Source organism: Eurosta solidaginis, chromosome 2 (assembly GCF_040869045.1).
Source record: "Eurosta solidaginis isolate ZX-2024a chromosome 2, ASM4086904v1, whole genome shotgun sequence".
NCBI lineage: Eukaryota > Metazoa > Arthropoda > Insecta > Diptera > Tephritidae > Eurosta > Eurosta solidaginis.
In genome coordinates this window covers 207,127,402-207,271,580 of record NC_090320.1, presented here as the reverse complement: position 1 = coordinate 207,271,580, position 144,179 = coordinate 207,127,402, and the positions used below count along the sequence as shown (strand labels likewise).

The following is a 144,179-nucleotide window of genomic DNA, read 5'->3' as shown; positions in this document are numbered from 1 at the left end:
GATGGTCGGGCTGGTGCCTCAATAGTGCTTGTTACCGGAATGTAACGGATCTGCATCCGGCAAAGGAACATCAACATGGATAACACTCCCCAAGGCCTTCGGGGAGTGTCCTTATCGCTACAAACAACAAGCTACCACTGTTTCCAAATTACCCAACCCCCCACAACAAGCGTACAAGGCAAATGCATTCTTCCCAGCCCTGTTATCTACGTTAAGCTTCCTTGATATTTTGCTGTTAAACAAAATCACATGGAACCTACTCCTTTTGGACAGTGCTAGCAGCTGATCTAAATTGAGAAATCTTGTACTTCTACTTGAAAGGAACCAGCTCCATTTTATTGACAGAAAGGTTATACACAATGCATTATCTTGTTGATAGTAATGATTTTTGTTTATGCAAATCTATGCGTATCTGTACAAGATTGTGCAAACATTCTACCCTGTTGCCCTATCTAACCAAATCCTTTGTTGCATTTTTTATACTCAGTTGAGCAGAGCTCACAGAGTATAGTAACTTTGATTGGAAAGCGGTTGGTTGTACAGGTATAAAGGAATCGAGATAGATATAGACTTCCATATATCAAAATCATCAGTCTCGAAAAAAAATTTGATTGAGCCATGTCCGTCTGTCCGTCTGTCCGTCCGTCCGTCCGTTAACACGATAACTTGAGTAAATTTTTGAGATATCTTGATGAAATTTGGTATGTAGGTTCCTGGGCACACATCTCAGATCGCTAGTTAAAATTGACGATATCGGACTATAACCACGCCCACTTTTTTGATATCGAAAATTTCGAAAAATCGAAAAAGTGCGATAATTCATTACCAAAGACGGATAAAGCGATGAAACTTGGTACGTGAGTTGAACGTATGACGCAGAATAGAAAATTTTTAAAATTTTGGACAATGGGCGTGGCACCGCCCACTTTTAAAAGAAGGTAATTTGGCAGTCGTTGAAGATATCATGATGAAATTTGGCAGGAACGTTACTCTTATTACTATATGCCTGCTTAATAAAAATTAGCAAAATCGGAGAATAACCACCCCACTTAAAAAAAAAAAGTTTAAAGTCAAATTAAAAAAAAAGTTTTTATCTTTACAGTACATAAGTAAATTATGTCAACATTCAACTCCAGCAATGATATGGAGCAACAAAATACATAAATAAAAGAAAATTTCAAAATGGGCGTGGTTCCGCCCTTTTTCATTTAATTTTCCTAGGATACTTTTAATGCCATAAGTCGAACAAAAATTTACCAATCCTTATGAAATTTGGTACGGGCTAAGATTCTAGGACGATAACGCTTTTCTGTGAAAAAGGGCGAAATCGGTTGAAGCCACGCCCATTTTTTATACACAGTCGACCGTCTGACCTTCCGCTCGGCTGCTAACACGATAACTTGAGCAAAAATTTATATATCTTTACTAAACTCAGTTCACGTAATTATCTGAACTCACTTTGTATTGGTATAAAAAATGGCCGAAATCCGACTATGACCACGCACACTTTTTCGATATCGAAAATTACGAAAAATGAAACAAAAAATGCCATAATTCTATACCAAATACGAAAAAAGGAATAAAACATGGTAATTGGATTGGTTATTGACGCAAAATATAACTTAAGAAAAAAACTTTGTAAAATGGGTGTGGCACCTTCCATATTAAGTAAAATAAAATGAAAAAGTTCTGCAGGGCGAGATCAAAAGCCCTTGGAATCTTGGCAGGAATACTGTTCGTAGTAATATATATATAAATAAATTAGCGGTAGCCCACAGACAATGGTCTGGGTCACCCTGGTCCACATTTTGGTCGATTTCTCGAAAACGCCTTCACATATACAACTACCACCACTCCCTTTTAAAACTCTCATTAATACCTTTAATTTGATACCCATATCGTACAAACACATTATAGAGTCACCCCTGGTCCACCTTTATGGTGATATCTCGAAAAGGCGTCCACCTATAGAACTAAGGCCCACTTCCTTTTAAAATACTCATTAACACCTTTCATTTGATACCCATATCGTACAAACAAATTCTAGAGTCAGCCCTGGTGCACCTTTGTGGCGATATCCCTAAATAGCGTCCACCTATGGAACCACGGCCCTCTTAAAATACTCTTTAATACCATCCATTTGACACACATGTCATACAAACACATTCCAGGGTTACACTAGGTTAATTTTCCTACATGGTGATTTTCCCTTACTTTGTCTCCATAGCTCTCAACTGAGTATGTAATGTTCGATTACACCCGAACTTAGCCTTCCTTACTTGTTGTTATTGTTTTTATTGCCCTCTAAGTTAAAGAGTTAGTGTCAGTATACCATTTAAACATCAAACAAAGACTAACCATTCATATTGATATTCTTTCATTACTTAGACAAAATGGCATTTGCATACACATTCGTGTTAATACATACATATAAAGGTATGTATGTATGTGTGTGTTAGCAATATGTAGCAGCAGAGAATATAATTCGATGCCATCACTCAAGTGTGTTGTATACGAATATTTTGTAAAAGCGTAAGCCATTCAAGATTAATAGGTCACCCAGACCACATGCCGGCAAATGAAACGAGCAACATGCAACATGCAACATGCGCCACATTGCGGTTAACGTCAATTTGTAACGTAGGGATGACGCTGCATGAATTTATAGTGTTATCGTAAAACTTTGCAAACAGTTCACACACACACACAAATCTAAGCACAAGTATGGTTATGTACTCGTATATGTAAATATGAGTTGAATATTTAAGTAAACTCAATAGAGCGATCTAAAGTGAATGAGCACCAAAGTGTGTTTCAAAATTGATTGGTCTGTTTGTGTAAAGGATACAAAAAGTTGAAAGGTTAAGAGTCGGAAACGTGGGGAGGTATGTCTAACTAAGTTAATATCTAGCTATCCTCTGCAGCTACCGACAAATTATGAGCTTAAAGGGGTCAATACATAGATAAGGCGAAAAATTTCACATGAGATAAATTTGCTTTACGATTTTTCGGGTCTTTTTCAGATTTTCTTAATTTTATTTTTTTTTCAGTTTTGGTTTTTTTATGCATCATAGGTATTGATACGCTTAGCCGGTGCTCTTACTTGTCTGTCATGGCGTATGAGTGATATATGATGTTGTAAAGTTAATTGAGCACATCCGCTAGCAAAGTGTCCGGTTATTTTGTTGTATGGTTGCGCGTGTGTGCTTACGCGCAAGTGAAATATTAATGCTCTTAACAAAGAGCTAAACATAAATACTTATCGTTGGTGCATATGCAATACCACCTATCTACCAACTGCAAAACCTCCCAACTGACGAAAGTGGCAAAAATGAGATTTGGTAACCCTTCATTCCAGGGATCGAGTTTCATCTATAAAAATAAAAAATTTCGTATTCCAACAGAAAATTCCATAAAAAAAACGGTAAATGCAAAACCGCATGTAAAGTGTGTAGTCAAATTTTATTTGCAAAACCAACCATCATTTAGTTCTGCTCAGCAAGTTGATCAACCAAGTGCCAATACTACGGACAGGGAGTAGGCTAATTTCTTTGTGTTCTTTGCTTTTCAATTTTCTTCCAATTTTAACTTTTTGTGAATATAATATGTGTACATACATACCAGAAATGGCTTCAAATGAAGGATCTGATATAATTATGGAAAATTTTTCGAAAGGTAACGGAAAAAGAAATAATGTGCTTTATATGCATATATAATATCAAAGTGTTTGCATGTATGTACATTAAAATATAAATTTATATGCTTGGGCGACTCCACCAAGTTCCCCTGGAACTTCCTATTCAGAGTTGGAATTGTCGCCGTACACGTATGGGATACGCATCTCAATAGAGAATGATGAGGAATTTTTCAATTTTCCCAGTATGTTCAATTCTCCTGTTAAAAAAGGTATAACCAAAACCAAAACTATTTCCAGAGAGGCCAGAATATACACAAGAGGAACCTACGCAGTTCAGAAGGTCGTGGGTAAGGAATTCACCGCGTTGTAAGGAAATTCCTCGAACTCCATAAGAAACACACTATGCGGCGAATTCCTTACCCGCGAGGTGCTAAGTAGCGCTGGATCCTCTTATATTCTAGCCTCTTTGCTATTTGGTTACATGTAAAGAAATGTTGTATGTGTTTCTTTCCGCTACGGCAAGAGCGAAGAGCGACACAGATAACAATGCGGCGGAATCAAAAAAACACAGCAACGATTCTATCAAAGGTGACTGTGATATTCATACTTCCCCCAGCAATGAACACCTTCCAGAAATAAAAATTTTGGAAGAAAACAAAAATAAAAGACGAAAACGGAACACAGACAATTGGAAAAGAGAGATCAACAAAAAGAAAAGAATGTTTGGAGAAGAGTACATAGGGTTTCGCAAACCATGAAACAAAATAGTCCAAGATGTGCCACGAATGAAGAGAGTGCTTAATAAGTCAACTTGTGCTAAAGCTTGCAAAAAGAGTAAAACATTTGATTGCAAAAGGTTTAGTGAGCAGCAAAGAGAACACATTTTTGCAAACTTTTGGAAAACCATTAATTGGCAACAGAAACAAAAATATGTTTGCTCGTTGGTTCACGTTCAAAATACAAAAGCAACTAAGCGCAGCAAATTAAAGAAATCAAATTCTTTCGCGTATTTTCTCAAAGATGGTACCGAAAGGCGAAGGGTTTGCAAAAATATGTTTTTATCGACCTTAGGACTAAAGGCATGGATTGTACGTTCGTGGCTCACTAATACACAGGTTTCGTGCAGCTCTAAAAAGAAACGCAATTCCACGAAAAATTCCAAAAAAAAACTTGTAAAAAATTTATTGGTATCTTTGCCAAAGCTACCGTCACATTACTGCAGGCCAACATCAAGCAAACTCTATTTAGAGCCAGTCATTTAAACAAAATCACAGTTGTACTCTCTTTATAAGAATAACGCTCCCGAACTTTCTCCACCCGTAGTCTCAAGATGTTATTTTGATAATATCTTCTCCGAAGAAAATATATCTCTTTTTAAACCTAAAAAAAATGAGTGCGATATTTGCATTGCTTTTAAGACCGGAAATATATCCGAAGTGGAATATAAATGTCACATCGACCTCAAAAATTCAGCACGATTAGAAAAAAAATAATGATACCATTCTTGCCAATTCTGGAGAAATTCATTTAATTACCGTTGACCTACAGGCTGTTAAACTATGCCCAAAATTAAACACCAGCGCTACTTATTATAAAACTAAGCTTTCTGTGCATAAGTTCACAGCTTACAACTTAGTTACCAAAGAAGTTGTTTGCTATTGGTTTAATGAAACCACAGCCGACTTAAAGTCTTTAACGTTTGCCAACTTTTTTGTGTACTATATATCATCAATACTACGTAAAGACGTAAAACCTGTGGTGATTTATTCCGATGGTTGCACATATCAGAATCGAAATTCTGTTGTCGCCAATGCACTCCTAAGACTTGCCATTGCATACAATCTTGACATAACTCAAAAATTTTTAGTAAAGGGGCATACACAGATGGAGGTAGATTCGGTTCACTCTGTAATTGAGCGGAAATTAAAGAATCGGCAAATGTATTTACCTAGCCAATATATTTCGGCAACACAGGAATCCAGACGCAATCCCTTTCCATATATCGCATGAGAGTTGGACTAAACATTTTTTAAAAACTATGATAATAAAGAATATCAATTATATGAATCCATACGCCCAGGTCGCAAAAAAGGGGATAAAGTCGTTTTCGATTTACGTGTCTTGAAATACTCTTCCGATGCATCAATCAATTATAAGTTGGCTTTCAAAAGCACTTTTCTAGAGCTTCCACACCGACCTAAACGTAAATGGAATAAAAACACTCCTCACGCTCTTTATTTGTCTCGTATACCAATATAAAAATTTAGTACCAGCACTTACAAGAATTGAAACATGTAATTCCTTCAGATTGTCACTACTTTTATGACAATTTACCTTACAACCAATAGATACTAAGATTTATGTCTGTAAAGCTAATTATAAAATGATAAAAAGAAAGCATTTTTTTTTATGCGATATGCGGGTTGGAAATATTTACGTGTAAAAATAAGAGGAAAATTTATTTGCAAAACCGTCTATAAAAAATAAAACTTACAGAAACACACAATTATGATAAACTTCAATTCAATACTGGTTTACTGAGGTAAGTTGCGCCTAAGTTGCACCTAAAAAAGATTTCAGTCCCAACTTTATAATTAAGATGAAAAGGAAACTCGTTTTTTTCATCTCCTGTAAAATTTGGTTGCCGTCAGATAGATGGTTTTGCAGTTGGTAGATAGGTGGTATTGCATATGCATCAACGTTATGTAAATATGCGTATATAAAAAGCTTAAAAAAATCGATAAGAATATTTTTTCTGGGGGTTTCAAGGGTTTGATAAGCACAATACAAAGCTTTATAGCTCCTGAGCTTCCGCAGCCCAACTGTCAACCTCACCTACGCAAAGGGTATCCTGTTACAAATATGAATTAACCATATACATACATTATTAACCGACGATGCTCTGGCGACCCTAAAATCCTCAAGGAACTAGATATGGGGGCGGGATGACCTAGAAGGTTTAAAGAGGAGTGTTCAGTTCACGGAATATTCTTTATACGCGCCTCTTCCTTGCACTACATACATTGTGTTGCTTTGTTTGGAATTGACTACTTTGACTTTCAGTATTTGTAGGAAAACAATAACAAAGCAAAACACATTTTGGTTTTATATATAATGTGTTTCCTATTCCAAAAAATAAAGCAATGCAAGCGACATTCTACGAACAAAAAACTCGTGCATTTTCCAAGAGCGAAATGATAGCCCGCACACATATAAGTTTTATCTTTGGCTTTAGCATATATATCTCTTTAGTGCATACATATATACTTTCTCTACGTTTACTTTACACACACAAAGACTTCGTTCGTCCGCTGTAGCTTTGTTTTGACAACGGAAAGGCTTATGAGACCGTAGAGCTAACAAAGAACAGCAAATTGGTGTATTTTGACATACAAAATTTAAGCTCATGGAGAACCAAAAAGAAATAATGAAAAGGATAATAATAACACCTGGACGACTATGACATATACTGGAAAAACAACATATAAATTGGCAAACTTCTTTCAAAAATACAACATGAACACAGCGTTTAGAATATCGAGCAATCTAAAAACTAAGAACTAAACTAACTCAGAGGATCCTTTCAGCATACGGCGTATACAAGCTTACTTGCGGATGCCAACACAGTTTTATAGGACAAACAGGACGGTAAATAGGAACGAAGTCTAGAGAACATATTAGAGATGACTAGAAAAAAAACATGGAATCTAAACATTATACCAGAGTCTAACTTCGCGAATCACATGGTCGAAAATTAATGTTCCCCAGCAGACATCAATAAAAGAGGTAGGGTCCTTTACATAAAAGCAAGGGGCCGGCCAACGTCTGAACATACTCGAAAAGATGGAACTCTACAAACAGAAAACATTCGACGGAAAAATAATAAACGAACTTTAGAACTTATTTACAAGAAACAAGGTAATCACACAGGTACAACAGAAAAACACAAATCAATAAAGTCACCCAAGCAACAAACCCATAAATAAGGTTAAACGACTAGAATTACTGACTTTTACCTGCACCAGTCAGCTATACAAATCGATTAGTAAAAACCACCCTCAGTTCTGAATGAACACGCAGCATATACACATATACAAACATCCATTTTTATAATACCTGCTCATGTACCTACGAACTATAAATACAAAACAAACCACAAGAAGAGATCAGAATAGAAATCGACACTGATGATGGCACAACGCCGAAACCGGTTTGATTCGAAATCAAATTTGACGGAAAATCGTTCTAATGTACATCATCTTAAGCTTGCATTATTTGAGGTTTTCAATAAACTTTAAAAACAAGTAGGGGTGTCTAATTTCGGGTATAAGTACATAATCTATTCAGCCTGAGCTTCAATTGTACAGTTCATTTCATATAAATTACTTCTCTACAAAACACGTGGCACCGCCTATTTAAAAAAACAAACATGCCTCCAAATGTCCTCTTACAATAAATCTTGGTAAGTGAAATATCATTGATACAATACTATTTTTCGCTAAAATGTAGCTTGTTATTATAGTATACGACCTTTTTAAACTTATTTTATATAAAAGTAGGCGTGGTCTTAAACCGATCCCGTCCCCAATTTTATTACGAAATGTTAATTTTTCTTCGAGTTCCCGCAACACAGAATATTGCTTAGCCACAAAAGAGGCAGTGCCACACCCATTTTAAAAAATTTCAATTTTTTCTAATTTTTTGTTATAATTCCATTTATAAAGCAAAATATCATCAATATTTAGCTCTTAGTCACAAAGGTATAGCTTATAATATTAGCCTACGATCCTTTGAAAAGTATTTTATATAAAAGTGGGCGTGGTCCTTAACCGATTTCGTTAATTTTTTTTCGAAGCATTATCTAGGGAAAATCCAAGCTATCTGCTGAATTTTATTATGATAGGTTTTTGAATTCTAATCAATAGTATTTGCAAAATTGATTTTGACACAAGTGGGCGGGGCCGCGCCTTTTTTAAAAAATAATTTCCAATTTCTATTAAGAGTCTTAATATCATTTTACACATCAAATTTCAACATTCTAGGTGTATTATTTACTAGATAATCAGTTTTTTTGTGTTTTGAAAAATGTAATATATATAATATGTAATATATATAATATATGGCTATCATCCGATTTCACTCGTTTTCCACACAATTTATTCTGTGTCCAGATAAGCCCGTATACCGAATTTGGTGAAGAGATCTCAATATTTAATCAAGGTAGCGGACAGACGGACGGACCAACGGACATGGCCTATACAATTTTTTTTCGATGATATTGATATATGGAAGTCTGTATCTATCTTGATTCTTTTATAAGCAAATTTAATATACTCTGTGTGCAAGGCGCGCTGAATATAGGCAGAGGGGTCTAATTTGTGAAAATGAAAAAAAAAACACTATGTTATATGCGCTACTATTTTCTTCTAAGAAAAGTTCATAAAATTCGGTTGAATATAGTTATTATTATTATTTTTTTTCCATACATTGAAATGATCATTAGTGATGGTCGAAAAAAAATTCTTTTATTATTTGTTTTTCGTAAAAACGCAGATCTAATATTTTTTTTATCATCTGAAGGAGGAAGCTTGTTTTTTGATCATATCAATGATATATATGTGAATACGGAATGAGAACATCGGAAGCATGGTACCCTTGGGTGCACCCAATTTGTGTCAAATTTCAGCCTCTCTCAATTGAAAATAACCAAAGGCATATTCTTTATTTCTGCTATAAAAAAAATTATTTCTGCTATACCCCAGACTTTTTCAGAAAAAAAATTCATCATTTTCTATATTAATTTCTTATGCTTTTATTATACTTTATTTTAGTTTAGTTAAGTTAAGGCGACACCTAATGAAGTGATGAATGCGCATACACACACTTTTTGTTACAGCCGAAAAGCATACTATAATAAACGTTTGTCGCTTAGTTAATTAAATGTACAAACTGGCTTTAATTAATGGGCTTGGTCGTAAGTCCGCAGGCATATGCTCCCCCAATATTTCGTTTGTCTACTTTGACCTACGCATGCGTAGGCGGTTTTTTGTTTTACCTGCACGTACGCACATCTATACTTTGCTCTCTATGATATACGCCTTTTTTATTCAAAAGATCTTGCGTTTCTTATTGCTTTGCGAACGCGTATTCTCCCATCTACTGAATTTCTGTGTCACTTTATTTGCTTCAATTCATATTCTTGACTACAACCGACCATAATTAGTGGTCACAGCTCCTTTCCTTTGCATCCTTCATATCTTCTACTGCATTTAATAGACTCAGTTAAAGCTTAAAAGCAAATCCCACCGAACGCATTTACGCGTCTTGTATGTGTTTATACCCTGGTATACTACACAGCATTTTTATCGCAATAAAGGTGGCTGGTAACAGAATGAAGAAATGGAGTTAAATATCTAACACTCGTTTTATCAGACAGCATCTGAAGCTCCTCCAAATCATGGCAATCGGCAACTAAACCATTTTTCTGAGATGATTCAACATTCCTCATTATAACAGTGGTTTTTACAGCGCGCTTGCTGTAATCCTATAAGTTGCGCTTCACCGGTACGGAGTGGATGAGAAGTGTACTCCCACTACCTGGCTATTTGGTCAGGTAGAAATTTTCTTTGAGTGAGAAGATGTGAGATCCGGAAAACTTCTTCCATAGGTGTGTGGTCCAAAAAACTACTTCCAATCTAAAAAGCAGAATAAATCTGGGATGAGAACTCTTTTCTCTGATGTCAACCACGGAAAACTATTTAGGAATTATGATTTGACGGCATGTCCCTTAATTGTCTAGACTCTTTTAAGAAAATTTGTGGTTTGTGACCAGGGTTATGTAGTTACGAAAGCAACGAAACTAACTTTTTTTTTTTTGCTGGGAATGAGCCTATTTACCAAGTACTGTGATTCAAGATGCTCATCTTTATGCAATCCACGAAATAGAAAAATCAAGTAATGCAAGCGCTCAAAGAATACATCAGTTGGGTATATACCCAACATTCTCACAAGCTTACAATTCCTTACATGTGTGTATATTTATTTTTTTTTTGTGTTAGCGTTCATGGCTTGTTTTTATACGCTTGGTTTGTCAAATGAAAACTTTACCACCGGGAATTAAATCAAATAACCTGACAAAGGAAGAAAGGAGCGAAGAGCAGGTACATAAAACAAAACTAAAGTCGTCAGTTAAGAACAAAGATGAAACTCAGCAGTTTGGGAAGTCTACAATCTCACAAAGCCTTAGCTCTAAAAATATTTTACCAGTATTAAGCAACACATTTAAGAATTTTAGTCAAATCCTTTCTTATTCGAATTGCATCTTAAGAAATAAAATAAAATAATAACAAGTAAGGAAGGCTAAGTTCGGGTGTAACCGAACATTACATACTCAGCTGAGAGCTTTGGAGACAAAATAAGGGAAAATCACCATTTAGTAAAATGAACCTAGGGTAACCCTGGAATTTGTTTGTATGACATGTGTATCAAATGGAAGGTATTAAAGAGTATTTTAAGAGGAAGTGGGCCATAGATCTATAGATGGACGCCATTTAGGGATATCGCCATAAAGGTGGACCAGGCCTGACTCGAGAATTTGTTTGTACTATATGGGTATCAAATGAAATGTGTTAATGATATTTTAAAAGGGAGTGGGTCTTAGTTCTATAGGTGGACGCCTTTTCGAGATATCGCCATTAAGGTGGACCAGGGGTAAATCTAGAATGTGTTTGTACGATATGGGTATCAAATGAAAGGTGTTAATGAGTATGTTAAATGGGAGTGGGCCTTAGTTCTATAGGTGGACGTCTTTTCGAGATATCGCAATAAAAGTGGACCAGTAGTGGAATTCACTAACTTATAGCGATGCGATTTGTCGAGATTTTAATTAACGATTTTGTCGCTTGCCTTATCGATTGTACTATTCACTAACTTAGTTTTAACGACTCGAAATAAATGACATTTAAATTTCGTTTTAATAGTAGAAAGGTGGCAGAACAGCTTAACTAAACCTAGAAAATGCGAAAAGCACAAAAGGAATGCCAAAAATAAATAAATTCCGTATACTAACTACATTTAAAAGTCTTTATTCTGAAGTTTTTACCTAATTTAACAAAAGGTAAGTAAATGCGGTATTAATTTTTTTTTTCTCTGTTGATATCGCAGTAATTTTTATACCCCGTAATTGATCATCGAGTTGAGAGATAATATCATGAGCCAAGTCCGGGGTTAGTCGGTACAGCTTTCGAAACTCCGTTGCATTCATGTGGAATGGGTTATCTATTTCTCAAAGGAGGTGTCTGTCCACCTGCGATGGACTTAGTAATTCTTCATCTTGTGATAAAACGTACGCCAAGTACTCAAATGCCATTTGATTTATAAATAAAGCAGCTTTTCGTGAAAGTATTTAATTAAAGTTCCGATTTTCTTTTTTAACCAAAATTACCAGAAAAATTAATTTCGTGATTTTTAACGCAGCCAATTTACTTGCCGTTTATTTAACAACACAGCTGATCGTCGGTAAACAAATATCGATACAAAATATCTACTGAATAACGAAATCGTTATAGTTATCGATTCGCACATAAACCGATGACAAATGTGTTTTTAATGTGTTTAGTGAATTCCACTACAGGGGTGACTGTATAAAATGTTTGTACGACATGGGTATCAAATTACAGGTATTAATGAGGGTTTTCGAGATATAGACCAAAATGTGAATCAGGGTAACCCAGAACATCATCTGTTGGATACCGCTAATTTATTTATATATGTAATACCACAAACAGTATTCCTTCCATGATTTCAAGGGCTTTTGATTTCGCCCTGCAGAACTCTTTCATTTGCTTCTCCTTAATATGGTAGGTGTCACACCCATTTTACAAAGTTTTTTCTAAAGTTATATTTTTTATCAAGAAGCCACTCCAATCACTATGTTTCATCCCCTTTTTTCGTGTTTGGTATAGAGTTATGGCATTTTTTTAAATTTTCGAAAACTTCGATATCGAAAAAGTGTCGGATTTCGCCCATTTTCAATACCAAGATAAACTGAGTTCATATAAGTACGTGAACAAAGTTTAGTAAAGATATATCGGTTTTTGCTAAAGTTATCGTGTTAACGGCCGAGCGGAAGAACAGAAGGTCGACTGTGTATAAAAACTGGGCGTGGCTTCAAGCCGATTTCGTCTATTTTCACATAAAACTGTTATTATCATAGAAGCTGTGCCCTTACCAAATTTCACAAGGATTGCTAAATTATTGTTCGACTTATGGCGTTAAAAGTATTCTAGAAAAATTAAATGAACAAGTAAAGGTGTCAGAGTTCAGGTGTAACCTAGCATTATATACTCGGTGTGGGCTTCAATTACACATTTCATTTGAGATAAATTACTTTTCTGCATAACAAGTGGCACCGCCCATTTAAAAAAAAATGTCTCCCCATTTCCTCTCACAATAAAACTTGATAAGTGAAATAACATTGATTCAAAGCTATTTTTTGCTAAGTCATAACTTATTATTCTGGTCTACGTCCCTTTTAAACTTATTTTATATATAAGTTGCCGTGGACTTTAACCAATCCCGTCCATTTCTGCTATAAGGAAAATATGTGCACCCAATTTTGTTACGATATGTGAATTTTTCTTCGAAGTATGGCTCCCGAAACATTGAAAATTGCGTAGACAAAAAAGGGGCGGTGCCACACCCCTTTTTTCAAATTTAAGTGTTTTCCAATTTAATGTTATAATTCAATTTAGAAAGTAAAATTCTATTGATACAAAGCTCTTTTTCGCTAAGATATGGCTTATTATTTTAGTCCACGACCCTTTTAAAAATATTTTATATATAGAAGTGGGCGTGGTCCTTTACCGATTTCGTTAATTTTTCTTCAAAACATTCCTTATAGTAAAGGCAACCTCTCTGCCGAATTTTGTTACGATGGATTTAACGATTTTTGATTTATAATTGATAATATTTGTAAAATTTATTTTATCATAAGTGGGCGGTGCCACGCCCATTTAAAAATTTTTTTTTCAAATTTTTATCAAGAGTCTTAATATCAGTTCACTTATCAAATTTCAGCATTCTAGGTGTATTATTTACTAAATAATTAGGTTTTTTGTGTTTTCCAAAATGTTATATATATAAGAAGTGGGTGTGTTTATCATCCGATTTCCCTCTTTTTCAATACTAATCTATTCTGGGTCCAGATTAGCTCGTGTTCTAAATTTGGTGAAGATATATCAATATTTACTCAATTTATCGTGTTAACGAACAGACGGACGGACGGACATGGCTCAATCAAATTTTTTTTTCGATACTGATGATTTTGATATATGGAAGTCGGGATTCAAGGAGTTGTGCAGCGCAATATATAACTTCTCCAACCCAATTGTCAACCTCACCTTCGAGCGGTGAATCCCGTTTCACTAACAGACGAGGTTCTGGCGACCCCAAGCTCCTCATGGAACTTGGGGGTTGGGAGGGAGGGATGGCCTGAAGGTTTAATGTGGCCATATAAATCGTTCCCGAGATGGTCGGGCCAGCACCTTAATGGTGCTGTGTTACCGGAGCGTATCGGATCTGTATCCGACAAAGGACCATCACATCAATAACACTCCCCAAAGCCTTCGGGGAGTAACCTAATCGCTACAACAACAACAACAACATATATGGAAGTCTATATCTTTCTCGATTCCTTTATACCTGTACAACCAACCGTTATCCAATCAAATGTAATCTGTGTGCAAAGCACGCTGAGTTAAAAAAGGGCGAAACCACGCCCATTTTGGAATTTTCTTTTATATTTGTACTAGCAGACCCGTCAGACGTTGTTCTGCCCTAAATTTAGTGTATCTGCATACAATTTAGTAGGCCTTTCCTTCTAACTCTGCCCCACCTTCCCCTTTCCTCTTTCCTCTTCTCTCAAGTTTTTCCCATTCTTCATCACTTATTGCCAGGCAAATTGAATAGGACGTATGTAAATAGTTATGTGGGTATTATTAATTCATGTCTTTATTTCGGCATCGCATGCATATTTATCAGTTTTTCGAATATCACAATGAAAATTACTTTAAAGCTCTCAGCAACATCTTCCATTTGATACCCATATTGTACAAACATATCCCAGGATTACCCAGGTCCACGTTTTGATCTTAATACCCTAACGAGAACGAGATAAAAATCATCCTATATCTGTCTCCTGATTTTAAGCTACCCCTCCACCAATTTTCAGCCAAATATGTTCATCCGTTCCTTCCTCTTTTATCACTCTTTTTCTATTAAAAAAGCGCATCAAAATGCGTTGCGTATTTTTAAAGGTTTAAGCATTCAAAGGGACATAGGGACAGAAAAAGCGACTTTGTTTTATAATATGTACATCCATATATACCTATAAACCTACGCCCGAATTTAAATAACGCAGCGAATACTATATATGTACGTATGTGTCTCATCATGCCTCACTGAAAAGCAATTAGCGCACACAGTGGACAGCGAACAACCACACACACGCATTTTTTGGTAAAAATGTTACTTTTTTTTTAAACAATTTGGCTGAGTCAAGAAAGGAATGAAGTATTTTTTTTTTTTTTTTTTTTGATGCAGATCGAAGGTAACTATTTCAAAGTTTTACTTAAAAGTAGAATTTTTTAAATCCATCCATCCGTTTATCAGTTATAGCTGTGTAAACTAAAATTTTATAATTTTTTACTACATTTTAGCAATTTGCCACGCCCCTATAATATATACCTCCAAATTATATCTACTGTGCCATCTCACTTAGCTAAGTTTTCAAATGCAAAAAACCGTTTCAAAATCGGGGCATTCTGTGTGAAATTATGTGCGTACATGGCATTTAGCGACTTTATTTTATAAGATTAATAGACAGATAATAGATTTTGTTGAACCATATCATTACTGGAGTTGAATGTTGTCATAATTTACTTATATGCTGTAAAGATATTACATTGTTTGTTAAAATTTTACTTCAATTTTTTTTTAAAAGGTGGGCGTGTTTGTCATCCGATTTTGCTCATTTTTATTTGGGACACATATAATAATAGGTGTAACGTTCCTGCCAAATTTCATCATGATATCTTCAACGACTGCCAAATTACAGCTTGCAAAACTTTTAAATTACGTTCTTTTAAAAGTTGGCGCTGCCACGCCCATTGTCCAAAATTTTCTATTTTCCGTCATAAGGTCAATCCACCTATAAGTTTCATCGCTTTATCCGTCCTTGGTAATGAATTATCGCAGTTTTTCTGTTTTTCGAAATTTTCGATATCGAAAAAGTGGGCGTGATTATAGTCCGATTTCGTTCATTTTAAACAGCGATCTGAAATGAGTTCCCAGGAACGTACATACTAGATTTCATCAAGATACCTCAAAATTTACTCAAGTTATCATGTTTGCGGACGGCCGGATGGACGCACATGGCTAAGTGAATTTCTTTTTTCGCCGAGATCATTTTGATATATAGAAGTATATATCTATCTCGATTAGTTTATGCCGTTTCAGGGTACCGTTATGCGAACAAAATTAATATACTCTGTGAGCTCTGCTTAACTGAGTATAAAAATAAAATTGATTTCAATCGTACGAAAAACGATATTCACATATATATAAAAATCTTAAAATTAGTAAAAAAAAAACAAAAAATAAATTGAAAGCATAGGGATTTGAGTTGGATTTAAAAGTTTTCCGTGTATGAATTCGTCATTCCGGTAACGCCAGAGAAATCTGCCAAAACTTTCTCCACTGAAGCAGCAAATTAAATAGAAAGACCTTTATGAAAAGTTTTTTGGCAGATGAATCAATCATCGTATTTTTATTATGCTGACTTGTAAAGTAATTGAAATTGAAAATATTAAAATAAATTTTAAACTCTTTGGTTTTGTCTTTAAACTTTTTTATATGCTAGCGTCATTTTCTTGCTATTTTGTCTGTTTAATTCAGCCATTATTTGGTTCCTGCTTCAAGGCGCTGTAAACTGAATGTAAGTATGTAACTAGACATTTAAAGGCAAAACCACCATCAAGTTTAGTGCAAACACTGACTTTTCTGACCAGCGTTTATAAATTTATAATCACAAAATAAACCGTAGAAGTTTAATAAATACTTTTCCATTTTACTTAATTGCTGGCCAAAAGTTTTTTTTGCTACTAATCTTACAACGAGTCTTTGATTTTTGCACGCATTTTCACACTCCCAATCAGGTTTCATTTGGAATAACCACAGTCCTTTGACAAATATTTTTTTCTCCTATTTTTATTTAATTTTTTTTGATTACTTTTTTTTACAAAAACACAGGAGTGCTTTAAATCCAGGAATATATGTTGATGTCATATGTTTCAGTTTCTAATATGTCAAAGGCTACCAGCATCAACTTACAACTTTCATATTAAATTACGCAAAAGCGTGTTAAAAACAGTAATGGCAAGTGCAAAAGTACCACAAAAATGTACAAGCAAACAAGTATGCATATGTTCAAATACAGGGTGGCGGATTAAAGGTGCTACTAACACCCATATTCTGGCTAGTAGAGCTCTTAAAAATATGCGAATAATTCGATTAGTCGAGTATTCGAGTGTACGATATTAGATTTTTGTACATATCCTAATCGAATTAGCGAATTTCGAATAGTTTATTTATTTAGATTATTCGAATAACCGGACTTCAACGATTATCGAACTACGATTTTGTATAAAGTATTTCACCTAAGGTCTAGTAATTTCGCGAACCGTTTTGTCTCATGCTTGGTTACCAGCTATATATGTACATGTATAATTGTAGTTTATGCTTTTCTACTAGCCATATCCGCGTGTATGTGTGAGTAACTATCTCGGCTGATGACTCCATGTGTGTGTGTGAGATATCTCTTCCTTGCCTTGTACATAAGTGCGCTGCTTGCTATGTTTTGTTGTTGCGATTATTTAATAACAGCATAGTGATGTCAACATTCGCTACAGTATTATTTAAAAAAAGTAAGGAAGGCTAAGTTCGGGTGTAACCGAACATTACATACTCAGTTGAGAGATGTGGAGACAAAGTAAGGGAAAATCACCATGTTGTAAAAAGAACCTAGGGTAACCCTGGAATGTGTTTGTATGACACGTGTATCAAATGGAAGGTATTAAAGAGTATTTTAAGAGGAAGTGGGCCATAGTTCTATAGATGGACGCCATTTAGGGATATAGCCATAAAGGTGGATCAGGGTTGACTCTAGAATGCGTTTGTACGATATGGGTATCAAATGAAAGGTGTTAATGAGTATTTTAAAAGGCAGTGGCGATTAGTTGTATATGGGAAGGCGTTTTAGAGATATCGACCAAAATGTGGACCAGGGTGATCCAGAACATCATCTGTCGGGTACCGCTAATTTATTTATATATGTAATACCACGAACAGTATTCCTTCCAAGATTCCAAGGGCTTTTGATTTCGCCCTGCAAAACTTTTTCATTTTCTTCTACTTAATATGGTAGGTGTCACACCCATTTTACCAAGTTTTTTTCTAAAGTTATATTTTGCGTCAATAGACCAATACAATTACCATGTTTCATCCCTTTTTTCGTATTTGGTATATAATTATGGCATTTTTTTCATTTTCCGTAATTTTCGATATCGAAAAAGCGGGCGTGGTGATTGTCCGATATCGTTCATTTTAAATAGCGATCTGAGATGAGTGCCCAGGAACATACAAACCAAATTTCATCAAGATACCTCAAAATTTACTCAAGTTATCGTGTTAACGGACAGACGGACGGACGGACGGACGAACGGACGGGAATGGCTCAATCGAATTTTTTTCGATACTGATGATTTTGATCTCGATTCCTTTATACCTGTACAACCAACCGTTATCCAATCAAAGTTAATATACTCTGTGAGCTCTGCTCAACTGAGTATAAAAAGTTACGTATACGCAGTGTATGTACCAAATATTTCTTCTTTGTTGAATCTTTGTTAGTTTGATCGATTATTAGGTCGTGAAATCTGAGAGTGGTATATCTCAAATTAAAGTATCCATACTTTCCGATTACGGTAAGGGAAACATAAGTAAGCATACAAACCTTTCGGAAAAAATAATTATTTTGGTAAGAAAGTCAAAAACTTATCAAAAATCGAAATTTTTTACAATTTTTGGGAACCAATTTGTAGTCATCGCAAATATCTCCAGATTTAAATATAAAGGAGACTTCTGAGCTTTTCCAAAGTGTCATATCTGATCTTTCTACGTTGAAAATTACGCTCAAGATGTTATGAATAACAATTGGCTGACATGAGAGCTTTGGAACCAATTTCTCGAAATAGTTCTATGAATCTAAAAAGAATGTACATATCTCATATTTTTTTATATCTGAGTTCCATAAATATGTAAGCAAAGTATTTAGATGTGATTTTGGATCACTCTTTTCAAAGCACATTGGATTCAATTTACATCATTCTAATAAAAAAAATGCAGACGGTTTTTACGAATACATACTTGAGTGACAAGATAGAAAATATATAGCAGGGAGTGGTAGTTTTAACAGCCAATAATATACAACGAATACATTTTGTTTCAGAGACATGACACCACTACTTTCGTGAGTACTTTCCGAGTCTTTTTCGAAAACTTCGAGGGTAATAAGGAATATTTTAGAGATTTTTCGGTATTACATACTAAGGGCGTTTAAATGCCAGACATGCTCGGCATTATTCGTAATTTTTACTTCGATATTATTTCTAGCAGTTTTGAAACTATTTCAAAAAACTTCAGTTCCGCCAATTCCTGAATCTTTCTACAAATAATTCTGAACTACCATTAAATAATAATGAAAAAAGGTACTTCAGTGCATCAGTTATGTACGCAGTATAACACCAACAGTGTCTTGTTAGAGACAAAACAATTGCAACTCCATTTATCTTGTGATCTAAGACGCCTTATATGCTGCAAGTTGGAAGAAATAAGTAGAGTAGGTAATATTTTAAAGACCTTTGACAAATTAGCTGCTGTATTATGTGGAGGATACGGCAGCCTGGTAGTTCCGTGAAATATTCATCAAGGTCATCACGAAATTACGACAAACTAATCTCGAATTGACCCCGGAAGAGTCCCTAAATAGTCTTCAAAACTTACCTGAAATAATATGGAAAATAACCCTGGAAGTACCTGAAATGGCTTCCAAAATCATTATACAATGATCACAACCGAGACCATTACGAAATTACTCCAAAATGATTTCTATGTGAAATGATTCCGGAAGAACCACGAAATAATCCCAAAATGGTCCTGAAATATCCCCAAAATGACCTCAAAATAACCATCACAACCATCCCGAAACTTCTCCAAAGTCATCCTCAAATAACACCGGGAGAATCCTGAAATAGTCCCTAATATCATCAGAAAAATACTACAAATTGACCATAATATGATCCCGAACCGCGAAATAGTTCTTAAATGATCGTGACAGTCCCCACAACCATCCCAATGTGACCAAAATAGCTACGGAAAACAATACCCTTCTTATTCTGCTGATCTGCTATAAAAAGCTTATCATTCGTAGTTATTAGTTTGCTATTGCTAGCTCATATACTGCCGAAGAAGCATAACTATAGCTTTATATGTAATGGCTCGACTCTATATTCATAGCCGAAGCAGTAGCAGAGTATATTTTTCATTGGTATTAGCGAAAACAAACAATGGTTTAAATTGAAAAGTATTGACTTTTTATTTTCAAAGTCATGTATATTTCAACATTCGAATAATCGTTCAGCAGCGAATCGAATATCACGAGCTCCACCAGCAAGCGGTTAGGTTAGGTTGAACTGGCCAGTCTGTGCGGACCTCACATAGAATGAATAAGCTCGCAGTGTTACCAGAAGTTTGTTTAACAACCAAGTTAAAAGACCCTATCAAAAAACAGGGTCTATGTTATAAAATACATCCGTGCTCTTGGAAAATTCTAGAATCTTTCTAGGACATACGCCACTTGCTGCTTCTAGGTCTGACAGCTGCATCACTCTTTGTAGCTGGGGTATTAGCCTAGCAAGCACAGGTCACGAGCACAAGACGTGTTCGATGGTTTCCTTCTTCAACCCGCACTTCCCACATCTGCTGTCACTGACCAAGCCTAATTTAAAGGCATGTAACGCCAAAAGGCTGTGTCCAGTCAGAATACCCATCATGAGTCTACATTCCTACTTAGCCTATGTGGTTTGCGCTCAAGCCGCGACGAGATATTAGGCCTCGTTTATTTGTTAATGCTATGTTCTTTGCCACCGGGTATGCAGAATGGCAAACCGTCGGGGTTGTTTTCAGAGCTAACGAAATGCTAGGTATTAATAGCCTGCATACCCCCTCTAATTTTTTGAGGTGGTTTCTTTTTTGGTTTGCTGTCTACCAAACAAGAACTCCATAGTATTGGAAGGCTTTATAATCGCTGTAAAACCCCAATGAGAGAGAGAGGGCAATAAACCTCACATATACCCCAGCACTCTTTCACATGCATAAAGTGCCGTCGCACAGTGGTCGGTTTTATAGGCCAAAAATAAAAAAAATCAAAGTGAAAATTTTCTAACCAAATGTGTCGTTAGTATCTCTTATTTGAACAGCCTTTTAAAAGGTATATTTGCTTTTGTTGTATTCGAACTGTACTCTTTAAGAATAGCTTCAAAATTGAGGTTATGGTATTAGTTGGTTTTTGCAGTGTGAGCAAGTTAAAATTAAGTGCCAGTTTAAGCTATTTAAAAATACATAAAGTATCAATGTATTGAAATAATTAGAAATGAATATTGAAGCCAAAGGTATTTACTTCATAATTGATATTAGAGAAAAATTGTAAGTTTACAAACGGCGATGGTTACTAGGACATGTTTCTGAATTTCACTTCTTCATCAGCTAGCTTTTCGGGAGCTGAGCGTTGAACTCGAATCTCAAACATTCACGTCAGTATTTACTTCATTGTGCAATAATTTTAGTGTATTGAGCTTGTTGCGTTATTTTTTTTTTTTTTTTTTTTTTTTTTTTGTTATTTAAAATTTCACCAGTGCCTTTATAAGTGTTTACTTGCACAAATATTTCAAATTTATTTAAACTGTTAGTTAGGTTTTTCACCGACCCACACGTTGGAACTTATATCTTATTATTACTCAAAGTTCTAAGATTCTAAAGTGTTAACATCAACTGCCACTTTGTGCCACTAACTATGTTTTTCGACAGTTTTCTGATAGCGTCAGCCTGATATATTATTTTCGTATGTTATATGTGCTCACATGTAACATACGACATTATTTTATCCAGTCGACGATATGCAATTGTCAACTTTTGTGTGTGTTTGTTGTTTTGTTATTGTTACGTATGTAAGGTCTTTTAATAAATTTAATTATTTTATTTAATCCTATTAAACATTGTATTTGCGATAGACACATCATACCAGTTTCCCCCCACCTCTACTTACTTTTTGTATGCATGCGGTGAAAGTGGATGGTTGTGGGTCGATAGGAACGTATCACCCGCACCAGTTTTATGAGAAAATAATTCTCGCATATTTGTAAAGCCGTGACCAAAGTTTCACGTTGATAGTATTTTTGGCCACCAACTCCATATAAGATTGACCAGTGTGCGTCGAGGCCGTCTTCTCTCTCCTCCACATTGAGCTCCACGACAACTTACTGTCTAGAATGATTCATAGATATTTCGTAGTGACTGACAGTTTTACAGGTCTATTCGCATTGAAACATTAAAAGTTTAATGACAAGTTGGAAATTTGTATAACATATGTCAGTAACTGGGTCAGCATATGGGTGTAAGTTAAGAGTTTATTTAATGAGCTATAGTAACTTATCTAAGCGAGTTTCTGAAAGTAGACGTTAAAGTGCAGCATCTCATACAATGCTTAGGACTGGTTTTTTCTAAAGAGTCCTGTTTTATTTGTTTCGAGCAGTTTTTCTTTGTTCCCAACCCTTTCACATCCTGTTAAATGGCGAGCTTTATAAAGACACCAATATAATCTAGAATCATATAATAAGATCCGACCAAGAAGGTTTTCTTATAAGAATTTGCATGCGGAAGGGGAGGAAGAGGGCAGTCCGCACTTCATTACAAGGAACAGGTTGTAACAGTAAGTCCAGCGAGAAGCGACTAGCGCGACTTGTTGAACTAAGTGAGTAAGCGCACCCCGTTATTGAAACCACATTTCCAAGCATAACAGGACAATAATACACACTTCCACAGGAAGTTGACCATCAGTCTGACTCAACAACTCAACAAAATTATAGCACTTTCACAATACAACATAATTTTCCAACCACCCTGTATGCATACGTGAGTATTTTTTTATTGCAGCACGTTCAAGCGAAAAGCAGAGTATATCAAAAAAAAGATGCTCTCGATAAAAAGAAACTGCAAATGTAATACTAAAATCAAAAGGCTCCAGTAAAGGACATACAGCACCATAAAAAATACCAACAACCTCAAAAGGCAGTAACAAAACTAAAAGAGAGGAATGTGACACGGTGTATGAAAACAACCGAACTCGCCAAAATCTTGTTAGTTCATATCGAATAAACAAACGCACATATATGAAGGTATAAGATTATACATACCACATTACACAAACACATTCATACCTAAAGACTTGTATATGAACTGAATGAATGTTGGAAAAAATGGCTCAAACTTCAATGGTCAGAGTTCTGCATAAGTTTCTTTCTGCCATCAACTATGTATTTGTACTTTTTTTGAGCGCGTAAAAAGCTTCTTTTATTTGACTTTAATGCATACGGATATGCTACTGCAAACTACGTAGTATATGTGTGTGTATATCAACGTAATTGCAAATAAGTATACAGCAGGCGATAATTGCATGGACAAAATACTAAAGCTTTTGGTTTTGCACTCTTCGCTCATTGGCATATACATATGTACATACATACACGAAAACAGGGTACTTTATATATGAAGACATAGAATAGTTTTGTATTATACACGGCCAAGTAATTGTCTGATCTGGCAAAGGTACTGTGTGCGAAACCCACTGAGATCATCCATCAAAATACTGCTCTCAGAATTGCCACGGGCTGTCTTCTTATGTCCCCAGAACACCATCTACATAATGAGGCGAGAATACTCCCCATCAGGGAAAGAAACGAGATGCTGACCAAACAGTTCCTGTTGAATACCCAGAAACCTGGGCATCCTAACAGACATCTGATTGACGAGCCAGCACCGCCTAGGGGCTTAAGGAGTCATCTCCGTAAGCATTTTGAGGAAATACGGCATCTGAGAGCACAGCCGTATGAAGCGAAAAAACACAAGCAGTTCCTTGTTGAACTCCACAAACAGGCGTCGGACCTTTATGCCGGGAATTGCCCGGTGAACCCAGTACTCAAAGTAAAGTATCCAAAACTTGCGGAAGAGGAACGCATACTCCCCAGGGAAACGCGTGTCACTCTGGCTCAACTTCGTTCTGGATACTGTAACAGGTTAAACTCTTACCTATCCAGAATCAACCCCGACATACAAAATGCGAAAAGTTTCGCACCAGATATTGAAAGCGTACTACCTCCGAACTTGTGCTAATTGGATACAAAATGTAGTAGCAGCGATAAATACTGCGCTCCATAAGCATATGTATTTAAAGTATATAATCAAAAGCTGTGACTTTTTCAAAACCCCATACCACTGAACCAGTTAAGAAAACGTTCAAAATGCTTGCAAAAAATATGAGGTGTGGGACATATTTAAAACTATTACCGTCTTTAAAAGCAATAGCTCTGCGCTCTCAGAACTAGTGCAATTGGCTGCAGGGAAGTATTAGAATCATGGTCCATCTTCAAGAGTGATTAACGCCTCCAACCCTCTGTGTTGCAAGATATGATTCATTGTCGTTACAGAAAAATGTAGGCCTACTAATTCCTTTACTGATATTTTTAATGCCTGTATGCAAGAAGGCGTGTTCCCTCGTCAGTGGAAACGACAAAAACTTGTCATATTGCTGAAACATGGTCAACAGCCGGAGCAACCATCCTCATATCGGCCACTTTGTATGCTGGATTCCCTAGGAAAGATTTTAGAGCATATAATTAGCGAGCTACAGCTGACTCTGGAAAGCCCAGGTGGTTTATCGAATAATCAATATGGATTTCGCAGATCAAGGACCACCGTAGATGGAATAAAAACAGTCGTCAATATAGCTAGAGAAACTATCTCTGGAGGCCAAAATGAAAGGAAGTTCTGTGCACTGATTACGTTAAACATCAATAATGCTTTTAACACTGCGAACTGGATGCAGATAATGGCAGCGCTGCGAAGCTTCTGCACACCATCTTACTTACGCAGAATAATAGGTAGCTATCTTAAAGACAGAGTACTTCTTGACATGGATCAAGGAGCAAAGGAGTACAAAATTACTGGAGGCATCCCACAGGGATCTGTTCTTGGTCCAAGGGTTTGGAATGTAATGTATGACGAGGTGCTAACAATTGATCTACCAGAAAACATGCAAATTGTGGGATATGCTAGTGATATTGCAGTAATAGTAGTGGCCAAGAGACCGGACCTGCTTCAAGCATTATGTAATGACGCCGTAGGAAATGTGAAGGATTGGCTGACTATTGCGGGATTGGAGTTGGCTAGCCAAAAGACGGAAGTTGTATTAGTAAGCTCCAAACTGTCGGCGAATGAGTTAGTCTTAACTGTTGGGGCTCATCAAATCACTTCAAAGGATTCTCTAAAATACTTAGGAGTGCATTTTGACTCTAAGTTAACTTTCAAAGAGCATTTCAGAGCAGTGGGATAGAAAGTTGCCAAAGCTAATGGAGCACTTATGCGAATAATGCCTAACATTTGTGGTACGAGCGAAGCTGCACGTCAGCTATTGTCCACAGTAACCAGCTCAATAATGCTATACACATGGATCTAAACGGAGCCACCAAGAATATATATTAGGAGCGTATCGACGTGCTACCTTAAGTATAGCAAGTGCTTATCAGACGGTGTCCGACGACACTATTCTGGTTCTAACCCGGAAAATCCCAGTGGACTTACTGGCAAGCGAAATGGCCTATCTGTATAACACTAATATCGAGCAACCATCTGAAGAAGCCAGGAATAGAGCAAGGACACAAACAATAGCTAAGTGGCAAGAACGGTGGGAGGCCTCGAGTAAAGGGCGTTGGACCTTCACGCTAATTTGGAACGTAACTCAATGGAATGAGCGCAAGCACGGCGAACTGAACTACCATCTCACACAGATACTTAGTGGACATGGCGGTTTCAAAAAGTATTTATGGAAGCGTAGGATAGAGGAACATCCTCTTTGCCCAATGTGTACCACGGAGTTAGAAAACGCAGAACACATCATGTTCCACTGCCCCCGTTTCTACGAGGAAAGATACGCCGTGCATAGAGTCTTTTGAGAGCTATGGTGACAACATAAGAGAAAATAACCATGTAGGAAAATGAACCGAGGGAAACCCTGGAATGTGTTTGTATGACATGTGTATCAAATGAAAGGCATTAAAGAGTATTTTATGAGGGAGTGGGCCATAGTTCTATAGGTGGACGCCATTTAGGGATATAGCCATAAAGGTGGACCAGAGGTGACCCTAGAATTTGTTTGTACAATATGGGCATCAAACGAAAGGTGTTAATGAGTATTTTAAAAGGGAGTGGACCTTAGTTCTATAGGTGGACGCCTTTTCGAAATATCGCCTTAAGGTGGACCAGCGGTGACTTTAGAATGTGTTTGTACGATATGGGTATCAAAAGAAAGGTGTTAATGAGAGTTTTAAAAGGGAGTGGTGGTAGTTGTATATGTGAAGGCGTTTTCCAGATATCGACCAAAATGTGGACCAGGGTGACCCAGAACATCATCTGTTGGATACCGGTGATTTATTTATATATGTAATACCTGCCAAGATTTTAAGGGTTTTTTATTTCGCCCTGCAGAACTTTTTCATTTTCTTCTACTTAATATGGTAGGTGTACAACCATTTTATAAAGTTTTTTCTAAAGTTATATTTCGCGTCAATAAAACAATCCAATTACCATGTTTCATCCCTTTTTTCGTATTTGGTATAGAATTATGGCATTTTTTTCATTTTTCGTATTTTTCGATATCGAAAAAGTGGGCGTGGTCATAGTCGGATTTCGTTCATTTTTTATACCAAGATAAAGTGACTTCATGTAAGTACGTAAACTAAGTTTAGTTAAGATGCATAGTTTTTTGCACAAGTTATCGTGTTAAGGGCCATGCGGAAGGACAGACGGACGACTGTGTATAAAAACTGGGCGTGCCTTCAACCGATTTCGCCCATTTTTACAGAAAACAGTTAACGTCATAAAATCTATGCCCCTACCAAATTTCAAAAGGATTGGTTAATTTTTGTTCGACTTATGGCATTAAAAGTATCCTAGACAAATTAAATGAGAAAGGGTGGAGCCACGCCCATTTTGAAATTTTCTTTTATTTTTGTATTTTGTTGCACCATATTATTACTGGAGTTGAATGTTGACATAATTTAATTATATACTGTAAACATATTAAATTTTTTGTTAAAATTTTACTTCAAAAAAATTTTTTTTTAAAAGTGGGCGTGGTCTTTCTCCGATTTTGCTAATTTTTATTAAGCGTACATATAGTAATAGGGCTAATGTTCCTGCCAAATTTCATCATGATACCTTCAACGACTACCAAATTACAGCTTGCAAAATTTTAAATTACCTTCTTTTAAAAGTGGGCGGTGCCACGCCCATTGTCCAAAATTTGACTAGTTTTCTATTCTGCGTCATAAGTTCAACTCATCCACCAAGTTTCATCGCTTTATCTGTCTTTTGTAATGAATTATCGCACTTTTTCGTTTTTTCGAAATTTTCGATATCGAAAAAGTGGGCGTGGTTATAGTCCGATATCGTTCATTTTAAATAGCGATCTGAGATGAGCGCTCAGGAACTTACATACCAAATTTCATCAAGATACCTCAAAATTTACTCAAGTTATCGTGTTAACGGACGGACGGACGGACGGACATGGCTCAATCAAATTTTTTTTCGATCCTGATTATTTTGATATACGGAAGTCTATATCTCGATTCCTTTATATATGTACAACCAACCGTTATCCAATCAAACTTAATATACTCTGTGAGCTCTGCTCAACTGAGTATAAAAACATGGGGTGGCAGCAGTGTTCAGCCAGTGTACCTGTCATAAGCCTACAGTCCTCTCTTTTTAACGAGAAGAGTAATTTTTTTGTCTAAAGTTGCAAAACCAGCGCATGATCTTCTACACTTTGCAACCCCGCGATGGGCTCCACGCCTTTTCTGCTTGGTCGATCATTTGCAGCTCTCGCTTTCTTTTCATCTCGCACATTCTTATTGGAACTCCCACGTTACAAGCTTCGATTGATGCGCTTAGTATTCCTGTCGTAAAAAGCGACTAAAACATCCAAATATTTCAAGAGGTTGTGAGGAGCAACCTTTTCAAGAGGATGCCAGTGCAACCTCACTTTAAACAACGAATCCTGTCAAGGCGCTGGCGACCACAAGTGCCTCATGGAACTAGGGGGAGGGGCGGGATGGGTTCAATGTGGTCGTATTAAATCTTTCCCGAGATATATATTAATGGTGCCAGTTACCGGAACGTACCAGATCTATATCCGGAAAAAGACCATCAACATCGATAACTCTACCCAAAATCTTCGGGAAGTGTCTCTCTGCCTACAAAAAAAAAAAAATAACAACAGCAAAGCGCTTTTTTAGCTAGCTCATCCGCGTTTTCATTCCCATATGCCCTGGGACCCAATATAGATGTATTTTTCTCCCTATTCCGAATCTTTTCAGGGATTGCTTACACTCTGACAAACTTTTAGATGTTGTGCCATGCGAGGTTATTATCTTAATTGCTGATTGGGTATTAACATAAAACTTTACGCGGCAATTCATAAGCAATTTTCGTCGTGTTTCTATTTCTTTGGTTATGCTTACTTCTTCCTTCTGAAAAACACTACCATTTTACCTGGTAGATTGTGAGATCTGTTTATTTCTGGATCAGCACAGTATTCCACCGACCCTACTTTTTCAATTACTTTCAAATCATCATTGTACACGTGTATCGCCTCTCTTACCATATGGGCACCCTTGCGCCGACCATACACTTCTATTGTGACTCTATGTGGCCCTTCGAAGCCCAGATACGGAATCAGGTAGTATGTTCATCATGTAATTGATGACGCTATTCTACTATGCCCATATGGTCTGCGCTCAAGCTGACCAGAGGTACTGTAAGTCGTTACAGTTGTTAAAGGTATGTTCTTTGTCATCAGATCCAACGGACTGATGAACTTTGACAGAAGGACAAGGAATTGTATTGTATGTTGTTGGACCAGTTTAGGACTACTTGTCTTCAAGATGACTTCTGGACTATTTAAGGTATCATTTCGAGACAGCTTCTGGATCGTTTCGATTCCATTTTCTAACCATTTTACGACTGTTATAGGAACACTTCGGTAACAATTTTGGAAAACTGCAACAGTCTTGAAATAATTTTGGAATAGTCCAAAATGATCAAGAACGCGAAGTGATCTTGTAACAGTCTTTAAGTGGATTTGAAATAGCCTTGATATGATCCAGAAGGCATCCGAAAATTAACAAAGTTAAAATACCACATCACATTTATGAAGGGTATAAAAAAATTGGTGCAACTTTGGCTGTAATTGTGGATGCTCTTAAACACGTTCTAATTACTTGGTTACCTAAAAGATAAACACGCTTATGTTGACGCAAGCTAATTAGAAATCTTGGCATACGGAATATCACTGGTATGGAAACTGTTGCCAAGTATCTGTAGATGTCATACTATTTAATTGGAACTTAACTATTCAAGTACCCAATACTAATTAACTATCCACGGTTTTAGGTAAACAAATGTCAGCAAGAAACAGAAAGAAATATCAATAGAATTTTGTATATTTTTATGCTATCTTATTTTAGAACTTCGTAATCATAAGTATGTGTGTAAGTACTACAAATATATGTTTACTTTATTTCTACATAAGCTGCTATAGACTAAAATTAAAAGAAACATAACATAGGGGTGCATAAATGAGGTCCACGTGTAGGCAAGTGCTGTTATCACTTGAAAGCACAATGGAGGGCAATGCAGAAGGGCAGTGTGGCTAACGACTTCTAAAACTACTTTGTGGTGGTAAAGAGATATTGCCGTTACGTCAGTGAATATCCAATCCCTCCCAACTGATTGATGTTGGTTGACTTTGCTTAAAATATTATTAAGCGCAGTAATATGTTCCAGCATAAAATACACACCAACCTGATTTGCTGTCTCTTCATTGGAGAACACAAAGCCAAATCAATGTCAACTTGGTTGATTGTAGCTATAACACCAGTATTGTTTGTGTGCGCCTGCGACGAAGTTCACATATCGACTCGGACCACTACCTTTTGGCAGCCAAAATATGCGCACTACCCTTTGCATCGAAGAAAGAGTATATAATCATGAAGCACGCAGCTCATGTAATCATCCACGGGGTTCTCAAACCTACTTACTTGCGCAATATTCGGATCTACAGCGAACTCGAAAAAAAACTAAGACGATGGGGATTGTCGCGCTACTTCCTGGATCACGCTGAGCTTGATATGAGATGCTGAGATATAGGAATAATTCGGAAGATTTAAATGGCGGGGGACAGAGACCTGCATGAGTGATAATGAAGATTTGGTAACCGACATATACAAAAAGTTGGAATATTTCTCTTCACTGCTGGATAGCGAAAAGATGACGAGTTCGATATCACAACCGCAGACGTTGAAATATATGTTCCATCACCTAAACCCAACCTTACTTCGAGTAAGATTTGCAATAATAATAAGACGCTTGGTAAAACCGAACTATACGTCTACTTGTTCAAACATGGGGGGAAGGTATGGTAAAAAGCATGAATACACTCTTTGCGAAATATATTTTGAAGAGTGCAAGCGCCCAGAACAGATTTCATGTATACTCTACCCAATCCACAGAAAATATGATTCCTCAAAACCATGCTAAGCGCCGCGGAATCAGCTGGCTTAATAAAGCGTGTGAAGTTCTGAGGCCCTAAGTCTACGAACTGATATCAATCAACGATCGAACATTTCTTCAAACTGCGCCAAGTCCTCGAGTTAACTCATGATAAGAGGTTCGACACTCGCCATATTTTTGTCGAATTCAAAACAGGTTTTGACAGCGATAAAAAAGAGTTGCTTGTAGTTCCATGTAGAACTTGTAGAACTTTGTACAATGACGTTGAGCAACACCACCAGCCTTATAACGATTAGGAAAGAATTATTTGATACCGCCATTTGCAACCAAGCAAGGCTTCAGACAGGGTGGTCCCCTAAAGTGCTATTTCTGTAATCTGATGCTGGAGAAGATAATTCTAGCAGCAGATCCAGGAGACATGCTGATGGTGTTGAATTATATAACTTCCATCAAAGCTGTCTTTATGTTTTTCCCAGAGCTATAAACGATTTCGTGAAACGATGGGTTTGCTCTTGAAGTATTCGATAGAGAAGTTTTTCGAATGTGTTATCGTTCTATGCATGACGTATTTTATTGAAGATGGTGCTATGATGACCTATTTGGGCTTGACGCAATCATGGGCATCGGACAACCAATAAACGTCCGAAGGCTTCGTATATCATGTAATGATAGTAAAAGAAGTATACTCGACTCAGAAAGTATTACTATCGGTACCGGTATTTGGAATCATAGGAAGGCGGAGGATCTCACTGAGCTAAGAGGAACTGTTGGGGGAAGACTTGATCTCCGGTTAAGCGCTTATTAGCTATGAGTGACGAAAGCTTCGGAAGATCGTCAACGTACCCCTAAGAAGCTTTAATTAGTACCCATATTTAAGAAGGAAATGGGTGCATTATGGCAATCGTAAATGGAAACTATTCGACCAGGGCATATACAAATCGTAGAGCAATGTACATATGTATGAATGTTTATTCAACTTCAGTAAAAACTACCATTTTCGAACTCTACGTTTCATCTTTTGACTAATTTTACCAAGAAAAAAGTGAAAGAGTTACTAACTTAAATCATCATGTTTTATTTCTAATGAACATTTTAATATTAATTGCAATTAGAACGTTTGTATGTATATGTGATTTAGAAATCACACGATAGAAAGTCACCTTGCTTGATTCCTCGTTTGATGATGTTGCTTAGCGTTGTTTACCAAAGCTTTATAAGTTTTGTAATCAGTTAAGGACATATCAGCATACGAGCGACTTTTTTTGACTGCTATGAAGCCGAAAGATTATGAGTTTGTTGTAGGGCTTTTGCAGATTGCTGACCTCCGAACGATAGTCTATTTGCCGTGTCTGAAGCCACACTGTTAAGTTCCTGCCAGTTCGTGAAATTTGGAATTCGGTCTTTCGCGAAATACGCTAAATCAAACTATGTACGGTAGATTTTGCATACTTATCCAGAGGTGATTGGCATGGTTTCGAATATCACCCTTCTTAGGAATCCGACAGATCACACTGTTATTCCAATCTGAAGACAAGCGATCGACTGAGCATATTTTGCATAGGAGTTGACGCCTGCTCTTTCGCCACTCTTCGCCTACATGTCTGAACAGCTCCGACGTTTCATGACATGTTGTTGTTGTTTAGCTAGGGTATAACGCTACTCACTACATTGAGGAATCTAGTATTGAATCTTCCTCGCTTACTAGCAATGAAGAAGGCTGTTCCCTCCGTATCTGACTTTTCGTTATCATTGCTGCTTGCTTTTGCATTTTTACGAAAAAGGATCTTAAGCCAATGACTGCGAGATTTACTCCGCTGCTCGGTTCCATCGTACGGCCGAGAGAGCACTTCACTTCACAATTTGCTATTAAGTTCAAGGCAACCAGCACACCATAAAACCACCCTTTTTCATACTAAAGGTGGCTCACACTATTTAGCTGTATAGGCGCATTCTTCGACGGAAGCAAGTACGGTGGGGTAACATAAGGTCTATTTGCGTTGTGACTTTTAATAACGGTCAATATGACCTTTCTAAGTTTGGCAGTATGGCTACTTAGTACATTTCCGTTTGACCTTATGGCCATTTCGGGAAAAAGAACCGTACCCATATACGGAAATTTAAAATCAGCACAAAAGTAAAAATTTTAATTTGTCCTTATTTTAAAGGTAAAGACCGGTTAATCCGGTTTTAGATTGTAACAAAATCCGAATTAGGAAAATTAGCACCAAATATGAAAATTTGGAATATAAAACCAAGCGATTTCAAATTTAACGTTGTGACCGTTTCGCACGGAAATAACTTCAATTGATTTTGTGCCCTTTTTGAAGAGTAAATAAGGTTAATTAACTTAATGGCCGTTGACCATGTGTCCCTCTTGCAGCAAGTAAATTTTATGTCTTGTCTATTTGCAGTCCTTAAAAAGCTAAACTTGCTCTTAAGAACAGCAGTGGCGGATTTATGGAAAAAGGTCGGCATGGTATCTTGGGGGCCCACTTTCGTAGTGAAAAAAATTTACTGTAGTAATCAAAAGTAATTTAAATCATTTATTGAATTTAAGCACTTCAGGGTAAGAATTGGAATTTTATGGATGAAGTTTCAATTATTAAGTAGAGTATGATAATTCAAAGCAGAAGTATTCAATTCAAAGTATACAATTGAAGGAAAGTTTATTAAATGAAAATATGACTACTAATTAATTCGTTTTATGATTTTTCCGCGATGGCTTGGCTCGGGTCGAGTCCTATCGCGCAAGGATGTCGTAACCGATGCACGCAAGAACATACACAAAAGGTTCACCGAGAGTGCGGTCGTTGGATAATTATACGAAATACAAAACTTACGTGAAGTGTTTGGGTACATCCTTTTGATATAGTGTGGCTTAATGGTAACTTGGTCGAATCAGGTTGGAGGTGACAACGATGATTACAATGTTAGGAGATCCGACTGCTTGATTCCGGAGCCAACGAAAAGAAAAAAAGAGAGCGATGTCGAACATCGCACCTGTATTTAAAACAAGAAATTGTCGATGGAAGGCAACTCATGCATCTGACGACTGGAAGTATTGGATGGCAACTCCAGTATAATTTACAGCCAGGGTTGTATGAGCGCAACTCATACAACTAGTTAGGTGAACGCAGTCACAGGAGGAACGAGCAAGTGATCGCAAGTCACAGCTGGGGTTCGGTGACAAAAAGTTATTTAAGAAAAGGAATATCATTATCTATTTAAGTGAGCACAAGTCACTTAAACAAACATTTTTACGAACTCACGACTCGTTCGGCACTAGCTGAACCGATAGGAAAAGCTATGAACAGTCGAAATAAACTACAGTATTCAGGAAAACTGTCCGTCATATTACATATTTGCAACTATAAACTCCAAATACTGTAATGTACAGCCGTCAGTAAAATCCTGATTTTCTGTAAAATACATGTCAGTACAAGCGACCAGCTCATTTTTCAAATCAGTAGTGAAAAACTCTGAGTACATCTTTGACAAAGTAATAACACAGTTTTCAAATCATCCTGATCGAGATTTTTGAAAGTTTCAGGCATCAAAAATCCGAAAACGTTGTTGTTGTTGTTGTTGTAGCAATGTTTCGCCCCACCTAATAGCTGCGACCGCTCACAAATTGTCATCAATATCCTCGAACAGGAGTCCAAGGAAACTTGCTGTTTCGACAGGGGTGTACCATAATGAAACGGGTGTTAGAATCGTTGGTTCCACATTACAATTAAAGAGATAGTTGGTGTCATGTGGGGGCACATTGCAAGCGGGGCATACATTTTGTATGTCGGGGTTGATTCTGGATATGTAAGAGTTTAACCTGTTACAGTATCCAGGACGAAGTTGAGCAAGAGTGACTCGCGTTTCTCTGGGGAGTATGCGTTCCTCTTCCGCAAGTTTTGAGTACTGTTCCCCGATTACTGGATTCACCGGGCAATTCCTGGCATAAAGGTCCGACGCCTGTTTGTGGAGTTCACTAAGGACTTGCTTGTGTTTTCTTTCTTCATACAGCTGAGTTCTCAGGTGCCGTATTTCCTCAAAATGCTAACGAAGATGACTCCTTCAGTCCCTAGGCGGTGCTGGCTCATCAATCAAATGTCTGTTGGGATGCCCAGGTTTCTGGGTATTCAACAGGAACTGCTTGGTTAGCATCTCATTTCTCTTCCTGATGGGGAGTATTCTCGCCTCATTATGTAGATGGTGTTCTGGGGACATAAGAAGACAGCCCGTGGCGATTCTGAGCGCAGTATTTTGGCAGGCCTGTAGCTTCTTCCAGTGGGTAGTTTTTAGGCTTGGCGACCATATAGGGGACGCGTAGCACGCAAACGGCTGGCCAATTGCTTTGTATGTAGTAATAAGCGTTTCTTTATCTTTTCCCCAGGTACTGCCAGCCAGGGATTTGAGGATTTTATTATGGCTCTGGATTTTCGGAACAATTTCGGCTGCGTGCTCACCAAAATGTAGATCCTGATCAAACGTCACACCCAAGATTTTGGGGTGTAGAACAGTCGGTAGCGTAGTGCCATCGACGCGGATATTCAAAATGGTCGACATTTGGGACATCCAAGATGTAAATAGGGTCGCGGATGATTTAGTCGGTGATAATGCCAGGTTTCGCTAGGCGAAGAAACTGGAGAGATCAGGGAGGTAGCCTTTTATTCTGTTGCAAAGCTCATCGATCTTTGGGCCCGGGCCTGTGGCCATTATTGTGCAGTCGTCGGCGTAAGAAACGATAGTAACTCCTTCTGGTGGCGAAGGTAGTTTTGATATGTAAAAATTAAACAAAAGTGGGGATAGGACACCACCCTGAGGCACTCCCTGTTTAATTCTTCTTGGCTTTGATATTTCGTTTCTGAATTACGCCGATGCCTGCCGACCAACCAGATAATTTGCGGTCCACCTTTTAAGGCATTGGGAAAGGGTAGACCCTTCCAAGTCTTGCAGTAACGTGCCAGGTCTAGCGCTACGTTTACTGTTCTATGGTGGGGCTTCTGATTTAAACCAAAATTTATCTGGATGCTAATGGCATTTAGCGCGGTGGTGGTGCTATGAAGTTTTCTAAAGCCATGCTGATGACAGGCTAGCTGCAAATTTGCTTTGAAGTGGGGGAGCAAAATGGCTTCAAGCGTCTTGGCTACTGGCGATAGGAGAGATATTGGGCGATATGACTCTCCTATGTTAGCGAATTTCCCAGGCTTTAGTAGCGGGACCACTTTGGCCATTTTCCATTTTTCGGGTATGACAAAGGTGGAAAGAGACAGGTTGAAGACATGTGCTAAGTATTTGAAACCCTCTTTCCCTAGGCTTTTAAGCATCGGCATGGCTATGCCATCTGTGCCCACTGCTTTGGATGGTTTAGCATGACCGATGGCATCCTCAACTTCTCTGGCGGTGATGGTAAATGGTGACGTGCTGAACTTATGTTTACGTACGTGTCTGTTGACCCTCCGTCTATTTTTGTCGACTGTAGGATGCATTATATATTGTCGGCAGAAAGCGCTCGCGAATTTTTTCGCATCCGACAGCACTTTGTCGCCAAAGGCGATGGAAACTTTGTCATTGTGCCTAGACGGATTCGATAGGGACTTTAAAGTGGGCCAAAGTTTACCTACACCGGCAGAGAGGTTACAACCGCTTGGGTGCTCCTCCCATTTCGCCCGCTTGTGTTCATCCACAAGCAATCTGATGCGTTGGTTTATATCCCTTATTTGGGGGTCGCCGGGGTCGAGCTATATTATAAGGTCACGTTCTCTCGCTAAGCTTGCGGCCTCTGCCGGGAATTTCGGGAATTCTACCGGCGGGAATGAAACGAGCCGAGGCGGATTCAATGACCTTGCGGAAAGCACGCCCCCTTGGCGGGCATCAGTTGGGATAGGGAGGGCAGCAAAGCGGTTGTCTGTAAAGGAATTGTATTCGTCCCACTTTCCTTTTTTAAAGTTAATGAAAGCGCGTTTTTCTGCGACGATGAAGTCGGCGGAACGCTCGAGCGAAATAAGTATAGGCAGGTGGTGGGATGCCAATGTTAAAATCGGCTGCCAGTTGACTCAGTTTACGAGTTCTGCGCTCACGAGTTAAATATCTGGCGAACTGTGACAGCTTCCTACCATACGTATGGGGGCGTCTCCGTTTATAGTGCAGAACGTCTTTTCTTCTATTTGATCCGCTAATATCTCACCCCTAATGTCTACTCGCAAGTTTGAATGCCATGGATCGTGAAGGGCATTGAAATCGCCTAAGATAATGCGATTGTTTCCAGTGAGTACGCCGCTGATATCGGAGCGGTATCCACTGGGGCAACAGGTGACAGGAGGGATGTAGATGTTGATGATTTCTAGAATTGCATCGCCCGACCGGACAGATAATCCTTGACGTTATAAGACACTGTCCCTGTGGTCGATATCGGGATCAAATATATGATATTGCACAGATAATAAACGCGAAGCCGCCTCCATTTCCGCTCTCGCGATCTTTTCTGTGGACATTATATCCAGAACAGGTCTGCCATGCAGATCTTGTTGTGAGTTTAGTCCCTTGAATCGCAGCAATGCGGATGTTGTGCCGCTTCATGAAGTCGACTATCTCCGTGGTCTTCCCAGTTAATCCATTACAATTTAACTGTAATTTAATTTAATTTAATTTAATCCGAAAACGTCGTTTATTTCTTTGAATCCTTCCGTTCTTTCTTGTAGTTCGGTAGTAATTTTTGTATCCAGGCAGTTAACCACACATTAAAAATTTTTTATTATCGCTTCCACAGCTTTAATTCGAGATGCCCAACGTGTTGTACTCAACCATTCTTCGTATGTAAACGCAACAACAACAATTTGAGCCAGATATATTCACATAGATATCTGGTTCAGTTATGAGCCAGATAATTTGTTTAATTTTTCATCTTTAGTTTAGGTGAAAACCTAATCGATAGCAGAATTTAAAAGACTTTAGCCGCATGTCTTAGGTGCAATCAGCCCACTGAAAGTTAGTTTAGATTCAATATAATGAAGAGTTGTATTTGGCTCCCTAAGTCGGTCGACTTGTGGATGCACACACTTCAATTCTGAAAGCATACGAGTTTATTGCATAAGAGCAAATGGACGCTTTTCATCAGCTATTCACCTCTATACATTAACAGCATGGCGGAAAACCATCCTTTCCTGGTGCAATATTATTTCTGGACCGAAATACTTGTATTCGGACGTTGTCGTATTGGAAAGGGAAATGCCATCACTCGTCATTTTGAGATAGTCAGCAATAAAAAAAGAGAGTACCCCTGAGTCAGGGTTGCAAAAAGTTGTACATAACTGACTCATAACTTACTTACTTACTTAAACGAAGTCTTTTACTATTTCGAAATTATGGCTGCCAACAGTAGCGTGGTTGCCAAGGCGCATATGCGCTGACTCTTTGCTCGATGACAGCAGGTACTTCGTTTTGCCCTCATTCACCATCAAACCCATCTTTACCGCTTCTTTTTCCAGCTTGGAGTAAGCAGAACTAACAGCGCGGGTGTTTAAGCCGATGATATCAATGTCATCAGCATATGCCAGTAATTGCACGCTTTTATAGTATATTGTTCCAGTGCGGTTAAGTTCTGCAGCTAGTATAATTTTCTCCAGCATCAAATTAAAGAAATCGCACGATAGGGGGTCACCCTGTCTGAAACCTCGTTTAGTTTCGAACGGCTCGGAGAGGTCCTTCCCAATTCTGACTGAGCTGATGTGTTGCTTAACGTCATTTTGCACAGCCGTATAAGTTTTGCGGGGAAACCAAATTCAGACATAGCGGCATATAGGCAGCTCCTTTTCGTGCTGTCGAAGGCGGCTTTAAAGTCGACGAAGAGGTGATGTGTGTCGATTCTCTTTTCACGGGTTTTTTCCAAGATTTGGCGCATTGTGAAAATCTGGTCGATGGTAGATTTACCAGGTCTGAAGCCGCACTGATAAGGTCCAATCAGCCGGTTCACGGTGGGCTTCAATCTTTCGCACAATACACTTGAAAGGACCTTATATGCGATATTAAGAAGGCTGATTCCACGATAGTTGATGCATTTTGCAGTATCTCCCTTCTTGTGGACTGGGCAAAGAACACTTAGATTCCAACCGTCGGGCATGCTTTCGTCCGCCCATATTTTGCTAAGAAGCTGCTGCATGCGCCTTACCAACTCCTCGCCGCCGAACTTGAATAGCTCCGCAGGCAATCCATCAGCGCCCACGGCCTTGTTGTTTTTCAATCTGGTTATTGCTATTCTAACTTCGTCATAATCGGGCGGGGGGACATATATTCCATCATCATCGATTGCGGGATCGGGTTCTTCATCTCTGCGCGGTGAATTGCTGCCTCCATTTAGGAGAGCAGAGAAGTGTTCCCTCCATAATCCAAGCACTCTTTGGACATCAGTTACAAGGTCGCCGTTTTCATTCCTACAGGAATGGGCAACCCAAAATATGCAAAAAATACTGATTTTAGGCGCTTAAAAGATGCATTTAAAATCTAAGTTTATGCTTTAAAATTATGCATTTAGGCCCAGTTTTTCAATATTGGATTAAGCTAAGCTTAAACTCTATTCAAATTAAAACTCCAGTTAAACTACTGAACAGTTTTGCATTCACAGTTTAAGGCCTCCTTTGAGATAAGCTTTTTTGTACGGCATCATTGGTTTTTATTATCTAGATAATTTGTAGATACGGCAATAGCTGGATTTTTTTTACCCAACAAATATGAAAAAAATATTTCTGCAGCGAAATATATACACATCTAGTTACGGATGTGATATCTGACATCATTATTTATTTATTCTTAAACCAGATAGTTTCGAGTTGATATCCAACTTCCTTCAACAACCACTATCCAACCTCTGAGGAGTTGTGTAAAATTTAGAGTTTTCGAGTTGTTCTCCAACGTTATTATCATTATCAAACTATTATCCAACCTTTGAGAGATTTTGGGAAATGTGCAGTTCTCAAATGAATATCCAACATATTTCTCCAGTTGATATCCTACATTGGATATCGAGTTTAGGTGGAGTTGAAAAAATCTCCTATATGGTTGATAGCAGTAATGAAGCGTAATTAAACAAAACTAATTTATGTATATTTTATTTTGGTGAAAATACTGTAGTATGGAATCTTACATTTGAGCTCAGTTAGAGAACCACAAGTTGGGAATTAAATTTTTTCAACTTAAGTGATAGCATTTTTTGCTTTACTAAAAATTCCCTCTTTTGCTGAGTATGCTATGATTCTCGAGTTGAACCACTGTTTCGAAACAACTCTTCAGATTTTAGAAGTATGCCTAATTATGAATATGACCTCTAATGGTATTCAAGCCCAAATGCTTGTTGAGTATATTCGACGCCATTTCGAACGAACGCAAATAACTGATAGGTTAACTAGAGTTTAACGCTGCCAGATTGGCCGCTTAAGCTCAGCTTAAACTTCAGTTAAAGTAGACTAAAAAACTACAGAATGAGTTTAAGCGTAGTTTAACTGACAAACCGAATTGATCTTGTACTGAAAAGCCTGGCCTTAAGGTCCTTGAACCCATAAAATATGCTTTTAAATTCCAAAAAAACTAGGTTGATCAAAAATAGTTACACTATTGGAAACCGCTATAAATTTTACAAGGAATAACAGCCTAACTCCAATACTTATACATATTACTTATGCCTGGTTTTTCAGTGCAAGTTTAAACTTCAGTTAAAGTTGACTAGAGTTTAACCTTGCCACTTTGTTCGATAACGTGAAATATTGCTGTTCATCCCAGCTTAAGTGGCCAAAGTGGCAGGGTTAAACTTCAGTCAACTTTAATTGTAGCTTAAACTCGCACGGACGGTTATTCCTTATGACTATATGGTACTAAATGTTGCATACTTTTCTGCGCTCTTGATACTGTTTTAGATATATTTAGCGATGGAGTTTTAGCGTTAACGAAAGCTGTAATTAATTAATTGATTGCCAAAAGTTATTGGCTCTTGAAGGTATTGAACAGCTTCGCTTCAATTTTTTATCGGGCATCAAAAAAAATTTAACATTGATAAATTGATTTTCTTGATAGAGTTAACTAAATAATTATAGCCTTTGAATCTCCCCGAAATAAATGTTGTTGCTATATCTGCTCTTCCACACAAACATGGTGCTTCAAATGAAGGCCTTTTGCAAGTTTTCAAGGCTTTTCGCTTGTTTAGCAGCACTTAATTATGTACGTTAATTAATCATGTTATTTAATAATTTGCAAGGATTATGCTTAAAAATATAAAAGATTAACAGCTCTAAAAAAACTATTCGCAGAATTTTCAGGAATTTATTCTATAACGTTTAACTGTACGTGACTATCGCAAATAGTAAAAGATGTGAGCTGAAATCTCTGTAAAATCAAATGCAATGCGGTTAGAAAATTCTTCTACAAAAAATATGTACCTGATTTGATGATTACTAAGAGCCAACAAACAATAGGAAAACGTTTTTTTAAGTAGCCAAAATGTCCCAAATTCATAAGAACTCAAAAAACAAACACCAACGCTTAGATAAATTTTGTTAATGCTGAGTGGTATCACCCCAGACCTGGAAGCTCACTTGAACAACGTGAAGGTCCGATATGAAATAACGGTTTTGTAAGTCATAGCTACTAAGAGCTACTGCCACTTGCGTAGCAAGGATATAGTTTCAAATAAGACACATATCGACTATTTCTAAAGTACATTTCGCCTATATCTAGCAAAAGCTGGATAGTTAAGCATAAAGTGATTCGAAGATTCCTCGTCAAAATCCCCCATACAACTGGAGCAGAAGCGGCTCCGCATTATGTTAGGACTTACAGTATGGACTCGGATTAGACAGCGAGCGCCGAATTCTTCAGAGGAAGTCATGGAGAACCAAAAAGAAATAACGAAATGAAAAATACTAACACTTGGACAACTATGACATATACCATATACATGCAAAAGCAACATGTAAATTTGCCAACTTTTTTAAGAAATACAACATTTACACAGCGTTCATAAAATCAAACAATTTAGAGCGAAACCTAATAACTAACACTAGCTCAGAGGATTTGTTTAGCAGCCACGGCGTATACAAATTACCTGCGGATGCCAACACATTTAAAAAGAACAAACAGGAGGGCAGTTAAAAACGAGATTCAGAAAACACATTAGAAATTACATCAAAATCACGGAATCCAAACATCATACTAGAGTCGAACTTCGCGAATCAAGTGGTTGAAAATGAACGTTCCTCAGCAAACATCAATAAAACAGGCAAGATCCTTTACATACAAGCAACAGGCTGACGTCTGAACGTACTCAAAACCATGGAAGTCTACAAACAAAAAACAATCGACGGCAGGATAATAAACGAACAGACAAACATAATTTCTGACACAATATTTGAACCTTTAAAACTTGTTTACAAGAAACAAAGTATCACGCAGGTACAACAGACAAATACCCAACAACAAGTAAACACAAAATAATAAACGCAGCAAAGCAACAAACACACAAGGCAGTTTAACTACACAAATCGATCAGTAAAAACCATCCTCAGTTCTGAATGAATACACAACACATCCATTTTGGAAATACCTGCTCATGTACTTACGAACTATAAATATAAAAAAACGACAACAACAGATCAGAACGAAAATTGGCACACCGCCGAAACCGGTTTGTCTCGAAACCAAATTCGACAAGGGATGACGGAAAATCTTTCCAATACACATCAATTATCCACGCTGTCGGAAAATCAACAAAATACAATGAGCGGCAAACACCTAATTACCATTTATAGATACCATTTGGTGAACTCAATAGTTTCACCAGATCATCTGCTAACTGCAACCTACCAAAAGGATTTTGCTACTCTTAAATAGGCTTTCTGCCCAACATTTGCTTAGTCGACTCGGGGCCGCTCTATGTAGGAGCAGACCACAGATGGTCATCTTGCTAAGTTGTACCAATAAGCGCTGGTCGGTCCAAGTCCCCAGGATACTGATATGATCGGGAACCTAAATGAACTTAATATTAAATGAGATCAGCAATATTATACAATCCTCGATCCACCAAGGTTGAGCTCAAAACTTTAATAGCCGCTTGACTATCTAAGTAGAAGTGGAATTTTTTAGCGCTTGACAGTATTGCAACCCCTACATCGTTTAGCTTAGCCACTTCCTAAACTGAGCCATAAACTTTCAGCTTACATCGAGGTCATGATAGAAACCCAACCTGTAACATCCCATTCCAACTTCGACCACTCCGACTTGATCAGTCCACCATACCAGATTTGTTCCCTTTAGACTAATCTCTCGAGGGGATGGCTGATGTGAAACTTACTTCTCGGCACACATTAGACTATCTTGTCTGAGATGGATCTATGGTGAAAGGCCATAGCCCGTATCAAGAAGCCAGATCTGCACACGGTCGTAGTCACCTTGACGCAATATCCATCGAATGTATGTATGTTCAGCAAGACATTCAATGCCAAAGTAGATATCTCACAAAGGCAGTGTACTACCCTGGGAGAGAGTCCAATGCTATTACCGATGGCAGACTGCAGCATTCCAATATAATCCATAAATACTCAACTATATCAGAAGCACCACCAGTAATCTTACACTCGATGATATTCTGAAAGCGGAGATCCTATATCTCCTCGTAAAAAGAACATTGTTCTTTGTTTTGGGGTTTATTTTCCATTTTCAATGTGTCAGCTCATCTGGTCGTCGTATCCGCGTAGCCCGGGTAGTAAAACATTCCGCTAGTTGTTTCGCAATTTATTCCTGACAAAGATGTCCACATTACCCGTCGTGGCAAGAAAACGGCAGCCACTTTCTTCTTGCTTTAAGCATAGTGTCCTGTTGCAGTTTTGTAAGGCATTCAGCTATAGTCCCCTAGACTCCTAAGCCAATCAGGGCATTTTCGATGAGAGGGCATTGTTGAACGGCCCTTCGATGTTCCACACCTCTACTGTGTGTAGTCTCATGCTGTTTTACTCATTCGTCATTCGTATTGAGGAATGCAGTTTTCTAATTTTACCTCATTTTCTGTACATCATATCCGTTATACTTGCTGTTGTGGATAGTGTCCCATCTGACGCTTGCTGCACTGACGCTGCTGTGGCAGTATGTATTTCTTGTTATTATTTTGCTATCTTGTGCTTACATTGTTGTTTTTGTTGCTGTATCGCCCTTTTGCTGGTTGCATAATGCCCAACAAATGAATATACACCGAGATCATGTAGAAATCTCTACACGTTAAGACATTTACGCCACAGTCTCGAGGTTTTGTAAGCAAGTTGGGTACACCAAAGCCTCGCAGGCTTAACATGTGTAACTTGGATTTAATTACGTATCAATACTTTGGTTGGGTTAGCTTTAAGGTTTAAAGCTTTATATTACTTTCATCAAACACTTGGACCTCTCATGGAATTAATAACAAATTCTTTTATTGCATATAATCGCTTACACAATTTTTGCTAGGATTCAAACAAACATATATATTTGCCCATTGACAAGCATTCTTTTGGGTTTTTTATGTTTATTTCCAGTTTTGCGACCAGCACTCATCCATTCATCTTTTATAAGTTTTGGCAGTTTTTTGGCATTGAAATGCATTTCAAATGGACGTATGCGCACACATACATATAAACAAAACTGAATGAATGAATGAATGAATATATGTGTGTATGGGGAGAGACTATGTACTAAATATTATTCAAAAGCGAAATCCAAGCACATAAATAAAAGGTAAATCCCAAATAAAATAAATGAAGAGTTTTATTAATTCTTGTTAAACCACTCATTTTATACCCAATGCTTATGTCGATATTTAGCAGGTTACGTTAATGATAAGCAACAACTGCATCTCTGCAAGTACCTGCTCTCATCTAGCAAAGCATTAGTGCATTTGCGCCCCGGCCACCATGCTAATGTTGGCAGCCATACTTTCGCAATAGTAGAAAACTTCGTTTATTTGGTAACCAACATTAACACAAACAATTACATCAGCTCTCAAATGCAGCGAAGAATCACTCTTGCCAATAAATGCTACTTTGGACTAGGTAGGCAATTGAAAAGTAAAGACCTCTATCGGCAAACGAAAATCATGCTCTACAAATCACTTATCGTCCTACTTTGTGGTGTGGAAGCATGGACTATGACAACATCTACGCGTTGGCGATGACGAGCACGGAAGAAGATTTAGGGGCAAATTATGTATAACACAACGAGTCTTATTTTCTCGTGTGAACTAAAATTACTATCGTATAGGGGCAATCATTCACTTCAGTGAGTGACAGTAAACCTGAATTATTTTATGAAACTTTTAATATTATATAGTGGTGACTGTGAATATGAGTGACTGTGACGCAAAGTGTCACGGCGTCGCACATAATCTGGCCCTTAATGATTAGCTCTACGGGCTTTACGCAGCTATCTACATAGCCCAGCGGCTATGCCATATTTTGAGAATAAAAGATAACACTCCTGCTAAGAAAATATTTGTATCGGGACCCGCCTATCAGGGGAAGAGAGCCGCCTCCCACTCCGCTGGAAGGACAAGGTGGAAAGCGATTTGAATTACCCTAGTTTAACCAATTGGCGCCAGTAAGTAGAGCGAAGAAGCGACTGGCGCGCCTTTTCGTTTAAATGAGTAAGCGCCAATTAAGTAAGTAACTAAGTATATTCAATGCCCTATATCAGGAGTTTCAGCGAAAATGAGTTTTAGATTATTAATATTATTAGGGCTTTTCAAAATCAAAATATTTATACAAAATTTTATGTATACTGGAACTTTTATAAAATTGAGAAAAAAAAATTTATATAAATGTTTAAAGAATTTGATGATGCCCTTAATGAACAAATTTTGAATCAAAATTTTTCTCAGTGCTAAAATATTTTTGGAAAATATTGTAACGAATTTACTGCAATTCCCCTTATTTGCAATGTTCTGCCAACGTTCGTATCGCTAAACTGTTGAATAAATAACTCCAATATTGAATAATGGAAAAATGGCCTTTATTAAAGTACTTCAAAATACACTTATACTTTGCAGCGAATAGCTTGCTTTATAACCAAACTGATTGATAGCTCAAATGAAACTGACTTCTCGCTTCTACTGTTGCCGCCCTTTTATACTGTCCGATTTCCTTGTTGCATATTTCTAGGCTTTTCTAATTCCAGAACTTACTATTTATAAATTTCTCAGCTACAACTACAGATGTATAATTTTTATAGCTTCTCTCATACCCCATGCGCTTGTATGTGTGAGCGACACTTCCACAATTACAATTGCATACCTTTAGGAGCACCTCAGATAAGATATGCATGTGTCTGTGCGTTGCCTCTCCGCTCCGTGTACGTGTATGTGTAGACATAATGATTGAATTATTGATGTGAATTCACGTCACTGCTTAGCATCGGCATAGAGATGGCAGTACCCCTTAATGCCGCTAACATTCGTAACAATATCTTGAAACTGGCTGTTTCAACAGGGGCGGACCCAAGAAGATTGGTGTTAGAGGCGTAGGTTCCCCATTACAATTGAAAAGATGGTTGGTGTCATGTGGGGACACATCGAATATCATACCGAAATGCCTTGGCTGCATATGAAAGTGCTCTTTCCTTGCACTTTCATATGAATCCAATTTTTGACGGCATATGGGAGTGCTGCGAAATTTTTTTTTATATTCAAAGTGTAAATTTGTATCTGTGCCTATTCTTATGGGAAAACCAAAAATAAGAGTGCAATAGGGGTTGAGCAGCTCTGTTATTATTATTATCGATGCAGTGCAACCTTTATTTAAATCTGTTGTACTCGACCTTTCACCCTATTCCCATATGACGAAGAGATTAAGAGTCACACCGGAGTGAGTATTAACAATTGGGCTTGTCTTTGCCCATTTGACATTCAATGTGGTCAGAAGTGTTTTGTTTCGCAGTTACTTATGTTTCGCTAGTGTGTGCCTTTGTGAGTCCACAGACGGGCTTATTATCTTGATGGACCTGATACCCGGGAAACCATCCTAAAAAAAGCTTGCGGTTGGCTCTCACATAATTTAGGACTCTAATGCATCCATCGAAAGCTAAGAAGTAGTTGTGTAAGATTTTAAGGAATGCGAATCTACATGGCTGTTTGATACAATGAGGATACTTTTGTAGGATAGACCTCTCCGTAGACATTCACTCCGTTAAACTTCTTTTGCGTGGACTTTTTCCAGAATAATACTGGGATAGCATCCCACTCGTATCGATATCTTGATATTCGTCCATAGATAAGTTAGGTTGAAACTTAAGACTTCCGTCCAAGTGTTCAAATGTACTAGCTCTGTCTATGATGGACAAACGATATATCTTGCGGTGCAACTATTTAGCTTCCTCAGTCGTGCATTCACTAATCAAGTCGGGCACAGATTCGATATCAGTATTACTACGTCATACGGATAGGCTACGACTTGAACCCTGCATCTGTTGAGTTGACGAAGTATGCTTTTTATGGATTAAAGCCTCAGAAGTGGCAACAAGACCATACCATGTGGAGTCCCTATCAATGAATACGCTGTGACTCACTAGCTTGCCGTTGAGCGCTAATAATTCTGGACCGCAGAACCGATATTTTCCAGTTAAAATGGGATCTTCAATTCCAGGTCATCTGATGCTTAAAATCGAGCATTGTTGGAGGTTCCCTTTTTGTTCAACAATGTAGCCAGGATATGCTGTTTGTTCTGAAAATACGACTTTACTTTGTGGACCACTTTTCGCAGTGATATCTCTGTTGAGTAGTCCCTCAGATAGGTAAGTTGGGGTGTTGACGATGTACGACTTTTACTCCAAATTTCATATGTATCAGAAAGGTTCAGCAAACCATTTCCGAGGGTCGATCCAATTTAATTGAAAAATTTTTTCTGAAGCTGTTTTCGATGCTGATTTTCCCAGGAGACATATTTAGGATGTTTGGTACGATGGGTAAGCCTTCAAAAACCAGTGGTGATCTAAAGAAAATGAGATTAACGTCGGTAGATTGTTGCCCTCTTGGTGCATATATACTGTTCTCACGAGAAGGCCATGGATCATTGAGAAGTTTCAGAAGCAGATTTCCTGATATTTTTGTACATATGAGTTGTTATAGGCAGATTCTGCGGTTGAGTTTTATTTTACACTTAAGGCTAAGGACCAAGCAGCGACATCTATTTTTGAAGAAGTCGATTTATTAAAGGTAGCGTGTCCAAACTAAGGACACGTAACTACACAAATTGTTTACCTCATAAATTGAACCAGACATCTGTCTATAGCTATCTGGCTCAAATCTTTGTAGTTGCATAAACATTCAAAATGGGGTATCTTGCTCCAGATCGTTACGACCATGTGGCAAGCAATATTATTAGTGTCGAAAACGATTTTCATGTTCCAGGCACGGCTTTCCGTCCGCAAGCCGTTAAGTTTTTGATAACACATTCTAAAGAATAAACATGTTCAAACGCCTTTGTGATTTTCGGCGTTTCGTAGCAAGTCGCATCGGCTTCACTTGTTTCGCGATAACTGACGCTGATTGGGAGTACAAAGTAGATGACGTCTTTCTTGACCTGCCTCTCCCTAATTGAAGGAGCTCTCCCTTTTTGGCCTCCAAATAAGTATGTGTATTGAACCACTTTCTTGGCCGGATCGTCTTCGGTCATTCGTTTAACATGACTCAGCCAGCGAAGCCTTTGGGGGTTTTATTTGTTGCACTATATTCATATTTGCGTAAATCTCACAAAGTTTCCTTCTATGCTCACCGTCAGCATAATGGACAGGAGGACATATCTTCCTCTCGAACATGTCCGTCCGTCTATCGATCTCTCGTTAATACGACAACTTGAGCAAAAGTTACAATATCTTTACCAAATGTAGTACACTATCTTATCTGGTTCCAAAATAGCGTCAAGAATACATTTATTGTCCTGGATTAAATTCTATATTTCGCCAAAAACATATGTAGTTGTTGTTGATTTTTGTGCGTTCGTTCTTTTCATTGTCTCCTCAGGATCCCCCAAGGCAGCATCTTAGGTCCTCTACTTTTCGTTATCTTTATTTATGCTGTTACCTTTTGTTTTGTCTCCTTTAAGTTTCTTCTGTATGCAGATAATTTCAAAATTTTTGCAGAAATCTCCTGTAGGTCAGTTGCGATAAGCCTTTAAAAGATTAGCTGATGGGTGCAAATTCACCTGCGTCTGTTTAAAAGTTCTTTATACTTAATTAATTACACGGTTGGTTCAAATCTCAAACTTTTTGGTTTACATGTAGGTTTACATTAAAACGAAGCGAGCTCATATCACTGGTTTTGAATTGAAATATTATGGTTTAAATTTTCCATATTTTAAACTTCTGAACTAAAATTTGAACCGAAATATATTGAAAATTAAGCTTATCCTACAAAACAACCAGAAAAGGACCGATGATCTCCTAAATATATCTAGGAAGGAAATATACAGAATCACGGCCACTATTACAGGGCACTGGCCGTTTGGCATGCACGCGAGTAGAATGGGTATCCCCTACAATGAGAGGTGTAGGAGCTGTAGACAGGAGGGTGCCGAGGAATCGGTTACTCACTTCCTCTGCGAGTGCCCAGCCCTCGCGTATTTTCGGTCCCGAACTCTAGGCAACCATGTGTTTCAGGACTTAAGAGCGGTGTCAAATTGCCGCATCAAGGACATCAGTAGGTTTGTTGTTTTAACAAAATGGTTTGAGTAAAACAATATGCAGGGTACATCAGCCAAAATGTACTTGGTTCCAGGAGAAAGTGTATCAAAATGGCGCCTAGCGCGCTACTTGGGCCCGGCTCCATAGCCGGGCAGCACAGCAACCAACCAACCAAGTTTATCCTATCATAAATCTAATATATAAAATTCTTCTGTCATGGTTTTAGAGGCTTAACTCCTCCGAAACGGCTGAAACGATTCTCATGAAATTTGGTGAGCATATTGGGTAGGTCTGAGAATCGGCCAACGTCTACCTTTTTTTCGCTACGTGCCTAGTGCCTTGAGATCAAAACGTGGACCCGGGTACCCCTAGAATGTGTTTATACAATATGGATATCAAATGAAAGCTGTTGATGAGTGCTATAGTACAGGATAATTTTCATACAACTGGGAGGCTAGGGTCTCGAGATATAGCCTAAAACGTGGACCCGGGTGCCCCTAGAATGTGTTTTTACATTATGGGCATCGAATTGAAGCTGTTGATGAGTGCTATAGTACAGGATAATTTTCATACCACTGGGTGACTAGGGTCTCGAGATATAGGGCAAAACGTGGACCCGGGTACCGCTAGAATGTGTTTATACAATATGGATATCAAATGAAAGCTGTTGATGAGTGCTATAGTACAGGATAATTTTCATACCACTGGGTGACTAGGGTCTCGAGATATAGGGCAAAACGTGGACCCGGGTACCGCTAGAATGTGTTTATACAATATGGATATCAAATGGAAGCTGTTGATGAGTGCTATAGTACAGGATAATTTTCATACAACTGGGAGGCTAGGGTCTCGAGATATAGCCTAAAACGTGGACCCGGGTGCCCCTAGAATGTGTTTTTACATTATGGGCATCGAATTGAAGCTGTTGATGAGTGCTATAGTACAGGATAATTTTCATACAACTGGGAGGCTAGGGTCTCGAGATATAGCCTAAAACGTGGACCCGGGTGCCCCTAGAATGTGTTTTTACATTATGGGCATCGAATTGAAGCTGTTGATGAGTGCTATAGTACAGGATAATTTTCATACAACTGGGAGGCTAGGGTCTCGAGATATAGCCTAAAACGTGGACCCGGGTGCCCCTAGAATGTGTTTTTACATTATGGGCATCGAATTGAAGCTGTTGATGAGTGCTATAGTACAGGATAATTTTCATACAACTGGGAGCCTAGGGTCTCGAGATATAGCCTAAAACGTGGACCCGGGTGCCCCTAGAATGTGTTTTTACATTATGGGCTTCGAATTGAAGCTGTTGATGTTACAGAGTAAGTTTAACACCGCTGAGTGACTAGGGTCTCGAGATATAGGCCAAAAAATGGACCCAGATACCCCTAGAATGTGTGTGTATTAAGGATATCAAATGAAAGCTATTGCTGAGAGCTTTAAAGTAATTTTCATTGTGATATTCGATTTTTTTATTTTTTTATTTTTATTCGATTTAGTCGCATCACCCTGGCAAAACTGATAAATATGCATGCGAAGCCGAAATAAAGACATGAATTAATAATACCCACATACCTATTTACATATGTCCTATTCGATTTGACTGAAATTTGGTATATAAATTTGCCTATATTAGTATTTACGATGCTTTTTTCCGGGAAGTATACCAGAGACGGACTGGGACTGGGATTAGGACTAGGACTGGGACTGAGACTGAGACTCGGAGTGGGACTGGGACTGAGACTTGGAATGGGACTGGAACAAAATACATACCACTTTCTTGGACTGGAAATAAGAGATGAAGAAGAAGGAGAAAAACTTGAGAGAAGAGAAAGAGATAGAATGAGACGAAGATGGAGATGAAGCGAAAAAGATGGAGGGAGGAGTGAATAAAAAGATTAGGAAAAAGTGTAGAGGGTAGGGCAGAGTTAGACGGAAAAAGCTTATTAAAGTGTATGCAGATAGGCCAAATTTAGGGCAGAACGTCTGCCGGGTCTGCTAGTTAACTATAATATAGACTAAAAAAGTTTAAAAGCGCAGTACGGTTAAAATTTTTTGGTTTTAGTTTAAAACTTTAATCGAAAATTTTTACTTTCAAGGGTCTGGACTAAAATTAAAACCAAGATATCTTAGAAATTGCTTAAAACAACTTAGTGGTTTTAAAAGTCGTTTAAAAAAGCAGCAAACTGCGCTAGTTTAAAAAATTAACTAAAACTTTTTACCGTGTAGTTAGGCCATATCACGATTGCCATATTAAAAAGCTAGAACGGTTAAAGATGTTACACAATAGAAGAGCCATAAATACTATCTCTTAGCGTAGTGTTCGACCTCATTCAAGAAAATTAATAGATGTTCCCTTTCTATTAGCACGGATTAACTGCCAGATTCCTCACAGTAACCTCACAAGTAATGACATATTTTTTCTGAATTCGTGAGGATCTACTATGCACATTGTACCGAATTATGGGAGTTTCTGATAATTATGCACTTTCTGCTAACCTTCGATTCGCTGAACAGTCATTATTGCAAAGTGGTCTTTATTTAGGCTACTACTTTGGGGTAGTACTTCACAATTACAATTGTACTTCACTAATAGCGTGTTTAAGTCAAACTGATTTTATTCCTCAGCTCGCTCTAAGGTCTAGACGTTTCACAAACAAGCCTTCTAGAACAGTTGTATGTCATGTTTTTTTATTTAGCTATATACATGTACTAGCTTTACCAGGCGCACGTTGTAACGCCCGAGATCGAATGGATGTTGCGTTATTTTTTCTGTTTTGTTTGTTGATAATTTAATTTATTGTTCTGTAAATTGAATTGAATTTTGTACGCATATTTGGTGAAATTTTCTGGTAAAACATTTTATTCTTGTATCTTATTGTATCTTATTTTATATTATTGTATTGCTTTTACCACTGATGATTGTTGCTTTGATTACATTCCGAAGCACGACTGGTGAGCCAATTTTCAAAGTTGATATATGCGCAAGCATTCCTCTTTGTTCTAAGGAGTATAGAAATTCATTTGGATAATTCACAATTTTATCTTCATCTTTAACTGTGTCGATCGATTTATATTTCGTCACTTCACCAGGAAATTGATTTTGAAAGCGATCATTGATTTTGTTAACATGATCATTTTTGGGAGCTAAGATAGTTCTTTCGCATAGCCAAAAAACAAAAGCATTTGAACTTAAAATTCTTAATTCTGAAATATGAAAAACTTTCGTCTTGATCGAAGGAACCTCGAGCCGAAATTTGGTGATAATCGAAGTATAGCAAACACGTTTTCATAGGGAACACACACACAGAATTTGATTTTTATAGAAAATGTAGATAGGCTGAAGCTAAACAATTTTTTTAACAGCGGCAGATTACTAAACATCCAAAAGGCATAACAGGTAAACTCAACAATGCAGTCAAATTTTAGATGCTAAAATAACTTAAGTTTGTACGGCAGCCATAGTTTTTCCCCATTCCACATTTTACTGGAGGTTTTAGGACTTAACGTCACATAGCTCCTTACCAATTTTAATTATTCTACCATTACGACATCCAGATATATGCAGTATAATATATTCCATTTGTATGGGAGGTGCCACGCCCTCTTTTTCCCATTTCCATATTTTCTTGGTGGTGTTAAGGATTGACCTCATATAACTCCTTACTGAATTTCAATGTTATGGCATGTATACCTTCAAAGTTATGCAGTACCAAAAATTCCATTTGAATGGGAGGTTCCAAGACCCCTTTTTCCCAATTCCGCCTTTTCTTGGTGGTGTTAGGGATTGACCTCATATAACTCCTTACTGAATTTCAATGTTCTGGCATGTATACCTTCAAAGTTATGCAGTACCAAAGATTCCATTTGTATGGGAGGTGCCACGCCCCTTTTATATATTGAGATTATTTTTAGCCTTAAACCTTCCCGTTGATCGAAGGAACCCATAACCAAAATTTGGTGATGATTGATGTGTGGGAAATACGTTTCCATAGCGAACACACACACACACAATTTGATTTATATATATATATGGCTAAACCGATTTGGGATTTCAAAATCAACTAACCATCGTCTCTCCTTCCTGTATCTTTCCTAAAAATTTCATGGCAATCTGTCGAGCCGTTCTCGAGTTATGGAGTGACAATCAAAATGTACACTTCTTTGTATGTATACAGATACCTGTAGTTTATGTTTTTCTTCTACCCATATGCATCTGAGTAACAACTTCTGTTATTAGCTGCCGGCTACATGCGTATCTGAAATATTCTCTTTGCTGTCAGCTATGATGTTTACATGTACAAATGTGTGGCTGCTTGCTTTATTGTTATTGTGCATTTATTTAGTAGCAGCATAGTGATGAACCGAAATGGTAATATTCGCCACAACATAATGTCCTTCTCACCAAAACGTTGCGAGGTTTTATTTTTTCTCACATTCTTAACACGAGATAGGTGTTCCTAAAAAATTGCCGGGCACCACCAATAGCTTCTGTTATTTTCGAAAGTGATCGCTTGTATCTTTATCAAGGCATTCAATAGTTATTGGTATAATGCGTATTTTACTATAAAAACTCTCCCGAAGGTTTTAAGGATGCTCTGGGCCCGTCGATGTAATATGACCACATTGAACCTTCAAGGTCATCCCGTTCCCACCTCCTAGTTCCATGAGGAAATTGGGTTCACCATAAACTGGGCTACAATAAAAACAGGAAGGGTAGTTGAGGTTGACAATGGGATCCAAGGGGTTGATAAGAGCAATACGAATTTTTACAGCTTCAGGGCTTCCAACGCAATTTTCATCCCCACCTACACGAGAGGAATCGTGTTACAAATATGAATGTAGCATACACATATTTAACAGGCGAGGCACTGGCGGCCCCAAGTTCCTCATGAAACTAGGGGATGGGGCAGGATGGCTGAGAGGTCGAGCTAGTACCTTAATTATTTTTTTTGCCAGAACGTACCGTAGCCATATATGTATATCTGGCATTGGGCCATCAACATCGATAACACTTTCCGAAACTTTCAGGGGTGTCTTTATCGTTAATACAACAACAACAGATACAATTGGGTGTTTTAGTCAAGACCGCGGGTATATTCTAGGCCCCTAACCCACGGGGTATGTTATTTTACATTCAAACATATTCGTGCCAAAAATAACTAAATTTGTCGACAACCACGCCCACTTTCATACGATATGAACAAAATTTCATAGTGCTCGCTAGATCCAGTAAAATAAGACATTGGGTTGAAGTATACAAATCTTCGAAATTCAGAATTTGTTTAGGGCGGAGTGCAATTTTCATATGAATAGAAGCATTTAAATGCCAACTGTTCAAACATTCAACATTCAAAACAAGTCTAGTGCAAAATAAAAGAGACCAACAAGCCGACAACAGCAACAAACAAAATAAATAAATTAAATATTTGAACGGCATACGCATTTATGCGACTTAAGTGCCGACAAATAATCGACAAAATATGTGTACGTGTGTTATTTACTTTGAGTGCACCTGTGGAAGTTTGTTTGTGTTAACTTCACGGTCAATGCATTTCTGTTTGAAATAATTTAGAAAATTTGTGAATATTTTAGTACACATACATAAAGACATGCGTAGATAATATTTAAAAGCACCTAATAAGCGTGTTTCTTAATTGGCCGTTCAACAGGGCGTATGATTAAAGTAAAGTCATTTAGTTGACCATTTTCAAATAAACATAAAAGAAACAAGTAAGGAAGGCTAAGTTCGGGTGTAACCGAACATTACTTACATACTCAGTTGAGAGCGGTGGAGACAAAATAAGGGAAAATCACCATGTAGTAAAAAGAACCTAGGGTAACCCTGGAATGTGTTTGTATGACATGTGTATCAAATGGAAGGTATTAAAGAGTATTTTAAGAGGGAGTGGGCCATAGTTCTATAGATGGACGCCATTTAGGGATATCGCCATAAAGGTGGACCAGGCCTGACCATAGAATTTGTTTGTACGATATGGGTATTAAATGAAAGGTGTTAATGAGTATTTTAAAAGGGCGTGGGCCTTAGTTCTATAGGTGGAAGCCTTTTCGAGATATCGCCATAAAGGTGGACCAGGGGTGACTCTAGAATTTGTTTGTACGATATGGGTATCACATGAAAGGTGTTAATAAGTATTTTAAAAGGGATTGGGCCTTAGTTCTATGGGTGGACGCCTTTTCGGGATATCGCCATAAACGGGGATCAGGGGTGACTCTAGAATTTGTTTGTACGATATGGGTATCAAATGAAAGGTGTTAATAAGTATTTTAAAAGGGAGTGGGCCTTAGTTCTATGGGTGGACGCCTTTTCGGGATATCGCCAGAAACGTGGACCAGGCCTGACCATAGAATTTGTTTGTACGATATGGGTATCAAATGAAAGGTGTTAATGAGTATTTTAAAAGGGCGTGGGCCTTAGTTCTATAGGTGGAAGCCTTTTCGAGATATCGCCATAAAGGTGGACCAGGGGTGACTCTGGAATGCGTTTGTACGATATGGGTATCAAATGAAAGGTGTTAATGAGTATTTTAAAAGGGCGTGTGCCTTAGTTCTATGGGTGGACGCCTTTTCGGGATATCGCCAGAAACGTGGACCAGGCCTGACCATAGAATTTGTTTGTACGATATGGGTATCAAATGAAAGGTGTTAATGAGTATTTTAAAAGGGCGTGGGCCTTAGTTCTATAGGTGGACGCCTTTTGGAGATATCGCCATAAAGGTGGACCAGGGGTGACTCTAGAATGCGTTGGTACAATATGGGCACCAAATGAAAGGTGTTAATAAGTATTTTAAAAGGGAGTGGTCCTTAGTTCTATGGGTGGACGCCTTTTCGGGATATCGCCATAAACGTGGACCAGGGGTGACTCTAGAATTTTTTTGTACAATATGGGTATCAAATGAAAGGTGTTAATGAGTATTTTAAAAGGGAGTGGGCCTTAGTTCTATAGGTGGACGCCTTTCCAGATATCGCCATAAAGGTGGACCAGGGGTGACTCTAGAATGCGTTGGTACAATATGGGCACCAAATGAAAGGTGTTAATGAGTATTTTAAAAGGGAGTGGGCCTTAGTTCTATAGATGGACGCCTTTTCCAGATATCGCCATAAAGGTGGACCAGGGGTGACTCTAGAATGCGTTTGTACGATATGGGTATCAAATGAAAGGTGTTAATGAGTATTTTAAAAGGGCGTGTGCCTTAGTTCTATAGGTGGACGCCTTTTGGAGATATCGCCATAAAGGTGGACCAGGGGTGACTCTAGAATGCGTTGGTACAATATGGGCACCAAATGAAAGGTGTTAATGAGTATTTTAAAAGGGAGTGGGCCTTAGTTCTATAGGTGGACGCCTTTTCCAGATATCGCCATAAAGGTGGACCAGGGGTGACTCTAGAATGCGTTTGTACGATATGGGTATCAAATGAAAGGTGTTAATGAGTATTTTAAAAGGGCGTGTGCCTTAGTTCTATAGGTGGACGCCTTTTGGAGATATCGCCATAAAGGTGGACCAGGGGTGACTCTAGAATGCGTTGGTACAATATGGGCACCAAATGAAAGGTGTTATTGAGTATTTTAAAAGGGCGTGGGCCTTAGTTCTATAGGTGGACGCCTTTTGGAGATATCGCCATATAGGTGGACCAGGGGTGACTCTAGAATGCGTTGGTACAATATGGGCACCAAATGAAAGGTGTTAATAAGTATTTTAAAAGGGAGTGGTCCTTAGTTCTATGGGTGGACGCCTTTTCGGGATATCGCCATAAACGTGGACCAGGGGTGACTCTAGAATTTTTTTGTATAATATGGGTATCAAATGAAAGGTGTTAAGGAGTATTTTAAAAGGGAGTGGGCCTTAGTTCTATAGGTGGACGCCTTTTCGAGATATCGCCATAAAGGTGGACCAGGGGTGACTCTAGAATGCGTTGGTACAATATGGGCACCAAATGAAAGGTGTTAATGAGTATTTTAAAAGGCAGTGGGCCTTAGTTCTATAGGTGGACGCCTTTTAGAGATATCGCCATAAAGGTGGACCAGGGGTGACTCTAGGTTTTGTTTGTACGATATGGGTATCAAATGAAAGGTGTTAATGAGTATTTTAAAAGGGCATGGGCCTTACTTCTATAGGTGGACGCCTTTTCGAGATATCGCCATAAAGGTGGACCAGGTGTGACTCTAGAATTTGTTTGTACGATATGGGTATCAAATGAAAGGTGTTAATAAGTATTTTAAAAGGGAGTGGTCCTTAGTTCTATGGGTGGACGCCTTTTCGGGATATCGCCATAAACGTGGACCAGGGGTGACTCTAGAATTTTTTGTACAATATGGGTATCAAATGAAAGGTGTTAAGGAGTATTTTAAAAGGAGTGGGCCTTAGTTATATAGGTGGACGCCTTTTCGAGATATCGCCATAAAGGTGGACCAGGGGTGACTCTAGAATGCGTTGGTACAATATGGGCATCAAATGAAAGGGTTAATGAGTATTTTAAAAGGGAGTGGGCCTTAGTTCTATAGGTGGACGCCTTTTCGAGATATCGCCATAAAGGTGGACCAGGGGTGACTCTAGAATTTTTTAGTACGATATGGGTATCAAATGAGAGGTGTTAATGAGTATTTTAAAAGGGAGTGGGCCTTAGTTCTATAGGTGGACGCCTTTTCGAGATATCGCCATAAAGGTGGACCAGGGGTGACTCTAGGTTTTGTTTGTACGATATGGATATCAAATGAAAGGTGTTAATGAGCAATTTAAAAGGGAGTTGGCCTTAGTTCTATAGGTGGACGCGTTTTCAAGATATCGCCATAAAGGTGGGTCAGGGGTGACTCTAGAATTTTTTTGTACGATATGGGTATCAAATGAAAGGTGTTAATGAGTATTTTAAAAGGGAGTGGGCCTTAGTTCTATAGGTGGACGCCGTTTCGAGATATCGCCATAAACGTGGACTAGGGGTGACTCTAGAATGTGTTTGTACGATATGGGTATAAAATTAAAGGTATCAACGAGGATTTTAAAAGGGAGTGGTGGTAGTTGTATATGTGAAGGCGTTTTCCAATATCGTCCAAAATGTGGACCAGGGTGACCCAGAACATTATCTGTCGGGTACCGCTATTTTATTTACATATGTAATACCACGAACAGTATTCCTTCCAAGAATCCAAGGGCTTTTGATTTCACCCTGCAGAACTTTTTCATTTTCTTCTAGTTAATATGGTAGGTGTCAAACCCATTTTACAAAGTTTTTTTCTAAAGTTATATTTTGCCTCAATAAACCAATTCAATCACCACGTTTCATCCCTTTTTTCGTATTTGGTATATAATTATGGCATTTTTTTCATTTTTCGTAACTTTCGACATCGAAACAGTGGGCGTGGTCATAGTTGGATTTCGGCCATTTTTTACACCAATACAAAGTGAGTTCAGATAAGTACGTGGACTAAGTTTAGTAAAGATATATCGGATTTTGCTCAAGTTATTGTGTTAACGGCCGAGAGGAAGGCCAGACGGTGGACTGTGTATAAAAACTGGGCGTGGCTTCCACCGATTTCGCCCATTTTCACAAAAAACAGTTACCGTCATAGAGTCTATGCCCCTACCAAATTTAAGAAGGATTGGTAAATTTTTGTTCGACTTATGGCATTAAAAGTATTCTAGACAAACTAAATGAAAATGGGCGGAGCCACGCCCATTTTGAAATAGTCTTTTATTTTTGTATTTTGTTGCACGATATCATTACTGGAGTTGAATGGTGACATAATTTACTTATATACTGTAAAGATATTAACTTTTCTTTTAAAATTTGACTTTAAAAAAAATTTTTTTTTAAAGTGGGCGTGGTCGTTCTCCGATTTTACAAATTTTTATTAAGCATACATATAGTGATAAGAGTAACGTTCCTGCCAAACTTCATCATGATATCTTCAACGGCTGCCAAATTACAGCTTGCAAAACTTCTAAATTACCTTCTTTTAAAAGTGGGCGGTGCCACGCCCATTGTCCAAAATTTTACTAGTTTTCTATTCTGCATGATATGTTCAACTCACATACCAAGTTTCATCGGTTAATCCGTATTTGGTAATGAATCATCGCACTTTTTCGATTTTTCGAAATTTTCGATATCGAAAAAGGGGGCGTGGTTATAGTCCGATATCGTTCATTTTAAATAGAAATCTGAGATGAGTACCCAGGAACTTACATACCAAATTTCATCAAGATACCTCAAAATTTACTCAAGTTATCGTGTTAACGCCCAGACGGACGGACGGACGGACATGGCTCAATCAAATTTTTTTTCGATCCTGATGATTTTGATATCTGGAAGTCTATATCTATCTCGATTCCTTTATACCTGTACAACCAATCGTTATCCAATCAAAGTTAATATACTCTGTGAGCTCTGCTCAACTGAGTATAAAAATTTAGTATTATACGACTAATTGTGCAATTCTAGTGGCATGTCATTAGCGAGTCCTCAGGATTTACCAGTCTGATGCCAGAGAGGAGGAGTCGGTGGAAAGAATCGCGATAGGGAGAAGCCCACCATTTCCCAATGAAAAATCTATGAATAGAAATTTTATGTAGAGAATATCTACAACTATCCACGAGGAGTTTTCTCATTATGTTAGTATGTTAGACAGCCAGGGAGCCTTGCATGCCTTGCAGTATTATTGACTATTTCTAGGCTCTTGGATGAATTTATCGGAGTTCTTGAGGATTTTGAAGCCAAAAACAAGGTTTTGTTGGGATGGGTTCCCGGCCATTTGGGACATGGAGATAATGGACAGGCTTACTGCCTGGTCAAGCAGGGTGCTATAAGTAACTGGTAAACAAAGTAGTTCATACAACACTGTATTGAACACCCAGGCCATAGGCAGGCCTAATTGCTTATACCCCCAGCAACGAAAGTATCAGATAAACTAAACAATTTAAGCAGAGAAGACCTACGAACTCTCATTGGGTACTATATAAGGCACTATAGCTTACGATATTACCTAAGTAAGTTAAATTCACAAATCTGTCGCTACTGTGAGGGGGACGCCGGTTCACATTATTTGCCAATTAATCCTCCTGGCAAGGCAAATGCTCTCCTATGTAGATGGAGTTCCTGTGAATCACTTCGTGTTCATCATCATCACTAGTTGGCACTTAACAGCCTAAGCGATTGTTTGGCGTTTTGTACCAAGTCACGCCAGATACCAATGTTTTGCGATAACTGACGCCAATAGGGAGCAACAAGGAAGATCAAGTCTTTCTCTACCTGCCTCCCCCAACTCTCTTCTTCTTCTTCCAAGCTGCGGTATATATTTAAATACTTTCTTGGCTGGGGCATCCTTGTCCTTTCTCATAACATCACCTAGCCAGCCAATCCTTTTGGATTTTATTCGCTGCACTATCATCTTATCTGCATAAAGCTCATCAATATACCTCATTCGATACTTGCCGTCGGCATCACGAACAGGGCCATAAATCTTTCTTCTCCCGATCCCGATCACTCCATCATCGTCTCTCAACACCGTCCATGATTCTGAGCTATACATATAGACAGATATGATGTGCGACTGGTAGAGCGTGATTTTTGTTCATCGAAAAGGACTTTTCTGACTTTTCTGATTTCTAAGCTGATATTGTTTTTCTGGTATTTCTGGTTCCTAAATAGAGGAAATCCTACATAGTCTCGAAATTATATGCGTCAACTGTGAAGTGGCTGCCGAGGTGCAAATGCGCCGATTCTTTCTTGGATGACAGCACTTTGCCTTGTTCACCGGATAACCCTTATTTTTATTATCTAATCCAGAGAAGGCAGAACTGACAGCACTTTTTTTCAAGATCAATATTATGAACATACACCAGTAATTGTACGCACTTATAATTGATAGCATCATCATTGAATCACTTCGTCACTGAGGTAGCAGATTTCAAACAAAAATTATACACCAAGCTATTTACTATCTTCTGATCAAAGAGCACCAAGCGAGATGGATCAGATCGTCTGTCTGCTGTGTGTAACGCGGTCTACAAAGTTCAAATACGATAAGATATTCGACAGCAAGCAGTTGCCTGAATGCTGCGGTGTCTAAATTTAAATTCCCTACAAAGCTTATAAGTTCTGCCTTCTCTGCAGTGGCTAAAGGGATAAGTAAATATTGGTCTAACAGTGATTGAGGGGAAAACGAAGTTCTTCCTGTAACAAAAGAATTCATTCAAATTCATCTTGTCGGCCATATTGACTGGTATAAATTCGGGACAGTGAAGTTCTTTGCCTATCTTCACTGAGTAGACAACCGACAAGAGTATGACTTCCTACGTTATGAACTCGTAATTTAGTCCTCAACATCTTTGCGCTTGTAATATAATACCGTTTAAAATTATATCACAATTTTGATTGGTTGGTTAAGTAATTAAATTGCGTATGCAAATTTTATATTCAAATTCTTTTTAACATTTAACTCATTTCAGGTACGCTAATTCAAGAAAATTTATTTCAGTAAAATTTTACTGCGAATATCCTGCACGTGCAGCTTAATATATACTCATACACAAAGAATTATCTGCCTTATGAGGTTCTTTCTATCTACGTACTTCTATATTGCCTTCGGCGGATTTAGTAATGAAATCAGCGTCACACGTTGAAGTATAATAAAAAGAGAAGCTGCGAGCTAAGTAGATTTGTCGATTAACAAGCAAACGGTACAACCGTAAAATCATATGTCTAAACATTCAAAAGTACATATGCTCAATGACATGCCTACCTACATAACTACGCACATCATGAGCTCAATGCCGGGGCGCAAGCCGGGTTCTCCCACCCAACCATAATTTTTTCAGGCACTGGACCGAACGGCTAAAGGCTGCGGAACAATGAAATTTTTCATATAGATGCGTTGGACACAAGCTTATGCTTTCCAGTAACATCGCCACAATCAATCAAGATGTTGCGTTTATAAATATAGCAATTGAAGTTTATTGCGCCTTGCCTCATGAACATACAAAATTTCGGGAAGCACTGTTTTAAACAGTCTTTCCATCCACCAAAAATACTTGCTAACATACTTCGTGTCGTATTCATTTGTTATATTGCAGTTTTTAATTGCGAAATATTTTAGAAAAGTTACCAAAGAGTGGGGAAAATAATTTCACTTGCAACGTGTGCCAGCACCCTTAGCCAAAGCTAAAGTCAAATTCTTCTTCATATGCTTTGCTTGCAATAAAATTTGCAAGTTGGCTACTTTTTCATATCAGATGGCGCCAGTGTCGCTCAATCTACCGTTCTCCATAAAAATACATAAAACCTACTCATAATGCATAAGATTGAGTTAAACTCATTTATATGAAAAATCTGCTTAAGTGACGAGTGTAAATTGAAATACTTTTTCGGCCGGAGTGACTTCGTCCATTCGCATAACATGACATAGCCAGCGAATCCTTTGCGTTTTATTTGCTGCACTATCGCCATATCAGCGTAAAGCTCATACAGCTCATCATTATATATTTAGCGATACTCGCGGTCATCACCACGGACATGACCATAAATCGTCAGTACAATTATTCTCTCGAACACTCCAAGAGCCATTTCAGCTTCTCTCGACACCGCTTATGATTACGAGCCATACATCAAGACAGGTATTTTGAGGGACTCTCTCTTTTCGTAAAGAGAGCACTTTACTTTTCGCTTACGTACTCAGGCCAAAGTAGCACTTGTTTTTGATTTTTAAGCTGACATTGTTTTTGGTGTTAATGCTGGTTGCTAAATATGCGAAATCCTTTACGGTCCCGAATTTGTATCCGTCAACAGTGACTTGACTGCCAACGCTCGAAGCGCTGATTTTTTCGTGGATGACAGCAAGTACTTCGTCTTGTCCTCATTTACCGCAAGACCCACTTTTTTCATCATTATCGAAACAACTTTTTACACACGTTTCGTTTTGCACAGCATGTTGTTCGTAGTTGTTTCTGCTATATACTGCGCTTTAAAATATGACGTAGCTGATAGCAGAGACAGAGGAGAGCCTTCGCTGTGCTCTATGCTCTATTCTTTTTCCGGACTTTCAGAGCGTAACAAGCAGGTTTTACTTGTACCTTTCTAGTTTCAACGCTAGACGGTCTTGGAAGGAAAAATTCGGACTATAATGGAAAAACCTTGACTAGGTAATAAAGATACAAAAAATCGATATATTGCTTGACTGGTTTGCGGCTCTTACTCTCATTCTTGCGAATTTACATACACAACTTGATACGTCAAGTAAGAGACATGAAAATGTACATAGATTACTAGCATTAGCGTGATCCTCAAAAAATCTAATGTGTATAACCGGTAATAAGATCCAATCTATCCATCTAAATATCGGTCCCTATTGGATAGGGATAAAAGTTCGGGTTTTATTTTTATGAACAAATTTGTTTCATTATATTGTGACGAATATTAGCTTCACTAAACTGTTAGTGGTGTGATGGTAGCGTGCTCCGCCTACCACACCGTATGCCCTGGGTTCGCACCCCGGGCAAAGCAACATTAAAATTTTAGAAATAAGTTTTTTAAATTAGAAGAAAATTTTTCTAAGCGGGGTCGCCCCTCGGCAGTGTTTGGCAAGCGCTCCGGGTATATTTCTGCCATAAAAAGCTCTCAGTGAAAACTCGTCTGCCTTGCAGATGCCGTTCGGAGTCGGCATAAAACATGTAGGTCCCGTCCGGCCAATTTGTAGGGAAAATCAAGAGGAGCACAACGCAAATTGGAAGAGTAGCTGTTAGTAAATAATCACACAACAACAAAAACATGAAGCAGCCACTCTTATTTACATGTGCACATTAAAGCTAGCAACACTTTTGTAGAAGACGACGAAGAGCTATCTCACACACACAGATGTGGTCATCAGCCGAAATAGTTACTCACACATACACACGCATATGGTATACGCTACAAATATGCATGTACTCATACAACTAATTACCAAGCAGGAGATACAAGAGTTCCAGAAGGTGAAACGTCTAGACCTTTGGAGAAATAAGCGAACGAACCAAGGGAGAGTATAAAAGCAGCGCAAGTTGAACAATCGGTAATCAGTTTGATTTAAACACGCTATCAGTTGCGAAGTGAAGTATAATTTTACTACTCCCAAAGTAGTATAATAAGGACCATTTTGCAATACAGCATATTCGAGTTATTTATTCAACAGTTTAGCGATTCGAACGTTAGCAGACGGTTTCAAATAAGCGAAATTTCCCTAAATTCGTTACAATACATATATTTGTACTAACAGACCCATCGGACGTTGTTCTGCCCTAACTTTGGTCTATCTGCATAAGTTTTAAGAAGTTTTTACCTTTTACTCTATATCCCCCTCTTTCCCCCTTTCCTTATAATTTTATTCCCTCTTCCCTCTACCTTTCTCTTTCGTTCACTTCACTTCTTTTCTGCTCCATCCATCCCAATCTCTCTATCTATGCCTAGCTCTATCTCTAGATAGAGATAGATGGATTAAATCTCCTTTGTGCACAAACATAAGTATGTACATTCAAACATACCAAAAAAAAACAACTTTTGTTTAAGAACTTTAACGAAATGTTAAAAATTTTTTACGAAAGGGTACTTTTCAAGAGATGAACGCATCTCTGAATTTTGGCAATTTGCACAGCCCTATAATATTGTAACGAATTTTGGGGATTTCTTGATAATTATCCACCTTCTGCTAATGCTCGAATCGCTGAACTGTCGAATAAATAACGCCAATATTCAGCATTGCAAAGTGGTCTTTATTTAGACTACTATGGCCCCAGTACTTCAAAATTATACTTCGCAAATAGTAGCGTGTTTGAATTAAACTGATTAGTTATTCCTCAGCTTGTGCTGCTTTTTTACTCTCTGTTACCTCTTTTGCATATTTCTCATAAGGTCTAGACTTTTTACGAACATGGAACAATCGTATCGCATACTTAGTTATTTAGTTATATGCGTGTGTATGTGTGAGTAACAATTTCTGCTCTAAGCTGATGACTACATATGTGTATGTGAGATATTTTTCGTCGCCTTCTATGAAGTGTAAATGGATTACTTTGATGTGTTCATGTACAGCAGTGTAGCTGCTTGCTTTATTGTATTTGTGCATTTAAGTATTTACTAACAGCATAGTTATGCTAACATTCCCCACAATATATACTTTCGAGTGATATTGAAAATAGCCATTTCATGAAGTTTATCTTGCAAATGCAAAAAAGCGTTTTTTAATCGGAGCATTCTGTGTGCAGTGATGGGCGTACAACGATATTAAGATACTTTATTTTATAGATAAACAGATAGATATAGAAAATTATATTTTAATATTTTTTGATATATTACTCAAAATCGTTAATACCATACTAGTTGAAAATATGACATTTTACTTTTATTCTCGATTGATATGACCACATTGAATCTTTAGGTCCATCCTACCTCCGACCCCTAGTTCCATGATTAGCTTGTTGTCGAGGTATCCCCGGCTGCTCAAACATAGGATTCGCCACGGATAGGTGAGTTTGACAATTGAGTTAGAAAAGCTATAAATTGCCCTGGAAACTCCTTTGAAGGGTTGCGCTACACGACGGGCAACTCACTGTAGGATAAATATTTTAGATATTTTTAAATATTATATTTTACTGAAAAAATGAATTTAATTTCCAGCAGAACAATATCAAGAATGAAAATTTTTGAAAGCCAAAAAATTCAAGATTGAAAATTAGAACAAATACATAAAATATTTAAAATAACAAAAGTTTATATTATTTAAAGTTATTACAAATACCCTACATTACTCCCCCTTCCAGAGATAAATTGTTATATAAATTAAACGTTACTTTCTTTTTTGTTTTTGTTTTAGTAAAGTGTGAAAAATCCACCATAGCAGGTTTCAAACGATTAATAGGAAAAATTTTAATTTCATTATTTATTTCTATTTTAAAATTTTTAATTCCTTTTTTAATTACTCTATAAGGTCCCTCGTAAAGATGTTGTAAAGAATGTTTGTTTACAACCCGTACGAAAACAAATTGACAATCTTCTAAATTTTTAGGAACATAAATTCCAGAAGAATTTTTATGATGTTCAAGATTTGATTTAAAATTTCTAAAATGTTCACGTAAACTGCTCAAAACATCTGTCGAATTTGTTTTCTCAGAAGTTGAGACAACGAGTTCACCAGGTAACCTTAAATTTTGACCAAAAACCATTTCAGCTGGTGTAGCTGAAATATCTTCTTTAAAAGTTGATCGCAAACCCAAAAGTATTATTGGTAATTCTTCGTACCAATCTCTAATCCCATTCCTAGCCATTATTGAAGATTTTAACTGTCTATGAAAACGTTCCACCATTCCGTTAGCTTGAGGATGGTAGGGAGACGTTGTTATGTGGTGACTTCCAAGAAATTTTGTCAATTCCGAAAACAAATTTGATGTAAACTGAGAGCCTTGATCAGTAGTTATATTACATGGAACTCCAAAACGCGAAATATATTCACTGAAAAATTTTCCTGCAATATTTGCCGAAGAAATGTCTCTTAGTGCATATGCCTCAGGCCAACGAGAAAACCTGTCAACTATAGTAAAAATATAACGATGTCCTCTGGAAATGGGTAAAGGTCCTACAATATCCAAATGAATATGCTCGAATCTACCTTTTGGTACTGGAATTTTGCTAATAGGTGATTTCGTATGACGAATAACTTTTGATTTCTGACAATTTAGACATTCCTTGGACCATAAATTTATTTGTTTATTCATACTTGGCCAAAAATACCTTTTAACTATTAGTTTTCGGGTAGCCTTCGTACCAGGATGAGCAATTCCATGTAAAATATCAAAAATTGTTTTACGCAAGCTGTTTGGAACAAATGGTCTAGGACATTCTCCTGAAACTTCGCACCAGATGGTAAAATTTAGCAAAGGAATTTTGATTAATTTAAGATTTTGAAAAGTTTGGCCAGATATTAATTCATTAAGTTCAGTGTCTTGTTGTTGCTCCTTTTGTAAGATTTTAAAATTTAGATCGAAATTTTGAAAAACATCTACCTCAAAAACTCGTGACAATGTGTCAGCGACCACATTATCTTTTCCTTTAACATATTGTATATCGCTAGTGAATTGCGCAATGAATTCTAGATGCCGCGTTTGTCTAGGACTACGTTCAGTTTTAGAATTTAAGGCGAAAACCCAAGGTTTATGATCAGTAAAAACTGTAAACTGTCTTCCTTCTAAAAGATATCGAAAGTGTTTTATATTTAAATATATTGCTAACAACTCTCGATCAAATGCACTATACTTTATCTCTGATGGAGAAAGCTTTTTGGAATAGAATCCTATTGGCTCAGATTTGCCATTAAAATGTTGTTCTATTACACCACCAATAGCTGTATTTGATGCATCTACATTTAAAGAAAGCTTTGCATCTTTATTAAAATGATTTAATAATACTTTATTTGCAAATTTTTCTTTAATACATTCAAAACTTTTTGTTGATGTGTCATCCCATATTAATTTTTTATCACGTTTTTTGCTTGTTCTATTAATTAAATCATATATTATATTCGTGTACTCAGCAAGATTTTGAATATACCTATGGTAATAGTTTACCATTCCTATAAATTTTTGTGCTTGTTTAATATTTTTCGGACGCTCAAAATTACGTATGGCTGCTGTTTTCTCATCGGAAGGACTAATTCCAGAACTAGAAATATTGTGCCCTAAAAAATCAATACTGCCCACACCAAAAATACATTTGCTCGGTTTAATATTTAGACCGTATTCCGACAACTTCTCATAAAGAATACTCAAATCTTTTAAATGTTCCTGTTCGTTTTCACTCGCTATAAGCAAATCATCTATATAGGCAAACACAAAATCCAGTCCACTTATAACCTCATTAATAAACCTTTGAAATGTTTGAGCTGAGTTCCTTAACCCAAAAGGCATACGTAAAAATTCGAACATACCGAAGGGTGTCGTTATTGCCGTTTTATATACGTCTTCTTTAGCCATTGGTATCTGATGGTACGCTTTAACTAAATCAATTTTTGAAAATATAGTTTTGTTTCGAAGATTCATATTGAAGTCATGGATATGGGGCAAGGGATAACGATCAGGAACTGTTACTACGTTTAGTCTTCTGAAATCGCCACAAGGACGCCAGTCATTAGCATCTTTTTTGGGTACTAAATGAAGAGGAGATGCCACGGATGAATTTGAAGATCTACAAATTCCAGTTTTTAATAAAAAATCGAATTCGGCCTTGGCCACTTTAAATTTAATAGGATCTAAACGCCTGGGCTTAGAAAATGGTAGGTTACCTTCTGTAACTAGTCTGTGAACCGTAGCATGTTTAACTGGCTTCGAGTAATCAGGTTCCGTAATTAAAGATGGAAAAGTTTTTAATAATTTCGTATATTGATTGTCTACTGAGAAAATTTTGGGAAGAGGGACATTGCAAAAACATGAAATAGTATTGACCGAGAGACTTGTCAACGGGTCAACTAAACATTTATTTTTAATATCGATAAGTAGGTCATATTTGCTTAAAAAATCAGCTCCGATTATTGGCTTACCTATATCAGCTATTAAAAAAGTAAATGGAAATTCGCGCCTCAATCCTAAATTTATATTTAAATTTTTTTTACCATAAGTCGAAATCGTAGTACCATTAGCTGCTGTCAAAATAATATCGTTAGATTTATTTTTACACAAGAATTTAGTCACTGGAAGTACCGAAATCTCTGCCCCACTATCAACAAGAAAATTTAACTTGTTTTCCCTATCAAATATAAATAAGCGACGAGTTGATACCTCAAAATTTCCGTCGTTCGTCGCTGCAACAACGGAAAACCTTAGTTTGTTGAATTATTTTTAGAAAAGGCGCATAGTTGTTCACATTTAATAGCTTTGTTACCAAATTTATAATGATATATCTGCAGAGCCAGTTCGGATTCTCACGCGAATTGGACCTATATCTAGACTGACTTCTAAAACGATTCCTACTTATCGAACGGGATTTAGAATAATTTTGATTCATTTTTTTTTTCATTTCTGATAATTCTAAAGATAATTTTTCAAAGTTTTTACATATTAGATTAGTGGTATGAACCAAATTGGAAATTATTGCATTCTCGCTTTTAGAATTTTGCAAATTATTGACTAAAGCTATTTCGTTTTTGCTAACAACTTCCCAAACATTATCAGCCAATTTTAAAAGTTCATTTATATCATTAGAGTTCGAACTCGTTAAAATAACGTTTAAATTTTTAGGAAGTTTTCTCATCCAAATCTTTTTAAGGACTTCAGAGTTGAAATTGTAGCCAGAAAGTAAGACCAGAGACCGATAAAACTCTGAGGGTTTGCGATCTCCAATCTCTGAATCAGTCAAAATCTTATCCAATTTGGCATTTTCACTTAAAGAATGCCTTTCTATTAAAATCTGTTTTAAGGCTAAGAATTTATTATCATCAGGAGGATTTTGAATAAAATCCAAAATTGTCATAATGACATCCTGAGGAAGGGAGTGATGACATATTCATATTTTGTCGTCTCCTGCGTAATATTTTTCCTATTGAATTGCATTTCTGCATGAATGAACCATGCTTCAGGACAATTTGTCCAAAATTGGGGAAGTTTCACTGAAGTGGCAAATATTTCAATATTTTGATTGGCGTATGGGTTTACAAGATCGTTCTGAAAAACATCACCTTGTAAATCAATAAGCGAGTCATTTGTACGATGTGTTGGTGTAGACGTGTGTGTGTCACGTGGTGGCGTACGATACATTTTTAATAAACAAAAATTAAAGATCTCTGAAAAAAAAGTTTACAATTTAAAATCTAAAAATGAATGAAGTATTATAGATAAATTACAAAGTATATATATATTATTTATATAAGTAATTTACAAATATAAATCGTAAAAATATTCGATACAGCTCACCCAAATCATATAATTGTAATTTATAAGGATCTTCTTTAAGAATATATTTTCTTGCTGTATTTATTGTTGTTGTATTGTTGATTATTGTTGTTGTATATATTTTTTACTGATTTTGAACTGACTCTGCTGTATTTATTGTTGTTGTATTGTTGATTGTTGTTGTTGTAATTCTTATATTTTTTACTGATTTTGAACTGACTGATAAATTCCTCACGATATCTGCTGCTCCTTTAGTTTCACATTTGTTCAAATTGTTGTTATTTTACCTTCGTTATTATGTTGTTATATGTAGTAAACCCTTTAAATGTAGTTCTAAGTTCTCTATACTATTTAATTATTTATCACATAAATATGTCCTTATTTGTTTCTATTATTTCTCTTTATTTCTGTTGTCCAGTACAAATTAAGCTCGTTAAGTAGTTGTTGTAACTATTGTAGATGATGCATCAAAATCTCTATTGATATTGCAATCACAGAAAATGAACGCTCCTGGCAGGGTCGCCAGATGTAGGATAAATATTTTTAAATATTATATTTTATTGAAAAAATGAATTTAATTTCCAGCAGAACAATATCAAGAATGAAAATTTTTGAAAGCCAAAAAATTCAAGATTGAAAATTAGAACAAATACATAAAATATTTAAAATAACAAAAGTTGATATTATTTAAAGTTATTACAAATACCCTACACTCACATACTACGGTCAGTTAGTCATACAAATCATCAAACAACCGTCTTTAAATTCATAACTTTTCGAATGGTACGAACCACAATTGTACCCACTTATTTGGTGCCTAGCCGTTTAAATGGTTCTGGCCGTCCAAAAAGGCGTTTCTTCGCTGTACTAACTGGCCCAATCGGTCACAACAAGGAATTTATATCGTTTTCCACCTGGTATTTCCAAAGGAGTGAGCGCCACCCTCTTCCTCTGCTTCCATGAGCGGGTTCCGATAAAATTACTTTCTTAGCCAGAGCATCATCTTTCATTCACATAACTTGGCCTACCCAGCGCAGACACTGTGTTTTATTTCGCTGGGCTATGTTGATGCTCGTACAGCTTATCATTAAGTTTCCTTCGGTACTCGCTTTCACCAGAGCACAGAAGTCCGTAAATTTTTCGAAGAGCTTTTGTCACAAGTAATCCCAGAGGCGATAAATAATTTAAAGGACTTGAATTTTGTTTGCCGATAGGTCAATGTAGCGTTTTATGGCAAGAGTAATTCTCTGCTAGATGTCAAAGCTGATGTTGTTGTTGTTTGTTATTAATATGGTTCCCAAAACCGGTCATTTACTATTACGAAATGATGGATACCAACAGTGTCTTAGATGCCACGGCGTGATTGTGCTGACTCTTTGCTTAATGACAGCAGGTACTTTGTTTTGTCCTCATTCACCATTAATGGTGGTATTATTATTTTCTCCAGCATTAAATCAAAAAACGGCACGATAGGAGGTAATCCTGTCTGAAATATCGTTTAGTTTCGAAGGCAACTTCAATATCGACTAAGAGCTGATGTCTATCAATTCTTTTTTCGCGGTATTTTTTATTTATTTATTTTTTTTTCAAGATATGGCGCGTAACGAATCTCTGATCGTTGTTCGAATAGCTGCACTGATAACTTCCAATCAGCAAATTCACGGTGGGCTCCAATCTTTCGCAGAATAGTCTTGATAGTACCTTATTTGCGATACTAAGAAGGCTTTTGCTGCAATAGTTGGCACAGTTTGCAGCATCTCCCCTTTTTGTTTATTTTACAAAGAAGCTGATGCATGCGCCTTACTAAATTCTCATCGCCGTATTTGAATAGCTCCACAGGCAATCCATCAGTGCCCGTAGCCTCGTTGGTTTTTAATGTGACTATTGCTATTCTGACTTTTCGTAATCGGGTAGGGGACATTTTCTCCATCATCATTGATTGCAGTTTCGGGTTCATCATCCCTGATCTGTACATCGCTGTCTCAATGTAGGAGGGCAGAGAAGTGTTCACGCAATAATCTAAGTACACAATTGCATTGTGGTCAGATTATTTCATTTAATGGAATAGGAAGCAACGTTAGGAAATGTATCAGCTTGAGAGCTGAACATATAAGAGTTTAACTTATCCCTAAAGCGAGCGGTACTTGTTCTAATTCTGTCCTCTTGCAGTGATTTCCACTGATACTTTTAACATTGTGATATTCCACAAAATAGCAATTGTACCGCTTTGCAGACTTTTTGATTAAGTTCTTAACAGTTTCAGTGGTGTGGGTGGTGCTGAAATAGTCACTGCCATTAAAGCCACAACTGGCTTCGATGTAAATATTGAATTATCATCAATAAAACAAAAACCTTTGTGAAATATAACCCACTCCTGCCGAATAAGTTTATATTCTGCACTATTTTCAAAGATTACAATAAGATTTTCGGGAAGGCAAGGCATCCCGGTTTTAGCGTCCCTAATGCAGATTTTCCGAAGGATTTTCGCATGACTTTAATATTGCTCAAAAACACCACAGGAGCATTGCCAATTGCTGTTCATTTTGTAAAACTTAATGCAAAATCTGACATTTGTACAAACGTAACTACGCATTCGTAGTAAATATTTGGTTGTGCGTAAATATTTATATACGCAATAAATAACTTTGACTGTCAGCAAAAGATTTAACAGAGGATTTTATTTTGTAAGCAAAGAATTTTATTGCCACAATAACAAGGGTAGATAAAAAGACAACCGCAGTAAAAAAGGTAGACAAGGTATTGTATAGAATTTTGTTGCATATATGTAAATATGAGGGATAGGCGCGAATAATGTTTGAAGCGGACAATTTTTTAAACATATCTTAACTTTATTCAGGATAATTATAAAAAAGGAAGAAACTTATAAAGTTTTTATGAATTAGTGAGCTTTATTTTTTTGTTTTTTTATTTTTTTATTAGGAAAACCTGAAAAAAAGGAAACATTTACTGGCATATTGCGCTGGTACCATTTCGCAAACCGCCACGTTGTCATCGTCAGGCAATTTCGTTATGTTTATTTATTTCAACAAGTTTCACCGGGGATCGAACAGCGGTCAAACTTTTGAAATGAGAATCGCCTAACCATTGGGCTAATGTGTTGTATTTGCTTTCTTGTCTGATTTCACTTTTATCCCATTTTCACGCTCTCGCACAATTTCAGACATTCTGTCTTTAAATTAATTTGTTGTAAGTCAACCAAAAACAAGTAAGAACGGGACTGTCTTCGGCTGTGCCGAAGACTTCATACCTTTCATGAATGGGGCTGAACAATAATTTTATCCCGTTCGTAATCTCCGAATAATCGGATGTATAAGATAAGAAATATACAGTGAACAGATCTACATACCTTAACGATTTTTAAGATAAATATAAAATAAAAAACAGTTAGGTACTTTGTGTGAGGATGCAAAATTTCAGGTTTTTTGTGGTCTGCGTGTAAAAACTATGACTACGAATCACATATTTCAACAATATATGACGTAAACGTAACTATTTGATGAAATTTGATGCATTTAGAAGCTTCTAGCCGTAAAAAGGGGGCAAAAATTAGAGTTTATATGGGGTATATAATATATATACCACCAATCTCTATGATTTTTTCAGACAACAATATATGCTATACACGTAAGCATTTGGTGAAATTTGAAGCTTCTAGCTGTTAAAATGGGGAAGAAATTGCGCAAAGTTTCTTATCTGAACAATCGGTTGTATGAGATATATACTATATATACAACCGATCTCTATGATTTTTTCAGACAACAACGTAAGCTATATACGTAAGTATTCGGTGAAATTTGAAGCATGTAGCTGTTAAAATGGGGCTAAAATTTGCGAAAATATATATATATGTATATATATAATATATATATATACTATATATACCACCGATCTTTACGATTTTTTCAGACAACAATATATGCTATATACGTAAGCATTCGTTGAAATTTGAAGCCTCTAGCTCTTAAAATAGGGCAGTAATTACGAAAAGTTCCTTATCTGAACAATCGGTTGTGGGGGATATATACTATATATACGACCGATCTCATCAATTTTTTCAGGCAACAATATGTGGAATATACGAAAGTATATGGTGAAGTTTGAAGCTTTAATCTGTTAAATTGGGTAAGATATTACAAAAATCCTCTTTTTCTGAAAAATCGGTTGTATGGAGGATATATACTATAGTGGTCCGATCCGGTCGGTTCCGACAAATGTCTAATCGGACACCCAAATACACCCGCTCACCAAATTTTGTCAAAATATCTCAAAAATTGAGGGACTAGTTTGCATACAAACAGACAGACGGACAGACGGACAGCCGGACAGACGGACATGGCTAAATCAACTCAGCTCTTCAACCTGATTATTTCGGTATACTTAATGGTTCTATTGGATCTATTTTCCTTTAAGGACTTCCAATTTTCGGTTTCGTGACGAAATTAATATACCATTTCATTTTCATGAAAGGTATAATAATAATTGAATAACAATTGAATAACAATTATTATTTACCGGTGTTAAGCTCATTAATTCTTAAAAATCTTAAGTAAAATCACACCATTAAGAGATACAAACTTTTAAAATAGCATGTAAAACTAGAGTGCCGGGAGACTTTTTTCTGCCCAAAAATTGGTGTGCCTCTCTTTCCTTCTCAAATTTTATTCCCATATCTTCTAATTTATCATCAATTTTTCTTCTTATTTTTCACTATCCCTTACTCCCTTCACAAAATTTCATAAAAATGTATACAGTCGAGTCGAGAGAAGCTCAGTCAAAAATACACGTTCAGGGGAATTATATATACTAATATCAGATCCAGTAGAAATCACCCTAAACGAACTTTTGCTTGATTTCATGCGTTTGAAACATTTCAAGAAGTTCCTACAGCTCATTCCACTTCTTTCCCCCACTTTCTTTTACCTTGCCTTTTCGAGATTTTCTTTTCTCCACTTATCTTTAACCTGCTCTCCCCAGGCCTCTTCCTTTCTCTTCATTTCCCCTCTCTCTCGTTTTCTTACTCCCCATCTATCTCACCTTTTCCTTCTAGTTTTCGATGTTTTTCTCCATCTCTCCCATATTTTGATCTATCTCTAATCCCACGCTATCTGCTTTTCGTTCTCCCTCTTGCTCTCGCTTTCCCTTTCGATCTCCTTCTCCGTTTTTATGCCATATCAAAGGCTGAGTGGAACATCAAAATATCTTGGCTGTCAGCTCCGAAGTCCACTATCTAATGCAGAGTTTCAAAAAAACGTTGTCTCTAAAATCGATTGAAGAGCGCACCATCTCCCAATATTTTCGTGAACGCCCTATCTAAGGTCATTAGGAAATAAGACATACTTCAACAAAATTCTGAGAAATATGAAGAACTTTTTTCCGAATGCATCGGCGCCTGGTGCATTAATTAGTATACAGGTCATATGGAATAAAATACCGTGATTAAGTCCGAGGATTTTTAGTAATTCCCTTATCTTGCACATGCCTGCCACTTTTGGTCAGTGGGTGAGCCCGCTCAGCCAATAAGTTTTAGTGTGTCCAAAGATGGGGCGTGCACGAACCTAATTCCTGCCTCCTTCTTCTCTCAGACACAGGTGCCTCCACTGCCCTCTTATCTACGGAGCCACTATACAAATCACCATGCCAACGATTTCACCAACCATCGGTTACTTGGAAATCGATCCACTAATATGTGGTTTGGAACTTCCCAGTTATCGATTTGACAAACCTTCAGTTGCTCGAAAATCGATCCGATGGCACCCACCAATTCACCGATTCGTCAGCTGACACTCGCCGGACACCGAATTCACCAACCTCCGGTTGCTTGGAAATCGATCAACCGATCCGTCATCTACGCATCGCCATTTCAGCATTACCACCTACCGTCATCCACCAATCTATAGGTTCTTAATCAACGACTCACCGGTTACAGATTTCAACAACCACTTCTTCGTCTTCACCGGGTAAGGCCATCATACCCCCAAGACGTACACTGTTCCTTTCTTGTTCAACCATCCTAACGTCCTGTACTGGTCGCTAGGACATTAGTCCATCGACAGCCGGACGCTGCTCATTAATCCAAAGACTGTCATCCCTTCCATCAATCTAACTGATGGGGAATTGTTTAGGATTGAAGATCATTTGCATCAATCCACGTCCATATAATTATTCCCAAAAATGCTACATAAGTAATATACAAATTTTTTTGAAAGAAAATACCATTTACAACATTTGACGCGGCTACGCCTCACACTCATATGTAGGTACAAACTATGTTAAATAGAGATTATTCTAATCAAGATTTCCATCTCTGATGAGTTGAGCCATTTAAAGGAAAATATGTTACTTTTGCTTTTAGTTATCTGCTAAGGATATCTAAAATTTATTAGTTTTTCAAAAACATATGTTAAACTATTGAATATTTTTATTTTAATTCTCTCTGTAAATATATTTATTTGCATACATATACACATACATACGAATTGATATGTTGTTCACCTGAGAGGGTTAAAACTCGCTCCAATTTTGCATTTTCTTAAACGACTTAGAGTCTGATATACAAACGAAAAAATTGCCCAACCAAAATCAGCGCCTAGCGAAGTTTTAATTATAATGGTCATGCTAAACGTAGAAAGGGCTAAGCTAGAAAAGGTATCCAGTACCCGCATGCATACATACATACATACAAACTACAATATAGTCCCAATAAAGGTGTGTTATGAACCCATAAACTATCAGCACCACCACTCCAGAGATGTCATCAAGTAACAAAAGGCAAGGGTGACCTCTATCAAACCATTTCGAGGTTGGTTGAGTTTTAAAGCAAAGTTTTCTTTTGAGTAAAATTCATTAAATGAATAAGACAACAGATACCGTGAAAAGATTCAAGAAGATTCACGCTAATCTTCTACAAAGAGAAGAGGCTGTTTGGAAGTACATAAAAAGACGCTGTAACTGGATACGCTGGGCTTAGTACCAGCCATTTAAAAACAAAAATATCTCCGCGTTCGAGGGCTAAAATCTACAGGCCCGAAGGCTCGAGGTGTGAAAGCACCCATTTCTAAAATAGTAGGACTAGTACTACAAAGTTCGTACTGCATGCAATCCGATAAAGACAGTCCATATCCGTAATACTCCCTATACCTTCGGGGAGTGTTTTTGCGGTTAAATATAATAACAGCAATAAACCATGTCAATTGTTTCAAGAATTAAGCCTTGAGCGCACCTATTAGGAAAGTCGGCCCTCTCTGTGCGGCTAGTTCTTGTGACGGAAGTCTCTCACCTCCTCGTAAAAATTTAGCTTTCAGAATTCTAGCGGGATAGGAATGTAAAAAGAAGCGGCTGTCTTGGATTGATGTTTTGGTAAGAGAAATTTCATTCACGTCTATGGGAGATATTCTGGGTTTTATTCAGTTATCAGCTTGATTTTTCCTTAGCTGCTTCTAAGCGTCCACATAATGGGCCAATTGACTTCCATGTGCAAACTTTGAATCGGAAAAGGGGAAGGAAATGGAGATGAAAAAGGAAAGCGAAAAGGAACAGAGAAAAAGAAAAGAATAAGAAAAGAAAGGGAAAGATAAATGGATAAATGCTCTAACGCAGGAAAAAGCTGAGATGGCAATCATTTTAAACTAATGGAAATATTTTCCTCCCTTATCTCTGCAGTATTTTCTCCATCGCGTAACTTGACAGAGTCGCTCACTTCTGGTAGTGATACTCGATCATAGATTCGGCTTCAATGCACATACAACCCCAACTCCCTCGAAAGTATAAAGCCCCAACGAAATCCACATACTTTTGATGGCAGAAATAGAGGAAAAGTCAAGAAAATTCTTCTTACAACGTGTCAACGGACGGAATGTCTCCTTATGACATCTATGTGATTCCATATGGTGCGCATTAATATACTAGACAGCCGCAGCTGTGTAGGCTGTATGGAGGCCGACGAGTTTGAATCATTCAGTCATTTTATGCTCAGCTGTCCTGTTTTTGCGAGGACGATACCTATTCGACTATCCGGAAGAATTTTCCAAGAGCAATGTGTGCTTTATCTGTTGGTTTGTTGTTTCCATTCATCGATTTGCTAAATAACTGCAGGTTAGTTTCACTGTTAAGATATGTTGTAATACAATGTACCAAAATAAAAGTATCCGAATGTGATATCCTTTAAATGGGCAGCTGCCACCCAACCTTACTTAACTTAACTTAAAGAAACAAGTGCGCAACGTAACAAAGCACGGTCGATGGATTGCTCTAAAGTTTTGCGCCTGGTGAGAGGGAGAAAAACACATATTTTCCAGGGAATCGCCCCTCACCCTAGCTCAACTTCGATTTGGATACTGTAACAGGTTAAACTCTTACTTAATCAAACTTAACAATAGCGTACTTGATGTAGGTCCTTCAAGCGGCGTCCACATATAACACAAACTATCTTTTCAATTCTTGTGTGAAGGTAACATCTTTATCAGAAACTTTTTTATGTTGAAATCCTGTTGAAACTGTTACTTCTTTAGCACTTCCGTTAGAGGACTTTAATGACAAATTCTTGGGTTATGTAGCGTTTTGAGGCTATAGCAAGGGCAAAGCTTTGCTATAGCAACAAAAACCGCAGAAATCAATATGAAAGAAAAGTAAATGGTGGAGTAACTTTGTGTACATAAAATATATTTATTAAAATAAATTTATTCCAATACCATAGCTTTAATTTTTATTTATTTTTTTCAATTCAAAGACTCATCCCATTCATACCACATATGTTCCAAGGAATTAAAGTATTTAGTATTGTATTAGTTGGCGAACTCAGACGTGAAATTTTTAAAAAATTATTTACTTCTTTTTTTTTAAAAGATAACGTACTTCAGGATTAGGATTGGCTCGCATCATTCTAATAGCAGCTCTGGGTAGTGATATCGGTGATAGGACTATTGACTCAGACGGAGCTAATTGTATTTGATGTTGTTGATGTTGTGGTTGTGTTCTTTGATTACGTTGCGATCTCTGTGAAGTCCTATCCAAAGCATAATAACATAAGATTGAATTAGCCAGATAAATAACTTAGGTTATCATTAGTGTTACCTTCTAGTCTCACGTTCAAAATTATCACATTTTTTTAAAATATATATTAAGAATGGCAACAACAATAGGGAAATGAATAGGAGCAATAGAAATAAAAGACTGCCAACCCAGATACCATTCTATAAAGAAACAATGCTATATTAAAATAAGTAAGCGTGTCTGAACTCGGGAGAAATTAAACATTATATACCCAACTGTAGGCTTTTTTTAACTCATATATTAAAGTGAAGTTTAAACGTAAATGATGTATATTGGAAAGCTTTTCCGTCATCCCTTGTTAAATTTGGTTTCGAGGCAAACCGGTTTCGGCATTGTGGCATCATCAGTGTCAATTTTCGTTCTGCGAAGGGATGACGGCAAATCGTTCCAATATACATCATTTATCCACCCTGTGGATCAACAACATAGTCCAGCAAATTAAAATTCACCGGCTGCTCTGGCTAGGCTATGCTATGCAAATGAAAGATAACGCTCCGGCTAAAAAAGTTTTCTATCGGAACCCGCCTATGGAAACAGACGAAGAAGGGGCCCCAACTACCACCAGGCGGAAAACGATTTTAACTGGTGCGACCAATTGGCGCCAGCTGGCAGAGAGAAGAAGCGACTGGCGCGCCTTGTCGGACGGTCATAACCGTTTAAACGGTTAAGCGCCAACTAAGTAAATAAGTTGGAAAATCAACAGCTCGAGAAGTTTTACACTCTCTGGTCGTTGGCAAACCGATTTTTTTCGGATCGTTGATGATTTTAAAATTTTCAAGATATTCGATATCGAAAAACCAGCCGTGTCTAGAGTCCGACTTTGCCTAATAATTTCTGGTTCGAAACACGTCAATGCACTAAATGAAGGGCGTATGGGTATGGCGCAAACGGAAGCATTTTCTACACGATAATATCGATATACGAAGGTCTATATCTGTTTGTACGGCCGTCCAGTTGTGATGGTAGAGTGCTCTGCCTTTCACACCAAACGTCATAAGTTCCAACCTCGGGCAAAGTAACATCGAAATAAAAAAAACTTTTTTCAATTAAAGAAAAAAATTCTATTGATCGTCGCCCCTCGAATGTGATTTGCAAACACTTCGTTTATATTTCTGTCATTAAAAGCTTCTCGCCTTGCAGATGCCGTTTGTAGTCGGCGGGAGAACGAAGGGAATTGGAAGAGAAGCTCGTCTCCTCGATGGTAAATCGTACCTCGATTCTTTTACACCATTTCAAGCTATCGTTTTGTTACCAAATTTGAAGCCCTGTGAGCTCAAATACAGCTGGTTAGGTTAGGTTGAACTGGCCGGTCAGTGAGGACCTCACATAGACTGAACGAGCCAATAGTATTACCAGAAGTTTGTTCAACGACCAAAGTGAAAAAGTTGGCTTTAAGACCAGAAGAAATGTTATAAAATAGCATCGCCATCTGAACAAATACTAGAATCTATGCAGTTGCTGCTTCTATATCTGACAGCTGAAGTCTTAGTCCGGCAAGCGTAGGGTACGAGCACAAAACGTGCTCGATCGTTTCCTCCTCCAACCAGCTCTTTCTACATCTGCTATCATTGAACAAGCCTAATTTAAAGGTATGAGACCCCAGAAGGCAATGTCCAGTCAGAATACATTTCATGAGCCTCACTTTTTGAAGATTGGGTAATTTTATTACACATGATCTTACAGCCCCGCGCTTGGGTCCACGGTTTTTCCTCTTGGTCAATCATATGCAATTCCCGCTTTATTTTAATCTCCTCCAATTCAGTTGGGACGTTTACGGAGCAAACTTCGAAGGATGCGCATTTTTTTTTCTAGCTCATTCGCTTTTTCACTCCCATATATTCCCTTATATCATTGGATCCAATATAGAAGTAAGCTTCCCTCAATCCCAATTCTTTCAAGGGACTGCTTATAATCTAATACACTTTAAGTTGCAGCACAGTATATCGCAGACCCTTCTCCTTCCACTGCTTTGGAACCTTGTGGCTCTTTGAGCCCCTAAGTACAGCTGAGTATAAAAACAATGCTAACTGCAAAATGTTAACATAAATGTGCATATTACTCACCAATAAGTATACATCACACAGGCAATATTCATTTCTTCGATCTTTCATAAGCTCGGCGAGTGATTTGCATGGTCCAATATTATTTTTAAGCTGTTCTTCAACATTTAATTTGTAGGCAAATAATTGTTCATTAAGTTTCATAGCCTTTTCGACACAATTTAAGCAATCTTTATTAACATTATCACACGCTTCAGACATCTCGGAAAAGCTCGAGTTCACAAGATTAATGTATTTTTTGCCAATTTCAATCCCTTCCAAGCATTTTCTGTTTTGTGATTGACGGTTAGCCTTTTGTTTTTTACTTTCATTTTCAAGTTTAGCTGCATAGTCAAACTCACATTTAGTCATATTTTTTCGTGACCAGTAATAAGTTGTATCTGGCTCCTGGTCTGTCAATCTGATAAAAGAGAAGAGGCAGTTATGATGGGAATAGTGACGAGTATTAGCAGTTCCGATAAGTCTCTATGCCGCTAGTAAATGTGATGTGACAAACAGCTACGCACACATGTATATTACAGCTGAGAGAGTAGATGACATTATACACACAAAAAAACAGCAACATAGAACGGGTATGGCATGAGATAAACTACCGCAACCGCGAATACAAGATGCCGAGACATTAGAAAAATAAGTAAGCAATTAATCGAGAAGGCTTCTGGGAGAAATATGCGAACGAGGCAACTGAGATTATAAAAGCAGCGCAAGCTAAGGTATAGTGAATCAGTTTGATTTTAACATGCTATAAGTCAAGCACGCACTACCATAGTACAATAAATAAACCTCCAAAGAGACTCTAAGGCGAGCTTCTCTTCCAATTCGCGTCGTGCTCGTTTAATTTTTGCTACAAATTGGCGGGACGTACGTGTTTAATGCCGATTCCGAACGGCATCTGCAAGGGAGATGAGTTTTCATTGAGAAGCTTTTCATGGCAGAAATACACTCGGAGTGCTTGCCGAATCATTGCCGAGGGGCGACCGCGATTAGGAAACTTTTTGTAACTGAAAAATATTGTTTCTAAAATTTTATATGTTGCTTTGCCCGGGGTCTGAACCCAGGATCTTAGGTATGGTAGGCGGAGCACCCTGCCACCATACCACTGCTGGCTGTAAATAAAGAGCATTTCATATAAAGAACAATCTTGTTCATTTATTCGACATTGAAACAAGCTTTCAGGACTTAAACTTTGAGTCCAAGCAACGGACCGGTTAAGGTAAAGGTCGAGGTAAAAGCAGATATAGATGTAGAGGTATAGGCCGAACAGTTAGAGGTAAAAGTTGTTAAAAGGGCGCTGGGCCTTCACTCCGTATGAGCATAAGCACGGCAAACTAAACTAATATTTCACTAAGATGTTGAGCTGGCACGGAGGTATCAAGGAATACTTATTCATCATAATACAGAGCATGATAGTATAAGCTCGCAATCTCCCACTGAGCTCGAACTCCGAACATATATAATATCATTTTCTACGTTTCCACAGCCAAAGTCTCACTGTATTCAATGAGTTTTTGTGGAGGAAACTTGCCAAGGAGGAACTCTGTTCACCTTAGTATGCAAACGCATAGATTGTTGGACTGCTTTGAGCAGAATATCGTTCGTAGTATGATACATTTGCTGGATGCAGTTAGGGAGCGCATATAAATAACGTAGCGTGATGTTTAACGCCGGTCCCCCGCAGTGTGGACCGATGAATAGCAATACCCTGGTAGAGGGGTAGAGCTAGAGGTGGATCTCTGAAACATCAACTAAACGTCGTATCATTGTAAAAAATATATCTCATACGTACATACTGCCATCATATCCCGATTTTTCATAATTTTTAATGTCAGTTATAAATCTATTTTTCCATGATAGTGTATTATCCCGATCATCATAACATTTTGCTTTCTTAGGAAAATCCGTTGCCTTTTCTAACTTGGTCTTGAGAAACTGTGTATCTGTTACTGTGCAATCCTTCTTACATATTGTTTTTAATTTCGATAAATTAAGGACTTCCCATTTGGTTGGTGCGTGATCAATTAATTTGTTATCAACCATTATTGTATAGATCTTCTTATCATCAGTGCAATCTTCTTCCATTAAACTATAAAAAGATTTTTCCGTTGGATGGCTGTAAAATATAAAAAAGCACTTAGTTCTTATAAAACAGCTTATAAAATAGATATAACGAAATAGTTTTAGTCAAATAGCATCTCACCACGATACTTAGAAGCAGGCTTCAGAGTAATTTATAGTCGGCCTTTATCAGCAATTTTAACGAAACTTAGTTTCTTATGTAAAATTAAAGTTAGTCAGATCTTTCATATATAACACTAATATCAGCTAAAAAACTAAGCTCAAATGGTGTTAATTCCCATCTCATACGTCGCTCTTCTTGTATATAGGATACTATTGCTTCAATCGTATTATGTTTGGTTTTTAATGGCGTAAAGGAATCGAGATATTTCTGTATAATAAAATTATCAGTGTCGAAAAAGATTTTTTTTATCATATCCGTCTATCCAGCCCTTGCTAAAATTTTTGATGATAACTACCTTGAGAGTTGACATCATGGCCTTTGGTATTAAGCTTAAACACTTTACCCACTATTACAATGCGTTATATTCAAAGCTTGGTTTAAAACAAGTAAGGAAGTCTAAGTTCGGGTGAAACCGAACATTACATACCCAGCTGAATACTTGAAATGCTGTTGTTACTTGTTTTGTGTGCTTAATAGTGTTACAAGGCTGCGCAATAATACATACATGTACATGCGGTTCTATTCTGAACTAATTTTTCTTCCAGTTATGGCTCCCGAAACATAGAAAATTGTCACGCCCCTTTTTTTAAATTTGATGTTTTTCCTATTTATTGCTATAAATCCACTTGGGAAATGAAATACCATTGATATAAAACTCTTTTTGCAAAGATATAGCTTATTTTATTCGTCCTCAACCCTTCTAAAAATCTTTTATATAAAAGTGGGCGTGGTCCTTAACCGATTTTTTTAATTTTTCTTCAGAGCATTCCTTATAGTAAAGACAACCTCTCTGCCGAATTTTGTTACGATAGATTTAACGATTTTTGATTTATAATTAATTATATTAGCAAAATTGATTTTATCGCAAGTGGACGGCGCCACGCCCATTTTAACAAATTTTTTCAAATTTTTTTTCAAGAGTCTCATATCAGTCCACAAGTCAAAAGTCAACATTCTAGGTGTATTATTTACTAAATAATCAGGTTTTTTGTGTTTTCCAAAATGTTATATATATAAAAAGTGGGCGTTGTTATCATCCGATTTCGCTGGGTCCAGATAAGCTCGTGTACCAAGTTTGGTGAGGATATCTCAATATTTACTCAAGTTCTCGTGTTAACGGACCGACGGACGGACGGATATGGCTCAATCAAATTTTTTTTTCGAGACTGATGATTTTGACTTATGGAAGTCTATATCTATCTCGATTCCTTTATACCTGCACAACCAACCGTTTTCCAATCAAAGTTATAATACTCTGGGTACAAGTGCAGCTGGGTATAATAAAGCTATGTACATCTGAAAGGCAGCCATCGCGGTATGGTGGTGTTGTGCTCCGCCTACCACGTCAAATGTAGTGGATTCAAGTCCTAGGCAAAACAACATCAAAAATTTAGAAACTAGTTTTTTCAATTAGAAAAAAGATTTTCCAAGCGGGGTAACCCTTGGAGTGAAGTTTCGGCTAGCACTGAAAAACCGGACCTAAAGTTGTTGTGGTATTTTGTTTATAAGGGCAAATCCCAAAACTTTTACTTTTTTGGATACTCGGGTTTTACACACGGGCAAAAACCTTAAGGCCAAAAAAAAGTACAAGGACATTAAGCTTGACCTTTTCACTATCCGATCTGATGATTTTAAAAATCAGAAAAGTTGATAGTAAGTTTTTGCAGAACTTCGAAACGTAAAAAACGTGGATTTTTACACTTTTTCAAGCGATGCCCTTGATTTTTTTTTTTTTAATCTTTACGATAAAATTTTGAGGCATCGCTGAAACGCTATGGAACAACATTCAGTTTGTTTTTGAGACGGAGATTCTAAAAGTATGAGCAAAATTAATGCGCCCCTCCAACACCCAAAACTATCATCAATCAAATTAGCGATATTTTTTTTTTTTCATTTTCAATATTGACAGTTTTTTGCCTATAGCTTTTTGAGGCAACTGAGTATTGAAATTTTGATTGTGCACGATAATAGCCTATTAGGGACTAAAAATACCTGGGGCTTCAAATTCGATGTGCCCCTTTCAGTTTTGAAGGTAGAGGCAGAAAAGTGGAAGCACTTGGTTGCGTAAATTTTTTTCAGGAGCATGTTTTTTTGTGGGCACGATTACAATTTTACTTTTATCACTTCATACCCGTTTGTTAATTTTTTCTCTGCACCACAGTGGTATACCATCAATTGCCTCATCTTAGAATATTCACGCAAGAAAATTTATTCATGTTTGTACATGGGGCAAATATACGAAATTTCCAACAAAAATTGGCAATCGTCAAAAAGTGTAGAAAAAAATTTTTTTTTTTTAACCAGGTTTTATTTTAAAGTAAATGAAAAGTAACACAAATTTGTTACAAAAAATTTAAAAAAAAATTATTTTTTTCTACACTTTTTGACGATTGCCAATTTTTGGCGAAAATTTCGTATATTTTCCCCATGTACAAACATCAATAACTTTCCTTACTTCATTCACATATCTATATGTTTTTAAAGTTTCAAAAGAATCGGTAGAAAGGTGTTAAAACAAATGTGTTGCAAACTTTGCAGTAAAAAATATTTGGCGGTTATTCGGTTTTATATTTTTACCGATATCTACAAAACCGGGTCTCGTGTATCAAAAAAATTGTACATAGCCAACAGCTGCATATATCTCCATATTTTGTTAAAATTTCGATATAGTCGGTACAGAAGTGTTGAAATAAATGTATATTTAACATTGCGACCTCAGTTTGTGTATATTTTGCTCGATCTTTTGACTTTACCTTTTTGAGGCATTATGTAAGACGAGTAACGGCGATGCACTATAGCTCCAATTTACCCCTCATTGTTCCTAACAAAAAGACATTTCCGTGATACCATGTTTCCAAAAATAAATGTTTTCTCCAAAAAAACCAAAGTTTGGCGGATTTCCCCTAGTCATCAACCGGATCTAAATATAATTCCTGAAACCACACTTTTGCTAAGTTGCAAAATTATATCAATGGCTTTTGATTTGCGGCTTTCAAAACTTTTGAATTTTTTTCTATTAAAAGTGGGCAGTGCCAAGCCCAGTTTCCGAAATTTTATTAGATATTGTTCTCCGTCATAAAACTTGTCCACTTGCTACAGCTCACCACTTAATCACTATTTGTTTATGCATTGTCCTAGTTTGTACATTTATCGATATTTTAGATATCGAAAAAGTGGGCGTGGTTATCATTTGATTTCAAAGATTTGCAATACCAACGTATTTTGAGCGCAGATAATAAAACCATTAAACAAAACATACGCAGATAATAAATGTTTGCCCAATTTATCGTGTTAACAGACAGACGGAAAGACAGAGGAAGGTTGGCTGGAAAAGAGGTTACAAGAAACCGTTTTTGCCACAAAAGGTATACTTTCACCATATTTCGTTCGGATTGGTCGATTTTTTTCGATTTGTGGAAATAATAGTATAGTAGATAGATTTTCTTAAAAAGAGGCTAAGCTGCATCTTTAAAAAAACTGTATTTTACTATATCATTCCTAAGGTGAAAAAGCAGTTTAATTTAATGATATACTGTAAATATATTCCATTTTTCGTTAACATTAGATAAAAAAAAGTTGTTTTAAGTAGGAGCGGCTATTCTTCCATTTTGCCACTTTTCATTTAGAGCACGACAATAGTAGTGTGGCGAATATTAGCAATTTCGATACATGACTGTGCTGCTAGTAAATATATGCTACACAACAAGAGAAGGCAACGAAGGATATTTCACACACATAACCAACTGCAAAGTAGGCAACCATACATATGTGCATGTAAATATCAAAGTAAAAGCGCAGAAGTTATCACTCACACATAAAAAAGCATATAGCAAGAAGACAAACGTGAGTACATAAATGAAAATAAATAAGAAGCTGTTCGAGAAGGTTGTTCGTGAAAAGTCAAGACCTTTGGAGAAATATGCGAACAGAGAGTATAAAAGCAGCGCAAATTGAGGAATAATGAATCAGTTTGATTTTAACACGCTTTATGTGAAATACGCAAGTATTGTAATTGTCAAGTACTCCCACCACAGTAGAGTTGTAAATAAAGAACACTTGCTTTTCTATTGAGTTATTAGTTCGACAGTTCAGATGTAGAAATGCAGAATGAAAAGCATCCCTGCTAAATTTGAACATGATATCTTAAACGAGTTTTGGTTTACGACTTACAAAACTTTGAAATTTTCTACTTTCAAATGTACGCGATGCCAAGCCCGTTTTCCAAAATTGTATCAAATTTCTATTTTGCGTCATAAGTAAACTTACTCATCGAGTTACATCAATTCATCGGTTTTAGTAATGAATAATCGCATTTTTTCCATTTTTCAAAATTTCCGAAAATAAAAAAGTGGGCGTGGTTATCGTTCTACTTCGCTTACTTTATAATTTATAATAGACTACTTTGAACACATTATCTTTTTTTTATCATTCTTTGTAGTACTTAATATTATTAGCATCATGATACAAAAAATGGAGGTAATTCAATTTTTTATATCGAAAAAGTGGGCGTGGTTACCGTTCAATTTCGCTCATTTTCAATACCAATCTATTCTGGGTCCAAACAAGCCCGTATACTGAAATTGGTGAAGATATCTCAATATTTGCTCAAGTTACCGTGTTAACGGACGGACAGACGGACATCACATTTTTTTCGATACTAAAGATTTTGATATATGGTAATGCAGGGATCGCCAATAGCTTCTTATGGAAGCGTGACCACACCTACTTTGAAATCCAAAAATAAAAAAATGGCGACGGAGCTAGTGAAAAGTCCACTGTAAAAACTTCGTAAATTCATAAAATATGGATTTTTTAATATCTCGATCCTTGAGCCACCTAGCGGCGATTTTTTTCATAGGTCGCTTGCTATTCATGTATGTATTATGTTTTCCAAATATGAACCAAATCGGACCACAAATACGATTTTTTGAAATATTTCGATCCATGCGCCACCTATTGGAGTTTTTTTCTTATTATTGCATTGTCATCAAGTTCTGAACTATATTCCAAGTTTCAAGCTGGTAGCTTGTCGGGAAGTTACATAAATTTCGATTACAAAAATCTGTTCGCTACACAGAGTCAAGCCAAATAAAACCGTTTTAAAAAACACGGCTATTATTTATTATATTCTATTAGATAAATGAGTAATAATGTTAAATTATCTTCTTACTTCAAACTTTTCACTAATATGTATATTCCATATTCAATTTTTAAGTTCAAGTGAGACGAAATACATTTTTTTCAGTACATGTCTATTCTTCATTTTGTTTTCTAAAAAAATAGCGACAACCAATCAGCGAACAGAATTGGCGCTGACACGAACACAAACCCAGTCGGGCTTGGTAGCTTTCAAAATTAATGTTCGCATTGTTTTCGTGAATACATTTAAAACTACTTCTACATGCGTTCAATTAAAATTAATTCAATTTACAATTTAATTATTAAATAAATCAAACGTATAGGTGAACCAAAAATATTCCCAAAAATATTATTTCTAAAGTCATTTTACACGAAATTATAGCAGTTTAGTTCCTAATGGGCAAAGCAGAATACATTCGGTTGTTGGAGAGATACCTATCTCTACTCCTTTATACCTGTATAGCCAACCGGTATCCAATCAAAGTTATAATATCCTGTGTACAAGTACAGCTGGGTATAAAAGAAAAATGTGAGTGCGCTGAGAATTTAAAAAAATGTTTAAACATCATTTGCCTCTCAGCGGTTTTACCTTGTAATATTGCACTATAAAATACATTGTGGATAAAACGTCAACTACCTGACAAGATGTTCAAGATGGCTACTTTTTATCGTTTTGACAGGATGTTTTCAATATGGCGGCGCATAGGGCCGACTATCTTTGGCGGGTGATAGAAAGAGACACAGACTGGGACCACGATAGTTGATTAAAAATCGGGTGATCGATTATATTTGTAATTTTGACGTCTATGCAGAAGTCATCGAATATGTCTTATCCATAATGATGCAATATAGCTGTCATAATTGTTTTTTTTTTTTTTAATTTTTTCTGATAAAGAGTATTAAATATAAACCGATGATGTACAAAATCTAAATACAAAATAATTCAAGGTTCGATTCGAGCTCAAGGCCAGAACAATAATTTTTTTCTAATGATAATTAATGTTATTTTTTTAATTTTTCTAAATTTGAAAAATTTTATTTTGTTTTTGGAATAGTACAGCGGTGGTTTTTTGAGCTGTATAGCTAAATGGTTAGCGCAGCGTGCCCAAAGCGTACTGATGCTGAAGGCTTAGCACCCTTCGAAATGGATCTATCTGCGCAGCTATGGCAGGTTGTCTGAAAAATTTTCTACTTACTATTCCAAAAAAACAAAATACAATTTTTCTAATTTAGAAAAATTAAAAAATAACAATAATTATCATTAGAAAAAAATTATTGTTCTGGCCTTAAGCTCGAATCGAACCTTGAATCATTTATCAATAGGCCGTTAAAAACAAAAACAATTGTAAATACAAAATAAATAAATAAATTTAAAATAGATCAAAACTTACTTTCTCGGCCCATTACAAACTTCATTGTAATCAATTACTCCATAAAAAAATGGAAAAAAGAACGCAAACACCATTATTTCAAAAAGGATTACCAACGTTATATAAATGCTTTAATAAAAATAGAATACTTTACGTAAGTGGAAAAGTTTATCAATTCACTGTAGTTAATATTAGAATTGTTGATTGTATCAATAACAAAAGTGAAAATTTGCACGTTTTTAAGCGCCAATGAATGATAATTTTGATACTGGCACTTAAAATTAATTTATTTTCCCTATAATACCATATTATTGATATAACAATTTGCTCACTTTAGCAATTTTTTACATAATAAAAAGCGATATCAACAATTCCAATTATGTAATATGATTTAGTTTTTATTTACCAAGTCAAAGGCTTGACCATTGCTCTGTTGCGATTCTTTTCTTTAAATGCACCGCACAAGAGGATTATTAGATATATGAATAAAACCTGGATATAAGTAAAAAATTCATATTTGTGGATTAATGTATTTGGCAATCAATATTTAAAAGGTAAAATAATAAATAGAATAAAATTCACTGTGTTTACAAACCCTTGATGAAATGAATATTCAGGTGCTCTCATACCGTTAATGTTTTCCCTTACTCTAACAAGTTCAACATGTATATTTTAAAGGGTTGTCTTTCATACATAACTGCCTTTAAATTCTGCTATGGTCGTAGTAGGTTTTACTATATGTTTCAAAAGAATAGAACTATATAGGCCGTTGCCTTAATTTTTTAGACAAAAAGATTAACGTAACTTTGTATTACCCAAAAGAATATAGACACAATTTCGCAGAAAACTAATAAATTGGTACGAAAAATACAGCTCAAAATTTATTACTTTTTTAATACACGTAAATACTGGCAAATAGAGCTGCCGAAAAAGTGAGGCTATATTGTTGATATCACTCAGAAATATGATAATATGGGAGGCGTTTGTGACTCGGATATGATGAAAGTTATGATTTATAAGCCAAGATTATTCAATAAAAAAAGTAACTTTGGAATAGATCATGATTCAGTTACTAGAGGTTTGTTCTCCAATGATGACAGAGCTTTGACACTCCCAAATTGACAAATCTGAACGGGTTGTTTTTACGAAGTAAGGAAAACGGGAAATAATTCAATCCCCTTCAGCGAAAATTGTAGTATAAAAGTATTTTTAGTAGTATAGTAGTAGTGATAATAAATTTGTAAATGCCAAACAGGTTTTGGGAAAAATAACTCATTTTCTACTAAATATTTCTATTTCTGGTTTGGTCATTCTTTCAGAATTTGTTTGAAGATTGCCGCACATTAGAATTTTATTCAAAAATACACTATCTCAAAATTTGTTCCGAAGACTACCTATATGAGCATAAGTTCAATGAATTTTGTCATAAGAGGGAGTTAATGAAAAACATTCTGAGATAAGGCGTTCTTCAATCTAATTCTAATATGTCGTGTTTGTAACAAATTCTGAAATGCGAAAATTTTTTGAAATAAAACAATTGTTTTTGTTTTATCGGCCTATTGATAAAGGATTCAAGGTTCGAAACAAGCTCAAGGCCAGAACAATTTTAAAAAATATTTTGAGATAGCACGATTTTGAAAAGGGGTGATACTCTACTCAGCAGCTGAAATGAACTGACAAAAAAATAAAAGAAATTGGCTTATTCAGGCCTGTTCTGAATTCCACTCGTTTTGAAAAGTAAAACGAGGCTGATTCCAAGTCGATTTCTTTTTGGTGTTCTCAATTCCAATTGAAACAAATCGATTCGAAGTCGATTTCGAATCGTTTTCATTTCGAGTCGATAATCAAGCGAAACAGCTGTTTTTATTTACATATGTTGGTTTTAGTTAAATTAAAATTGTGCAAAAATTTGAAAAAAAGATTTTTTATACTAAATAAACAAATAGTCCAGCAAAAAGTTGTTATAAATCTTCCAAATAAAATGAAAAATTTAATAAAACTTATTTGTGGGAAAAATAATGTAATTATCTGTGCTTAATAGCTGCTCAGAAGCAAAACTTTTCAAATCGACCAAGTCTGGTCGGAATCAAAATCCAGAACAGGCCTGATTGTCTTAGAACTTTATATTCCGGCCTTGACTATGAGAGAATAGTTAAGATTTGCTGCGTTCCTGCTACACAGGGAGTATACACCATTTTATTCTGAAATTTCAGAAAGATCTTTTCCGTTAAGTATTCATAGAAGTGTTCCGGATAAACCGTTAGTGCACGATTCCTTAGTGTACGTACTTTTCATAAAACCTATGTTCATCTACACTAACAGATCATAGCAAATTTAATAAATTCATCACAAAATCTAAAAAAAATGTTCTAAGGAATTATGCAGTTCAGTACTTATCGGGTATTTGTAAACTGATCTCTTCCTATTTGTACTACTAATATTTTTTCGAAAAATCGCAAGGAAAGGATGTCAATTCGATTTGGCCAAAATGTGTCAGTCTAGCAAACCTTTTGTGATTGAATCATGGGAACAAATATTCATTTTTTATTTAAAAAAAAATTCTTTCATATTCAATTTGAATAAAATTATGGCTTATAATCTGTCGTTCTGTTCCCATTTTAAATTGGCATGGACGCTTCTATCTTATCATCTCCGTAACGGTCTTCATTTTAACAATGTAAGTATTTCGAGCAAAACTGCCTCCGTGGTATGCCCTGGTTGGTCTGTCGAGCCTGACTTTCGTAAGAGTTGACGTCGGTATGCCCTAAATTTATGGATTTATTTAACGAGAAAATTATATAAGCTGCAGAACTTAATCGTTCCGGAACAATATTCTATAAGAGCGTGCAATCACTGGCGTTGCCTTAGCATATATTAATTATATTATAATTAATATCATCGCCCTGAACACCTGCGCTGCAAATTCTGCTTACTATAAACTGGAAAATAATGGATTTGATGGTGGATAAGGACAAAATGAAGTACCTGCTCTTATCAAGCAAAGAATCGACAGACTTGCATCTTGGCAGTATTAATACAAACAATAAGGCCAGCCCTGAAATCCAACAAAAAAGTTCCACTATGCATACCCAAAAAATAATATTCGAGCCTGCGAAATTTCATTTTTTTGACTTTTTTTCGCCTTTGATTTTTAAGGTTTGTTTCATGACCTACTAAAAAAATTTTCATTTGATTTTAAAATTTGCATGTATACTCTGTCCGACCCAAAAATGCGCGCTAAAAACATTGTCGATAAAAGGTTTTTTAAAAAAAAAAATTATTTTTAGTAGGTCATGAAAAAACCTTAAAAATGAAAGTCGAAAAAAAATCAAAAATGAAATTTCGCAGGCTCAAAAATTATTTTTTTGGGTATGCGTAGTGGGACTTTTTTTCCTGAGCCCATCCAAATCCTATCCAAAAATCGATGGCGCAATATCGGTTAACTTTCGTCCATACAAATCGACACACTCTAATGTACACACATATATTTAAATTTTAGTTTAATATTTTGCTTACCACAATTGCTATGTAGCACATAATTATAGCAAAATCGCAAATGTGTGCAGCGTTGCTTTCGTGTTTTTCATTTCGTGGTTTCAGTATTTGTTTGATTTCATCGCTTAACTTTTTAGCATTCCCGACTAGTGAATATTTTCATATAAATACATCAAAATATAAAGAAAACGGAAATTCGCGTTATTATGTGATTTAAATTAAGCATGGTACTAAAGTCCAATGGCAGTCAGACTTATATACATATAGCCGAAGAGAACCCAAATTTTGGTTTTATAAGACTATAAATAAAGCAGCGATACTTAAATATGCTCGGAACCAATCCCAGTGGTATGGAAACGCTTGTTTCTGGGCCGGTTATTTCTGCCCCAATGCCCCATGGTGTCTTCGAACCGTTTGTGTACGATTGCTATTAGGCCTGGAAGGACTGCGACCTTAGTTCAAATCTATTTTGCATGACCTTTCAGCATAATTTTGTATGTAGAAGCTTTTGATGCATCTGCGTACCTCTTCAGGCTTTTTACTTCATATCACATAGGGACTAAGAGTCACACACCTAGATGGGAATGTCTCTGCTATGCCGGAACGACTCTTTCGCAGAGAATGTGAACCGAGGTTTCATCCTCCAGTTCACAGAAACGACAGATTTGTGTGTCCGATAGATTTACCTTACTAAGGTAATATCGTACACCACAGTGTCCCGTATAGTACCCAGTGAGAATCCTTAGGTCCTCCCTGCTTAGATTTATGAGCTTGGATGATACTCTCGTTGCCGGAAGTATAAAAAGTTTGGCCTGATTTTGTCCTTGGCAGTCAATCCAGTGACGTCCGAATTTTTTTCCCCAGTTATTTATGGTTTCCCTGGTTTGTGCTTTTGTAAGTCCACAAAAGGGCCCTGGACCATAGAATGCTGCTATGGCACCCTGTTTTGCTAGGTAACCAGGATCCTATCCTAAAAACCTTTGTTTTTGGCTACCAGTCTATTAAGAATTTCAATGCAGTCATCCACTAGCGAAGACGAAACTGTGTAGGATTGCAAGGCACGCCTGGCTCTCCGACATAATTTAGATGCTCTTCGAGGATGAGCCGCTCCGCAGATTTCTATTGCATGGATATCTGCATGAAATATGGTGGGGTAGCATCCCATTGGTATCGATTTCTTGAAGTTCGGCCAATAGATGCCAGCTCCCGTTCTTCCGTCATCGAATTTCGATCCATCCGTGAACCAAATCTCTGCGACAGGGTCATTATAAGGATTCCCTGCTTTCCGTTGGGTCCTGTCCAAAATGGGCACTGCAAAGTTTAGTGAAATTCTGAGCTTAGGGGATTATTACGTCACGAGTTGTAATGTGGGATTTCCTACGAATTTTGTGTAATATACAAGCCCTTATCCCGATGGAAGCTCTCATTTTTAGAAGTGTTCCATGTAGCCTTATCTCTCAACTCAATTTTAAACTTTTTACATTCTTTAGAATCTTAGTAATGTCGTTCGTCGTATGAAACTGAATGAGTAGGGGTTGCTTCACCAGTTTATCTATGTTGCGGAATTGATGCGCGGTATTGACAGTGGCTGAATTGGCATTACTCCAGTCATGCAAAAACGTTCCAAGCATTATAGTGTAGTGACCCACTTCTGTACTATAACTAAAGTTACTCGAGGTGCCCAGGCAACCGCTCTATAAACTATGATGGGTATGACTAACATGGTGTATATTTATCGTAAGATCTTGGGGTTACATCCGCAGGCCTTGACTGCACAACAAAATTGCTGTTGGCAATAGCCTTGGATATTACGTTGTCTACACGTTTCCTTGATAGCAACGTGGAGCCGAAGGTGATTTGTAGATACTTGACTTCATTCACAGTTTCCAGCAATATTTTGTCCAATGTTATTGCTCTCACTGAGGCAACTTCTTTTCGAGAAATAATGATGGCTGCCTTGTAACGATTTATGTTCAGTCCTACTCCGACGGACCAATTATTTGTTAATCTTAGTACCCTCTTGATTGTATCGCAAAAAGAGCTTTCAAACTTGCCCCTTGAAAAAACTACGATATCGCCCGCATTACCCTGACATGAGACTCCATTTTTTGATAATAGTTGCAGGAGCTATTATACTAATAGACTAGACCTCAGAATGTGTTGTCTTATCTATACAAATAGGGCATACCAAATTACAACTGATACATACCTGGTATATCCAACAAGTTTTCAATACGTTTGTACATTTTCCTCTTATTTTTTTTGAATGACATTGGCTCCGCCCTAAAGTTAAGGTAATGGTACATAAGATCCATAATTGCTTTTGCTGAGTGCCATACAGCTGCCCACTGTTGGGAAATAAATGTACATTATATTTTTATTGGGTTTTATCAGAGCTCTAAAATATCGAAAACAAATTTGATTTCGATCGGTTATTCGTATAAAGCTTTGATTTTTTACTCATTATCTGATGTCCGGTTATCTGGCAACATTTCTACACCGCACAATACTAATAAGAAAACACATTTCTTCATACTTTCCTGTTCTAGCGTGTAAATGTGGTCAAAGTACCGGTTGGTTTTGTCCCTTTCAGCAAGAAGTGTACCTTTAGGAGATACACCCATATATGAAGTCACATTTCGGGAAAAATCTCGGTATCCTATAACAAAAATAAAACTTTACAATTAACTTATTCTGAAAAAAGTAGAATGTTCCCACTTTTTAGGTATAGTATATTTGATGCCACTTTAAAATAGTGTTATAATCGACAGCCTACATAGCTCCAGCGACCCTGATATTTGCATTCTTTGGGGCCATAATATAAAATCTGGCCATAATCTTCTTGTGGTAGCCAAGATACACGGACGCATCAAAGAAGGAGAGCACTGAAACAAAGGAACTGCTATCGAAATAGATAAGTGACGAATACCTACTTAATGTATTGTGACGATTGTCTTTAGGGGCAAATATTTCAAAGATGTATAGGTTATCTGGACAATCGAATATTGGAGCGGTTTTCATAAAAGATATTTACACTTCGTTGATTATTAAGATTCGTTTTCGACTATTCGAATAATCGCTGTGAATAATACAATACCTGATATCACGATGGTGTCGGAGAGCCACTGGCAGCGATCATCATTATATTACTTTCCTATTTGGGCCACAAGAAGCGCCTACGGTGGATATAATTCGAAGCACCCGTAGATGGAACATGGCAAAGCTAAATACTGAAGCCCCAATTTCCGCCATCCAAACATATGTAGGTTAGGTTAGATGATAGCTGCCCTGGTAGGTGAAGCTCACTTGGACAGCATGAAAGTCCATTGTGAAATCATGTCAAATAACGGTGACATAAGCTTAAGCTACTTAGGGAGAGGATAAAGTCGATATAGTTTCGAATCAGTTGAGACTGAAACACTTTCACCTATTCACCTATTTCTGGCAAAAGCTAGGCAGTCAAGCATAAAGTGAATCGCTGATTCCACTTCATCATCCTCCTTAAAACTGAAGTAGGATGGAATTTCCAATATATTGAGACATACCGCATGGATTTTCATGGGACAGTGTCCTGTCAAAACCACAATGATCATTGATAGATGAGCTTTAGTGAACCCATTCATTGCGGCAGACCACTAAATATCCACTTGCGGCCAGAAGGATCTTGCTGGCCTACAAATGGTGGTGTCCTCTCAACGCTTGCTAAGCTAACACAGGGCCCATCTATGCAGGAGCAGATCACAGGTGGACAACGGTTCAGTTGTACCGATGGGTACTAAGAGATCCGCTTGACCGTTACCAGTGATATCACTATGTCACGGGACCCAGATAATCTTAATCAAGAAATAGTTCGATGTAATCGTAAGCGCTGTCAGGCACTCCCAGACTACCCTCCATTGCACTATACTTTAACTCAAGGCCTTTGGTAGTCGCTTGGCTACCCGAGTAGATGTTTAATTATTTAACCGTAGTAGCACTGTATAGCGTTTCATCCAGCGCATCCTTAATCGCGGCAATTTCCGCCTGAAAAACGCTGCAGTGATCAGCCAACTTAAACTTGCGGCTTACATTTAGCTCTTAACAAAAGGCCCCCAACCAAATTTCCGTGCAACTTCCATCCATCCGTGAACATGTTAACTGGTCCTTACCGCAGATGAGTACCCTTCCCCATTCTACTCTCCGGGGAATAACTGGGGTGCGAGTGGCAGAGCAAGCAGTATCGGTACACAATAGTGCGTCCAGTCAGTGATGAAATCAAAAGATAGAAGAGGAAGGCTAGAGTGTTGGAATTCAGAAAGCCCATAGCCCACACTACGAAGCCTGACGCCGCAGCCACATTTTCCGCAGTATCTACTGGATGTACATATGTTAAGTATGACGTTCAATGCCAAAGTAGGTGTTGTTTTAAGAGTGCCGTTGATACCATCCAGCGCCGTCTGTAGTACTGACACAAATGTATTCATAAAATGGATTTCCGCAACTGTTGTGGTCGTACAGCGTTCCGTGCTAGGAGGAAGAAAACTGTATTTGTTTAGTATACTTGAGAGTCCTGTGGTGTTGTTGTTCCAACAGGACAACTCCCTTAAGCAGAGGGCTGACGTTGCCGCTGCTCGATAAGCAGCTAGATCCAATGAAAGAATGATCTAAAGAGTTTCGCTAGGCGTTGTTTCTGAAAACTGCTCATGTTGGTCATACTAAATCTGTGGACTTTAACGAAGGCGTCTAGGTTTCACGCCTTGCTCGAGACTGGCCACCATACGACTTTCCCATACAGCAGTATGGATCGGAAAATCATGCATTGAATACCTCCGCATGTGTAGGGGGTGAGCCCCTATTTTTTGCCAATGGCTCGTTTACGCGTATATGATACAATGTACGCTTTCTTTTGTCGCTTAATGCCGTTGTCCTACCAGTTAAATTTTCTGTCCAGAACTATGCTTACAAATTTGGCCTTATTTGCCAGACTTAGGCGCTCTCCATTTATTTCTGGTAGGTTTAACGTTGGTATTTTGTATCGTTTGGTATGTAAGACAAGCTCAACGTTAACAGAATTGACGCTGAGTCCACATCGGGGGGTTCATAGGGAAACCTCTCACAATGTTACCTGCATCTAGTCGCATTAAGTTTGAGGGAACTTCCCCCTGTAAGCAATCGCTAGGTTATCACCATATGCCACAATCTTCCCACTCCCCCAACTAGTATCTCTTAATAGTGAGTTTATCGTAAGGTTCCATAGTAGAGGGGAAAGGACACCACCCTGGGGTGTGCCCATTGCGATAAAGCGTCTTTTCGCAACCTTTCACAGATAAGAATTCGATAGCATATCGCTAAATTTTTAAAAGAAATCGATAATATTCCAAGTTCGATCAGATAAATTTTCGGTAATTTATCGGAAATCTTCGATAACAAATCGATAGCTTTTCAATAACAAATCGATAAACTTTTTAATAAAAAATTAATAACACGTCGACAACAAATTAACAATACACCGACAACAATTCGATAAATTTTTAATGACATGTTGATAAGATTTGCGATAATAGATCGACAATTGTCAATGGGAAGTTTATAACACTTCGACACAAATCGATAACTCGTATATACCCCATCCATAACTCGCCAATAATATTTTTATAACAAATCGATAACTCGTCTATACCTCCTCCCTAAATCACCAATAACATTTTTATAACAAATCGATAACTACTTGATACAAACTGGATAGCACGTCGATAACAAAGTTATAACACACTGACATTAATTCGATAACTTTTCAATAATAGATTGATAACATTTTCGATAAATAACTTGGAAATTTCTATAAAATATCGACAAAACACCGATAAATCGTCGATAAAACATTGATTACCTTTGTTATCGATGAAAAGCTTATAGTACTTCGATATAAGTGGATAACCTGTCTATACCTCGTCGATAGCACACCAAAAACAAGCCAATAACTCACCAATAAGACATGAATAACATGCCCATATCCCGTCGATGAAAACCGGTAGCTCATCGGTTAACAGTAACTCACCGAAAACTCTTCCATAAAAAACCGTTTCCTTTCCTTACGCCTACATATTCTACTCCCCCATGCAGCAAATCAATAACATTCACTACGCCTTCATTTATACTCTACTTCAGGGATCTGCAATTCCCCCATTAAGCATACCACTTACAAAGACGTCGTTTAGGATTGCGTTTACACTTTACACCTTACGCTTTCATTCAGGATTCCCCCATACCTCGCGCAAAGATGATTACACATCAATAAGAGAAATAATGTTGTAAGTGCTGGTGGCTTACAACGTTATTTCGATCATCCTCTGAGTTCCGAGCATTGGTTATGGCTCGAAAATTGATGGAATCTGAAAGATTTCATGATCGCTTATGTGCAAGACTGTTTTTAACGGTAATTTGAGAAAAAATAGCGCCAAATATTTAAATTATTTACAGTATACACTATCTCGAAAATATGCTCACCATCGTCAAAAAATGCTACATAGTTGCAGTCCTTTTCGATATGATCTTCTCTAAAACCAAGAAATTTTTCCGCATCCTCTCGGCTTGCTTTAATCACTTTCTTTGTTGACGGCAAATCATATTGTTGGTCAGCTAAAAAAAGTATAATTTTATTTAAGTTTACTGTAATACAATACACTGTCCCTGAACGATGGAAAGCTTGATAAAAAATTACACGGAAAACAGTAAAGCCAACTTATTTAAAGATTTCTCCCAATCAGACACAAATATATTTGAATGGGAGTTCTAGCCAATCCTTTTTTTATACCTTTATATGAAGTCGCTTTCATGTTTGTCTTCTCATTTCCATACGATTTTTTGATCCACGGAAAAGTCTTTTTCGGTAACTTCCCGTTGAGCTAGAAACTTGATACTTAGAGCATAGTTCAGATCTGGGAGACACTACAATGCAAGTGTTTAACACTACGGACTCAATCAGTCTATGTGAGGTCCTCATGGACCGGCCAGTTCAACAATGCAAGTGTAGAAAATCCGCTAGGTGGCGCACGGATCGAGATATACAGATAATTAATTTTAAAATGGAAATTTTGCGATCGACTTTTAACTAGCTTCTCGGTGATCCATAACTTGAAACTTAGCACATAGTTTACGAGTCGATGGCACTAAAATTCGTGGAAAACAAAATGCCGCCAGGTGGCATACGAATCGAGATAAACGGAAATCCCTGAAAATCCCTGAAAAAACGCAGGGAATCTTGCGATCGATTTTTAAGTAACTTCCCGGTGAGCTAGAGACCTGACACTTGGGCCGTGAGTCAAAACCCGGTGACGATGCAATATTTGATCAAAAAAATGTTGCTAGGTGGCGCATGGTTCGAGATATTAAGAAAATTAGTTTTGATTTGGGAATCCTTCAATCCATTTTTTACTAACTTCCCGGTTACCTAGAAACTTGTAATTTAGCACATAGTTTGCGAGTCGATGGCACTACAATTCGCGGAAAACAAAATGCCGGCAGGTGGCACACGAATCCAGATAAACGAAAATCCCTGAAAATCACTGAAAAAGCGCAGGGAATCTTGCGATCGATTTTTAAGTAACTTCCCGGTGAGCTAGAGACCTTAAACTTGGGCCGTGAGTCAGAACCCGGTGACAATGCAATATTTGATCAAAAAAATTTCGCTAGGTAGCGCATGGATCGAGATATTAAGAAAATTAATTTTGATTTGGGAATCCTTCAATCCATTTTTAACTAACTTCCCGGTGACCTAGAGACTTGAAACTTGGCACACAGTTCGAGGCTTGGTGACAATACAATTTATAGAAAACAAAGTTCCACTAGGTGGCGTGCTAATTGAGATAACTACAAATCCCTGAAAAACGAAGGGAATCTTGCGATCGATTTTTGAGTAACTTGTCGGTGAGCTAGAGACTTGGAACTTGGGCCGTGGGTCAGAACCCGGTGAATATGCAACATTTGATCAAAAAAAAAAAAATCGCTAGGTGGCAAACGCGGATCGAGATGGTAAGAAAACAAATTTTAATTTGGGAATCTTTCAATCTATATTTAACTAACTTCACGGTTACCTAGAGACTTGAAACTTGGCACTTAGTTAAAGGCCTGGTGACAATACAACCTATAGAAAACAAAGTTACGCTAGGAGACGCGCTAGTCAAGATAACTGCAAATCCTTTAAAAATCGGGGGAGTCTTGCTGTCGATTTTTAAGTAACTTCCCGGTGAGCTAGAGACCTGAAACTTGGGCCGTGAGTAAGAACCCGGCGGCAATGCAATATTTGATCAAAAAAATTCGCTAGGTTGCGCATGGATCGAGATATTAAGAGAATTAATTTTGATTTGGTAATTTTTCAATCCATTTTTAACTAGCTTCCCGGTTGCCTAGAGACCTGAAACTTTGCACCTGGGTAGAGGCCTAGTGAAAATACAACTTATAGAAAACAAATTTCCGCTAGGTGGCGCTGTCAAGATAACTGCAAATCCTTGAAAAACGAGGGGAATCTTGCAATCGAATTTAAGTAACTTCCCGGTGATCTAGAGACTTGAAACTTGGGCCGTGAGTCAGAACCCAAAATTCCAAATTCCTTTTTGTAGGCAGCACTAAAAAAGTGAAAATAAAAAGATGATAAAAAAATTTTAAGGACTACCTTTATATAAATGGACCAAAAAATAGAAGGCAATTTTTCCTTTATTACACACATAATCTTTTTGAATTTCGACTAAAAAATTTTAACAATAGCTCTTATAAAAGAATTTTGGGATTTCAAATTATAAAGGTAGAGTGCGTGCTTAAATTTCAAATAATCAATTAGTTAATCCTAAGTACATGGTTTGCCTTAAATTGAAAGATTGCGCTCCACCTTTATAGTTTTAAGTCCCAAAATCCTTTTACAAGAGCTATTGTTAAAATTCAACAAGATTATGTGTGTATTAAAGGAAAAATTGCCTTCTATATTTTGGTCCTTTTATATAAAGGTAGTCCTTAAAATTTTTTTATCATTTTTTATACTCAGTTGAGCAGAGCTCACAGAGTATATTAAGTTTGATTGGATAACGGTTGGTTGTACATATATAAAGGAATCGAGATAGATATAGACTTCCATATATCAAAATAATCAGGATCGAAAAAAAATTTGATTGAGCCATGTCCGTCCGTCCGTCCGTCCGTCCGTCCGTCCGTTAACACGATAACTTGAGTAAATTTTGAGCTATCTTGATGAAATTTGGTATGTAGATTCCTGGGCACTCATCTCAGATCGCTATTTAAAATGAACGATATCGGACTATAACCACGCCCACTTTTTCGATATCGAAAATTTCGAAAAACCGAAAAAATGCGATAATTCATTGCCAAAGGCAATTAAAGCGATGAAACTTGGCAGATGGGTTGACGTTATGACGCAGAATAGAAAACTAGTAAGATTTTGGACAATGGGCGTGGCACCGCCCACTTTTACAAGAAGGTAATTTAAAAGTTTAGCAAGCTGTAATTTGGAAGTCGTTGAAGATATCATGATGAAATTTGGCAGGAACGCTGCTACTATTACTATATATGTGCTATATAAAAATTAGCAAAATTGGATGAAGAACACGCCCACTTTTTAAAAAAAAAAATTTTTAAATTCAAATTTTAACAAAAAATTTAATATCTTTACTGTATATAAGTAAATTAAGTCAAAATTCAACTCCTGTAATGATATGATGCAACAAAATACAAAAATAAAAGAAAATTTCAAAATGGGCATGGCTCCGCCCATTTTCATTTAGTTTGTCTAGAATACTTTTAATGCCATAAGTCGAACAAAAATTTACCAATCCTTCTCAAATTTGGTAGGTACATGGATTCTATGACGGTAACTGTTCTCTGTGAAAATGGCCGAAATCGGTGGAAGCCACGCCCAGTTTTTATACACAGTCCACCATCTGTCCTTCCGCTCGGCTGTTAACACAATAACTTCAGCAAAAACCGATATATCTTTACTAAACTTAGCCCACCTACTTATCTGAACTCACTTTATCTCGGTATAAAAAATAGCCGAAATCCGACCATAACCACGCCCACTTTATCGATATCGAAAATTACGAAAAATGAAAAAAATGCCATAATTCTATACCAAATACGAAAAAAGGGATTAAACATGGTAACTGGATTGGTTTATTGACGCAAAATATAACTTTGGAAAAAATTTTGTAAAATGGGTGTGACACCTACCATATTAAGTAGAAGAAAATGAAAAAGTTCTACAAGGCAAAATCAACAGCCCTTGGAATCTTGGCAGGAATACTGTTAGTGGTATTGCATATATAAATAAATTAGCAGTACCCGACAGATGATTTTCTGGATCACCTGGTCCACATTTTGGTCGATATCGCGAGAACACCTTCACATATACATCTAAGGGCCACTCGCTTTTAAAACCCTTATTAATACCTTTAATTTGATATCCATATCGTACAAACACATTCTAGAGTCACCCCTGGCCCACCCTAATGGCGATATCTCGAAAAAGCGTCCACCTATAGACCTAATGCCCACTCCCTCTTAAAATGCTCAGTAACACCTTTCGTTTGATACCCATATCGTACAAACATTCTAGAGTCACCCCTGGCCCACCCTATTGGCGATGTCTCGAAAAGGCCACCTATAGACCTAATGCCCACTCCCTCTTAAAATGCTCAGTAACACATTTCGTTTGATACCCATATCGTACAAACATTCTAGAGTCCCCCTGGCCCACCCTAATGGCGATATCTCGAAAAGGCGTCCACCTATAGACCTAATGCCCACTCCCTCTTAAAATGCTCAGTCACACCTTTCGTTTGATACCCATATCGTACAAACATTCTAGAGTCACCCTTGGTCCACCTTTATGGCGATATCTCGAAAAGGCGTCCACCTATAGACCTAATGCCCACTCCCTCTTAAAATGCTCAGTAACACCTTTCGTTTGATACCCATATCGTACAAACATTCTAGAGTCACCCTTGGTCCACCTTTATGGCGATATCTCGAAAAGGCGTCCACATATAGAACTAAGGATTACTCCCTTTTAAAATACTCATTACCACCTTTCATTTGATACCCATATCGTACAAACACATTCTACAGTCACCCCTGGCCACCCTAATGGCGATATCTCGAAAAGGCGTCCACCTATAGACCTAATGCCCACTCCCTCTTAAAATGCTCAGTAACACCTTTCGTTTGATACCCATATCGCACAAACATTATAGAGTCACCCCTGGCCCACACTAATGGCGATATCTCGAAAAGACGTCCACCTATAGACCTAATGCCCACTTCCTCTTAAAATGCTCAGTAACACCTTTCGTTTGATACCCATATCGTACAAACACATTCTAGAGTCACCCCTGGCCCACCCTAATGACGATATCTCGAAAAGGCGTCCACTTATAGACCTAATGCCCACTCCCTCTTAAAATGCTCAGTAACACCTTTCGTTTGATACCCATATCGTACAAACATTCTAGAGTCACCCTTGGTCCACCTTTATTTCGATATATCGAAAAGGCGTCCACCTATAGAACTAAGGATTACTCCCTTTTAAGATACTCATTACCATCTTTCATTTGATACCCATATCATACAAACACATTCTAGAGTCACCCCTGGCCCACCCTAATGGCGACATTTCGAAAAGGCGTCCACCTATAGACCTATTGCCCACTCCCTCTTAAAATGCTCAGTAACACTTTTCGTTTTATACCCATATCGTACAAACATTCTAGAGTCACCCCTGGCCCACCCTAATGGCAATATCTCGAAAAGGCGTCCACCTATAGACCTAATGCCCACTCCCTCTTAAAATGCTCAGTAACACCTTTCATTTGATTCCCATATCGTACAAACACATTCTAGAGACACCCCTGGTCCACCTTTATGGCGATATCTCGAAACGGCGGCCACCTATGGACTAAGGATCACTCCTTTTCAAAATACTCATTAAGAGCTTTCCTTTGATACCCATATCGAAAAATCTCAACCAGACACATTGGGTCGTAACATTTGGTAATAGCTTAAAAAAATATTAAATCGTTATTAAAGACTCTTTAAAGCTCTTGCAGATATCTAAAGGAATTTATAAAAATCGTTTTCCTGATTAGAGCACAAACTTAACAGATCCTGAGCCAAAATCCAAAAAGCGCTCAATATCAACAAAAGTAATAGCGCAGCAACGTCAACATTTGTACCTACTACAGTACCAACTTGCAACATAAGACGACCGGAAAAATAAACTGGGACGAAGCATTGTCAACCAATCACGGTAGTTAAAGCTTTGATCCTTTACATCACACAAAAGCGGATTGATACAATTTAGGGTGGTCCATATGGTGCTTTACTTGTATCACTTGGTAATTACACATTCCAGTTATTAATATAATAATAAATAATCAACAAGGCGAATGTGAAGTGCTGTGTTATATTTTGGTATTTTCCTCTTGTAAGTGTTAAAAATCGTTAAAAATGCGAGGTAGAGACTCAATAAGCGAATTTGTGTTCTAGTAATCACAAATAAAGTGAACAAAACTCCATAATTAACTATTTTATATTGAAAATAAATTTTTTCACATTTATACAAACTATAAACATAGATCATATACACCGATAAATAAACGGCAATAATGGGTGTGTGTGCAAAATGCAATTCTACAATAAGAGGGGAAAGTGGAATAGCATGTGAAGGAGTGTGTGGGAAAGTGTACCATGAAAGCCTACAATGCTCAGGAGTAGATAAATATAGCGCAAAAATTATTGGCGAAAAAAACAACATGATACGATTTATGTGTGACGAATGTATAACATACATACAAAACGTCGACCTGGTGCTACAAGATATGCAGATGAGTGTAAAAAAAATAACTCTATATTAAATGAATACAAGAGCGAATTCGAAGAAACTATGAAAAAAAGTCAAAATGAGATAAAGTCATTATTGGAAGCAGTTGAAACGCGGTATACACAGCGTGTTGCAATGATGGAAAAATCTCAGAAATTATTTGAAAAAAAAATTGGAGAAGTAAAAAACTTATATGAAATGGTTGAAGAAGTAAAAAACAAAACTGAAACAATCGGCAAAGACAACGAAAAGGTGCATAGTGAAATTAAAAAGCTGAACAACAACACTAATGAAATACAAATGTCATATGCAGAAACTATTAAAAACAATATAAAGAAAAAGGCATTGCCAGAGTTAAAAAACCATGTTGCAATAATTGTGAAACCCAAAGTGAAGCAAGCGGTTGAAAAAACCAAAATAGACCTGAACAGCAAAGTTGATCCCAAAGATTTGAATATTTCGAAAATTGTATCAAAAAATAATGGTGTAATGGTGATTCATAGTCAAAATAATGATGAACGCAAAAAAATCAAAGATGCCATTGAAAAAAACATTGGCAAGGAATATGAAATAAAAGTGCCAAATTCAATTCGCCCAAGCTTTTTAATTACAGGAATGAATTTTAAATACGAAAACAGCGATTTAATAGAATCAATAAAGAAGCAAAATATTAACCTGATCCAAGGCTCATTAAAAGTATTGAAGCAGTTTGAAAGAAATCGAGGCAACATAAAGGTGTATAATGCAATCATCGAAATAGATAAAGAGGATTTTACAAAGGTTCTTTCCGCAGAGCGAATAAATATCGGGTGGGATAGATGTAAAGTCTTCGATGCTATTAGTGTACTAACGTGCTACAAATGCAAAGGATTTAATCATAAATCAGCCGACTGTAAAAACGAAGAAGCTTGCCACAAATGCCACGGAAAACACAACGATAAAACATGTGAAGAAAATCCAATTAACAAGTGTCTAAATTGCATAAAAGCGAACACAAACTTAAACCTAGCTTTAGACATAAATCATGATACATTTGACAGGAACTGTCACTGCTACAATAATAAACTAGAGATAAAAAAAACAAAAATTAGGATATTAGCAACTAAATGAAGATGCAGAAAGCTCACAAAAAATATATAATGACAAATTCAAGAAACCCAAAAATAAACTAAAATGTATATATCTTAACACAAATAGTATCACAGCTAACAAAAATGAAGTTGAAATAATGATCGAGGAAGAAAATCCAGATATTGTACTTTGTGCAGAAACACATACTACGGAGGATGTATATGACTCGGAACTGGAGATTGCTGGGTTCAATCATATTAGATGCGACTCGCATAGTCGTCACACCGGTGGTGTCTTAACCTATATTCATAAGAAAATTGATTTCAAAGTTATATTCAATAGGAGCATAGGTAATAATATATGGTGTATTGTGTTTGAAACAATACGATGTATAACTAAGTGGAGGGTTTGTGCGTTATATCACTCACCAAACACCAGTGATGCCGAATTCATAAGACATATTAATGAGATGATGGAAGATTGCTTTTCTGAAAGCGGCAACAATATCGTTATTGGCGACTTTAATATAAATGTCAATACACACACAACATACTCGAGACAGCTAATTAGGACATTCGAATCACTAGCAATGTATCAATTAATTAATTTTAATACAAGAATAACAGAAACAACGCAAACGAGAATAGATCTACTCTTTAGTAACAAAGCTGAAGTTGAAGTATCGAATTTGGATTCGCATAAAATATCGGATCATGAAACTATTTCATTCAAACTACCAATTCAAAAGAAGTACCAAATGAGAATCTTTGAAAACCGCGTGTGTTGGAATAACTATGCAAAAGACCACTTAGTAAATCTCCTTAGAACTTACAACTTAGCTGAACTAAACAACTGCGAAGTGAGCCTAAAGGTCCAAAGAATAAACAACATCCTTAATGACGTAATGGCCACTTTAACATATAAAAAGCGAGTTCAAGTTAAATTGATTAATAAATGGTACGACCATGAACTAACAGAGTTGAATAAGCTGAAGTATGAACAATTTAAAATAGCAGAGAGAACCAATATTTGGGATAACTATATTACAAAAAAGCAGTTAAAATAAAAAAGAAAACATTTATGGAAAACAAAATCTCAAGAAATACTAATAACCAAAAGTTAATGTGGAAATGTCTAAAAGACGCCATAAATTTGAGTAGTGAGGTAGCACAAATTCAAAAAATTTCTATAAATGGTGCTCTTATTGAAGATGACTATGAAATAGCGACTGAATTAAACCGTTACTTTAATGAGAGCATAATCGGAATCAGAGATAGCATTGAAATCTTCGAAGCAGGTGGAAATCAAATGGAGATAAGCAGAAGCGTGTTTAAATTGAAGGAAATAGATGTTGAAGAAATTATGAGAGTTACAACGAAATTAAAAAACAAGTACGGAGGAAAAAAATTAGTAACGGAAGGTGTATTAAAAGACAGCATGGAGTACTTAGGATATACCTACACATGTGTAATTAATGAAAGTTTCCAATTTGGTGTATTTCCAGACTGCTGGAAGACCTCAGTAATTGTACCTGTGGAAAAAGTAAAGGGAACAATTAAACCAGAGGAGATACGACCCATAAATACCTTACCTAGCGATGAGAAAATAATAGAAACTGTAGTTAAGAACCAATTGCTGGATTACTTAAATAAAAACGAAATTATTATAAAGGAGCAGTCGGGGTTTACATCAAAACACTCGTGTGAAACTGCACTTAACCTGGTAATTGCAGAATGGAAAGAAAGTAGAACGAAGAAACAATTTACAATTTCAGTTTTCCTCGACCTAAAAAGAGCTTTCGAAACAGTAGACAGAGATATTCTTATAAGAAAACTGTATAAAATTGGCATAAGAAACATAGCGCTTAACTGGTTCAAAAGTTACCTTAGTGGAAGAAAACAGAAAACTGTAATAAGAAATAAGATTTCCCCCGAAGTGGACATTGAAATAGGATTGCCACAGGGATCGGTGCTTGCAGCAATTCTTTTTATAATTTACATAAATGATATCAAAAACTGTATCAAATACTGCAAAATAAGATTATTCGCTGATGATGCACTTTTGAATATAAGCGGTAACACAATTGATGAGGCAGCCTCAAAAATACAATCGGACCTACAGGCAATATATAAGTGGTTGTGCCAAAATATGCTTAAAATAAACATAGAAAAGACAAAATGGATGATAATGGGGTCTAGAGTGACTCAAGATGATGTATCGCTAAAAATAGCAAATACCCCTATAGAAAGAGTAACCCGAATAAAATACCTGGGAATAATTATAGATGACAAATTAAAATTTGATGAACATCTTAAATACATCGAAGGGAAAATTTCCAAAAAAATAGGGTTCATGTTTCGTTCATGCAGGCATATTAGTATGCAATACAAAATAATGGTCTATAGATCCATTATCGAGCCGCATTTTATTTACTGTCCTACAATCCTATTCGCATTAGCTGATTCGCAAAAATCCAGGCTACAAATTAAACAAAACAAAGTTATGCGTTTCATATTAAGAAAACGGTATGATACCCCAATTAAGGATTTACTAGACAGCTTAAACTGGCTTAGTGTAAAACAGAACATCACTTACTACACATTGAAGTTTATACACAACATAAAGTTGGGAAACTTGCCGAATTACCTAAGTGAACGTGTCAGACTAAACAGAGAGGTCCATAGCTATCAAACAAGACACAATAACAACTTTTACTTGCCGGTAGTGAGATCTGAATTCGATAAAAAAAGTATATACTACGAAGGAATTAGAGAATATAATGATCTGCCAATTGATATTAAAAACTGTAATAATACCAAAAAATTCAGAAAGTTATTATACAGCTACTGTAAAGCGCTACCTGTAAAGTAGTTAAATTTATTTAGTAAATATTTTATAGATTATTATATAGTTGAAGTCAAAGAAATTCAATGAATTGAAACAAATATGTAAACATTAAAAATACTTTGTACCTTATTAAATTATATAGATCTTCAAGATCGTAAATAAATAAATAAATTAAATATCGTACAAACATATTCTAGAGTCACCCCTGGTCCACCTTTATGGCGATTTCTCGAAAAGGCGTTCACCTATAGAACTAAAGCCCATTCCCTTTTAAAATACTCATTACCACCTTTCATTTGATACCCATATCGTACAAACACATTCTAGAGTCACCCCTGGTCCACCTTAATGGCGATATCTCGAAAGGGCGTCCACCGATAGACCTAAGGCCCACTCCCTCGTAAAATGCTCAGCAACACCTTTCATTTGATACCCATATCGTACAAACAAATTCTAGAGTCAGCCCTGGTCCACCTTTATGGCGATATTCCTAAATGGCGTCCATCCATAGAACTATGGCCTACTCTCTCTTAAAATACTCTTTAATACCTTCCATTTGATACACATGTCATACAACCACATTCCAAGGTTACCCTAGGTTCATTTTCCTACATGGTGATTTTCCTTATTTTGTCTACATAGCTCTCAACTGAGTATGTAATGTTCGGTTACACCCGAACTTAGCCTTCCTTACTTGTTATTTTTAATTTAAATAAGCATAAACAAAATTTATTTAAAGCTAATAAAAAGAGCCCTTAGTGTCTTTCTGAACATGACTGCGTCTTAACGTAATGGCTCATAAAGTAAACCCTCGATTAAAGTACATTTAGGCTCAAACAAATGGATCGGCTGCATGCTAAGCTGCAGAAAGATTAATTTGCAATGGATCCAATATGAGGCCACGAAATCAGTATGTCACTACAGTTATCAACCAACTACTTTAGCAACGCGACGGGTGCCCGTCAAACTCATGACGGACGTAGTTGATGTTGCTTTGACCGTAAGCATACAATGCCTGTTCTCTGAAAGTTAAAGCGCTTCGGAGTGCAAATGGCTAGGTGTCTGACGCCGTACTAATCGGCAACATGGGAAATACGGATTTGGTGTTTTTTTTTTTTACTATGAAACAAAAGGTCCCAAATTGGACTAGGTCTAAGCTGGGAGAACCTTAATATATAAAATATATCGCGAACATAACAGGCACTTAATTATTGTCAAAACTTCATATGGAGCCCAAGCCGAAGAAAGTATCTAAGGTAATGTAAGCGTGCAAAGTAATGCTGCGCTGTACGGGGGCTTATACTTAGCTTTCCCTCTCTCATTGGATATTTACATATATTGTTATGTTAAGCCACATGAGCTTTCTTTGACTGCACTCGACTCTCCGGCAAAATATGGGAAATATCAGCCACTCTCATTAATGAATGCAGAGAAGACCTGCGAACTCTTACTGCGTACCATAGGAGACACTGTAGCCTACGATATCACCTAAGTTAAGTGTAGACGATATACAAATCTGTCGCTGTTATGAGCTGAAGGATGAAATGCCGGTTCATATTCGCTGCGTATACGTCGCTCTGGCAAGGCAAAAACTCTCCATCTAATTGTCGTTACTCTTAATTCTTTTTTTCATATGGATTAAAAAGCCCGAATAGAGCAAAAGGCTGAAAAGCCATGCATAATAGATCCAAATAAATGTCAGAGTGTATCGAGGTTTATAATAATAATAATAAATATGTTTGATGGGCAGCCACTAGGAAAAGGCTAGTTTATGCGATAGGCTTACGTCAAATAACATTGCCCGGCCCAAGGGCTAAGCGTCGATTAGCAATTTTAGTAGTAAATACAAAGCAACTTACCACATGATGTATTAAATTCTTTTAAAGCGTTCTCTTTCATGACGTTAGCGTCTGTGATTAGAACCTTGTCAATTCTTTGAGAAATCTGCTTGACTCGACGATCCAATATACTTTCACTTGAATCATTGCTACCGCTTTGTCTCTTGAAATCCGCACTACTTTTAAATGTCATGTAGATTGGAAACCTATGAAAATATTAATATATATATTTCTTCTGTACATGAGTCTGTGACTGAACTCCTTAACGACTGGACCGTTTCTTTTCTTTCCGGGAAGTGGACCAGGGCCTGAACTCTTTCAAAATTTAATTTACAGTGCGGTTTGCTTGAAATTCATTACAGGGGTACCTCTTTTATTAGGTTAATATTTGAGATATTTTTCATTCCTAGAAGTGGACCAGTGGCCGACCTATTCTAAAAAACCGTATTTATGGTACGATTCGCTTGGAATTTGGTTGAGGGGTACTTCCTCGACTATCTTGTTGTTTGAGAAATTTTTCATTTCAGGAAGTGCACCAGGAACCGACTTCTTCCAAAAAAATCTAACTTATGGTGCAATTTGCTTGAAATTCCATACAGGGGTACCTCTCTCACGAAGTTAATATTTGAGAAACTTTCCTTTCGAAATTGAAAAAGGTAGTTTCATATTGAAATCGATTAGTCGGGTGAAGCAAGTATTCAATATTTGGTATGGAGATTCCATATATGAGGAAATTGCGGTGAGAGAGGTATAGGGTGGAGGAGTGGTACTAGTAGTGGGAGCGGGAATGGCAATGGTAGTGTTAGTGGGAGAAAGAGATGGTACGAAAGTAGGCATAGAAGTGGGAGTGGGATTGGTAGTGGTAGTGAGATTAGGAGTGGAAGTGGGAGGGAGGGCAAAAATAGAAGAAAAATGGAAGATAGAGTAGAAGAAAAATTGAAGATAGAGAAGATGAGAAATGGATAGAAAGTGAAGAGGGAAGGCGAGGCTAACTTTTCAAATGTAGGCAAAACTTTTAGGGCAATAAAACCGAAACACTACGTTAAAGAAAGTTCAGTTTCTAACAAAATTATATTTTTTTTGATTACTTACAACATAAGTATTAACAGTACCAGCAGAATTATTAATATAATTTTTGCTATCGTTTTAAGGAAATCACATTTCTTTCGCTCCATTTTACGTTTTTTGTATAACCACCACAAAACAAGTACCCTGAAAGTTATAAAACTCAATTAACATCTCAGCTTAAAGAGGCACATTATGTGCAATGCAGCGCGGCTGAATGACTGACTTGTGTTGATTTTTATAGGCTTTTATTTAGTTTCACTTGGCTGTTGTCTGTAATCAGATCTTGCAAGTTAAATTTGATGCACTTCCCGGTGTCCGATTGAGCTGAAATTTTGCACGCATATATGACTCCGATGATAATGCAATACTACCTTGCGATAATTCGATATTTTAATCGATAACAGAGTTATCCTAAGTGTCAGACAAACTCAGCCTAGCTACAGCGGTACCTATCCGTGGAGTCTGAGACTTAGGCGATTGTTGCTTGTAAACATAGATATTTATATTGCATATTAACGAACTGCGAGAACCACGGATACGAACCGCTGTAACAATTCCATGCCATTACTACGCGGGTATGGGATTCACAATGCCAATTTATATGAGAAAATTTTCTTACTGCAGGTAAAAATATGATCCGATCCATCATTCATAATTCCAAGGCCTGTACACTATTCCGCAAACTTTCCCCGACACAACTCATGGGGAAGCTCCCAGCGGAACCCACTACCTTTTCTCGGGCATTTACCAATACCCGGCTGGATTTTGCCGGACCGTTTGAGATCAAGTCATACAGCGGACGAGGTTGCCTCCACCAGACCAAACCACGAGACCAATTACTAAATTGGTCCTCCTACCACCACCCGTTTACAACTACCCCCTCACAGCCTTCCAGGTAGGGACTCCCACCAACGCATCGCGTCACCCTAAGACCTAGAAAAAACTAAAGTAGGCACTCAGTGCCAACATCAGAATCCTCGGGCTCGTCACGTGACCGGACACCTAGCAATCTAAACTACTACAAAAGGACTCGCCGTGTGAGGCTCCTCCTGAGGATTCCAACCTCCCTAAACACTGTGTGCCACTATCTGCCACAGAAAACACTTGAATACCGCCCCCCCCCCCCCCCCCCCACACAAATACAAAAAAACGAATATGCACGGGGAATTATTTTTAATAATGAAGAAAATCTCAATAACTAAACAAAGAAGATTGCGAAGACTGTAGACGGGATACACGTAATCGTGCGATTCAGTTTCGCTTTCTGTGCTAAAGGTAGTGATCATTTCTACTATCTTGTCTGTATTTCTGTATTTGAAATTATTGCATGTATATAAACCCAATCATTATGTATACGGCTGGAAATTGTGAAGACATTCTGTTCAGTTCTCGGATCAACAAAGACTACATTGTTGACGCAAAATACCAGTGTTCATTCGAGGCACTGACCGACAACAACAATAGCAACTACATAAAACCCCCAAATACCAAACGTGATCTATACAATAGTCATAACGGGTGCAGTTCTTCATATCACCTAAAATCTTGAAATAGCTATGAGAAATAATTCCTTACATAAGTTAGCCTAAAGAGGTCATCCCGTAAAGCGGTTTTAGCAATCAGGATATTTTTATACTCAGTTGAGCAGAGCTCACAGAGTATATTAAGTTTGATTGGATAACGGTTGGTTGTACATATATAAAGGACTCGGGATAGATATAGACTTCCATATATCAAAATAATCAGGATCGAAAAAAAATTTGATTGAGCCATGTCCGTCCGTCCGCCCGTCCGTCCGCCCACCGTCCGTTAACACGATAACTTGAGTAAATTTTGAGGTATCTTTTTGAAATTTGGTATGTAGGTTCCTGAGCACTCATCTCAGATCGCTATTTAAAATGAACGATATCGGACTATAACCACGCCTACTTTTTCGATATCGAAAATTTCAAAAAACCGAAAAATTCCGATAATTCATTACAAAAGACAGATAAAGCGACGAAACTTGGTAGATGAGTTGAACTTATGACGCAGAATAGAAAATTTGTAAAATTTTGGACAATGGGCGTGGCACCACCCACTTTTAAAAGAAGGTAATTTAAAATATTGCAAGCTGTAATTTGGCTGTCGTTGAAGATATCGTGATGAAATTTGGCAGCAAAGTTACCCCTATTACTATATGTACGGTTAATAAAAATTAGCAAAATCGGATAAGGACCACGCCCACTTTTAAAAAAAAATTTTGTAAAAGTAAAATTTTAACAAAAAATTTAATATCTTTATAGTATATAAGTAAATTATTTCAACATTCAACTCCAGTATTGATATAGTGCAACAAAATACAAAAACAAAAGAAAATTTCAAACTGGGCGTGGCTCCGCCCCTTTTCATTTAATTTGTCAAGGATACTTTTAACGCCATAAGTCGAACAAAAATTACCAAATCCTTTTGAAATTTGGTAGGGGCATAGATTTTACGACGTTAACTCTTTTCTCTGTAAATGGGCGAAATCGGTTGATGCCACGCCCAGTTTTTATACACAGTCGTCCGTCTGTCCTTCCGCATGGCCGTTAACACGATAACTTGAGCAAAAATCGACATATCTTTAATGAACTTAGTTTACGTGCTTACTTGAACTCACTTTATCTTGGTATGAAAATTGAACGAAATCCGACTATGACCACGCCCACTTTTTCGATATCGAAAATTACGAAAAATGAAAAAAATGCCATAATTCTATACCAAATACGAAAAAAGAGATGAAACATGGTAAGATAATTGGATTGTTTTATTGAAGCGAAATATAACTTTAGAAAAAACTTTATAAAATGGTTGTGACACCTACCATATTAAGTAGAAGAAAATGAAAAAGCTCTGCAGGCCGAAATAAAAAACCCTTAAAATCTTGGCAGGTATTACATATATAAATAAATTAGCGGTATCCAACAGATGATGTTCTGGGTCACCCTGGTCCACATTTTGGTCGATATCTGGAAAACGCCTTCACATATACAACTACCACCACTCCCTTTTAAAACTCTCATTAATACCTTTAATTTGATACACATATCGTACAAACTCATTCTAGAGTCACCCCTGGTCCACCTTTATGGCGATATCACGAAAAGGCGTCCACCTATAGAACTAAGGTCCACTCCCTTTTAAAATACTCATTTACTCCTTTCGTTTGATACCCATATTGCACAAACGAATTCTAGAGTCACCCCTGGCCCACCTTTTTGGCGATATCTCGAAACGGCGTCCACCTATGGAACTAAGGATTACTCCCTCTTAAAATACTCATTAACACCTTTCTTTTGATACCCATATTGTACAAACAAATTCTGGAGTCACCCCTGGTCCACCTTTATGGCGATATTTCGAAAATGCGACCACCTATACAACAACCACCACTCCCTTTTAAAACCCTCATTAATACCTTTAATTTGATATCCATATCATACAAACACATTCTAGAGTCACCCCTGGCCCACCTTTATGGCGATATTTCGAAACGGCGTCCACCTATAGAACTAAGGCCCATTCCCTTTTAAAATACTCATTAACACCTTTCATTTGATACCCATATCGTTCAAACATATTCTAAAGTCACCCCTGGTCCACCTTTATGGCGATATCTCGAAAAGGCGAACACCTATAGAACGAAGGACCACTCCCTTTTAAAAATACTCATTAACACCTTTCATTTGATACCCATATCGTTCAAACATATTCTAAAGTCACCCCTGGTCCACCTTTATGGCGATATCTCGAAAAGGCGAACACCTATAGAACGAAGGACCACTCCCTTTTAAAAATACTCATTAACACCTTTCATTTGATACCTATATCGTACTAACAAAGTCTAGAGTCACCCCTGGCCCACCTTTATGGCGATATCTCGAAACGGCGTGCACCTATGGAACTAAGGATTACTCCCTTTTAAAATGGGACTAAGAATTACTCCCTTTTAAAATACTCATTAACACCTTTCGTTTGATGCCCATATTGTACAAACAAATTCTAGGGTCACCCCTGGTCCACCTTTATGGCGATATCTCGAAACGGCGTCCACCTATGGAACTAAGGATTACTCCCTTTTAAAATACTTATTAACTCCTTTCTTTTGATACCCATATTGTACAAACAAATTCTAGGGTCACCCCTGGTCCACCTTTATGGCGATATCTCGAAACGGAGTCCAACTATGGAACTAAGGATAACTCCCTTTTAAAATACTCATTAGCACCTTTCGTTTGATACCAATATCGTACAAACACATTCTAGAGTCAACCCTGGTCCACCTTTATGGCGATATTTCGAAACGGCATCCACCTATAGAACTAAGGCCCACTCCCTTTTAAAATACTCATTAACACCATTCGTTTGATGCCCACATTGTACAAACAAATTCTAGGGTCACCCCTGTTGCACCTTTGTGGCGATATATCGAAACGGCGTCCACCTATGGAACTAAGGATAACTCCCTTTTAAAATACTCATTAGCACCTTTCGTTTGATACCCATATCGTACAAACGCATTCTAGAGTCAACCCTAGTCCACCTTTATGGCTATATCCCTAAATGGCGTCCACCTATAGAACTATGGCCCACTCCCTCATAAAATACTCTTTAATGCCTTTCATTTGATACACATGTCATACAAACACATTCCAGGGTTTCCCTCGGTTCATTTTCCTACATGGTTATTTTCCCTTATGTTGTCACCATAGCTCTCAACTGAGTATGTAATGTTCGGTTACACCCGAACTTAACCTTCCTTACTTGTTTTATTATATCTTTGTATACCTAACGAGCAAAGTAAGGGAATTCAAAGGGTTAACAGAAATAAAGATTAACCGTACAAAACGCCGTTTTTTTCACTGCGTGACAGACAGTGCTTAACTGCGATACAACGTGGCACGATTCGATATGTAGTTATCACCTTAGTGACATTAGACATAAGAATTACTGCTTTTTAGTTTAGTTATCAAGGGTGTATCTCAGACATTCTACTAATGAAGAAGTATCTAAGGAGGCAAAACCGCTCAGACAATGGTAACAGATGTCAAGGTTATGCTGATAATCTAGTTATTATAACAAAAAGATGATACGCCAGTGTGGGCCTAAACATCAACTCATCAAAGACGGCCATCATTCCTTTCACCAGAAGACGAAGTCTATCAGCCCTAAGCACAATAACAATCGATGGTGTGGCACTAGAAAATGGAACCGAAGTAGAATACTTGGGTTTCACCTTTCACATCAAGCTACTGCGGAAGCCACACTTCGACTCTATGTCAACATGGGCCACTGGAATTCGATAATGCTGTGCAAACGCATATGAGGCTAATCATAGGGCTGTTGCCCTCATGTCCAAAAATGGATGTATAGCTGGATAGTAACTATGATAACCTATAGTTCGATAGGGTGCGCATCCAAAACAACTCGATTGACATCTAGGCAAGCGCTGACAAAACTTTAAAGACTGTCGTGGATATAAATCACGGGTGCGATGCGCACATGCCAACAACAGGGCTAGGGGCTCTCCTAGACCTATACATATAACGATCGAGTAGTCAGCATAGAAGGCTCATCTGAAACCTGAAGGAAATAAGAGGGAAGATTCCTATTTCTCTACTCCCAAAAGATGATATTCTCAAGCAAGCAGTCATTCACAAAAGATATAAAGTAGAATTGGGAGACAAGATAACATGGAATGCAGCCAGACCAGAGAGCAACCAACGCCTACGTAAGTCATATGGTACAAAGATTGCTTGAAAACTCCAAAGGGTATTAGATCTGGTTTCTTTGAACATAGAGCCAGAATATCAATCCGAGCTTTCTAAATCTATGGCACATAATAATAAAAACACATAGTAGTATCAGAAGGGCCTGGATCCAAACTCATTTGTGTGTATGTAACTCCGAAAGAACACTGGAGCAACAAGCCAAGATACTGTTGTAAATTGTTTGAATACCCAAAGCTATTTGCTATAAGCTTTGTCAGCACTTCTGTAAACACTGGCTATAAAACGGGAGTAAATTTACAAATGGAACGGTAATTACAAAAGCGCCTGCAGGAAAATGGTTTTTTATACTCAGTTGAACAGAGCTCACAGAGTATATTAACTTTGATTGGATAACGGTTGGTTGTACAGGTATAAAGGAATCGAGATAGATATAGACTTCCATATATCAAAATCATCAGTATCGAAAAAAAATTTGATTGAGCCATGTCCGTCCGTCCGTCCGTCCGTCAGTCCGTTAACACGATAACTTGAGTAAATTTTGAGGTATCTTGATGAAATTTGTCACGTAGATTCCTGGGCACTCATCTCAGATCCCTATTTAAAATGAACGATATTGGACTATAACCACGCCCATTTTTTCGATATCGAAAATTTCGAAAAATTGAAAAAATGCGATAATTCATTACCAAACACTCATTAAGCGATGAAACTTGGTAGATGGGTTGACGTTATGACGCAAAATAGAAAATTAGTAAGATTTTGGACAATGGGCGTGGCACCGCCCACTTTTACAAGAAGGTAATTTAAAAGTTTTGCAAGCTATAATTTGGCAGTCGTTGAAGGTATCATGATGAAATTTGGCAGGAACGTTACTACTATTACTATATATGTGCTAAATAAAAATTGGCAAAATTGGATGAAGAACACGCCCACTTTTTAAAAAAAAATTTTTTTTAATTCAAATTTTAACAAAAAATTTAATATCTTTACTGTATATAAGTAAATTAAGTCAAAATTCAACTCCAGTAATGATATGATGCAACAAAATACAAAAATAAAAGAAAATTTCAAAATGGGCGTGGCTCCGCCCATTTTCATTTAGTTTGTCTAGAATACTTTTAATGCCATAAATCGAACAAAAATTTACCAATCCTTCTTAAATTTAGTAGGGGCATAGATTCTATGACGGTAACTGTTTTCTGTGAAAATGGGCGAAATCGGTGTAAGCCACTCCCAGTTTTTATACACAGTCCACCGTCTGACCTTCCACTCAGCCGTTAACACAATAACTTGAGCAAAAACCGATATATCTTTACTAAACTTAGTCCACGTACTTATCTGAACTCACTTTATCTTGGTATAAAAAATGGCCGAAATCCGACCATAACCACGCCCACTTTATCGATATCGAAAATTACGAAAAATGAAAAAAATGCCATAATTCTATACCAAATACGAAAAAAGGGATGAAACATGGTAAGGTAATTGGATTGGTTTATTGACGCGAAATATAACTTTGGAAAAAACTTTGTAAAATGGGTGTGACACCTACCATATTAAGTAGAAGAAAATGAAAAAGTTATACAAGGCGAAATCAACAGCGTTTGGAATCTTGGCAGGAATACTGTTAGTGGTATTGCTTATATTAATAAATTAACAGTACCCGACAGATGATTTTCTGGATCACCTGGTCCACATTTTGGTCGATATCGCGAAAACGCCTGCACATATACATCTAAGGGCCACTCGCTTTTAAAACCCTCATTAATACCTTTAATTTGATATCCATATGGTACAAACACATTCTAGGGTCACCCCTGGTCCACCTTTATGGCGATTTCTCGAAAAGGCGTTCACCTATAGAACTAAAGCCCATTCCCTTTTAAAATACACATTACCACCTTTCATTTGATACCCATATCGTACAAACACATTCTAGAGTCACCCCTGGCCCACCTTAATGGCGATATCTCGAAAAGGCGTCCACCGATAGACCTAAGGCCCGCTCCCTCTTAAAATGCTCAGTAACACCTTTCATTTGATACCCACATCGTACAAACAAATTCTAGAGTCAGCCCTGGCCCACCTTTATGGCGATATCCCTAAATGGTGTCCATCCATAGAACTATGGCCTTCTCTCTCTTAAAATACTCTTTAATACCTTCCATTTGATACACATGTCATACAACCACATTCCAGGGTTACCCTAGGTTCATTTTCCAACATGGTTATTTTCCTTATTTTGTCTCCATAGCTCTCAACTGAGTATGTAATGTTCGGTTACACACGAACTTAGCCTTCCTTACTTGTTATCTGTTGATTTTTTTTATACTCAGTTCAGCAGAGCTCACAGAGTATATTAAGTTTGATTGGATAACGGTTGGTTGTACATATATAAAGCAATCGAGATAGATATAGACTTCCATATATCAAAATAATCAGGATCGAAAAAAAATTTGATTGAGCCATGTCCGTCCGTCCGTCCGTCCGTCCGTTAACACGATAACTTGAGTAAATTTTGAGCTATCTTGATGAAATTTGGTATGTAGATTCCTGGGCACTCATCTCAGATCGCTTTTTAAAATGAACGATATCGGACTATAACCACGCCCACTTTTTCGATATCGAAAATTTCGAAAAACCGAAAAAATGCGATAATTCATTGCCAAAGGCAACTAAAGCGATGAAACTTGGCAGATGGGTTGACGTTATGACGCAGAATAGAAAATTAGTAAGATTTTGGACAATGGGCGTGGCACCGCCCACTTTTACAAGAAGGTAATTTAAAAGTTTAGCAAGCTGTAATTTGGCAGTCGTTGAAGATATCATGATGAAATTTGGCAGGAACGCTGCTACTGTTACTGTATATGTGCTATATAAAAATTAGCAAAATTGGATGAAGAACACGCCCACTTTTTAAAAAAAAAATTTTTTAATTCAAATTTTAACAAAAAATTTAATATCTTTACTGTATATAAGTAAATTAAGTCAAAATTCAACTCCTGTAATGATATGATGCAACAAAATACAAAAATAAAAGAAAATTTCAAAATGGGCGTGGCTCCGCCCATTTTCATTTAGTTTGTCTAGAATACTTTTAATGCCATAAGTCGAACAAAAATTTACCAATCCTTCTCAAATTTGGTAGGTACATGGATTCTATGACGGTAACTGTTCTCTGTGAAAATGGCCGAAATCGGTGGAAGCCACGCCCAGTTTTTATACACAGTCCACCGTCTGTCCTTCCGCTCGGCTGTTAACACAATAACTTGAGCAAAAACCGATATATCTTTACTAAACTTAGCCCACCTACTTATCTGAACTCACTTTATCTCGCTATAAAAAATAGCCGAAATCCGACCATAACCACGCCCACTTTATCGATATCGAAAATTACGAAAAATGAAAAAAATGCCATAATTCTATACCAAATACGAAAAAAGGGATGAAACATGGTAACTGGATTGTATTATTGACGCAAAATATAACTTTGGAAAAAATTTTGTAAAATGGGGGTGACACCTACCATATTAAGTAGAAGAAAATGAAAAAGTTCTACAAGGCAAAATCAACAGCCCTTGGAATCTTGGCAGGAATACTGTTAGTGGTATTGCATATATAAATAAATTAGCAGTACCCGACAGATGATTTTCTGGATCACCTGGTCCACATTTTGGTCGATATCGCGAGAACACCTTCACATATACATCTAAGGGCCACTCGCTTTTAAAACCCTTATTAATACCTTTAATTTGATATCCATATCATACAAACACATTCTAGAGTCACCCCTGGCCCACCCTAATGGCGATATCTCGAAAAGGCGTCCACCTATAGACCTAATGCCCACTCCCTCTTAAAATGCTCAGTAACACCTTTCGTTTGATACCCATATCGTACAAACATTCTAGAGTCACCTCTGGCCCACCCTAATGGCGATATCTCGAAAAGGCGTCCACCTATAGACCTAATGTCCACTCCCTCTTAAAATGCTCAGTAACACCTTTCGTTTGAAGCCCATATCGTACAAACATTCTAGAGTCACCCCTGGCCCACCCTATTGGCGATGTCTCGAAAAGGCCACCTATAGACCTAATGCCCACTCCCTCTTAAAATGCTCAGTAACACATTTCGTTTGATACCCATATCGTACAAACATTCTAGAGTCCCCCTGGCCCACCCTAATGGCGATATGTCGAAAAGGCGTCCACCTATAGACCTAATGCCCACTCCCTCTTAAAATGCTCAGTCACACCTTTCGTTTGATACCCATATCGTACAAACATTCTAGAGTCACCCTTGGTCCACCTTTATGGCGATATCTCGAAAAGGCGTCCACCTATAGACCTAATGCCCACTCCCTCTTAAAATGCTCAGTAACACCTTTCGTTTGATACCCATATCGTACAAACATTCTAGAGTCACCCTTGGTCCACCTTTATGGCGATATCTCGAAAAGGCGTCCACATATAGAACTAAGGATTACTCCCTTTTAATATACTCATTACCACCTTTCATTTGATACCCATATCGTACAAACACATTCTAGAGTCACCCCTGGCCCACCCTAATTGCGATATCTCGAAAAGGCGTCCACCTATAGACCTAATGCCCACTCCCTCTTAAAATGCTCAGTAACACCTTTCGTTTGATACCCATATCGTACAAACACATTCTAGAGTCACCCCTGGCCCACCCTAATGACGATATCTCGAAAAGGCGTCCACTTATAGACCTAATGCCCACTCCCTCTTAAAATGCTCAGTAACACCTTTCGTTTGATACCCATATCGCACAAACATTATAGAGTCACCCCTGGCCCACACTAATGGCGATATCTCGAAAAGACGTCCACCTATAGACCTAATGCCCACTCCCTCTTAAAATGCTCAGTAACACCTTTCGTTTGATACCCATATCGTACAAACACATTCTAGAGTCACCCCTGGCCCACCCTAATGACGATATCTCGAAAAGGCGTCCACTTATAGACCTAATGCCCACTCCCTCTTAAAATGCTCAGTAACACCTTTCGTTTGATACCCATATCGTACAAACATTCTAGAGTCACCCTTGGTCCACCTTTATGGCGATATATCGAAAAGGCGTCCACCTATAGAACTAAGGATTACTCCCTTTTAAGATACTCATTACCATCTTTCATTTGATACCCATATCATACAAACACATTCTAGAGTCACCCCTGGCCCACCCTAATGGCGACATTTCGAAAAGGCGTCCACCTATAGACCTATTGCCCACTCCCTCTTAAAATGCTCAGTAACACTTTTCGTTTTATACCCATATCGTACAAACATTCTAGAGTCACCCCTGGCCCACCCTAATGGCAATATCTCGAAAAGGCGTCCACCTATAGACCTAATGCCCACTCCCTCTTAAAATGCTCAGTAACACCTTTCATTTGATTCCCATATCGTACAAACACATTCTGGAGACACCCCTGGTCCACCTTTATGGCGATATCTCGAAACGGCGGCCACCTATGGACTAAGGATCACTCCTTTTCAAAATACTCATTAACAGCTTTCCTTTGATACCCATATCGTACAAACATATTCTAGAGTCACCCCTGGTCCACCTTTATGGCGATTTCTCGAAAAGGCGTTCACCTATAGAACTAAAGCCCATTCCCTTTTAAAATACTCATTACCACCTTTCATTTGATACCCATATCGTACAAACACATTCTAGAGTCACCCCTGGTCCACCTTAATGGCGATATCTCGAAAGGGCGTCCACCGATAGACCTAAGGCCCACTCCCTCGTAAAATGCTCAGCAACACCTTTCATTTGATACCCATATCGTACAAACAAATTCTAGAGTCAGCCCTGGTCCACCTTTATGGCGATATTCCTAAATGGCGTCCATCCATAGAACTATGGCCTACTCTCTCTTAAAATACTCTTTAGTACCTTCCATTTGATACACATGTCATACAACCACATTCCAAGGTTACCCTAGGTTCATTTTCCTACATGGTGATTTTCCTTATTTTGTCTCCATAGCTCTCAACTGAGTATGTAATGTTCGGTTACACCCGAACTTAGCCTTCCTTACTTGTTTTATACTCAGTTGAGCAGAGCTCACAGAGTATATTAAGTTTGATTGGATAACGGTTGGTTGTACATATATAAAGGAATCGAGAGAGATATAGACTTCCATATATCAAAATCATCAGTATAAAAAAAAAAATTTGATTGAGCCATGTCCGTCCGTCCGTCCGTTAACACGATAACTTGAGTAAATTTTGAGGTATCTTGATGATATTTGGTATGTAGGTTCCTGGGCACTCATCTCAGATCGCTATTTAAAATGAATGAAATCGGACTATAACCACTCCCACTTTTTCTATATCGAAAATTTCGAAAAACACATAAAGTGCGGAATTCATTACCAAAGACGGATAAAGCAATGAAACTTGGTAGGCGAGTTGAACTTATGACGCAGAATAGAAAATTAGTAAAATTTTGGACAATGGGCGTGGCACCGCCCACTTTTAAAAGAAGGTAATTTAAAAGTTTTGCAAGCTGTAATTTGGCAGTCGTTGAAGATATCATGATGAAATTTTGCAGGGACATTACTCCTATTACTACATGTATGCTTAATAAAAATCGGAGAACGAACATGCCCACTTTAAAAAAGAAAATTTTTTAAAGGCAAATTTTAACAAAAAATTTTATATCTTTACAGTATATGAGTAAATTATGTCAACATTCAACTCCAGTAATGATATGGTGCAACAAAATACAAAAATAAAAGAAAATTTCAATATGGGCGTGGCTTCGCCCTTTTTCATTTAATTTGTCTAGGATACTTTTAATGCCATAAGTCGAACAAAAATGTACCAATCCTTGTGAAATCTGGTAGGGGCTTAGATTCTAGGGCGATAACTGTTTTCTGTGAAAAAGGACAGAATCGGTTGAAGCCACACGCCCAGTTTTTATACACAGTCGACCGTCTGTCCTTCCGCTCGGCCGTTAACACGATAACTTGAGCAAAAATCGATATATCTTTACTAAACTCAGTTCACGTACTTATCTGAACTCACTTTGTATTGGTTTAGAAAATGGCCGAAATTCGACTATGACCACGCCCACTTTTTCGATTTCGAAAATTGCGAAAAATTAAAAAAATACCATAATTCTATAGCAAATACGAAAAAAGGGATGAAACATGGTAATTGGATTGGTTTATTGACGCAAAACATAACTTTAGAAAAAAACTTTGTAAAATGGGTGTGACACCTACCATATTAAGTAGAAGAAAATGAAAAAGTTCTGCAGGGCGAAATCAAAAGCCCTTGGAATTATGGCAGGAATACTGTTCGTGGCATTACATATATAAATAAAATAGCGGTACCCGACAGATGATGTTCTGGGTCACCCTGGTCCACATTTTGGTCGATATCTCAAAAATGCCTTTACATATACAACTACAACCACTCCCTTTTAACACCCTCATTAATACCTTTAATTTGATACCCATATCGTACAAACAAATTCTAGAGTAACCCCTGGTCCACCTTTATGGCGATATCTCGAAAAGGTGTACACCCATAGAACTAAGGCCCACTCCCTTTTAAAATACTCATTATCACCTTTCGTTTGATATCCATATCGTACAAACAAATTATAGAGTCACCCCTGGTCCACCTTTATGGCGATATCTCGAAAAGGCGTCCAGCCATAGACTAAGGCCCACTCCCTTTTAAAATATTCATTAACACCTTTCATTTGATACCAATATTGTACAAACGCATTCTAGAGTCACCCCTAGTACATCTTTATGGCGATATCTCGAAAAGGCGTCCACCTATAGAACTAAGGTCCACTCCCTTTTAAAATACTCCTTAACATCTTTCATTTGATACCCATGTCGTACAAACAAATTCTGGAGTCACCCCTGGTCCACCTTTATGGCGATATTTGGAAAAGGCGTCCACCTATAAAACTATGGCCCACTCCCTCCTAAAATACTCTTTAATACCTTCCATTTGATACACATGTCATACAAGCACATTCCAGTTACCCTAGGTTCATTTTCCTACATGGTTATTTTCCCTTATTTTGTCTCTATAGCTCTCAGCTGAGTATGTAATGTTCGGTTACACCCGAACTTAGCGTTCCTTACTTGTTTCCATTTCAATCGTTTCTTTCTAAAAAATTGTTAACACATTACAATGGCAAGCAGAAAGAACCCGAATTCTGGTCATATTTAAAAAAAAAAAATCAGAGTTCCTGTGTCATTCTCAAAACACTTAACGGTTAATTCGCGTCGTAACTGAGTCTGCAAGTGCTGTCACTGACGAGAGGCGCATGGGTCATATTAACTCCATCAGCTGAGCTAATCACGGGAAAACGGCTTTACAGCTCAAAATGGAATTAGAAACCATAGGCCAAAACAGTGGCGTATCAATTATAAAAACCTGATGAGAAAAACCATCTTTCAATAAAAAGAATTTCGGTTGTCCTATTTCAAAGATAAAAAATTGCTTCCGAAATTTAAGATTTATATTTAAAGCGAACTTTTACAACTTTTTAGGGAACCACCCAGTTTACTGTACGGACATTCTGGTAAACAGATCGGACAAGAAAAATTTCAATTTTCTTTTGCCGATATTCACGGTGTAGGTCTAAACGCGTAAATAGGATGGTGCTGTCAGGCTCGTAGGCCTTTAAGGGAAATTATCGGCATCACCTGTAATAATATTGCATAGTGTATATTGTATGCTTTATTGTCGTTGTTGGGTGAACATGGTTTTTGATTTGCGCGATTTGGGGAACAACTTGAGTGTGGCTGTGTGAAGATGGCATGCCAAAAGCGTTTTTTTTTTCTAATTAAAACTATGTCTTTTGTTTACCCAAGTTAAGCTCAGAATAGTCCACCCTTTCTTTCTTTAACTCATTCTTGGAAATAAATTATCGGAAGAAAAATTGTCAAGCACTGTGAAACTGGCTCCCCGAAACCCTAATTTCTAATTTTTTAATCTAAGCTTTGTGACTCGTTTGAACAAGATAAACTTAGGATAGCCCACCCTTTTTTTTAAAGTATCGGAATAAAAATTGGAAGCAGTGTGAAGCTGGCACGCTAAAATATGGTTACTTTTTAATTAAAATTGTGTGGTTGGTTTCTCCAAGATTAACCCAAATTAGCCCACCATTTTTTTCGTTCGACGAAATTTTCAAGTTAGAAACACCAAGATCAAAAAATGCAAATTGATTTTTCTCGAAATGTGGTTAATTTTCCCAAGGTAAACCCAGAAAAGCCCACGCTTTTTTTCGTTATCCCAGACTTGAAACACGCCAAATTAAAAAGAATGCAAAATGATAATCTTCTCACTGTGATTTGTTTGCCCAGGTTAGTCCAGGACAGGGTGGGCTTTATAGTGATAAAAAAATTTTAAGCTGAAAACCCGCTAAAATTAAAAATGAAGAATGATTCTTTATGTCATGAGATTCAAATATCCTTCAATAAATGAAATATTAATATATATAAAGAACTGAAACTGAAGTTTTTAGTCTTTTATAAGACTAAAAGAATCATTTTAACCTTTTTTATTTTGAGGCGGGGCTATCCTGGGCTTTCAAAGCTTCAAAATGCATTTATGTTTTTGTTTTTACTCACATTAAAATGAAGGCCAATATACATAAGACTACCATAACCAGGAGAATGTAGAATATTGGAAATAGTTCAACGAAATTCTCGTTATCATATTTCGGTCCATAATCATCTCCAGTCCAATATCCTGTAAAAAAAAAACTTTATAAAAATTAAGCTCTTAAAGATATTTGAAGTTGTAAAATCAGGAATTAAACTATTCCCTGAAAATATCGACTGCCGATACTACTAATCCAGTCATAAAAATTTCAAACACATTAACACCAATAAGTCGGCAATGAGCAATGTATTCGATAATGTTTAAGTAATTTCCAGCTATTATATCCGAATTGAACTTTAGTTACTACCTTAAAGTAAAATTTTGGTATTTATCCGTTTTTCTATATGTCAACTGGAATATTTTTCAGGTATATTTTTTAGTAAATTCCGAGTATTTTGTCAATTAAAAACTTATTTTTTTCTGAAACTGTTCTAAATAAATGTTAAACTTAAGTAGGCTGTATGGATTTGAATCAAGTGATCTTTAAATTTTTTACAACTTATAAATAAAGCGATATATGAGACTGGGTCGATTTATTAACCGATATCACGCCATCGATTTTTCGATAGGATTTGGGCTCAGGAAAAAAAGTTCCACTACGCATACCCACAAAAAAAATTTTCGAGCCTGCGAAATTTAATTTTTTTTTTTTACTTTTTTTCGACTTTGATTTTTATGTTTTTTTTTATGAACTACTATAAAAATTTCATTTGATTGTAAAATTTTCATGAATACAATGTTTTAGCGGACATTTTTGGTTCGGACAGGGTATACATATGAAAATTTTTTTAGTAGATCATGAAAAATTAAAGTCGAAAAAAAATTAAATTTCGCAGGCTGAAAAATTATTTGTTTGGGTATGCGTAGTGAAACTTTTATTCCTGAGCCCAAATCCTATCGAAAAATCGATGGGGCGATATCGGTTAACTTTCGTCCATACAAATCGAGCCACCCTAATATACATACACCATTGGTTTGGTCCGCATTGTCTAGGTGAACTACATTTCAGAGAAGAGGTAAACATATATTATATAAAATGCATTTAGATCACCTTATTACAAAACCTTTTTGAACTTTGAGGGGACTAGTAATAATGACTTAGATTTCTTCAATAGCAATAATGAAAACAATCCACGGTGGCCACAAGTTATTAGAGACCTTTTAGTATTAATGAAGTTTAAGCCTACATTTGTAAATATAAATAAAAACTAAATAAGTTAATTAAGGCGTTTCCAAGAATTAAGTTACTGGCAAGGAAAAAACGTATTTTATATTGTGGCGAATATTAGTATCACTATGATGCTAGTTAATAATCACAACAATAAACAAGTAAGGACGGAACTGTCTTCAGCTGTGCCGGACACTTCATACCGTTCATGAATGGGGCTGAAAAATAACTTTATCCCATTCATAATATCCAAGTAATCGGCTGTATAAGGTAAGAAATATATAGTGAACAGATGTACATACCTTGGCGATTTTTAAGATAAATCCATATATATAAAAGAAAGTGGTGTTAGTTGCACTTTTTATAACTGAAGAACGGATGAACCGAATTTTCTGAAAATTGGTGGAGAGGTAGCTTAAAACCAGGAGACGGACATAGGGTACCTTTTATCCCGTCATGGCTAGGGTCTTGAGATCAAAACGTGCCCCTGTGTAATCCTGGGATGTGTTCGTACGATATGGATATCAAATGGAAGCTGTTTATGAATACTTTGATACTGGGTATTTTCATACCCCTGAGTGACTAGGGTCTCGAGATATGGGTCAAAACGTGGATCAGGGTAACACTAGGATGTGTGTAATATGGATATAAACTGAAAGCTGTTGCTGAGAGCTTTAAAATAATTTTCATTGTGATATTCGATTTAGTCGCATCAATCTGGCAAAACTGTCAAATATGCATGCGAAGCCGAAATAAAGACATGAACTAATAATACCCACGTACCTACTTACATACGTCCTATTAGATTTGCCTAAAATTTGGTATATAAATTTGCCTATATTAGTATTTACGATCCTTTTTTCCGGGAATTAGACCAGAGACTGACTGGGACTGGGATTAGGACTAGGACTGGGAATGAGACTCGGAGTGGGACTGGGACTCAGAATGGGACTGGAGCAAAACATATACCAAGCTCCGGGACTGGCAATAAGGGATGAAAAAGAATGAGAAGAACTTGAGAGAAGAAAAAAAGAGAAGAAGAAGAGAGAGAAAGAGTGAGACGAAGATAGAGATAGATGAAGCGAAAAAGACATAGGGAGGAGTGAATAAAAGGATTAAGAAGAATAGAAAAAGGGGGGAGGGCAGAGTTAGACGGAAAAAGCTTATTAAAATATATGCAGATAGACCAAATTTAGGGCAGAACATGTGCCGGGTCTGCTAGTATAAAATAAAATATAGGTAGGTACTTTGTGTGAGGATGCAAAGTTTCACGTTTTTTGTGGTCTGCATGTAAAAGCTATGACTACGAATCACTTATTTCAACAATATATGACATAAGCTAAATATTTGATAAAAATTGATGAAAGTTGATGCTTGTAGCCTTAATAAAGGGGACAGAAATTACAGTTTATATGGGGTATATAATATATATACCACTAATCTCTACGATTTTTTCAGACAACAATATATGTTATATACGTAAGCATTTGGAAAAATTTGAGTCTTCTAGCTGTTAAAATGGGGCAGAAATTACGAAAAGTTTCTCATCTGAACAATCGGTTGTGGAGATATATGCTATATATACGACCGATCTCATCCATTTTTGTACTCAGCTGAGCACAACTCACAGAGTATATTAACTTTGTTCGCATAATAGTACCCCGCAACAGTATAAACTAATCGAGATAGATATAGACTTCTATATATCAAAATGATCCGGGCGAAAAAAAAGTTAATTCATTTAGCCATGCTCGTCCGTCTGTCCCTAAACACGATAACTTGAATAAATTTTGTGGTATCTTGATGAAATTTTTTATGTAGGTTCCTGGGCACTCATCTTAGACCACTACTTAGACCACTCCCACTTTTTCGATATCCAAAATTTCGAAAAACCGAAAAAGTGCGATAATTCATTACCAAAGACGGATAAAGCGATAAAACTTGGTAGTTGGGTTGACCTTATGACGCAGAATATAGAATTAGTAAAATTTTTGACAATGGGCGTGGCACCGCCTACTTTTAAAAGAAGGTAATTTAAAAGTTTTGCAAGCTGTAATTTGGCAGAACTACTCCCAAAGTAGTCGAAATAAAGACCATTTTGCAATACTGAATATTGGAGTTATTTATTCGACAGTTCAGTCATTCGAACATTAGCAGAAGGTGCAAAATAATTGGAATCCCGCAAAATTCCTTACCATTGGTTTCAGAAGCGTAAAGTAAAGTGTGTTAGACTAGCCGCTTCGGAAAATGCAGGTTTAATTATATATAAAAATATGTAAGGCGCGATAACCTCCGAAGAGATTTAAGGTCGAGCTTCTCTTCTAATTTGCGTCATGCTCCTTTTTTAATTGTCCCTACAAATTGGCGGGTCGGGACTTACCTGTTTTATGCCGACTGCGCACAGCATCTGCATGGCAGATGTGTTTTCACTGACAGCTTTCCATGGCATAAATACACTCGGAGTGCTTACCAAACACTGCCGAGGGGCGACCCCCCTTTGAAAATTGTTCTCCTAATCGAAGAAGCTAGTTTCTAAAGTTCTGATGTTGCTTTGCCTGGGGCGTGAACCCAGGATCTTCGGTATATTGGGAGGAGTACGCTACCAAAAAGCTACCTCTTAATGTTCAAGTATTGTTTTGTTGTAATACCCGAAAAGTTTCAAAAAACCAACTGATATACTCCAGTTTTGATGTTTCCTATTGCACTTAAAAAATTCACATGTACATGAAATATGTACTGAAGTACACCAATTGGGTAATTCTATCCCAACGCCAATTATGTTTAACTGTAGAACTACTAGTAAATTATCTGATAATTACTCAATAAATACCGTTCGTATGTTTACAGGGATATAAACCAGGCCTATTCTGCATTTCGACTTGGATTGGAATTTTTTCGATTTGGCAATTTTGGTATTCTGTGTCAATTCAATCTCTTTCGATCCAACTTCGAATCGGTCGATTTTGTGTATTCTGGATTTCGACGGTAGTTCCGTTTTTCCAAGTTGCAAATTTGTTGGCGGAAAAATATTTTCTTTTTATTTTTTTATTAATTTATAACAGAATTTTAACAAAAATGTAAGTAAAACTTGTTAAGAGACGTAAAAGGCTCATGATGATTGTTTTTATATGTTTCCGGGTCAAAAACAACATGTAGATGTCGAAGTCCTTGGACGTATTTGCCCCGCAAAAATATCTAACACATACTTGAAAGAATCCTTATTATGTCGAAAGTTTTTCTTAAACTTAAATAAGAAAATAAGTCATTAAACTTGACCACTTTTAAGTTCATTTTCTTACAATTCGTCACTCATCTCAAATGGATTACAAAAATCTCGCAATATTTGCCTTTCCATTCTCGCCTGGCCATTTTCGTATGCGTTGCTTTCCAACTCCACGAATAATGCCGCGGCTATTGATTCCATTATAATAGACAGCTATGCTGTTGTTGTTGTAGCGATAAGGTTGCTCCCCGAAGGCTTTGGGGAGTTTAATAGATGTGATGGTCCTTTGCCGGATACAGATCCGGTATCACAGCACAATTAAGGTGCTAGCCTGAACATCTCGGGAACGATTTATTTGGCCACGTTAAACCTTTAGGGCATCCGCTGCAACTTGAAGGGTTGCGCTACACATCCCCTTGAATCTGATATTTTAGTCGCCTCTTACGACAGGCATACCTACCGCGGGTATATTCTGACCCCCTAACCCGCTGGGTGACAGCTATAATTTGTGTCTGTTCGTTGGGTCCAGTTATATGCCAAAGCAAGCTGCCGGAGTAGAGGAAGGTGAAACGAAAATGTAAACAATCCTTGCGGAAAGAATAAATAAATCTTCATAAAGTATTTTAGGCCAGTGTAATGAAATTAGCATCCATAAAATTCAGAAAATGTCAGCTATAGTCGTGCAGGAATCCGTTTTAACAAAACTTGGTGGCCACGGCAAGGAATTGGCCAAAAGAACGACAAAAACACACATACAATAATGAAAGCACTTCACTCAAAAAAATATAACACTGCGGCAATATATTCTATTGCTTTTTTTGTACTAAATGGCGTGGATAATAAAATATAAACATTTTTCAGTGTTTTTTACAAATTGTCTTTAATTTATTTTGTTCCAATGTTCACACATTCCGTACAAACAGCTGATTTCGAAAAATCATTTGTTCTTCCTCTTCTCGTTACGATTCCGTCGTAATGCAGAATACCCATCTTCGATTAAAGCGGAGCGTAGAACGGGAACGTAATCGAAATGTAAAATAGGGGTGAACATTTTTTTTCGAATTATTGCATTTCTGAAGATGCTTCAAGTCTGTAGCTTCATAGGAATTTCGATACCTTTCACTATATATTTAGACATTTTTAAGCAGTCATACGAAACAAACAAACACGGCGTTTGGGTTAGATGGAAACGTAATATATATTCACCTAGGAACACAATAATGAAATTCATCGTATTTTACATTTGAAACTGTGGAAGGAATATGCGACTTGACAACGAACACGCCAGTCTTGCGCACTGCCTTTTTATAAATTCAAAATTATTATAAAACATTAGCCGTATTTAACGCTTAGCAGTCCATATAAAGTTTAAGCGTAAACGTATATACACTAAGAGAAAAACGCCGTTCTAAAACCCAGCACCACCGGACTCAATTCAAGCTTTTCATGTTCTTGAAACACGAAAGACATGTTCTTAAAACAACAACCTTGTTCTTGAATTGACACAATTTTCTTGAAAAGAGAACGGCTGGTCTTAAAATATGAACAAATGTTCTATTAATGAGAACGATGTTCTTAAATTGAGAACAATGTTCTTAAATTAAGTTCAAGAAAAAACGGTAAAATTCATATGCACCACAATTAAATACAACATTTGGCACAAGCTATCAAGCAGTTGTAGTGGCCCAGCGGCTATGATGTTGCGGTTGCGATCGTGTGGCACGAGTTTGATCACCGTCAAACTCTGAAGTCTTTTAAAATCAGTTTTTATCTTCTATTTTTTTAACTCTTATTTATAAGCTTTTATTTAGTTTTACTTGCTGTTGTATGTAATGAAATCTTACAAGTTAAATTTGATACACTTCCCGGTGTCCGATTGAGTTGAAATTTTGCACACATGTATAAATCCGATGAGAATGTAATATTACTTTGCGAGAATTCGATAAATTAATCGATAACACAGTTATTGGTAAAGATTTGTGTTTACTTTGGCATAACAAGTAATGCGGCAGTTACCCACGAACGTACGTAGAAAAAACGTGTCAGCTGACACGACCTATCTTATGAGTGTGCAATGTAAACGAAAACTCACCGACGTGCAACGCCCGTACGTACGTAGCCCGGAACGTAGAAATCAAAACAATTTTGATTTTTTCCGTAAGAACGTGTCAGCTGATCGCTCTCTCACTAGACAGAGTTGCCTAGTAAACGTTTGTGCGCTAATTTTTGACCGTTTGCAGTTATTATACAAAAAGGCCTAAAGATTGTATAAAATTTTGTTGAAATATCCTAAAATTATTATATAAAATTGTAGGTTACAAATAAATGAACTAGAAATTCTTATTCAGTATTTGTTTCTGCCATTTGCACCATGAAAATTTGTAATTCCAAAAGTTGATGTTTCCATAAGCATGCATGCAAAATGGTCAATGGCAACAGTGCTTTGCTGTAAACAATACACACACAAATATGTTATGTACATGTACACAGACGCACACATTGATTCCTACGGGCTTGAGAGTTCGGTCAAACGTGTTTCGTACGACAAACGTCCGTACGTACGACACACGTCGGTGGGTAACTACCGCATAAGTCCCATACAAACCCGGAGTTACCTAACCGTAGATTTTGAGACTTAGGCGTGGTGAATCACATGATATTTATAGGAGAAAATTTTCTTACAACGTGGTGAATCACACGTGGTGAATCCCACGCTTGCGAAAAGCGGAGACACAACCCTCTGTTGTATTTCTGTATATAACATAGCTGAATCAGTTATGATAAAGAGTACACTGTAAACGTATACGTATATATCTACACCTTTTCAAGTTTATAATGAGAGAATGCAAGTTTATATTGAGAAAATTTAAATTGATAAGGAGAAATATGAGTTTATATTGAGAAAATAAAAATTCATAATGAAAAATGTAATTTTATAAAGAGAATATATAAATTGATAATGCGAAATGTAACTTCATATTGAGAAAATGTAAATTGGTAATGAGAAACGGTACTTCATATTGAGAAAAAAAAAAGTTGATAATGAGAAAACATAAGTTCATAATGAGAAATAAAAATATTTAGGTTTTATTTGTACCTGTTTTTACTTAAGTGGACTTGTATTGAAAGCCATTCATATCTTAAAAATGTCTGTTGAGGATGGCGAAATCGACGGTAGTGGTTCTAATTTAAAAAATCTTGCTTAATTAAGGGAGCAAATAAGGTAGTACCTTGAAAGTCCAGTGGATGCACCAAAAAATGTTTTAACGGGATGGGAATGTGCGGGAGCAATACCGCATTCACCTACATATTACACAGATGTTTTACTTTAGTTGATATACAAGTAGAGACTTGAATGTACAGTAAAGTTTGTAATTTAGATGCGTTCAACGCAACCTTATGCATTCCAGTAACACCGACACCCAAAAAGCTCTGTACAATATAATTTCCGTATTTGACCTCAAGCTTTTAAAATGCTTCCGAGTGCTTTAAACAACGCTATATTTTAATTGTCTTTATGATGTATCCCCGAAATGTTGCAGAATTTGCTCACCGACTCCAAATCAGATTAATTGCAACTTTTCATTCTTAAAATTTTATATTTTCTCATTATTAAATTATTTTTTCTCATTATCAATTCATATTTCTCATTACCAATTTATTTATTCTCAATATGAAGTAACATTTTTCACTATCAATTTATATTTTCTCAATAAGAAGATACGCTTCTCATTATCATATTTTATTTTCTCATTATAAAGTTGGATTTCCCATTATCGATTTGCGTTTTCTCAATATAAACTTGTATTTCTCAACCCAAAGTTATATATTCTCATTATAAACTGGAAAAGGTGCAGTGCGTAAAGGAACTGTCAAATTTTGTATGAAAAATCATTTACACAATTTGTATAAATTTACGCGCACATTTCATGGTGTAAACGTAATAAACTCAAAGGAATGCAACCTTGCAAACATAACAGCTCATTTTCATGTGTAAAAATTTACTGATACAACGAACGCTAACGCGGTTAGGTTGTTATCGCTAAGTGTTGCATACTTTTCTGCGCACTTGATTTTGTTTTGCAGATTTTTGGCGGTGAAATTTTAACTAAGCGGAAATTGGAATTTTTTAACAGATTTAACCCACAGGGCAGAGATCTGCAATGAGTAGTTGTAAACTGAACGCGACATAGGCAAAGTCACAATAAAATATGATTTTAAGTTAGTTAACACTCGAATAGAATAACTTGACTGTTCAAAGTTGACTTCGAAGAAACCTTGTAATGTTGATGCATTAAAAGAAATGTCTAGGATGAGAAACGTTACAAATAACTAAGTAAAGATTACATAACTAAATAAAAAAATAAATGTAAGGCGCGATAACCTCCGAAGAGATCTAAGGCCGGGCTTCTCTTCCAATTTGCGTCGTGCTCCTCTTGATTTTCCCTACAAATTGGCCGGACGGGACCTACATGTTTTATGCCGACTCCGAACGGCATCTGCAAGGCAGATGAGTTTTCACTGAGAGCTTTTCATGGCAGAAATACACCCGGAGCGCTTGCCAAACACTGCCGAGGGGCGACCCCGCTTAGAAAAATTTTCTTCTAATTGAAAAACCTTATTTCTAAAATTTTGATGTTGCTTTGCCCGGGGTGCGAACCCAGGGCATACGGTGTGATAGGCGGAGCACGCTACCATCACACCACGGTGGCCGCATAACTAATTTAAACAATATTTTACCCTACTAAAAATTAAAAAATAATCATATTTAAATTAAATTTAAGAAAAAGCTTTTCTAAGCACAAGCTTCTATTATTTGTTAATAAAACGAACTAAAAATTTGGCAACCGCTCCGAGTGTATTTCTGCCATGAAAAGCTCTCAGTGAAAACTCATCTGACTTGCAGATGCCGTTCGGAGTCGGCATAAAACATGTAGGTCCCGTTCGGCCAATTTGTAGGGAAACTAAAGAGGAGCACGACGCAAATTGGAAGAGAATCTCTGTCTAAAATCTCTTCGGATGTTATCGCGTCTTACATTTATTTGTTATTTATTTTTATTATAAGGAATTTTGCTTTATAGTATTTATATAATTGTGGGTGCGAAAATGGCCATAGAGACAGCCAATAGTTAAGGCTGGGTGTGAGTTGACCTAAATTTCTACCTAAATAAAAAAAAAATCCTAAATCACTAGAAGCTGTTGGTTAGGCAGTGCAAAATAAAAATTTTGAATTTTATACCTTATACTTTTCAAAAAATTCAAATTTCTTATTTAAAAAACAAAAAAATTCTTGTTTTTCATTTTATTTTGTTTTTAAATTTGTATATTCAATTAAATTGCTCTTGTCCATGCAATTCAATTAAAATAAAGATCACAAGGCGAAAAAAGGGTAAGATCCGATCGGTTGTAGGCAAAGGTGGGCTTAAATTAATCGCGCTGATGTTGGCGGCAAAAGTAGGCTTAAGGTATTGGTGGCGTGCCAACATCACAGTATTCTATGCGAAACTGGCAAACGTCCCTGAGCATGTGCTTCACTATGCCCGGCAAAAATAATCTTATTAAACGGAGGGCCTGCATATTCTTGTTTGATATCTTGGGAGCATGCATAGATATTGCAAATGCGTGAAAATGATCAAATTTCCCATTTACAAAATTTCATGAGAATCGATGGCACCGTTTCGAAGGAGTTCAACCATAAACACTGTGAGCCGAGAGAATGTATGAGAAAAAGAAGTAAGTGCTCAGATATTGTTAATGTGTTGGTTGTTTAAATCAGAATCCCTGAAGGAGATGCAAAAGCAACGAAACGCGTAGTAAGAAAAGTTATTACCTGCCGTAAAGCTCCAAATATATATGTAAGTATATATTTTAATTATTTAACTTTTTTATTTTATTTATATATTTATTTATCAGTCTACAATTTAAACAATTATATAGACTAAATATGCAGATATCTATATAATTCATTGTACACATTTTTTATAAAATTGAAAATTGGACCTAATGAATCAGAACGGCAATTTTTGATGTGTAAACATCTTTGCTCACGGTGTGGGGGAATCCTGAAAATTCTTAGTAAAAACTGCACCAATAATGCGCCAGTAGTGCGCTGATAGTGCGCAGAAACTGTGCCGATACTGCGCCAATTGTTTTGCACCTTTTTAAGTTTTAGTTCAGAAAGTTGCAATTGAAGTTCAGAAAATTATACATAATTGAAGTTCAATTGAAAATCCTGAACTTCAATTGTCCTGAACTACAATTGTAATTTTCTGAGCTTCGATTGAAAATTCTGAACTTCAGTTAAGATTTAAGCAGGCAATTCTTCTAAAAATTTGTATTCGTAGGTTTCAAACTTCATACAAAAACATGTAAAAGCTTGGGTAATATTATGGCCGGTTTAAAATTTTGGCTGAAATTTCTAGCGGTGTAGTTTCACGAGTACTTGCTACTCAAGCCATATTTTTTATTTCTACTTACCTTCTGGAATAGCATCGTTTCCTAAATGGTACAGGAAAAACGTAGTCATATTTTTAAAAAGTTTTGAAGTGCATTTTGAGGATTTTTTGTGGTCTGACTCTCCTAGTTCGAGTGTATAGTCAAAGTCGGTCATCTAAAAAAAAATATGTTTTAAAATTATACTATGGCATTATTTCACAGGTAACTACTTTGGGATGGGATGAAAATATATTACCATAAAAATTAATTAGCTCACTGAGAACTAGCAAGCACTTTAAAGTTAGCCTAAAGTGATAGACTCAAAAATTCCTTTAAAGTGAGCTACAAAAATGTTAATTGATTTCGATTAACTGACATTGCTGCACAAGGCGTTGTATGGAAAATTATGAAGAAGAAGCAATCAGTTGTTGCGATAACAATCAGGTGTTGTTTTCGCCTTGTTAGATAATTTACATATTGAAGAAGCAATCGGCTGATGGAATAACAACAAACACTACTAAATTCGCCTTGATATAAGGTGTTTTCAAAGCGAATTCAGCCCAATTCGCTGTGCAGAAAAATGTAAAGCCAAAAGAAAAATTTCATTGATTTCAATCAAATTACATATAATTGTACCAAGGCGTTACTTTGTGACTATCAAGAAGAAGCAATCAGCTGATGGCATAACACCACCTTCTGTATTCGCCTTGGAGTTATCTAACATTGTGGATAAGACAAATGATCTTCAGCATAGGCGTCAAAATAACAAATAAATTGGATCGCCCGATTTTTAAAGTTTCTATCGCGATCTCATTCTTCATCTCTTTCTAACACCTGCTGAAGATAGCCGCCGTATGCGCCATATTGAACATTCTGTTAAAACGCTGCCAAAATGCTAAACAAAAGCTATTTTGAACATCCTGTCAGGCAGTTGGCAGATAAGATATGACACTCGTTTTGTACACAATTTTTTCTAAATATGTATGAGAAATTATATAAAAAAACAAGTAAAGTTGCTCGGGCAATTACTTACTTTTTCATAACTTTGGAGATATTTATACTTACATTTTTGTTATTTTAAACCCGTCAAAATATGTTTTTTGTACAATTGTATATATTGGGCTAGAAAAAAATCTATAAAATATGTAGTCTCTTTGTGTAACTGGAAATAAAAAATTTTTGAATTTAATTTTACATTCATATTTTGCTCGCATAATTTTTTTTCTCCTTACAACTGTAGCTTGTAAAATTTTTTGTCAAAAAAGTGTTTTTAAGCAAAGTGGTTTTCAATAAATCAGAATGGAATTAGGCAGCTCACAAGAGTTTCATATAAACGCACGACATCATCACACAAAAATCATCAACTGATGACGGCGAAAGATAACAGTTGATATCGGTACCCACTCATAAATATGATTTCTATGGCAAAAAATGATCGCAGCTGAGGAATTGCAATTATGATAGGAGAGTGCCATCAACATTGGCGCGAAACTGCCTGGGTGATTGTGGCCATTGAGTAGAAAGTCCAAAGGACTTGGAATGAATGCACTCTTTCATGAGAAGATACCTATTTAGATACCAAGGCAGAAGGACAATAAATATTATATGCTTAATGTCAGTATCTGTCATCATATGCGCAACTCCCCCCTCAAGTGGCCCAGTTACACCAGGCTAGTCCTATTCATTTGTGGCCCTATTAAACCAGGCTAATCCTGTCTATGTGCCCCACACCTCGTAGGACCGCCGTTAGGCATAGCATCACGATGGGGAAACGCGATTTAGTCGCATTTACTTCCCATTCGTATTTCTCTGCGCTCCCTTTCAGCATGCATCAATTCCGTCATAGCTAGAAAGGCCATCCTGCTCACAGCAGTCCCATTTGGGAAACTTTATTCTTTTTGGAAGGCTCCTCTCCAAAAACTGTATGTACAGAGAATGTGCAAACGAGGCAATGAAATATTACGTGTTCTGCGTTTCCAATTCGGTGGTCACAGTGTTGACAGAAAGGATCCTCCCTATTCTACGCTTAAGTAGATATTCCTTGAAACCGCCGTGCCTGCTCAATATCTGTGTGAAGTGGTAGTTTAGCCCGCCGTGTTCCCGCTCGCACCATTCCGCTATATTCCGAACTAGCATGAAGGTCCTGCGCCATTTTCTCAATTCTTTCCGCTGTTCTTGCCACCTAAATATCGTTTGTGACCTTGCGCTTTTCTTGACATCTTCATATGGTTGGCCGATTTCAATGCCATACAGTTCGGCCATTTCACTTGAGAGTAGATCTACTGAACAAACCATGGATTGCGTCGTCGGACACATGCTACTCTTATAGCAGTATTGCGGTAAGCTGATGGTATATTTCTGGTGGGTCATTTTAGATCCGTGATTCTGGTGCTGCATTGAATATTATCGAGCTGGTAACGTTAGATAATATCTGACGGGTAGCTTTGCTTGAGCCGCCGATGTCGAGCATTACTCGCATTGGGGCTCCATTAACTCTAGAAACATTCGAAACTTTCTCCCCACCGCTCTGAAGTGCTCCTTAATTTTGAGTCAATGTTTACTCATAAATATTTCAAGGCGTTGAGTTTATTTCATAATCTCCTATGGTTAGGACTTACTCACTACAGTCCGCTTTGACCTCACCAAGACCACTGTCTTATTGCTAGGCATCTCCAACCCCATGTTCGTAAGCCATTCTCTTATTCTCTCCACGTCATCTTTACATAATGCCTGGAGCAGATCAAGTTTCTTGGCCACTGCAACAACGACATATCATCTGCGTAGCCGAAAATTAACATGCCTTCGGGAAGGTCGATTTGTAGCACACCATCAAACATCGCATCCATAGCGTTGGCACTAGAACAGATCCCTGAGGGACACTATCGAATCCAACATTCAAATTGGCCTGTGGGTGGATGTCTGTTCGGGCATATGGCTCAATCTTACAATTCATAGGCTCAACGAAGGATCCCTGTTGGTACGAATAGTTTGTGACTCGGTGCCAAATTAAGCATCATTTGTTCCATCGCACAATTCAGGGATGTGTTCAACCTTTTCTCTGGGCTTCTGTACGACTCAATTTACAAATTCATACAAAGCTTAGAATAAGTAAAGAGGCAATTTATCCCTTAGTTAGTAGACTTCAAGGAAAATTTAATTGCTAACTTATGGATTGGAGTGATTACTTAGCTCCAACAGACTGATTACCCAGTGTAATAGCGGTGGTAAATCCTCAAGAGAAAGTTTTATTGTCAACTTCATTAAAAGTGAACTCTCCTCACTTTTGAGTGGAACCACATCTCCCTGATTCTCCCACTAGGGCGCCAAACCCAAAGACAGGAGAAGAGGCAGGCCAATACTTTGATTACAGATTACAACTGGCTTTTCCTGCTTACTACAGTAAATATTTAAAACAGCGGGATAGGGTCGCGCGAATGATACACTACATATTTAATGCTCCCCTTCATGTATAGATCCTACTCTGTATATGACAGCAGTGGTATTTTAGTCGCCTTTTACGACCAGCATATATACCTACCGCAGGCATACTTTAACCTCTAAACCGCTGGGGGGAGGTAGAAGGGCTTTGCGTCTACTACAGTGGCTATATACACAGACGCAATTAGAAGCGAAGGTTTGTAATAAGGAAATAACTTCGGCATTAAGTAGTGACGTTCATTGCGGTAAAAACGGATCCCGCGGCGATTCGCCAAAACATCAAAATCATGTTTGAGTTGTAAAACTCAGATTCCACAATGCAATACCTCCTAACGTGTTAAGACTGATTGTCTTCACCGTGCCCAGCATTTAAATGTTCACGAGGCCACATTCCTATTGATCGAAGAATATGAAACCAAATCGATTTCTCCAGCGTTCTGAAAGTCGCAATCTACGAAGTGCAAATATCGACCCGCTCAGCCAAGTTACGCACGATAACTGATGCCGATTTCGAGTTCCAAGTCAAGATCAAGTTTTCTTCCATCTGTTCTCCCAAATCTTTGGAGACATTCTCCTGCCCCTCCTTGCCAATGGGGATGTTGATGGGAATACTTTCGGAGCTATAATATTTTCTTAAATTCTTCCATATCTTGCCCTTCCCAGCGCAGTCTTTCTACTTTCAACATGTTTATATCTGCGCAAGGCTCATGCAGCTCAATATTTACTTACTTTATATTCTGACGTCATTCTATATCGCCGTTATCATTATCCCGGATTTTCTGGTAGAAATTCCGAGCATTTCGTATCAGTCACAATCTCCTCGAATCAATGCTGTTCGCTCTCATGTTTCTTTCTTCTAAATTGGCACCTCTCTTAAATTTTTACGTTACATGCTCTCCAGTGTTGCCATTTTTGTGCTTTGAAACCAGATCAAGCCTTTTTTTGTGTTCAGCTCCAAAAATTCCGGTTTAGCCGCTAGCTCTTTTTTTGGCCCTCTTTAAAATGTTTGCCCCTTTTTGGCTTCAAATCTATTTGGGCAATACGTATTGTGAAATTTGTAATGTGTTTTATGTGTGTCGAAGTTTTATTGTTGTTTCGTTATGTATGATGTTGCAACGCGATACTCAACTGATAACAAAAACTTTAATCGATAAACAGTGTCATAAGGTTGTACATTTAC

The 144,179-nt window shown here is 37.1% G+C and overlaps 1 protein-coding gene across 4 annotated transcripts; it reads right to left on the bottom strand.

Moving 5' to 3' along the window:
- Nucleotides 1–78,996: 78,996 nt before the first annotated feature.
- On the bottom strand, nt 78,997–143,802 carry LOC137242577 (uncharacterized). Of its 4 annotated transcripts, XM_067769854.1 has the most exons (16): nt 143,729–143,802; nt 140,627–140,723; nt 139,604–139,736; nt 128,702–128,822; nt 113,327–113,446; nt 112,256–112,440; nt 100,103–100,234; nt 96,162–96,275; nt 95,826–95,969; nt 93,638–93,762; nt 90,528–90,613; nt 90,143–90,250; nt 83,160–83,483; nt 81,377–81,773; nt 79,335–79,453; nt 78,997–79,266 (listed from the first exon to the last, which is right to left on the bottom strand). In XM_067769854.1, exons 3-16 carry the CDS (start codon nt 139,734–139,736, stop codon nt 79,086–79,088), a joined length of 2,289 nt encoding a protein of 762 aa, XP_067625955.1. In that variant the 5' UTR covers nt 140,627–140,723; nt 143,729–143,802; the 3' UTR covers nt 78,997–79,085. The 4 variants fall into 4 exon arrangements, with proteins under 4 accessions (XP_067625955.1, XP_067625956.1, XP_067625957.1 ...); XM_067769855.1 differs by lacking the exons at nt 139,604–139,736; nt 140,627–140,723; nt 143,729–143,802 and adding an exon at nt 133,902–134,118; XM_067769857.1 differs by lacking the exons at nt 78,997–79,266; nt 79,335–79,453; nt 143,729–143,802 and having other exon boundaries at nt 81,509–81,641; nt 81,715–81,773; nt 140,627–140,736.
- Nucleotides 143,803–144,179: the final 377 nt, after the last annotated feature.

Coding starts and splice junctions, on each gene's coding strand:
- LOC137242577 (XM_067769854.1), bottom strand. CDS start 139,736: ATGACCGACTTTGACTATACACTCGAACTAGGAGAGTCAGACCACAAA. Junction 113,447..128,701: donor ATATTGGCCTTCATTTTAAT/GTGAGTAAAAAC, acceptor TATAACTTTCAG/GGTACTTGTTTTGTGGTGGT. Junction 79,454..81,376: donor TGTGTGATGTATACTTATTG/GTGAGTAATATG, acceptor GTTTCTTTATAG/AATGGTATCTGGGTTGGCAG.